Genomic DNA, 120,972 nt, shown 5'->3' on the forward strand with positions numbered 1-120,972 from the left:
GACCTTTGGGCTAAGTAAGCTAGTCAAGGGGGCAGCCGCAGTAGCAAAGTTCTTGCAAAAACTTCTGTAATAGCCGGCCATGCCAAGAAACCGTTTCAGCTCACGCCGAGAAGTAGGAACACCGAAACAGCAAATGGCCTCTACTTTAGCGCCGATAGGACAGACTACCCCCCGCCCAACAACCTTCCCTAGATACGTCACAGTGGCCTGTCCAAACTCACACTTGGCAAGGTTCACAGTCAAATTGGCAGCAGCCAGCCTACCAAATACTTCCTCCACCTGAGCTATGTGCCGAGACCAGGTGGAGCTATAAATAACTATGTCATCAAGGTATGCTTCACAATCTGCAACCCCTTTCAACACCAGGTTAACAAGCCGCTGGAATGTGGCAGGTGCATTTCGCATTCCAAAAGCCATAACTGTATACTGACAGAAGTCATCTGGAGTCACAAAGGCAGAGATTTCACGAGCTCTCTGAGTAAGAGGGACCTGCCAGTAGCCTTTCAGGAGGTCTAACTTAGTGACAAAAGCTGCAGACCCTACTCTGTCAATGTAATCATCTAGACGGGGAAGAGGATAGCAATCAGGCTTTGTGACAGAGTTTACCTTGCGAAGATCAGTACAAAATCGAGGTGTGCGATCTGACTTACCAACCAGCAAACACGGGGAGCTCCATGGGCTAGCACTAGGTTCTGCAATGCCATGCTGCAACATGTAATCCACTTCTTTGCTCATCAGCTGGCGTTTCTCAGGATTTACCCTGTAAGGGTGTTGCCTGATAGGTGCAGCCTCCCCGACATCAATGTCATGCTGGAGAACATTGGTACAAGTAGGCACATCAGAGAACAGGGCAGGATATTTACAAATAACCTCAATAACGTCGGGCCGATGTGATGACTCGAGATAAGACAGATGGGCCTCATAATTGGCTACAATTTCTGAGTTCGGAAGCCTAGTACGAGAGACCCCACGCTCAACAACACCATCAATGTCCTTTTCACCCACAGAAATCAAAGTGCTCAGCACAGCAACCGTCTTCACCCCTGAGAGCCCAGCCTGGCTCCTCTCACAGTACTGTTTTAACAGATTAACATGACAGAGACGTGTTTTACGCTTTCGTTCTGGAGTCTTTATCAAATAACCCAACTCACCCACCCGACGCTCAATCACATATGGACCGCTAAATCGAGCTTGCAAAGCAGACCCCGGAAGTGGCAGCAGCACCAACACCTTGTCACCAGGAGAGAACGCTCGATGCTTTGCCCTTTGGTCATACCACCCCTTCATCCGTCCTTGGGATTCCCCCAAGTTCTGCCTCGCCAGCTCACATGCCTTGTTCAGCTTTGACCGAAAATTACAAACAAAGTCTAGCAAATTTGTGGCGGGGGACTGGTTTGCCAACCATCTCTCTTTCAAAAGTTTCAAAGGGCCCCTCACAGTATGACCGAACACCAGTTCAGCTGGACTAAAGCCAAGGGACTCTTGAGTGACCTCTCTAGCTGCAAAGAGGAGCAAAGGGGTTCCCTCATCCCAATCTCTCTCAAACTCCTTACAGTAGGCTCGTAACATGGACTTTAGGGTCTGATGAAACCGCTCAAGGGCCCCTTGAGACTCTGGATGGTAAGCAGATGAAGTCTGGTGCTCAATAGACAACTGCTGGAGAACCTGAGAGAACACACGGGACATAAAATTTGAACCCTGGTCGGTCTGGATAACTCTTGGCAGGCCAAACACTGTAAAGAACTTAATAAGGGCCTTGGAAATGGCTGAAGCTGTGATTCTACGTAGAGGGATAGCTTCAGGAAACCGGGTAGCTGTACAAATGATTGTCAATAAGTACTGGTTACCTGATTTGGTACGAGGAAGGGGACCAACACAATCAATCAAGATACGCTCAAAAGGCTCTCCTATGGCAGGGATAGGATGTAACGGAGCTGGGGGAATCTTCTGGTTGGGCTTACCAATAGTTTGGCACACATGACATGTTCTACAATGCTCAGCAACATCAGATTTCACACCAGGCCAAAAGAAATGTCTCAGCACTCTGTCTAAAGTTTTCTTAATCCCCATATGACCAGCAAGACAATGATCATGAGCCAACTGCAAGACATCCTGACGATAGACACTTGGCACTACCACTTGAAACACACTACTCCAATCATCATGACAGGACAGTTTTGGAGAAGTCCACTTTCTCATTAACACACCATTGTTTACAAAATAGCAACAAGACACAGCTGTCATCTCATCATCAGGAACAACCTGGTCAAAAAGAGAAGATAAGGTTTCATCTCCCCCCTGCTCACACTTGAGCTTGTTACCAGAGGGAAACACTTTACCAAATCCCAACATGTCACCCTTCGCCAAAAATGTGTCAAACAGTGCAATATCAGAATCAGCTTCTTTGTCTTGTTTCTTCTTCTTTGACATGGCACGGGTAGTGACACAGACAGGGAATGCTTCTGGGTATTGCTTCTCAAGATCATCTGGGCATTTTGACACTACAGGAAAAGGAACAACCTCAGGAGCCGCAAGCACCCTACCACCAGCTAGGTCATTTCCCAAGATGAAGAACACCCCTTTAATGGGAATGCTTGAACACACAGCTACAGCTACTTCCCCAGAAACAAGATCAGTTTCAAGTTTAAGGTTATGCATAGGCAGAGACAGATACCCCCCCCCAAACCCTTGGACGAGGACACTAAAACCCAACTTAGACAGGGCAGAAAACGGTAGGAGGTCCTGTAGCATCAGAGACTGAAAAGCTCCACTATCTCTCCAAATCTTAATCGGTTGCTTGGTAGAAGGATCAGTGACAAGAGACACAAAACCATCCATAAGGAAAGACGAAGAACCAGGCAGCTCACTCTTTTGAGCGGGTTGGTCGATGTTTTGGATGACAGCACTATTTTTCACAGTTTTTAGTAAGGCAACAGGCTTATAAGACTCTTGTTTCTTACTCAGGACAGGGCAATCTGCAATGAAGTGACCACTGTTCTTGCAATAAAAACAAGTCCTCTCTAATGGAGTAGCCGATCTTCTAGTGAAAGCTGTAGAAACGGTGGGAGGAGGTTTTGAGCTGGTGGAGGAAGTGGTTGGAAACCGAGGTCTATTAAAACCAGTCCTTCCTTTTCGCTCACCTTGGTCGTTATCAAAGTTTACCTTGAGTGTCAATACAAACTTGTCTGCTAGAACAGCAGCCTTATCAAGAGTGGTCACTTCTTGCTGATTGAGATAAGTACACACGGCAGTAGGCAGACAATCTTTAAAGTCCTCCAGCAGAACTAATTGTCTAAGATCTTCCTTAGTTTCCGCCTTCTGTGACTTGCACCAAGAGCTAAAACTGATCTCCTTTTCTCTTGCAAACTCAACATAAGTTTGTTCATCCAGCTTACTGAGGCCTCTAAAACGCTGGCGGTACGCCTCAGGAACGAGCTCATAAGTTCTTAGAATAGCACCCTTAACTTTTTCATAGTCCTTGATATCCTCAATGTTCAAAGCAGTGTAAGCGTCTTGTGCTTTTCCCACCAGAACGCTTTGCAAAAGCGATGTCCAGGCATGTCTTGGCCAGTCTGACACAGTAGCCACTCGTTCAAAATGAGCGAAGTACCTCTCAACATTTTTCTCAGCAAATGGAGGTACTAGTCTGATGTTGCTTGCTACATTAAACTGAGCCGAGGCAGAACTGGATGAGCTCAAAGCAGCATGCTTAAATTCAAGCTCTTTTAGGAAACGCTCATGTTCTAGGTGCATTTGTCTTTCCCTAAGGATACGCTCTTTTTCTTTATCCTCTAGTTCTAATTCTCGAAACGCCAACTCCTTCAACCTGAACTCCAGCACAGCATCTGACATTTGATGCTGATATGCTGGTAAAGCAGACGGCTTTAGGACGCCTCCTTCTGCTAGGCTAGCCTTAAGTGCTTCTCTTAAATTATCTTTAAGACGTTTATCACCACTGGCAATCTCAATGTCATAATGGCTGGCAAGGCTAAGGAGCTGTTCTTTAGTGAGCTGACAAAGCAACTCCTCCGAGGGTGCACTAATAAAGTCATCGATAGCCTCCATACCAGATAACTTCAGTAACCAAACATACAAAATACACCAATCGCCGCTACCCAAGGTTTCAACTTAAACCAGTACGCCCAATACACACCTCATCCAACACTACAGCTTAACACAAATTCTCTCTACTAAATGATTCTTGAAACCATGATCACAGAGATAGGCCTAGTAACTCCCATCTAGCTACTAAGTAGCACAAAATATTACCCATAAAAACCCATTACCAAAATGGACCCTGTTGGTAATCAAGACCAAGGAAACAACAACCTCTGGGAAAACTAGCCCACAAGGTCAAGCTAGACACCACACACACCGCACCTGACAAATCCACAAGCTTTACAAAACAAAGTTAGGACCCTGGACATGTTACCACAACTGTCCCCATAAAGCAGTCACTAACTCAAATAACTTTACAAATCAATCACTGCTGAGCACAGTGAGCAAGCCTCCGAGTGCAAATGATCATCTAAGCAAGCCCCCTGGTACCTGCCTAACTTCAAACTAACCCTAACTGTCTTCTGAGGCGTGCCGGGCTCGAGGCCTCTTTAAAGCAAAATTCAGTTAACCTCAGCCATGTGACCAAGGCCCTGAAATGCTCGCCCCCACCAGAGAACAAGTCATCACCCAGGATTACCTCGAAAAAAAATAAATAAGTAAATATAACAAATAGTGCACCGATGGAAGGACAGATTGCTCTGCCCAGCTGGCACACTCCCTAACTAACCAGGGAGATCACTCACAACTTAAAATCATAGCACTCAGATTCAATGCTCACCATACTCACAATGACAAGAAGAAAAATAACTCATCAAGATTGATCCGGGACGAGCCCCCAATATGTTACAACCCGGCTCGACGGAAGTAACATAAAGTAGACAAACAAGGATTAATTATAAGAAAACTGGGTTTATTGTTAATTTGGTAATCAGACTGGTGAATGGGATCCAGCCCTGCCTGAAGAGAGGGCCATGAGTGAAGCCTCCCAGGCTTTTAAGGCAGCAGCAGGTGCCAGGTGACGAGGAGAAGGAGGGGCTGAAGGAGGAGCTCCAGGAGCACTGCAAAACAAGGAGCAGATCTGCACATAACACAAGGTATGGAACGAACAACATCCCTCATTCAAGATCGTTTCTTCTGGCCACACATGCAGCAAGAGATAGAGCATTACGTGTCTCAGATTTATTCATGCCTCAAACAGAAGAAGCCCTCCAGACAGACTAGAGCCCCTCTCACACCCATCGTCACGACACAGCCATTTGAATTGATATCAATTGACTTCCTGCACTTAGACAAATGTAAAGAGGGTTATGAATACATACTAGTGATAGTTGATCATTTTACACGATTTGACAAGCTTATGTTACAACTTCTAAATCCACCAAGACAGTTGCAGATAAGGTGTTTAATGATACGCACTGAAATTTGGATTTCCTATGAGAACTCACCATGATCAGGGAGGTGAATTTGAAAATCAGTTATTTGCACAGATGCAGAAGAACTGTGGAGTGATGGGTTCAAGAACCACACCGTATCACCCAGAGGGGAATGGTCAAGTTGAACGTTTAAACAGAACACTGCTGCAAATGTTGAAGACGCTCACTGAAAAGCAGAAATCGAATTGGAAAAAGTTACTTCCTAAGCTCATTTATGCCTATAACAGCATGCGCTGTGAAGTTACCGGATTCTCCCCATTCTATCTCCTGTTTGGGAGGTCACCAAGGCTGCCTGTTGACCTAATGTTTGGTTTGACTCCTGTGACAGGAACTGCGGACCAACAGGAATATATGAGGAGATGGAAACAACAGATGCAAGAGGCCTATGATATCACAGCAGAAAATGCTAAGAAATGCGCTGAGAGGAGCAAGAGAAATTAAGACTCTAAAGTGAGGAGTTCTGTGCTGCACGAGGGTGACCGTGTCCTAGTTCGGAACCTGACACCCAGAGGTGGAACAGGAAAGCTTCGGAGCCATTGGGAAGAGTGCATTCATAAAGTCATCCGTCAAATGGGAAAAGACATACCCATTTATGAAGTACTGCCGGAGCAAGGTAAAGGGAGAGGAAGCAGGATATTACACCGTAATCTCCTGTTGCCATGTGACCACCTACCGCTACAGACACAGCTAAAACCTGAAACGTCAAAGAGAAAAACAACAGCTCAGACCAGCAGAGATAAGCAGGAACCTCACAAAGAAGAGGAGGATGATGAGAGTGGTGACGATGACTGTGGGTACTATCAGATGCCCAGGATCCAGCCTCGGCCTGTGATGAAGCCACGGGTGATCACAGACAGAGAGGATGCTGACAGGGAACTCACAAGGCCCTCACAAAATGTGCAGCATCAGTGCCAGGACATACCCCAACCGCAAGAGGCTCAGGACAAAGGAGAGGTGCTGGATGAAGAGGAGACATTAGGCCAAGGAGAGCTGATTCAAGAAGAACTTGCTGTGGGAGAGGGAACACAAGCACCGCCATCACCTGTTACGAGTGAAGCTGTCAGAGAAATTGAAACAGGATGCCAGCGACCGGTGAGGGAGAGACGACCTCTGAGGATCTTCACATACAACCAGCTAGGCAACCCAGTTTGTAACAGCGTTGGACACCAAAGCAACTTCAGGTACTGGTGCCCGCCAGGATCCTACAGAGCAATCCAAGGGACAAGCATGTGGATGGCCCCAGTGCAGCAGTTTAACTACCAGCCTGTTGTTCCTCACCGAGAAGGCATTTATACACACGCCCCACATACACTCATGGACTGTTAAAGAAAGCAGAGTGCTCACATACCCATTCACTCATGGACTGTTAAAAAACTCTAGTGCTTGTTTATAGGTATGGATATGCGTTCATGGACTATTGAGAAAGCTGAGTGTTGCAACAAGCTTCATCCGATGATGAACGTTCTACAAGCAGAGTGTTTGTACTTATCACGTGTGTGGACCATTTCAAAATGGAACAGTTGCATTATGTGCCCTTGCTGGCTACTTGTAAATATTGATAAGTGATGCTAACGTTTGCTATGATGTCGGGACGACATCTGTGTTGTAGGGGAGTGTGTGGTGGATATGTTATTTGTCTAATATTGTTTGCAAGTGTTTTCAGGGATTTAATTATCAGTGACATCTGAGATCTGTTGCTTTGGCCATTGGGTTGTTTTCACACTGGGGTTCCTGGTTTGGACAGCAGAGGGGGTGGCTCGTTCATTATCCATGGACTTGAAGCCAGAGAACAACGTGTCTGTTTCATTCCTGCACTTTTCCTCTATTTTAGGTAAGAACAGGTGTTGTAAAATGGTGAATGTGTGCTTGTGTGTGTGTTTTAGGTCGTGTGGAATGCGCTGGTTGTGGGATACTTGTTTACAGGGGGTTTTGATAGTTTAGTTTTAGAAGAGTTTAAACATGAAAGAGCTGACCGATGCGCCATGCTTGCAGAGCACGCAGACAGCGCATGGTCCGAATGTGCGCGCAGCGCCTGCGCCACTGTGTGTCTTGTATGGTGGAGGTGTAACTGTTTGGGTGAATGTTTTCAATGTGTTTATTATGTTGTTTATTCATAGATTCCAAATGTGTATTTTTATATTTTGTATATTTCATGTTCCAATTTTCCTGATGTGTTTGAGTGTTGCTGTAAATTCTGAAATTGCAATGTGTTTATATTTCTTAATACATTATCCATGGACTTGAAGCCAGAGAACAACGTGTCCGTTTCATTCCTGCACTTTTCCTCTATTTTAGGGGCGTAACAGTAACACTCTAAGGAGCAGTGTGTTTTTTGTTGTTTTTTTTCTGCGTATAAAAAGCGCAATGGAAGAGTACCAAGTGTGTATGGGGTTTCTTACCTCTTGTTTTGGGAGAGGTAATTTGGGGAAGGGGGCATAACGTTTTTTCTTTCTGTATGTATAACTTATTATTTTGTATTAATGGATGTGTGGCAGTGTCAGCGATATCCTGTGGATTTTTTAAAAGCAGTTAAATTCTTGTTTACCTCTGATTATGGTTAATTCAATGCTGACCAGGAGTAATGATGATATTACTGTGAACTGTATTAGTTGCAACACCAAGGGAGTTAATCACATTATCAAACATAATAGAGTTTTATCCCATTTGAGAAGTCTTGATGCTAATATCGCTTTCCTTCAAGAAACCCATCTCACGTCCTCTGATCATATCAGATTATGTAAAGGGTGGGTGGGACAATTATATCACTCCAATTATCAAAGCAAGTCTAGGAGAGCTGCAATTCTTGTTAATAAGAATACTACTTTTATTGTGCAGACTGTCACTGCAGACCACAGAGGGAGATATGTTGTGGTCACAGGTACCCTGTATAATATACCTATAATTTTGATTAATGTATTTGCGCCAAACGGAGATGATGCACAATTTCTGAAGACTTTTTTATCCTCTTTACCCAACTTAAACACACACAGGCTTATTCTAGGGGGTGACCTTAATTGTATATTACATCCAGTTTTAGACCGCTCCTCTAGCTCTCCCTACAATATAACAAGATCAGCGAAGATTATTACTTCCTTCCTTCAAGTACACAATATGATTGATCCCTGGCGTTTCCTGTACCCTGATCTAAGACGTAGTTCATTTTTCTCTCGCGCATTGATTATTTTTTAATTGGTAGCCAGTTGCTGACCTCAGTCAGAGATTGCAGGTATGAAAGTATCGTGGTTTCTGATCATGGGCCTTAAGTTTTGCAAATATTCTTCCCTAAGAAAGTAACTCGCCGACCGTGGCGCTTTAGCAATGCTTCGCTCACTAATGAAGAGTTCGTTAACCATATAAACACACAAATCGACTTTTACTTATCCATGAATGATACACCAGTTGTGAGCAAGTCCACTCTTTGGGAATTTCTTAAAGCTTTTTTGAGAGGACAGATTATGTCATACACCACCTGGGAGGGCAGGAATAGAAAACAGCGCCTTAAAGATCATACAGACCAAATTCATCAGCTGGACTGTAAATATTCAACTGCTCCCACCCCTGAACTTTTAAAGGAGAGGTCAGCTCTGTAGACAGAGTTTGACTTGATGACCACCCATTATATAGAGCAACTACTGCTTCAAACTCGCTCTAATCTGTATGAACACTCAGATAAGGCAGGCAAGAGTCTTGCTCAACAGATTAGGAAGTTCACAGCCTCTACCCTGATCACAAATATCCGTAAACATGATGGTCAGATCTCTAATGATGAGCACGGGATAATTAATGAGTTTAAAGCATTTTATTCCTCCCTTTATAACTCTGAGGTGATCCACAACCCTTCTAGGCTAGAGTTGTTTTTTCAGAGCATGGATTTGCTTCAAATAAGTAAATCATTTATGGAGCAATTGGAAGAACCTCTGTCTTTGGAGGAAACTAGATCAGCTCTTTACAGTATGCAGAATGATAAAGCTCCAGGACCTGATGGTTTCACTTTTTGAGAAATTCTTTGTCAAGGGCCAACTTCCACCCACACTCTCTCAGGCTTCTATCTCAGTTATATTGAAAAAGGGTAAGGATCCCCTTAGCTGTGGGTCTTACCGTCCAATATCACTCCTGAACGTGGACTGCAAATTGTTAGCCAAGGTCTTGGCTCATCGCCTAGAAGGTACCCTACCTTCGATTATCTCTCCAGATCAAACTGGTTTTATAAAAAACCGCCTCTCTTTTTTTAATATTCATCGGCTTTTAAATATCATGCAGAACGCGGATCCCAATCAGCCATTACCCAAAGTAATTATATCTCTGGATGCTGATAAAAGCGTTTGATATAGTCGAATGTGGCTTCCTTTTTCAGCGTCTAGAGAGATTTAAATTTGGTCCAAAATTCATATCATAGTTAAAATTGATATATAAATCCCCAATGTCGTCAGTACGCACTAATAATATGGACTCCCAATATTTTGCGTTGCAACGTGGCACGAGACAAGCATTTTATTCCTCCCTTTATACCTCTGAGGTATATTGTCCCCCCCTCTTATTCGCGATAGCTATCGAACCTCTCGCAACATCACTGCGCTCCTCACCTGAGATTCGCGGCATTTTAAGGAGTGGAAAAGAACATAAGCTATCATTATATGCTGATGATTTATTGTTATATATTAGCGATCCCCAGAATACTTTATCGCACATTATGACTACACTGGATCGTTTTACCGAGCTTCCTGGGTATAAGATTAATGCTTCAAAAAGTTAGCTTTTTCCTGTCAACTCTGCTGCACAATCACTCTCTTTTAATTCTTATCCTTTTAAGGTGACTACTGATAAATTCACATACTTGGGTATAGTTGTAACTCGGAAAATCTCAGATCTCTTTAAACTTAATTTTGCTCCTCTTTTAGAACGCACCAAGATGGCGTTCGACAAATGGTCTTCTCTTCTTATGTCATTAGCTGGCAGAATTAACCTAATAAAAGTTAACATATTACCCAAATTCTTATACCTGTTCCAAACTATACCAATCTTTATCAACACATCTTTTTTTCACATCTCAATAAGATCATCTCTGACTTCATTTGGAATAAGAAACCACCTGGTATCCGTAAGGAATTTTTACAAAGACCCAAATCGGTGAGTGGGATGGCTTTACCTTATTTCCAATTATACTATTAGGCAAGTAACCTGATAGCCTTGGCTTACTGGCTTCAAACCTATGCTAACAACGAAGCCCCTGCCTGGGTCCAAATGGAGGCTGATGCGTGCCTCCCATTATCCCTCCCAGCCTTGTTGTATTCAGCAATGCCTATCACACCACGCCGTGCTTCTATTGCCCCCGTTGTCTATCATTCTCTGCGTTTATGGGCTCAGGTGCGAAAACGCTTCGGTTTGCAGGCTAGCTTGCTTTGTGCCCCAATTGTGGCAAATCATCAGTTTCCCCCCTCACTTGAGCATGACTCTTTCTTAGTCTGGCGTGAGAAAGGTATTGTCTCATTTAAAGATCTGTACATAGCAGGTATTTTCGCTTCATTTGACCAGCTCAGAGCTAAATTTGATTTAAATTTTTTAAAGATTTCTACAGGTCCGAGATTGGATTCGTAACCAAACTAGATAATTTCCCGCAATCCCTGAACAACAGCCCATGGATACTCTGTTCCCAACAGCTCCATCTAATAAAGGCATAATATCCATTATGCTTTTGAAACTCACATCTTTACAGACGGTATCTCTTGATGCATTGAGAGAAGCATGGCAGGCTGATCTGAATTTACAAATCACAGATACTGAATGGTCAGATATATTTACAAGGATACACTCCTCATCAATCTGTGCCAGACATGGCCTACTTCAATTCAAAGTAGCACACAGACTGCACTTGTCTAAAGCTAAAATCGCGAAGATGTATCCAACAATTGATGATTCATGTAATAGATGCAATTTTTCACCTGCAACATTAGCTCATACGTTCTGGTCTTGTCCGAGACTCTCGGGTGACTTGTCCTCTATATTTGATGCCCTTTCCAAGATATTTAAAAGGCCAATAGAGCCGAACCCGCTCACGGCTATATTTGGTATTCAATGTGAGGATGACCATCTTCCTAGGGCACAATCTGATCGCATTTCTTTTGTCACCCTCTTAGCGAGAAGAATAATTTTACTTAATTGGAAACAGGCTGCCCCCCCCCCCCCCCCCCCCTCCTATAAACATTGGGTTAGAGATACGGTGCAACTCTTGAAGCTAGAAAGGATCAGACTGGCTCCTAATGATGACTTCAGCAGGATATCAGGATATGGCTACCTTTTATTACATACCTGCTTGAACAAGCGTGAAGTTTTATCCTATATGTCATGTACAGTATAGAGTCATTTATCATTACTAAAAACCACATGAATGTTCTCTCACACACACTTTATGTTTCGTCTGTTTTTTTTTATTTTTTTATTTTATTGATGACAATGAGGTCTATATATATATATTTTTTTATTATTATTATTAGATATTTTCTTTTCTGTTTGTGCCCTGGGGTGGGGGGGGAAGGAAAATGTGTTCATATACGTCTGTATGTATGAGGTTTCATTTTCAATTGTGAAAACCAATAAATAAAGTGGGAAAAAGAAAGAAAGATTTGTACTTTATTCAGTTACTTTTGTTTATTATTAAAGTGAATTGCTGGATAAAAATTTTTTCCCATGTGTACATGTCACTCAAAAATATGCATCTAAATCAATTCAGGATTAAATAGTTAAAAATTATAGCCTGACGTTGTCAGACTCACAATTCTAGTCAGAATGTGAGTCTGAGACCGCTCCATTGGGCTGTGATTATGGGGCGTGTTTCAACTGACCAGGAAATAAAATTCCTCTTCGCTAAATTGGATAGACCTACAACCAATCAGAGCAACATAGTATGTGACGTATGTTAAGCAACGCATTGTGAGTTATTTACTAACACCGGGTTCACACCGGACGCTTCAGCGCAGAAAGATTTGTACTTTATTCAGTTACTTTTGTTTATTATTAAAGTGAATTGCTGGATAATAATTTGTTTCCCATGTGTACATGTCACTCAAAAATATGCATCTAAATCAATTCAGGATCAAATAGTTAAAAAATATAGCCTGACGTTGTCAGACTCACAATTCTAGTCAGAATGTGAGTCTGAGACCGCTCCATTGGACTGTGATTATGGGGCGTGTTTCAACTGACCAGGAAATAAAATTCCTCTTCGCTCAATTGGATAGACCTACAACCAATCAGAGCAACGTAGTATGTGACGTATGTTAAGCAATGCATTGTGAGTTATTTACTAACGCCGGGTTCACACCGGACGCTTCAGCACAGCGCCAAGCCTTAAATAACAGCTGGCTCCCATCCACTCCCATGTTAAAACTTTGTGCGGGTCACACCGGAGGCTGAAGCACCGCGCTGCGCCAAGGCTGCCTCGTGTCGTGCAGCGATCGTTTCGGCGTCGAGTCTATTTTTTGCGCTTGACGCGAGTGTATCGCACCAGGAAACACACTGAAAAACGATCTTAAACTATATTGATGACATATTTTATATGATATAAATGATCAAATATGCATCCCATACTTTGAAGTCCTGGAGTTTTAATTTTACCAGTGACATTATTAAATGTCCCCCTCCGCCCATCCACTACAGCCACACAAGCAGTGATACAGATAAAAAGAGAGAGAGGGGGGGGACGTATTCTCCACATAGGCTTGAGTGGAGAATACGTAATTTAACCCCGACACCCGACATTTAACGGAGCAAACAGCCGAGAACTTCTTCAACATGGATGACATTAAATTAATAATTGAAGTGCAGAAGTACAGTGAGATGTATGATCCTCGGAAAACAGGTTGTATAAAGACAACACCAAGAAAGACAAATGTTGGGACGCTGTTGCTTAATGTTGGAGCAACAAGTAAGTATATGCTTTTAATCTACTGGATCAACGGGTGATATTGATAGTGCTGCCTGGCGGTTCTGCGTCACTTCAGTGTCCGGTGTGAACAGCCAAGCGCCGGCGCGATAGGGATTAGCGCGGTGCTTTGGCGTCGCCTCCACGTTCTCTGTTCCTCTTTCAAAATGAATGCGCTGTCGATGTCTTCTAAATCAGACTCAATGGCAGCATCTACACATCTCAGCTCTCCAGCGGCAGGCATGTTTGTTAAAAAACGAATTCAACCCAAGGGCACTTTGATGACGTGGTTGATTACGTTACCGTTGATCATCTGTCCATCATCGTATAAAGCCCGCCCTGACAATTGATTGGCCCGGTCGGGTATAATTTCTCCTCAACGGAGCGACATTCCCGACCTAAAAGTTGTGGGCGGGGCTAAGTTTGTCTGGCATCCAGGCTATAAAAAATAGTTTCACTGAAAAAAAAAGGGGCTAAAAAAATTCACCAGGAAGGGTGAAAGCAATCGAGTCGGCCAGCCCTACCAATGAGGTGTCCCTTATTTATTTTTCAGAGAGTTGGAATATCTCATGGTTAAGTGCAGACCATTCTATCAGCCCAGAGACTTTACATCGACTGTTGTGACTGCAGCCTACATCCCCCCGATGCTAATGCTAAGCTGGCAATGAAAGAACTGCATGCTGCCATTAGCAAACGACAGATTTAAGATTAAGATACATTTATTTGTCCCAAACCCATGCACAGACATGCACAGGCACACTCATGCAGGTAGGGAAATTTAACCTCTGCTTTTAACCCATCTGTCGCAGGACAAACATGCAGTGAGCAGCCATGTATGGCGCACGGGGAGCAGATGTTGGGGGAGTAAGGTGCCTTGCTCAGGGGCACTAGACAGTGTAGGGAGAATCCTCTTGGATTTTTGGACAGATCAATCCAGGTTCGTCTTTTTGTTGTTTCTCCGTGGAGTTGAACCAGAGACCTTTTCTGCCCATAGTCCAAGTTTCTGCCACTAGTCCACTGCCTCTATCACTTCACACCCGGAGGCAGCCTTTATTGTTGCGGGTGACTTCAACCAATCCAGCCTGAAGACTGTAGTCCCCAAATTCCACCAACATGTCTCCTGTGCGACGAGAGGAGTCAAGACTTTGGACCATGTTTACACCAGCATGGCTGGTGCTTACAAAGCCGTCCCCCTCCCCCATCTAGGACAGTCTGACCACCTCTCCTTGTTTCTACCAGAGGTGTGGACTCGAGTCACATGACTTGGACTCGAGTCAGACTCGAGTCATGAATTTGATGACTTTAGACTCGACTTGACAAAATGTAAAGAGACTTGCAACTCGACTTGGACTTCAACATCAATGACTTGTGACTTCACTTCACTTGGAGTTGAGCCGTTTGACTTGATAAGACTTGCTCCTTTCCCCAAAACACAAAGATTAAAAAGTTATTAAGTATCTTTCATCGTGTTTGTGTGCGTCTGTGTGTGTGTGTGCAGTGCCGCCGCTCCCAAAACGCGCACTACGCGCTGTGCGTTGGGCACCAAGTCCTGAGGGGGCACCAAAAAATAGGCAACTGAAAATCATCATAGTTATAATAATTATGTAGCCGAGCGTTTGGTTGTATCATAGGTCCAGCTTCAGCCGACAAAGGACACAAGAGCAGGTCATGCGCTCGGGACAGCACACCCGTTTATTCTCCGTTCTTTTTACAACTTCACTCATCACAGCACCCACTTCCTTTTGTGCTGTGTCCTAGTGTCGAGGTGCTAGGAAAATGTACCAGGGAGCAGTTGCTAACAATAGCAGAGCATTATGAAATGGAGCTTCCAAAAACTGTTCGCAAGGAGGTAATGTACTCTACTTTAAAGGCCCAGTTAGGACAGGTTGGTGTTTTGCCAGTGTTTTCCCCTTCTGATTCTTCCAGAGATGAGGTTGTTGCGGATGATGAAGTAGCTGCCAGTTCAAGGGTAAAGGGCAGTACAAGTTTTTTCCTTTCTGAATTTGGTGACATAACATTTGAACAGAAAAAAGAAATTATGTTGCTACATCACAAACAGTAAAGTGAAGCACGTACACATGAAGAGCGGGTTCAGGCAAGGAAGCAAGAATTGGAGTTTGAACGATTAAAGGTAACTACAAGGCTGCGTGAGGTTGAACTGGAGCTGATTAAAGAGCGTAAGGTGTCTGCAGCTTTGCCAGCAGTGTCCACAGATACTTTTGATGTAGTTTATAATTTAAGGTTACTCCCAAAATTTTGTGAGAAGGATGTTGATACTTTCTTTATCAACATCCTGTCTTTTTGAGCGGTTGAGTCAAGCACGCCAGTGGACGGTGTAGAGAAGACATTGCTCTTACAAGGTGTGCTCACAGGTAGGGCTCAAGAGGCATTCTCCTCCCTAAGCGTAGCAGATAGCCAGAACTATTTCAAGGTTAAGGCTGCAGTACTTGGGGCCTATGAACTTGTGCCGGAGGCATATCGCCAACAGTTCAGGAAACTGAGAAGATCAGTAGGGCAAACGTATGTAGAGGTGGTGTGAGGACTGACCTCCCAATTTAATCGCTGGCTTTTAGCTTCTGAGGTACATGAAATGGAAGATCTTAAGGAATTGGTTCTGTTAGAGCAGTTCAAAGACATTCTTCCAGACCGAGTAACTACTTACCTCAATGAGCATCAAGTTAGAAAGGTAAGAGAGGCTGCAGTGTTGGCCGATGAATACTCCTTAACCCATAAAATGTATGGCTGGGGGCACAGGGAAGATCTATCTAGTAGTCGTCAGGTTAAAATGAGTGGCGAGGTTTTGATTCCAGGGGTAAAGTCCTCGTATGGTTGGAGGGATAAAGGGGATCAAAGTGGAACCTGTAACTATTGTCTAGGTAAGGGACACTGGAAGAACGAGTGTCCTGCACTCAGGTCACAGAACAAAGCTTCCCAAAATAGCCGGGGACCTAAGCCTGCAGCCCTTGCGGCTCGTGCCCACCAGATGGACAGGGAGAAGGCCCTGTCAGCTGTCAAACTCCATACTAACCCAAAACTAAATGCAGGAGAATGTGATCTGGGTTATGCACCTTATCTACATGAAGGTTATGTGTCTCTGCTGGGGAGTGACACACAAGTTCCGGTTAGGATACTGAGGGACACGGTTTTTAGAGTCCTTTGTTGTTGAGTCGGTTCTTCCATTTTCTTCTGAAACTGACACAGGGAGTTGTGTGCTGTTTAAGGGAATGGGTATGCAACCGTTTTCGGCTCCTTTGCATCGTTTTTTTTTTTATCTTGTGCTTTAGTTAAGGGACAGGTGTCCATGGGAGTCCGGCCATCATTACCGGTTCCAGGAGTGGCGATCATCCTAGGTAATGATCTGGCTGGAAACAAAGTATGGCCTGATCTACGGCCTTCACTGGTAGTTTGTTCTACCCCGGTGGTGAGGGAACCGGTTGATCCAGAGTTATTTCCAGCATGTGCAGTAACCCGAGCAAAGACTGTTAAAGAGAACAAATTTGAAGTTATTTCTGACTATGTTGTGTCACTGCCTATTGTTCCTTTGTCTGTTTCTCGTAGTGATTTGATTAACCAGCAGCAAGCGGATCCATCTCTATCAGAGCTTCTCTCTCAGCTACGACCATCGAGTGAAATGTCCAGTTCAGCCCACGGGTATTTCCTACAAGAGGGGGTATTGGTAAGAAAATGGGTGCCTCAAGGTGAAAGGTTTTCTGGTGAGGAAATATTTCAAATTGTAATACCTAGGCCCCAAGAGCAGGTGTGTTGCAAACTGCCCATGATGATGTGGCAGGTCACCTGGGAGTAGAAAAAACATACAAAAGAGTGCTTCAGTATTTTTATTGGCCTCGGTTAAAAAAGGATATTTCAGTGTACATCAAAACCTGTCACACTTGCCAGTTAACAGGTAAACCAAACCAAACTATCAAGCTTGTTCCGCTGTCACCTATTCCTGCAGTGTCCTCCCCATTTGAGCGTTTGTTGATAGACTGTGTAGGTCCTTTGCCAAAGTCTAAGAATTGGAGTTTGTACCTGCTGACGGTGATGTGTCAATCGACCAGATACCCGGCTGCCTATCCTTTGCGAAACATTACAGCAAAGTCTGTGGTGAAGGCGTTGAGTCAGTTTGTGTCAGTGTTCGGCATTCCTAAGATAATACAAACAGACCGGGGTACAAATTTCACATCACAGCTGTTTGGGGAAGTGTTGAAGCAACTTCATGTGAGACATGCAACCTCTACTGCGTATCATCCACAAAGCCAGGGGGCTCTTGAGAGGTTCCATCAAACTCTAAAATCCTTGTTACGGTCGTACTGTTCGGAGTTGAATCGAGATTGGGAAGAAGGGTTACCTTGGTTGCTGTTGGCTGCCAGAGAAGTTGTTAAGTCAAGTACAGGGTTTAGTCCAAATGATTTGGTTTTTGGACACAATGTCAGAGGGCCGCTAGCTGTCCTACGGGAGGACTGGGAGGTACCTGACCCCCCCGTTAACCTGTTGGATTACGTGAACGGTTTCAAGCGACGTCTTTTTGCGGTGGTTAGTCTGGCCAAGAAAAAGTTGGCGGGGACACAAAAAAAAAATTAAACGACTATATGATAGGCGAACAGAGACCCGGCTTTTTAGTCCAGGTGATCAGGTACTAGCTCTGTTGCCTGTGGTTACCTCTCCTTTTCAGGCTAAATTTGTGGGGCCCTGTACGGTTGTGCGGCAAGTGTCAGACCAGAATTATGTCATTTCCAAATCCCACATAGGAAAAGGTCCACTCAGCTTTGCCATATTAATCTTTTGAAACCTTATTTTTCTCGTACTTCGACAGGAGCAGTGGTCAAACCGGCAGCAGTGGCAGTTCCTTTTGAAGCAGCTGATTCTTCCCCAATCCGGGAGGATGAGAAGGCTGATGAAATTGATGTCACCTGTTGCATGACACAAGGCCGTTTAAAAAAATTCAGAGGCTCTGAGTAAACTTGAGTCCTTAAATGGCCACCTCTCAGCAGAGAGAAAAGTTGAACTTTGTACTTTAATCAGATCATATTACAATCTTTTCTCGGATGTTCCTTCGCGGACACATCTGGTGAAGCATGATATTGAGGTGGGAGTTTCTGCGCCTATCCGCCAACGTTTTTACAGGTCTTCCCTTGAAAAACGTGAGCAGTTAGAGTCCGAGGTCAAGTACATGTTGGAGCATGGCATTGCAGTACCCTCATATTCAAGTTGGGCCTCACCATGTTTGTTAGTTGCTAAACCAGATCAAACATTCAGACCTTGCACAGACTTCCGAAAAGTAAATGCTGTCACCAAGCCAGACAGTTATCCCCTTCCTCAGATGGAGGATTGCGTGGACCAAGTGGGATCAGCACGGTTCGTCAGTAAATTCGATCTTCTCAAAGGTTATTGGCAAATTCCTCTGACACCACAGGCTCAAGAGATTGCATCCTTTATTACACCTACTGGGTTGTATTCGTACACGGTTATGCCGTTTGGGCTAAGAAACGCACCTGCTACGTTCCAACGCCTAATGAACCGAGTGGTTTCTGGGCTGCGGGGGTGTGCCGTGTATTTAGATGATGTAGTGGTGTAAAGTGACTCATGGCAGGAGCATTTGCAGCACATTCAGGCGTTGTTTGATCGCTTGACCTGGGCGAACCTCACTGTAAACTTGGCCAAGTGTGAGTTTGCCAAAGCTACGGTAACATACCTTGGTAAAGTGGTTGGGCAGGGGGCGGTGCGCCCTGTAACAGCAAAGGTGGAGGCCATTGAGAAGTTTCCTTCTCCCACTACAAAGAAGGAGCTTGCAAGGTTTCTTGGTATGGTGGGTTATTATCGGGGGTTCTGTCCTAACTTTTCATCGGTTGCTGCTCCTTTGACGGACCTGATGAGCCCAAAGGTTAAATTCCAGTGGTCAGATCGGTGTCAGGAGGCCTTTAATGATGTGAAAACTTTGCTAACTTTTGCTCCTGTGCTTGCAGCTCCACAGTTGGAGAAACCTGTCCAGCTGAAAGTGGATGCCAGCAATTTGGGTGCTGGTGCTGTATTGTTGCAGCAAGATGCAACAGGGATTGAGAGGCCAGTCAGTTTTTTCTCTCGCAAGTTTAACTCTTACCAGTTGAATTACTCTGTTATAGAGAAAGAAGCTCTGGCATTAATTTGGGCCTTGCAGCACTTTGAGGTGTACATCGGTCAAGGATGTAGGCCTTTAGTCGTGTACACTGACCACAATCCTTTAACTTTTCTGCATTCGCTACAGAACCCAAACCAACGCTTAATGAGATGGTGTTTGTTTTTACAGCCATACCATCTGGAGATGCATCATATTAAGGGTTCTGAAAATGTGATGGCTGATGCCTTATCAAGAGCCTTACCTTAAGGACATAAGCTGTTTGCCCCCTCCTTGTTTCCTTCTCCCAAAGCTTTAAAATTGCTGTCTAGGTACCAAGTTGCTGATTGGGAGTCTGTGAAAGGGGGAGTAGGTACTCTAGCATTCCGGTAAGCAATTTAAAATTGGTATAACTTGTCATAGTTGTTATAATGTGGTGTAAAGTTATTGGTTTTGAGACTTCACTAGACTGAGGGACCTTTGCACTCCACCTATAGGAATCCTGTTCTTATGGGGGGGAATGTGACAACCCTGGAGTTGTCTGCTGTGCTTGTGTTCTGTTTCAGGATCCTGTAGGCGGAGTCAGCCTTCATCAGCAGTGATGTGGCGCACCTGGGGGACTACTATTTAAGAGACCTGCAGACAGGGCCGGCCCTAGCACATTTGGCGCTCTAGGCAAGCTTCACTCCTGGCGCCCCCCCCCCCAACCCTAACCCCAAAAAAAATATTTTTCAAAACGATTTCCACGAAAACTTAATAGAAAATTATTTCTTTCTTCGTCGAAGTTGCTTGGACACACACACTATAACCATAAGCCTCAATGTGCTAGCATGTTCCGACAACACCAAGGAGGTACGTACCTCGATTTTTGCATCATGTTACCCCAATGTTAGATACTTTTTTTTTATGACAAAATATTGGTTGGAGATATAAGTAATGGGTCCCACAATTATAATATATCTGTAGAATATAGCATGAATGCAGCAGCAATAACAACACGGAGCCTTCAGTTCCACATCCAGACTGTATCTTATTCAAATTAAACACAATTTCAAGTACAAGCATTTCTCTGAGAGAGACTGCATTTTAAAGTGCATAAAACATACATTCAATTATTATGGTGTGTCTTTCCTCTAAACATCTTAATATACATTATCATTCATAAAGAAATATAAACATTTACAATAAAGCCCTATTGAACATTAGCTTATAACTGGTCTTTATAAGGCACAATAACAATACATGAATTACAGAGTCTGTGTGTGTCGGAGCTGAACTACACACTGTAAAGTAAACAATATACTATCGCGACCCAGCTGCAAGACGACGTGCAGGTAAAATAAACACCTATACACGCGAATGTAGCCCCGCCCACCTAGTGCGCGAGTGTATCCCCTCACTGCCCAGCGGAGTTTCTAAGTTTTACCAGTCAACACGTCTCAATGACACTCGTGGTGATCAAGCGAAGCTTTAGGAGCTCTCACCCACTACTAACCTGTAGAGTACAGGATGAATGCTGCAGCAGTAAAGAAACGGAGCATTCACTTCCTCATCCAGACTGCACCTGGCATGTGGGCGGAACCCCCAAAGAGACAGGACGGGGTGAAACTGCTCCCGTGCCAAATGTTCCTCCTGAGCGCTGCTGTCATTTACTGATTTCTCTAATGAAACTACTTAAATCACTGTCAAAGTAATTAAATACAATATTTTGGGTCATACCACATATAGAAGGGGGCGCAAAAAACCCTGCCTAGCAAAAAAAGAATAATGTTTTTTTAGGGATTTTTTTTTGCTCGGCGCAGTTTTTGGCGCCCCCCTCTGAGTGGCGCCCTAGGCAACCGCCTATGTCGCCTGTAGGAAAGACCGGCCCTGCCTGCAGACTGGGTTCTGGTCTCTCTCACTCACAGGTTTGATCTCCACAATGGTCATGTGGAGGTGTTCTCGTTGTCTTTTGGTGTTTTGTAATAGTAGTTATGTAAAATAAATGTTATATCTTCAGAACTTGTGTTATTCAGGGTTTTCTTGTTGCCCACCTGAGTCAAGGTGTAACACTACCAACAACCCACTTAAAACCGGAAATACAAATCAACCCTCAACAATAACGTCATTAAATAAATTAGCTTACAATTATAATGCCGATATTATTTCAGTATAGAAATATTAGGTACCTTTTAGCCATGTATATCACAAAAAGGGCAGAACAAGAGATATATTAAATTGCTCAAAAAGAGTTAAAGAAGATTGACTATTATTGTTTGTACTTATTGATGATTATTTAATGTAATCATAGAGGAGTTACGCTTAGGGCACCAAAATGGATAGCGGCGGCACTTGGTGGAATCATACTACGTCCCCATCGTGCACAAATGACTGACAGACCTTTGGCCAATTTGGTCTTTTGCAAATGCAATGCAGCATAGGGCCCTGACATATAAAAAGCACAACCCTGTTCATTGTTATGTTCATGTATTTGTTATGTTTCTCACATGTACACACACACACAGACAATATGAGGTGAGATAAATGAGATGAGATCAACACAGGACAGGACAGAAACTGCTGTGGAACTAGTTAAAATGCAAAATACAATGTTAGCACTTTTGTACAAATAATTACAGTTGCACTTGTTTTTTCAAACCGGTTCATTCTGTAAAGGAGTGGTTTAAAATGAAGAATATTCTTGCAAAATATGAGTTAAATGTTAAAAATGACTGGTTAATAGTGCAATAGGGAAGTGCAATGTCAGCACAATTTTTTTTCTGCAATGTCAATTGCACTTGTTTTAATAAATAAATAAATAAATACAGATTTTAAAAGCATACATGATCTGTGTAAATATATTGTTACTCAGAGATCAAAAGGACTCGAAAAGACTCGAAACTCAAACTGCAGGACTTGGACTTGACTTGAGACTTGTCAGTCTTGACTTTGGACTTGACTCTGGACTTGCCTGCCTTGACTTGGGACTTGACTCGGGACTTGAGGGCAAAGACTTGAGACTTACTTGGGACTTGCAAAAAAATGACTTGGTCCCATCTCTGGGGACCTACTCCCCAAATACACACTACTCATCAAACGTGTGCAACCCACAGTGAGGACAGTTAAAGTGTGGCCAGAGGGAGCAGACACTGAACTCCAGCTCCAGTTCGAACACACAAACTGGAGGGCGCTTGTCGTTCAGGCCACACTGGACTCCCACACTGACATCGACTCTTATGCCTCTTCCGACCTGACTTCATCAACACCAACATCAACAGTGTCACCACCCTCAAACGTATCACTACATTCCCTAACCAGAAGACATGGATGAACAGAGAAGTCTGTTCTGGAGGTCGGACATGGTGACTTTGTTGACATTGTATTGTCAGGTTTTTTTGGTTTCGAGGATCCTAATGTTTACACCAAGTGAACGTTGTTTGAATATAGCAGGAAAATCATATTCCTTTCGCCAATGGCCTACATGGCATCAGCTGTGTCAAGGCCTTTCATGAAGAGAAAATTTTGCTTAGCAACTATCAGAGTAGTAGTAGCGTCACAGAGAGCCTAGATTCCTTGACAGGAGGCAGGGGACTACAGCTGTGGACCAATAAGGGAGAACCAAATTGATTTGCGGTGACTCCCCTTCAATCTTTCATAACCAATCATATTAAATCTACTGTTATAACTATATCAAACCCCTTTTGTTCGGGGCCATTATTTACTTCCTATTGCTAACTTATTTAGCTTAGGCTGTGATAATTGTCCATGATCATGTTGTTCATTGCATCTCAATAAATACTTGAATTGGATCAGTCCGGCTCTTCTCATATTTAGGATAAACCAACACACTCAACAAAACCCACCAACACCTCCCCCCAAAACAGTGATGCCTCCTTCCCTGACGAGCTCAACAGCTTTAATGCTCGCTTTGACAGGGAAAACCAGGAGGCGGCTATCAAGGCTGTGCTCACTTCAGACCACCAGCCCCTCACACTCTCCTCCATCGACGTGTGTGCTGCACTGAGCAGGATCAACGCACGTAAGGCTGCTGGCCCTGATGGCATCCCCAGACGCGTGCTCAGGGCCTGTGCTGGGCAGCTAGCTGAGGTCTTGACTGACATATTCAACCTGTGACTGGCCCAAGCAGCTGTCATGCACCGGCATGACCTCCATCATGCCGGTGCCCAAACACTCGACAGCAGCGAGCCTCAACGACTTCCGCCCTGTTGTACTCACCCCCACCATTATGAAGTGCTTCGAGAGGATGGTCCTGGCTCACCTCAAAACCTGTTTACCACCCACACTGGACCCCTTCCAATTCGTCTACTGCCAGAACAGGAGTACGGAGGATGCCATCTCCACGGCACTTCACTCTGCACTTTCTCACCTGGACAATAACAACTCCTATGTAAGAATGCTGTTCATAGACTTCAGTTCAGCTTTCAACACAATCATCCCCTCCAAACTGATCAAGAAACTCAGCGATTTAGGCATCAACCCTTCCCTCTGCAACTGGATACTGGACTTCCTCGCCAACAGAACTCAGTCTGTTAGGTTAGAGAACCGCACCTCCTCAACCCTGATCCTGAACACCGGCGTGCTGTGTGCTAACTCCTCTCCTCTACTCACTATTCACCTATGACTGCGTTCCTGTACATGTAACTAATACTTTTGTCAAGTTTGCAGATGATACTGCGGTGATTGGCCTCATCAGCAACAACGATGAGTCTGCCTACAGAGAAGAGGTCCAGCACCTGGCGGCGTGTTGCGGCGACAACAACCTGGCTCTCAACACCAAGAAGACCAAAGAGCTCATCGTGGACTTCAGGAAGAAAGGTGGCACACACACCCACATCCATATCAACGGGACGGAGGTTGAACGTGTCAGCAGCTTTAAGTTCCTGGGTGTCCACATCTCTTAGGACCTCTCTTGGACCCTTAACACCTCAACCCTGGTCAAGAAAGCTCACCAGCGTCTCTTCTTCCTGAGGAGACTGAGGACGGCTCATCTGTCTCCTCAGATCTGGTGAATTTCTACCGCTGCACCATCGAGAGCATCCTCACCAACTGCATCTCAGTGTGGTATGGCAGCTGCTCTGTTGCGGACTGGAAGTCACTGCAGAGGGTGGTTAAAACTGCCCAACGCATCATCAGTTCCTCACTCCCCACCATTGCAGCTGTCCAGGGCGGAGAGCGCGCAGCATTGTCAACGACAGCTCTCACCCCAGCCACAGACTGTTTGCCCTCCTCCCTTCTGGGAGGCGCTACAGGGTCCTCCGTTCCCGGACTAGCAGGTTCAGGAACAGCTTCATCCCTGCGGCTGTCACCCTGCTGAACTCTGCACCGCAGTGATAGCAGCAGCCCCCCCGGCCACACACCCTCCTCATTTGAACACTTGCACTACACTGTTACTTTTTTTTACTACTTTATTATCCTGCCTATAGTATATTCATATTTATATATTTGTATATATTTATCTTGCTTAAAGTTATTTTCCTGTTAATACTGTACTACTTCAGATATATTACTTACTGCTCATAGATCTTATATCATACAATACCTGTCAGTACTGTGTTATTCATATATATTTGCTACTGTACATATCTTATTTATTTACATTTCATATACGCACAATACTCTGCACTCCTTTTTTTGCACCTCTGGTTAGACGCTAAACTGCACTTCGTTGTATAACTACTTGTACTGTGCAATGACAATGAAGTTGAATCTAAAATAAATGGTCCAAAAAAGAAAGAGAGAATCAGAAATAACTTAGCCTTCTAGTCAATAAGGATGCTTTGTTTGTCAAACAGTTACCAAGTTTGAGTTCAATAAACGATTCTTTCAGCATAGAGAAAAAAGTACGTTCCAAAAAAAATGTCCAGAGAAGAAAATTAAACATCCCAACTATACATAAACCTGCTGCCTAGGCCACAATCTCCTTTTCAAGTGTCTCAAGCTCAGCCAACTTCTCCTTGCAGCCTCTACTCAGAATACACTCGTGGGCAATGTTATTAGTGTAATGTTAATGTTGATATATAATGTTGATGAAAGAACATTAACAGAGAAGTTGTCTGAGCCGTGTTTTAGCACACACACCTGGATATCAGAACCGGCTGGAGAGCAAGTTATCGCGAAGAAGCTTCCTAATCTAATTCATATTTAAGATCTAACTAAATCAAATTCAAGACCAAGTATTTTTTAGGCCTAAAATTCAGATTTATTAAATTCAAGACTTTTTCACACCCTGCGGGAGCCTAGGATTATTTGAGCAATATTAAATCCGCTATTCACACTATAAAATTTTGACATTTTTTAGATTTGTCCGGTTTATATTGTGACTATATTCTATTTCCTTGTGTTTATATGGTGTTTAATAATAACAGCAGTAATATCAGGCCTCAGCAATGTGAGGTTCAAATCATGTAGCTTCAGCCTTTTGAGTAGAAATTCATTTTTATTTTAACAGCTGTTTCAAGGTCATCAAGTGGTGGTGGTCGGCACGGCGGTCGTCACTGCAGCCGTGGTGGTCGTTGCCGCACCTGTGGTGGTGGTCGGCGCTGCGGTCGTCACTGCAGCCGTGGTGGTCGTTGCTGCACCTGTGGTGGTGGTCGGCGCTGCGGTCGTCGCTGCAGCCGTGGTGGTCGTTGCTGCACCTGTGGTGGTGGTCGGCGCTGCGGTCGTCACTGCAGCCGTGGTGGTCGTTGCTGCACCTGTGGTGGTGGTCGGCGCGGCGGTCGTCACAGCAGCCGTGGTGGTCGTTGCTGCACCTGTGGTGGTGGTCGGCGCTGCGGTCGTCACTGCAGCCGTGGTGGTGGTCGGCGCGGCGGTCGTCGCTGCAGCCGTGGTGGTCGTTGCTGCACCTGTGGTGGTGGTCGGCGCTGCGGTCGTCACTGCAGCCGTGGTGGTCGTTGCCGCACCTGTGGTGGTCGTCGGCGCGGCGGTCGTCACAGCAGCCGTGGTGGTCGTCGGCGCGGCGGTCGTCACAGCAGCCGTGGTGGTCGTTGCTGCACCTGTGGTGGTGGTCGGCGCGGCGGTCGTCACAGCAGCCGTGGTGGTCGTTGCTGCACCTGTGGTGGTGGTCGGCGCTGCGGTCGTCGCTGCAGCCGTGGTGGTCGTTGCTGCACCTGTGGTGGTGGTCGGCGCTGCGGTCGTCACTGCAGCCGTGGTGGTGGTCGGCGCTGCGGTCGTCGCTGCAGCCGTGGTGGTCGTTGCTGCACCTGTGGTGGTCGTCGGCGCGGCGGTCGTCACTGCAGCCGTGGTAGTCGTCGGCGCGGCGGTCGTCACTGCAGCCGTGGTAGTCGTCGGCACGGCGGTCGTCACTGCAGCCGTGGTGGTCGTCGGCGCGGCGGTCGTCGCTGCAGCCGTGGTGGTCGTCGGCGCTGCGGTCGTCACTGCAGCCGTGGTGGTGGTCGGCGCAGCGGTCGTCGCTGCAGCCGTGGTGGTCGGCGCAGCGGTCGTCGCTGCAGCCGTGGTGGTCGTTGCTGCACCTGTGGTGGTCGTCGGCGCGGCGGTCGTCACTGCAGCCGTGGTGGTCGTCGGCGCGGCGGTCGTCGCTGCAGCCGTGGTGGTCGTCGGCGCGGCGGTCGTCGCTGCAGCCGTGGTGGTGGTCGGCGCAGCGGTCGTCGCTGCAGCCGTGGTGGTCGGCGCAGCGGTCGTCGCTGCAGCCGTGGTGGTCGTTGCTGCACCTGTGGTGGTCGTCGGCGCGGCGGTCGTCACTGCAGCCGTGGTGGTCGTCGGCGCGGCGGTCGTCGCTGCAGCCGTGGTGGTCGTCGGCGCGGCGGTCGTCGCTGCAGCCGTGGTGGTCGTCGGCGCGGCGGTCGTCGCTGCAGCCGTGGTGGTCGTCGGCGCGGCGGTCGTCGCTGCAGCCGTGGTGGTCGTTGCTGCACCTGTGGTGGTGGTCGGCGCGGCGGTCGTCGCTGCAGCCGTGGTGGTCGTTGCTGCACCTGTGGTGGTGGTCGGCGCTGCGGTCGGCGCTGCAGCCGTGGTGGTCGTTGCTGCACCTGTGGTGGTGGTCGGCGCGGCGGTCGTCACAGCAGCCGTGGTGGTCGTTGCTGCACCTGTGGTGGTGGTGGTCGGTGCTGCGGTCGTCACTGCAGCCGTGGTGGTCGTTGCTGCACCTGTGGTGGTGGTCGGCGCTGCGGTCGTCGCTGCAGCCGTGGTGGTCGTTGCTGCACCTGTGGTGGTGGTCGGCGCTGCGGTCGTCACTGCAGCCGTGGTGGTGGTCGGCGCTGCGGTCGTCGCTGCAGCCGTGGTGGTCGTTGCTGCACCTGTGGTGGTCGTCGGCGCGGCGGTCGTCACTGCAGCCGTGGTGGTCGTCGGCGCGGCGGTCGTCACTGCAGCCGTGGTGGTCGTCGGCACGGCGGTCGTCACTGCAGCCGTGGTGGTCGTCGGCGCGGCGGTCGTCGCTGCAGCCGTGGTGGTCGTCGGCGCGGCGGTCGTCACTGCAGCCGTGGTGGTCGTTGCTGCACCTGTGGTGGTCGTCGGCGCGGCGGTCGTCACTGCAGCCGTGGTGGTCGTCGGCGCGGCGGTCGTCGCTGCAGCCGTGGTGGTCGTCGGCGCGGCGGTCGTCGCTGCAGCCGTGGTGGTCGTTGCTGCACCTGTGGTGGTCGTCGGCGCGGCGGTCGTCACTGCAGCCGTGGTGGTCGTCGGCGCGGCGGTCGTCACTGCAGCCGTGGTGGTCGTCGGCGCGGCGGTCGTCACTGCAGCCGTGGTGGTCGTCGGCGCGGCGGTCGTCACTGCAGCCGTGGTGGTCGTCGGCGCGGCGGTCGTCGCTGCAGCCGTGGTGGTCGTCGGCGCGGCGGTCGTCGCTGCAGCCGTGGTGGTCGTCGGCGCGGCGGTCGTCACTGCAGCCGTGGTGGTCGTCGGCGCGGCGGTCGTCGCTGCAGCCGTGGTGGTCGTCGCCGCTGCGGTCGTCGCTGCAGCCGTGGTGGTGGTCGGCGCGGCGGTCGTCGCTGCAGCCGTGGTGGTCGTTGCTGCACCTGTGGTGGTGGTCGGCGCGGCGGTCGTCGCTGCAGCCGTGGTGGTCGTCGGCGCGGCGGTCGTTGCTGCACCTGTGGTGGTCGTCGGCGCGGCGGTCGTCGCTGCAGCCATGGTGGTCGTTGCTGCACCTGTGGTGGTGGTCGGCGCTGCGGTCGTCGCTGCAGCCGTGGTGGTCGTTGCTGCACCTGTGGTGGTCGTCGGCGCTGCGGTCGTCACTGCAGCCGTGGTGGTCGTCGGCGCTGCGGTCGTCGCTGCAGCCGTGGTGGTGGTCGGCGCGGCGGTCGTCGCTGCAGCCGTGGTGGTCGTTGCTGCACCTGTGGTGGTGGTCGGCGCGGCGGTCGTTGCTGCACCTGTGGTGGTCGTCGGCGCGGCGGTCGTCGCTGCAGCCATGGTGGTCGTTGCTGCACCTGTGGTGGTGGTCGGCGCTGCGGTCGTCGCTGCAGCCGTGGTGGTCGTTGCTGCACCTGTGGTGGTGGTCGGCGCGGCGGTCGTCGCTGCAGCCGTGGTGGTCGTTGCTGCACCTGTGGTGGTGGTCGGCGCGGCGGTCGTTGCTGCACCTGTGGTGGTCGTCGGCGCGGCGGTCGTCGCTGCAGCCATGGTGGTCGTTGCTGCACCTGTGGTGGTGGTCGGCGCTGCGGTCGTCGCTGCAGCCGTGGTGGTCGTTGCTGCACCTGTGGTGGTCGTCGGCGCTGCGGTCGTCACTGCAGCCGTGGTGGTCGTCGGCGCTGCGGTCGTCGCTGCAGCCGTGGTGGTCGTCGGCGCGGCGGTCGTCGCTGCAGCCGTGGTGGTCGTTGCTGCACCTGTGGTGGTCGTCGGCGCTGCGGTCGTCACTGCAGCCGTGGTGGTCGTCGGCGCTGCGGTCGTTGCTGCACCTGTGGTGGTGGTCGGCGCTGCGGTCGTCGCTGCAGCCGTGGTGGTCGTCGGCGCGGCGGTCGTCGCTGCAGCCGTGGTGGTCGTCGGCGCGGCGGTCGTCGCTGCAGCCGTGGTGGTCGTTGCTGCACCTGTGGTGGTGGTCGGCGCTGCGGTCGTCGCTGCAGCCGTGGTGGTGGTCGGCGCGGCGGTCGTCACTGCAGCCGTGGTGGTCGTCGGCGCGGCGGTCGTCACTGCAGCCGTGGTGGTCGTTGCTGCACCTGTGGTGGTGGTCGGCGCTGCGGTCGTCGCTGCAGCCGTGGTGGTGGTCGGCGCGGCGGTCGTCGCTGCAGCCGTGGTGGTCGTCGGCGCGGCGGTCGTCGCTGCAGCCGTGGTGGTCGTTGCTGCACCTGTGGTGGTGGTCGGCGCTGCGGTCGTCGCTGCAGCCGTGGTGGTGGTCGGCGCTGCGGTCGTCGCTGCAGCCGTGGTGGTCGTCGGCGCTGTTATTACTATATCAACGCCAATGAATGGCTCTTCAGGAATTTCTTCAAGTCCCCAAAATTCATTAAAGCCAGAATCAATGTCCTCTAAAGAATCAGTAACGGGTCCAACAGTTGTTTGGATGGACGTCTGGGTTGACGTCTGGGTTGGTGATGGTGTTGGTGATGGTGTTGTCGTGTCTGGATCAAAGGGTTCAACAGGTATTTCTTCAAACGACCACAGGTTAAAGAAATCCAGTTCTTGTGGAGCCCTCTTCACATGATGCCTTAGAACGTGTTTTGACAAAGTCGGGTAACAAGATGCAAACTTTGGACACAGTCTCCCAGTAGCATCCACATATGCCAGTTCATGGCCAGAGTCCTGTTAAAAATCTTAATTTTAGATTCATAAAAACTTTACCAATAGTCATATTTTGCACTTGACTTACCCTGTCTGGTAACTTTGATATATCCATAAATGTTTTAGAGGTCCTCCACTGTTTAATTGCACCTCCTTTGTTGGTGAAGAAATCTGCCAAAAAAAAAAAAAATATTCAAATATCTTAGATTTGAAAGTCTGCACAAATCAGAGTTAAGATCCTTGAAGCTTAACCTATAGTTATTGGATTAAAAAAAAATTAAAGATTCCACAGACCGTTTACAAAGATCTATCACATCATGTTACATATTATCTACATTAGTAAAGTGACAACTGGTATAATGCTATATGCTTTTATTTACTAATACCCCCACTTTAGGCTGGTTGTAAGGCAATGGTGTATGTGGGGTGTGTGTCTGATGGCCTTTTTAGGAGTTGATTAATCCCAATAACTGGCTTACAGGTCCAGTTTTTGTACTGGAAACACATTTTTATTTCAATAAGTATTTGAAAAGTAACCCTTCAACGGTTCCTTTCGTAACTTTCTAATATTTACCGGAAGAAATGGTAATTATCAGTAATATTATCTCGATACATACTGTAGATCCAACCAGTTAAACTGTAAAAACATATTTGGCTGGAAGTTCAGTTGTAGGAAGTAATGAACTTAAGTAGATTTGATATATATATATATATATATATATATATATATATATATATATATATATATATATATATATATATATAATTTTTCAGTCAGTTGAAATTAATTTTGAAGAGAACAATTTTTTTTTTTTTTTTCTGTATAGGTCTACTATAAAAAGAACTTTGCATTTTTAATGTTTGCACTTGAATAAATTATTCAATATGAGAGGTAAACTTTCAATTTAGAATTTACTTTTGATGTGGAACTTTGAAAAAGTTTAAATTTTATTCAAAAGGAAAAGTAGAGGGAAGGTTTTCAATTTTTTTTTTTTATTTAATTCATTTTTCAGTTCCAGATTGGCTTCTTCCAGGTTTCAGATCAGTGAATGTTTTCCTAACTGAAAAAACCGGGGGATGAACATATCAGAAGGTCCAAAATAACGCACTTCACTCTTAAGTTCCACACTAATATTTTGGTCCGTATTGACTTTTCATTGAGTTGCATTCCAGTCATGTGGTCTGGGAAAAGGGGACGCAAATCTCACAGATTAATCAAATGCACAACTGTCAATGCAACCTTATCTCCAGAGATTTTTTTTGACGTTTAAATCCACTCACAGATTCAGCACAAAATAACGACACTTAAAAAACAGTGTGATAAGGCGTTTTAGCTCAGGCTTTATATGATGTCGTTTTGCAGTCTACCCAATTTTAACGTCAAAAAACTGACTCCAGGAATTTATAAACATCAGCAACGGACCATTAATCATCATGATTAAACAGCAACAAACGCCGTATAGTTATTAAACCATAAATTTCGATAGAGATGATGACGTAGTAATTGTGCCCGCTCCCACGAGTCGCATGCACTTCTCGGCGGGCAGAACTCGACACAACACCAGACCCTAAATTGAAGCTTAATTCGGAAGATATAGAAATTTATTTTTTGAACAAAATCAAATTGTCCTTAAACTGAAGCAAACTTAAAAAAAACATTTTCAACAAACATTTTCTTGCCACATTAGTTATCTCTGGAGTCAGATTTACCAGCAAAGATGATAAGAGAACGAATACAGGGTAAAAACCTAGAAATTAGCCCAGAGAGCAGAAGCTTTTTTTTTTTTACCTTTGAGGAAATTCCGAAACAACCCTGGGAGGTGACGGTCGTTCCGGTCGTCAGTTACCGACCTAAATGGCCTCTCGCTGCCGCCGTGAAACTCGTCCTGGTCGGTCGAACGTCCACGTGCGAACCGGTTGCTCTCTGCGTTGTTGTGCTGGGCTACAATGAACACGATCCAAACCCGAGCCATCAGTGCAGACGCCATGGTCGCTCCAAGCTACTCTTCGACTGATGCAGACTGAGACACTTGCGCACCTGCAGATCCTTTAGACCCAGTGGCTGCACAGGTGCATTTATACCTGGCGTGAGGCGTTCACTGGGATCAGGGGGAAATAAGTTTACCCTAAACTCATCTGATCTCATCCTATCTGGATAGCTAGGCAAGGTCGTGCCTGGTTCCTGACAGGAGACCCCCTGGGAATATAGGGGCTGTAAACTTTTTAATCCCCAATCTCAAATCAACAGAGGGCAGTGATGCTTCTTTACTTCTGAAATCAGGACTCAAAAAAAAAAATTATTGAGAAGGCATTCAAGTAATGACTGGGCGGCCTCTGGCGTGGGGTGTTTTCTGGGGTCGGATGAATAAGTTCCGCACTATGGGGCAAATATAACTGCACAAAGCTACTAAAGACAACAACAGGAGCACCAAATTTTAATTAAAAAAAACAACCATGAAAAATGATCGTGTCTTTGATCAGCAGAGAAGAATTGCAGGATATTAGTGTTATTGGTGCTTTGCCTACTATAAGGATTCTTGATATGGAAAGTCATATTATTCAGAAAGCTGAGCAGCTCCAAGTCTGGTTGGATGTGACACCAAGTGCTGTAATATTTCTGAACCAGCAGGAGGCGCTGCTGCTCCTGTAGTTCTGAGTACATCACTTATTACAACCGTTGCAACCCAAACTAATTAATTGATGCTCTTCTTAAAAAACTAGTACCTGTCTGTAATGTTTTGTTTGCTTCACTTGTGATAATGTTCTGCACTGTCAGATAACAGATGGTGTATCCAGGAGATTAATCTGTAACTGGTGTTGAATCCAATTTCCCATGAGTCCGTCAGAACTGAAGTCGCCTCTTAAATGAAAAGTGAAACATTTCCAAATAACTAAAGCAAATCCAGTTGCTTTAGACAGCTGGGTACAACATCTGGAGATGACAGAGCATTATACAGAGTAATGTATATACAGTGTGTTGACATATTATATAATATATTATATAATTATTGTGATGTCTCTTAATAAGAGTCTGTGTGAATCCTTTGCGGATATTTAAACTGTGCAATATTTGATTGTTTGCGCAATTCTGCATTTACTATTTACATAGTGTGTGTTATTGGTATGTTTTTGATTTTCGTCATGTTTATTTTTGATTTTAATTTATTTCCTTATTTTGATATTGTGTTTATATATTTGTTTGATAATAACAGCAATAATAACTGTCCTCAGCAGTGTGAGGTTCAAATCATGGAGCTTTAGCCTATTAAGTAGATATTAGTTTTTCTCTTAAGAGCTCACATTCGATTAATTGATATTGCTAAACGTTACGTCATCTTTCCTAAACTAAACTATTTAATATATTTTTATTCAATTTTTTTTTTGAAAGCTTGATATAATTGCTCCATATCCGCAGTGTAAATAGACAGTATAGGAAAACAAAACATGTTGAAATTGCACGTACAAATAAAGTATTGTACAGTTTATCTAAAAACGGCATCGTGGATACAAATTGAAGATAATATTGCGTGAATTCTTAGCTCTGAATCAACGTGTCAAGTAGAAAACACTGTATGTTGATTAATGCTCACACGGTAAAAGTTATTGTCAGAAGTGGGATTCGAACCCACGCCTCCATTCGGAGACCAGAAGTCCCGTATGTACCGGAAGGTTTGATCCTTGAGTCTGGCGCCTTAGACCGCTCGGCCATCCTGACAACTGTACTGTGAAATGTCAGAAATACCAATTTGTACAAATAGAAATGACGTTGACGCTCATCTCTGGATACTCACGAATTACCGAACTAACGCAGTTAGGGAATCTGTACAACGAGCGAGTTCGTGATTTAAACGCAAGATTTGTTTCTATGTGTTTTTCTCGTGTTGATTATATAAAAAGTGATCATAGTTTCGGTTCGTTCGTCCGATCTTAGAATCTAAAGCAGGATCGGACCATATACAGTCTATGTATCGGACTCGCAGACTGAATGTGGTCAGGCGATGGTTAAAACCGCAGGGACGTTCTGCATAATTTCAGATAGCTGCATTGACTGACACCCGGAGGCGCTACGGGGAACATTAGTTTATTATGCACCAATTAACATCCAAAGAAGAAGTAAGACCGGAAAAATAAAGTAGCCACATCATTTTTTGGCTACTTTAGTGCAAAATACAAATCTTACAAGCAATGTCCTTTCTAATAAATAATTAAAAATCAGAGTTCAGGACTGAGACTTGTTAAAACCAAACAATATGGTGCAAAGGGAACATAACAAATGATATTGCAAAGGAGAATGGCTTCTTTTTTTATGTATCTATGAAAGTTTTGTTTTTCCGAGATAATTAGAAGGGTTAGGGTTAGAAGTTTGTTTTGAAGTGTGAAGGAAAGTAAACGGGTGTGATGTCCCGATTCAATTACCAACTCTCATGTCCTTTTTTTGCTGAGGCCTGACACATAAGCCTTTTGTAGTTCACTGTTATTTATACAGAAGGAGAGTCTCACAGTTTTAAGCAACATGCAAAATGTAACTTAAAATACTAGATTACAATTATCTCAGAAAAACAGAGCCTTTCATTAAAAAAAAATCTGCTTTTATGAGGGAATTATCCCCGAAAAGCATATATAAATATATATATATATAAATATATATATATATATATATATTTTTTTTTTAAAGGCTGTGTTTTGCTGAGATAATTGTTATCTAGTAGGGAATTGAAGCAAGTGCCGAAAGAAAATGTAAAACTGAAACTGAAAAAAGCAATATTATCAAAGGCAACTTTATTGTTAATTGCGCCAAATGCACAAGACATAGACCGGATAGAAATGATTGGCCCTTTATCGCAAGCGTAAACATGTAAGTAGATATACATGCGCTCAAAATATATATAACAACATATAAATAACACACTCAACATATAAGTAGAACAACATATAAGTAACAATACTCAGTAATATGTACAGTGTTAATAGACCCCATCAAAAGATTGTGAAATTGCAATTTAAGTATTGCAGTTTAAATGTCCACATATCCAAAACGTCAGAAGTTATGACAATTTAATAAAATACAATCAATTTGGTTTTTGCAAATATGTAAAATAAAAAATGTAAACCTCCACCTACATAGTACATTTTTAATTTACCAAAGTATTGAGACTGTCTGTACCCAAGGGTGTACCAAAATCATTGTCAGAAGCGGGATTTGAACCCGCGCCTCCATTCGGAGACCAGAAATCCCGATCATAGGAAGGTATCACCTTGAGTCTGGCGCCTTAGACCACTCGGCCATCCTGACACTAAGCGCAATGGTGACATGTTTGATATACTTGTCATCTTCATTCACACCGTTATATTAAAGTCTCCTCAGATTTGCGCTTACAGTAACACACGGGTCCACCAGGGGAGCTCTAGGTTGTTTATCTTTCACTTCCGGTGGTCAAACACATGACTCGCTATGCTACTACCGGTTACTACATAATCAGGTTGAGTCCATAGACTGTATATATAAAGGTTGAGTCACTGTTATGAAAACAGACCGGAGCTTCCATAAGGATCGAACTCTGCAGAGGAGCTGCTGCTTTACTGAATATGTCGGTCTACAGGAACGCAGTTTGGTTAGTGAAAGGCCTCCAGGAGTACACCAAGTAAGTTCACTGACAGCTCCGTGTACTTTGTGTACTTATACTTCACTCATTTGGACCTTTAATTATTATTTGGCTCTCGTGTTTGATGGTTTTGGTGATACTGGATTGGTGTGTGTGTATGTCTCTCTCTCTCTCTCTCTCTCTCTCTCTCTCTATCTATCTATCTATCTATCTATCTATCTATCTATCTATCTATCTATCTATCTATCTTGTGGTAGATAGATAGATAGTGGTCAAACGCCTGTCGTGTTTATGCAACATATACTTCTTCTCTGTAGTAATAATCCTGAGAGTACACTGAAGGTTAAACTACTCTACTTCCTCTGTTGAGTAATAGCTCTTATGGTGCAGTTACTGGTTAACTAGTAGTGATTAACAACACAATACTAGTCTGCAGTATATCCAGATCTTCTACTACAGAACTAATGATAAAAGCCATTAATTCATCAGTTGATCAATTAAATTAAGTTAATAAAAAATTGGGAGTCCACCTCAGTGTTGACATCATATTATTTGGAATCATTGGTGCCACTATGTGTGTGTGTATGTAAGCATGTGGTGCATTCAGGGTCCTGCTCTTTGCTCCCGGCAGGAGTGGCTATGAAGCAGCAGCGAAGCATTTTGTCCCAGCCGACCTCGACGTGAACCTGAGTGGGAGGTCCTTCATGATAACAGGAGCCAACAGTGGGATAGGAAAAGCCACAGCCCAGGAAATCGCCAACAGAGGTGAGTGAGTGTTTAGCAGAGTTTCGCCTCTGTTCCTGGGAAACCTTCCTGCTGCTCTGTCTGCTGATGGACTTTTGTTTTTCGAACATTCAGGAGGAATCGTTCACATCGTTTGTCGAAACAAGGACAGAGCAGAGGCAGCCAAAGATGAGATTGTTGAACGGAGTAAAAATCAGGTGAGAACTATGGGACGTGTCTTTCTGTGGCTCTTCATCAGTTTTATTCCTGCTTGAACTGAATTTATTTTCAGATTAGGTTTATCCAGTGGAAGTCACTATATAATAAGTTAAATAATTATCATGTTTATCTGTTCCATTGTCTTATCAACAGAACAGAAACGTTTTGTTTTTTTTATTCACAGAACGTTCACGTCCACATCGTCGACATGTCCATTGCGAGACAAGTGTGGGAGTTTGCCCAGAGCTTCTCACAAACCGACACTGTGCATGTGCTGGTGGGTAAATATGCTGCATCATCTGTGAGACGCACATCAGTCTTCTATAGTAAAATGTTAATCACTTGTCGTGTTCACCAGATCAACAATGCTGGCTGCATGGTCAACCAGAGAGAATTAACTGAGGAGGGTCTGGAGAAGAACTTTGCAACAAATACACTTGGTGACGAACAGAAACACAAATCAAATATCTGAGTTTAGATACTGATTCTATATTATTTCAGTTCTTTTTCCTACTTTGAGAAATATTAACCTTTCTTTTTTCAAAACTTACATAAATATCTGTTTTTATGTTTGTTTCTTAAACTAGAACGTTATTTGTAAATTATTCACCATTCAGAAGAATTAATAAACTTAACATTTTTTAACTTTAACATTCTGCAAATCACATCTTGCTGGTAAAGATTTTACGCAACTAGAATTTTGCATCGGCCTGTAATGAGCAATGAGGATTCAAATAAATCGATAGCTTCTGATAGTCATTCAATGATCTGTACGTTTAGAATGTCAACTGCAGCAGTAGAGTGTTACTGACCTCTGACTTTATTTCCAGGTACTTACATCCTCACCACAGCACTGATACCTGCACTGATGAAAGTCCAAGATCCAAGAGTGGTGGGTTGAATTTCAACTGGAGATGAGAACTCAGTAGAGCTCATACCTCCGCCAAGGATCCGTGCTGAAATGTATTTATCAGCTTATGTCACTTCCTACCCCTAGGTTGAGGAAATTTCCTTCTGTAGTTTTTGCATCATGCCGTTTAGAAACAGGGGTGAAAAACATAACCTCCTTGGCGCAGGTAAAATGTCTAAAATGTTGCAGCACAAATACATTTGGATATTTAAAGTCAGCAGCCGTGTTAAGAACCAGACTCACTCCTACAGTCAAAGATGAACATCTGCTCCTGCCGCTGCACAGGTGACCGTGTCGTCCGGTGGGATGCTCACCCAGAAGCTGAACGTTGACGACCTGCAGTGTGAGAAGGGGACGTTTGAAGGCACCGCGGTCTACGCTCAGAACAAGGTAAAGGAGACTGATTGACGGCAGCTGTTTTATCATCATGGCGCGTGTTTGTTGAAATGTGCTTTTTGTTTCCCCTGCGACAGAGACAGCAGGTGATTCTGACGGAGAGATGGGCTTCTCAACACAAAGAGATCCACTTCTCCGCCATGCACCCAGGCTGGGCCGACACACCAGGTACCGAAAAAAAACTACTGCAGGCTGAGTTTTATTACCTACGCCAAGGAGCTTATGTTCACATTAGTTTGTCTGATTACTCAAAAATGACTGAACCGATTTCCATGATATTTGGTGGAGCGGTGGGGAATGACCCAAAGGGGTTGATCTGGATCTTGATCTTTCACTTTCTTCATCATGGCGAGGAATGGCGTTATCCTTGAGCTCCGTATTAGTTTGTTAAAGATTTAAAAAATATCCTTCTTTCTTCCCCCACCTCAGTTCATTGGAGACTAAAACATTTTTTTTTTTGTGCATTAAAAGACTAGAATGGCCCTCAGTAAAGCATATTCCTCCACCAAGGCCCAACAGTCTCCTCATGAAAACACATTTAAAATCACTAGATCCAGATTTTTATTTGAACCTGCACCCAATTGTACAAGCTCTTAAATGTAAGTCCCGTAAACATGCAGGATTTTTTTGGTTTCATCAAGATCCAAGAATTATTCTCTGAGAAATCAACAAAAATATTTCAGAGAAGAGGAAGGCATTAGAAAGTGATGTTCTGGTGTCAATCCCCTAAACCGCACCATAAATTAAACGGTGGTTCCTTGTCCCTTGCTTCTTTTTTTCGTGGAAATCCGTACTGCAGTTTGTGCGTAATCTCCCTAACAAACAAACCAACACACAAACAGACGGACGGGTGTGAAAATCTTTGTTAGCGGAGGTAAAAATGTATGTTTGAGTTTTTATGTCTGTGATATATAATTATGATAAATGAAGCAGCAGTCACTTTTGGCAACAGTTTAGAATACTAGATCACTGCTGTGTACTTTGTTGTTTAATTCTGAGCTTTTAGACCAAGCAGGGTCTGGTTGGTTTAAACCCGACACAAATGCACTTGTGACAGGGATTGTTTTCTCTCTGTAGCTGTCCAGACATCCATGCCATCCTTCCACGCCAAGATGCAATCCAAGCTGAGGACGGAGGCCATGGGGGCCGACACCGTGGTGTGGCTCGCTGCGGCTGCGGCTGCAGTCAAACAGCCAAGCGGACTCTTCTTCCAGGGTTAGAAATAAATCACTTCAGTAACTTTTTATGTAACTTTTGTTTTACCGTTAGCCTTGTGACTTCGGTTTTCAGAGGGTGAAACTTCTTGTGATTTCATTCGTTCAGGTACCATTGAATCTTAGTATTTTTTTTAGATTAAACACTGTATTTGCGGTTAAGTGTCTCTCCTTGTTGTCCCTTATGTTTCCATAAAATTGTGTGCAGATCGGAAAGCGGTGGCGACACACTTGCCTCTGGCGTCCTCCAGGTCGACGCCACAGGAGGAGGAGAAGCTTCTGGCTGCGCTGGAGGAGTTCGCCCTCAAGTTGAAACCATAGTGTCTCTGCAAATACACAAATGTCTTTTAAAACCAAGCACTCCTCTCTAATTGTAATTAATGTTTACATGTTTGTTTTTTGTTTCAATGTACAAGACACATTTTACACTGTTTTTGGACCAATACCTTAAAGAACAGATGGTTCAGCAGAGAAGGATATAAAGAACTGATATTTTTTTCATGATCCAAAAATGGAAAATATAAATGTAGAATGCTCCATACTGAACATCAGGGATGCTTTTCTGTGAATGTATAACACTAAATGGAAATTTATAAAATTATTTCTTAAAAACTACTGGGATGTCTTCATTCTTTCACAAGCCAATCATTTATATTTATGGATTCAGGCCACTGTGTATAGGCACAGAGTCGTCACCACTTAACATCCATCTGCTTCAAAATGTTTACCCTTATCAATCCTGCTAAAACCCTTATCTTGATGATGCTCTCCTTTACACTTGACATCTATTGCACTTCTGTCCGTCCTGGGAGAGGGATCCCTCACATGTTGCTCTCTGCGATTTCTACAGTCTTTTACCATGTTAAAATGTTTTTGTAGTTTTTCCTTACTCTTGTTGAGGTTTAAGGACAGAGGACGTCACACCATATTAAAGCCCTATGACAGAAATTGTAATTTGTGATATGGGCTATACAAATATAATTTGATTGATCTGTAAAACAATATTGGAAAAGATGCATGTTTACATTTCATCAAAATTCTCAGGATTCATACATTGTCTTTGTCAATTTTTCAAGTTCGAAAATTTGAAAAATCAGCTGCCTCCAGACTTGCAGCTCTTCAGTTTCGTATGAAATGGATACCTTTATCTACCTGTGTATAAAAAAAATGCTTTATGAATACAACTGCCTTTGAAAATATGGACTAAAATAATCATCATTATGATAGTATGTGATTATGATATGATAGTGTTAATTGTGACAGTTAAATGAGAATTAAATTTAGTAATGGATATACTAGTCCCTAAAGTAATAAATAGTGGCTGGCTGTACATTTTTCAGTTCTGAGAGTAAATGCTATTTGGTATCAATTTAGAAAAATAACTTCAGGAAAAACAGTGTTGATAGTTTTTCTGTCCACAGTCAAGGCTGTGAAATCAGCATCTTCAGAGTCAAAAGGCCGAGAGATTTGTCCGACGTGTAACAGAGAAATAAGAAGGAAAAACCTTTGTGGAATTAAACTTTTCAGAAGAAACTACACGTGTAAAAAGAAGAAAGAAAAATACTGATCAGACAAACACCATTTACAACCAGTGCATTCACGTAGGTAAATACCTGGTCTTTTAATATGTTATTAATACACACGTTACACCAATGATCACAACTGGCCTCAGACGAGTTTATTTTGACTGCAGCAGAAGTTTAGGTTTTGTTTATTTCAATTTTGTGTCTGTTGTTTTCTGGGTTTGGACAACACTGGCGATTCTATGCATTTTTGCTCTAAATCACAAACTTGACCATGATCACTGGTATTTCCTTTTCAAAACAAGCAATTTTGTTTTCTGGTGTGGGGATACTAATTCAGGCAGCAACAATTATCAATAAACCAAACCTCAAACAAGTTGTGGTGCATTAGAAACTGTTTGGAAACAAATTCAACACACATAATTTGTAGTTTAGGGGCAGAAACCTCAGGCTCATTTTCATGAGTTTATTAGCTGTTGTAAATGTACCTTCATGAGGAGCTATCAAACAGTCAAGATCTTTTTCTCTTTTCTATATTGTTGGACAAAATCCTTATAAAGCATCAGACACAAACAGTATTTTCAAACATCTTTGGAAACATTAAGAGGGGGTTAATTCAACCTAATTATCATATGACCATTAAAGCAAGAAAAGTGATAATCGTTAAAAAAAAGAAAAATTTCATCTTCACAGCATTGGTTCGTAACAACATTTTGCTTCTTGATTCCAGTGCAGACGTAAATATATATTTACAGTAAAGTGACCAAAACAAAACAGTAATGATGAGAACAAAACGAGAGTAAACCATGTTCACAAGTTTCCTGTCAGTGTTTTCACATGTAAAGTATTTAAGTGCTCCCTCTGATTGTTTTTTGATGATATGTGCGTTTGCATGTTAGAAACATTAAGGACAAGCTTGAAATAATAAATAATCTCAAAAGAACATAGGGAATATTTTAAAAGATCACAGAGACATTGATTCAATCATTTACAAATGACAAAAGCTAACAGGGGTAGTCTGCACTGAGACAACCATGACACTGTCTCAAAACCCGGTCAGCGTCCATTGTCCTAAGTTAACCTTGCTTTACGTTTATTGTCAATATTCTCAGTAGCACCATCTACAGGCAAGGAAGGCAACAGCTCCTGCAGTGATGATGCTTCTGCTACTCGCAGGCAATGAGGCTGACTTGTCCATTTGTTTACATGTTTTATATTTTAGATATAAACTATCAAATATAGAACATACTCAAAGAAAAAAAAAAGGTTTGTGTGATAAATGCACAACCTGCGAAATAATTGAGTGTTTAGAAAGGTAAACAATTGTTGATTCAATTACTTCTCTAAAACTTAACATTTGCCTGTAGAGGACACCATCTGTCAGTGTTATCTACTGCTGTTACTTTGCTATCCTGCGGGTGGTGCAGGTTGTTGAGCGTAGTTGAGGTTTGACAATGAATACGCAGCTCCCTCTTGAGGAGAATCTGCAACCGGCTAACCGTGAGATTAAATCTGTCATTGAGTTGGGGTCCAGATCCATGAAGAGCTTCACAAGTCAGGTTTGGTTCCAGGGTATCCACTGACCGCAGTGCAGAAGCTTGTTTGGTGAGTTTCCAGCATGAGAAGCGGAAAGGAATGCATGAAAATTAAGTAAATAAAGTGTGTCAGCTGCTCACAGAGTCAAACCCCTCATTCCCTTACACCCACACACAAACATACACACAGACAGCACAGACAAACACGCAGACAGACAAAAAAAACACAAACAACTGTCTGTAATCTTGAGCCAACCGAGGCCTGTCCTGATCCCAGGCTGCACTGCTCCCTGCAGTGTCCTCACTGTGGACGCGCAACAGCCGCAGCTTGTTGTTGAATAACTGTTAAATATTATCCGGATGACATCAATACTGTTGAATACGCTGCTCTCTTTCTCTTCCAACTGCGGATGTTCACGTTAAACTCTCACAGTTTGGTGAACGGAAGTTCCCGCTGACTGCTGCCGTGCGTCCCCAGACCTCAGGACACCACAGGAGTCATGTCCCACAGCTGCAGACAAACAAAAGACATCATCTGTTTTATTCCAATAGAGACTAAGCAGTTAAAGAGGCTCTTCTACCGACTTTCTAAACCTCAGACAGAGACCAGCATGATCCATGTGTGAAAAGACCGATTTCAAATACTGTTTGTAATATGAATGCGTTTGTTTAGATCGTAGATAATAAATAGCGATGGCCAATGCGTCTCCATTTCCCCCCCACTATTCAGAATTGAGCTAACATATCCCGGATGGGAACGCTGCCATCTTGTGCCAAAGACGGCATTTGGAATCAGTCTCTGGAGATGCAGCCAAGGCCTCAAGGTCTAATTTATCAGTGGGACCTCTCTGCCTTGGCTCCATCACACGATCACTACACCACAGATTCTTGCTCCAAATGACGTCCTTGGAGCAAGATGGCACAGTTTATATACTGGATACTCTGGCTTCATTTCTGGATAGTTGGAGGAGGTGGAGACATGTCGTCCATCTTTATATAAGGCCTATGGTGGGTCACTATTGGCTTTCCACCAAATTGTATTCATACTTGTCATGTCAAAAACCTGATATGGTCAAGGCTGAATTACCTGCCAGGAACAGTAAGCAACTGCCACAGGGCCTAAAGTCCCCAGAGGCCTCATAGGGCTGGAGAAAGTTAAACATTAATACACAGTGCAGAGGGTTGGTATGAATAGGAAGTTCCTCCTGGCAGTTAATCAAGCCTGGGCGGCTGTGGCTGAGGGTTGAGTGGTCGTCCTCCAACCTGAAGGTCGGCAGTTCGATCCCCAGTCTGACCCATCTGCATGCCGAAGTGTCCTTGGGCAAGATGCTGAACCCTGAATGGCCCCCCCATAGAATAACAAAGTGCTGCAAATAGATGCACTGTATGAATGTGTGTGTGAATGGGTAAATGTAAAACTATACTGTAAAAAGCTTTGAGTGGTCATCAAGACTAGAAAACGATACATAAATACAAAACCCTTTACCATTTACTTAAGCATACAAAGGAAGAAATCACCTGGGTAGAGTAAAAACTCAACCTGATTAGTTTTGTTTTCACATGCTTATCTTATATGAGACTTGGAAATAAAACAGTTTGTTGCCAGACCTTGATAACCTTGTCAGTGCCAGAGGTGAGCAGATTTCCAGTGGTGGGCTCATAGTGCATGTAAACGATGCTGTGCTTGCTGTCATGGAAGGTGGCTGTGGGCGCTCGGCTGAAACACACAGAGGGGGCGACGGTTACTTCACTGTGCGAGCTCTGAGGAAGCAGCTGGCACAAAGGGTCAGCACATGGCGATGACAGAGGCCGATTGTTACTTACTCCTCATCAGTGATGGACTCGTGGCAGCTGTCACACACACGCACCTCGAACTCAAAGCCCATTAGGGGGATGCTGGAGCGTTTGGACGAACACTTGCCGCACACAGCTTGGCCACACTTCCTACAGTGATGCTGGAAAACACAGGAGGACTTGAACCGGTCAGCTATGATCAGCAACAATTTATTTGTTATCAGCAGCAGCAGAGGTACACAGGTGAGTAGGAGTATCTGTAGGAGGAAAAGAAATCACTGCTTTTCAAGTCAGGGGAAATTCTGCTTCCAATCAGATCTGTTTATTAAAATTCATTCTGCATGAGCAACTCTAAGTACCCGTGTTCACACCTGGAATAAAAAAAACATACTGATTCTGAATGTGTCTCCTGCACATTCAGAATCAGCACATGTGATCAGATCTCGCTTCATTGCACATATAAGCATACATTTTTTTGTTCACAAAAAACGAATCATTTGGTTTTAAGACGTCACTGAAGATGAAGATTGAAGATGTTACTGATGACAGTTTATGTGTGTGTGTTTGTGTGTCGGTGTATGTGTGTGCGTGTGTGTACCAAATTTAGATTCCCTCGAGGTGTTCATGGGATATCACATTCACAAGGCAATGAGGTCACAGCTACTTTGACCTTGGACCACCAAAATCTGCACAGTTGACTCTTGAGTCCAACTGAATGTTTGTACCAAATTTGAAGAAATTTCCACAAAGAATGAGATGGACGGTCGGACAATCCCAAATCATAGTACTGGCTGAATCAGATCACTCAGGATGGATGCAAATACCAGGTCTGAACAGGGTTTCTGTGGAGTCCAAGAGTTAAGCCAAAGTTGTAGTCTTTTGTTGTGTTTCCTTTGGGGGAGTCCTAGATAATATGTACCTTCACCAAATCAAATCAATTAAGACAAGCAATGAAAATGATAAATCAATTTTTTTAATTTGTACTTAAAATTAAAATGTACTTCTGAGCTTTGCATGTTGCCATTGATTTATTTACTTGTGTCTGGGATCACACACAACATGAATCAGACCAACAGCAGACTGATCTAATGTCAGTAAAATGAGTTTGATTACAGAGCAGAATCTTTCCTCCATGGTCTTGAACAGGACAACAACAAGTCATTCCGAGTCAGAGGGCGAAAGTTCAAGTCAGAGTCATGAGTCAGCCCGGCTGAAGTCCATCTCATGTGACCGCCGTACTATCACTGGAACGCTCCTGTAACATTTCTGTTTGTGTTCTCTTGATCATGTTTGTTTCTGAATGTTTGTAGAAACAGAAACCTCCTCTGTTCTCAGAGTTACCGTCAACATTATGAGCTGCTCAATGTTTGTGTTCAGTAATACTGAGACTTCTTATGTGCATCGATGACGTGTCAGTTTGTGAAACCTAACCTCCAGCAACACAAACATAACCCTGCGTTGCGTTTTGTTCCTGCAACAGACCGCTTCTGAAAATTGCAGTGCAGTCGAAAAACTTCTGTTAGTGAATCCATGGACACAAACGAGTAACCACAATGAAAAGCTGTTCCTGTGATGAGGTAATAAAACAGCCCCAGGATGTTTACTTGCCATTACTGTAACACAAATGAAGAGTTGTGCGCATTTGCAGGAAAGTTGTTAACAGCTACAGAATCAGTGCATCTGTTTAAGACGAGTAACTGATGTTAGAGCAGTGATGGTAGTTTGGGATCTGATGCTTTGTCACTATGTTTTTTACCTCCACGAGGGACTTTCATGTTTTCGCCTCTGTACATTGGTTTGTTTGTAAGCAGGATAAAAAACAATTGAGTTGATTCCATGAATCTTGGGTTGGGACATGGGACAGGGAGAAATTCATGGATCTGAATCTGTGTAATTTGGTGCAACTTGACGTTCTATATAGAAATTAAATGATTAAAATAAAAATAGATGTGTGTGTGTGTATTGTACCTGTCGTAGGCCGATCTTCTTACTGTCCCACATCTGTTTGAAGTTCCAGAAGAAAGGCTGCTCACACTTCTGACATGAGTCACTGTCAAGCCACTCCGGAGTCTGTGCAAACACACAATTCTTAAATTATAGATGTTTCCTGTTTTTAGAAATTCGTTTTCCAAACCATGGAATATTATTCAATATTTAAAAACAAACCTAAATCCAATAAAATGTTTTAGATGTTTAAAAGGTAGAACTGACATCAAACTTTTCATTAAGATTTTAAGCTGTTGGGTGGAAAAGTGATTGAAGGAAAACTAACATTTGGCTATTAGGTTTTCTTTGGACCATTATTGTTCAAACAAAAGAATCCAACTCCTCTTCGGTTTTACCTCTTTCCGCTCTTTCCCTCTTTTCGCAAAGCTCTAATGATTTAGCTATTTAACCTCCTTCCCTGCGTATTTAACCTGCACAGAGCAACAGTTAGCTGAGAGGGATCGTTTGGGGAACAACAGCCACCGACTGTTTATATTTGATAGCTCACCGCAAGGGATCTCAGCCGCAACAGAACAAAAATTAAAGTGACTCTGGATAAATGAACAGGCAATCAGGTAGTCAGTAAGTGTGTGGAGACTGGTAGAGCAGAGAGGGAGAGGAGACGTTTGTTTCTTCAGCGAATTCATTCCAGAGCAGGAGGGAGAGTAAATATGAGCAGTGTGTCTGAGACACAGTGAAAACGCGCAGCAGTTCATAGATTATGAATAAGTGCCTGTGTTTGAGTGTTGGGTTGATGTTACACTATCACCTCTTGTCTTGTTACGTCCATGTTCCAGATGACGATGCCTCCATCTGAGCTGCAGGAGATGAGCTGACGAGTGTGTGAGGCGTAGCACAATCCCTGAACCTTGTCACTGTTGAGGGAGTGAACGCATACACACAAATACGCATTCATTGGACAACAGACTAAGCAAGCGCTGAAATAAACAGTATAGAGCAGAGATGATGTCCCAGCATGGGTTCTATGAAGAATACATACAAAATGTTAAAGATCGAATTCAAGATTTTAAACTCTGTATTCTAACATACAAACATTAAGCTAGTGTGTAAACAATAGCTTTACTCACCGACAAACCAACACATAAATCTGATATCATATATGTTGATTTAAATTCATTAATCAATGAATCAATTGATCCATAAAATGTCAAACTGTGAAAGATTCCAAACAATTCACTAATTTCAAGGACAATGTTTTTCAAGTTTCTGTTCAGAAGCCAAAGATATAAATTATTATTTCAGCTAGTAATTGAATGTTGTCAGATTAACGTAAAGGTTAAATATGCAAAGGCAGAGATAAAATTACTTGAATCACCCAAAAAAAATTTCACTAACGTCGCCTCCTCTTCTGTCATTATATTCATGCTGTTCACACTGTCTGTTATGTCGGAATAAAGTCGGAATGAATACGAAAAGACAACAGCAATCTATCAGCACAAACATTTTTTTGTATAATTATAACCCAGTCTCCTTCAGCTGGATAATAACATTTTGAGAGTTGTTGATTCTTACTTGTGTCCTTGCAGTTCAATGGCTGTTCCTTTTCGCCCTCCAATGTCCCACATAATGATGGAGTGGTCGGAGCTGCCGGAGAACAGGACCCTCTGGACCGGGTCCCAACTCAGTGCCGTCACATTACCTACATCACATTCAATTCCTTGTTTTGTCTGATCAACAGTTCAAAACTCTTAAATACTCAATTAGTGATTATGATTGGTTAATGTGTGTGGTGTGTACCAGTGTGTCCCTTGAAGGTGGTGACCAGGCTGCAGCTCTCCTGCTCCAGCTTCAGGATGGTCACCTGACCGGACTGGTCCCCTACGAAGGCGTGTCTGGTTTCCACATCGAACCTGAGTGAACATTAAGGTTGAAGAAGAAGAAACTATCCTGCCTAAGAGACGACTGATGCTTCAATTCAGAGGAAGTTGATCCTGAGATCACCTGAATTCTATAGTGACCTTTGGCTCTACCCTGGTTTAACTGTTTGTCCTTTGTTTGAGGAACTCAGCTGACTGACACAACACCCTAACAATACATGATACTATTTCCTCTCCAACACATTTAGGATGCAGCCTGTAAGTCACACCTTTACAGACGATAAGTTCCAGACACAGAACAATACATTCGCACACCCCCCCTGTGTTTTGGGGTCAGGAGGTAACCCACACAGAGACACTTAAATATGAGCACAGACACTTCACATTTCATCACACTTGCAGCCTCCACCTTGCCTGTGTGATCCTTTCTGCAGAAAGCTTTTACAAATCAATTTACAAAGACAACTTGTCTCAGAACCTCGTTTGTTGATCCCATTTTCACCACAGTAAACAATGTGTGTCGTCTCAGTTCAGCATAGATTTGGTCGACTGAGTCCTAATCAAGCATCAACCATTTGGAATTGAGTAACAACTTGGAAGAAGTTGAATATTGTTTCACTTAAGTATTATCTACGAAAACACATCTGAATGAATAATTGTTGAGCAAATATGACACATTTAAAAGTCTCAATCTTGATTATTAGCTTCACAAAATCTGTCTTTTATCTTATCAGGTATCGCAGCTCGTTGCTTCCTGCTGCTCTCACACTTTACAACCAGGGGCCTGTACGACGAGGAGAATTCAACATACCCAGGATATCTTTTCGTTATCTGACTTCACTTAACCCAACACTGCCGTAATAATTGTGATGTATTAATATATTTCGAAAAATACATCCTCCGTTTGTAGGAAGCTCTGTTTTATTTCCTGACCTTCATTATTTCCCCCATCACTGTATCCTAAACTATTGCTTTTTCAGTTGTCAGTACTTTAGACTTATTCTGTTATAATGAACTTAACAGTTAAGCTTGGCCGTTGAGCATGAGTTACCATGGGGATTTACTCCAGTAAGAGGTGAACAAGCTTCATATGACAGAAAACTACAACAACACTGAACTGATATCTTTGTGTATGTTTGCAGTTTTGCTGCAGCTAGATATAAATTAAGGAGATTGTTGGGCCTTGGTGGAAGTTTGCGCTCTACTCAGGGACCTTCTAGTTGTAGTGGTGTTTCTATTTCTACAAAACACAGCAAATATCCCCATGGCCGAACCAAAAAAATATTATCTTATCTTATACAAAGTCGTTTTGCTGTCGGAATAAATTTAGAAAATGTATTAATAAAAATATGTGACCTCTCTCACATGAAAGCCTTCGAAATTGTTGTTTACAAAACTTAAAAACAGTTTGGGGTTCTGTCTTATGGGGCTGCTCATCAAACAGAATCATATCAGACCCTCAGAATCGTGGCTCCAGTCACTACAAACACAGACACCGTCTCCCACTGGATTTCTTGCTAAACAGAGCAGGCAAGTTAGCATGTTGAAGCTAGCAGTGCTCTGGCCTAATGGCAGGCTCATTGGTATGGATCAGTGTAAGTGAGGAGCACTTCAGCCTTTCATCTGGCCATTACAGAAACCAACTCGGCCCGTTTCCTTGACAACAGCATGACTGATGCCTATTGTAAGCCCTTCTCAGCAGTATGAACTAACTGGAAGCTAATCTCCACTGCCCTGTTTATTGTCGCTTTGGCCTTAAAATAGACCTAGTTGTAATAATGAAAAGGTTTTTTAGAGTAAAAAAGCACCAAAGATGGCTCGTCACTTCCCACTCGGTTCACGGAGTCTGCAAACCAACACAAACAGAGCAGGAGGGGAAGCTGGGAATGTTAAAGGATACTGTAGACCAGAAACCCAGGCGGCCGTGCGGTATGTCCCCAGCTGCTGGCCGCTCTCCGAGCAGTGCCAGGTGAAGTTTTTGTCTTGGCCAGTGCTCAGGAGCCACTCCATCTCCAACACAAACAGCACCACTGTCACTCTGCCCTGGTGGGCTGCACATGCAAAAACAATAAAAACACACAAATACTACACATGAGTTCCATTTCCGCATTCACCTAAATCTAAGATTTGTCCTCACAGAAATGACACCAGCTATTTTAAAACACTATCCAATTTGCATATTTATAAGCGAAACTAAATTCACATCTAACATATTTTAGAAGAAGAATGATGGTGCATTCTCACATCTCATTAACTAATGTAGAGGAAGATGTTCTCCACTGGTGTAGAAACATTTTGAGATCCTACAATTTCACAGGAAAGCACAAACTAATAACAGAATAGCTGCTTTTTAACATGTACCGAAGTTGGGACATTTTGCGGAAGTCTTCAGGATGGTCTGTATGTGATGAAAAAATTGTCCGAGTCAGTTTGTCTGGACAATTTCCGGTGATATGTCCTGAAAACGTCTGAGTGAGCGAGTGATTGGGGATGTTGATTACGGTTCTGAACAGTGACAAACGCAAAACTGAAAGAATACACACAAACACACGCACACACATACTCCCATCCTCACCCTGGTAGGTGCGTGCAGGGGTGATCGTATTGTAGTCCTCTGACAGGATGAATTCCTGAAAGACAGGAAGCGAAGATAAAAGTTCACACTGTCTGGGGTCCAGTCGGGTTCTGAGGAAATCAATGAATGGGGAAAACTTCAACAGGTCTTTACGTGGTATTCAATTGAACACACAAAATGAGATTTGTAGAGATTCTCTGTCAATCATAATTTTTTTTACAAGAACAGTACTCACTTCAAGTGTTTGCAAACTGTGCTGCATATAAAACTGGACCTGGAAGCCCTCTAAAATGTTCTGTATGGCTTCCTTCCTGAGAAATACTTTCCTGCTTCACCATCGTAAAGTGTAATTGCAAATGACTATATTGGAAAAACTCTAGGCCTGTGTAAAGGGCAGCAAAAACCAGAACAGATATCCTCTGAAGACAACACCCATAACTAAACATTGAAGGAACTGGAAGTTTTAGGGTGGGAAAATAACTGGTCAGCATCACATCATGTCAGGTTTCTTTGACATAGACTACACTTCCTAAAACAGACAAGAAGACAAGTCTCTATGGAGTTATGACCACTAAAATGTGCATTACATCATAATGCTTATTTCTGTTAGTTTTGGAGATTTTTTATTAATGAGTTGAACCTTAAGGAAATCCAATTGAATTCTGAAGTTTTCACCTCTGTAAAGCAATAATTTTGTTAATTCATATTCTATCATATCAAATACGATTCCACAAAGATTTCATGGCAATTTGAGAGTTCGTCAAGAATCAAAGTGTATGTACAGGGGAAATGGTGATCCCTTAATTTTTCATCTTTCTCCATTATCGGACAATAATATTTGATTTGTCAAATATATTGGTTTGTAAAGTACCTGCAAAACTGAAAAAACACTTATACAACATTCATCCTCAGCTGTATAATGATTATAATGATTAAATATCTGAAAATAGTTAGAGAAAACATCAAGTCTGTCTAAGGTTAGCACTAAGATGGAAGGGTACCACTAAGCAACTTTAGGAGAAAATATGACATTTCCGGGTTCAGAGGTTTTCATTTCTCGCCAAGTCTGAGGTCAGAGTGACCTGATGAAACTCTCATCCCAACTTAACAAACACCCTCATCAGAAACATTCCTGTTGCTCAGAAGAGCAGCCGACATTTCTCCCAAAAATACACACCATGAAAGCTGCTCTCCATTTAATGAGTCAAAAAGAAGATGACAATTAATGTCAATAATACAAACTAACCTGCTGGCTTGTACAGTACCCTGAAAAAAGCAAGAACAACAAACAGACCACAGCTGATGAGGAAATGGGGAAAAGGGTGAGAGAGGACAAAGTTGCTGAACGAACTTACACAGATACTCCCAGTGTCCATCCCCAGAGACAGCCTCCTGGTTTCTGGGTTAAAGGACATACAGGAGCACGAGGCTGGAGACACAAAGACAAACAAAAACAGTGAACAGCTTGCATGTATGTCAAGAGGTGGCAAAGTACTCACATTTTTTACTTAAGTAGAAATACAGATACTTGTGTTAAAAAAGACTAGAGTAAAGGAGTTGAATCAGTACTTCTACTTTAACCAGAGTAAAAGCAGAAAAAGTGAAGGCTCTGAAATCGACTTAAGTACAAAACGAAAAATGTTCAACTGCAATGATACATGAAGCCCCTTAAAATAACTCGGAAAAACGAAAATATTCCCTCACACAAAATAGGATTGTTTTCCTCGTCTGTTAACAACCTGCACAGTGCTGGTAGAGAGAAAGAAAAAAAAATCACGGGACACCGTCTAGTTCTGCTGCAAGCCATCTGTGAAGTACAGATGCCTGAAAAATCTATTTAAGTACAGCAACGAAGTAATTGTACTTTGTTACTTCCCGCCTCTGTGTATGTCTGTGTTTGTGTATGTTTCTTCAGAGTCAACGTACCATTAACCTCATTTTACACAGCATAACTGTCCTTACAGGTTTTTGGAAGCCAATAATGATAAAATGGTGTAATAAAATAGGCGTAACAAATAATACATACCAATCGGTTCAATGTTAAACCTCTTGCCTATTTTAATGTGTTGGCTGATCTGCGTATAATGACACATGGGGGTTAAGGATATGAGTCAAGATACATTATTTTCAGCCAGATTTATTATCAGAGTGGTCCATGTTCTTCGTGGGCTCTGACTAAATGTGAATCATTGGACCTGTTTGTGTTTCCTGTCTGATGAAATCTGCTGAATACTAATAACATCACATTAAATTATGCCCACCAGCTTTAAAACTAAACATTAAGTTTCAGTGTGCTCCAAGGCTCCAAAACAACAACAGAGGTGAATAATCCTCCCTCTCAACCAATCATCAACATTCACAGCTTCGTGCTGGTCATACGCAGGTGCCTTTATTATTCTGTCTACCCCCTACCACCTCTGGGCTACTTGCTTACTACACAAATCAATTTGAATCCACAGTTCTAGGTCTATAAAAATGAAATGTATTTAAATTGGTTTGATTGTCCTCTGGGCAGATTTATTTAGCCTTTTCTGTTTTATTCTTACATCTGGTGAATGTGATTAATTAAAGAGAAAATTAACTCTACAAATATGTTCTTGTTTATTTTTATCTATGCAATTAAAAAAAAAAAAAGCTGCTTCAGATCAATATCTGTATTTGGCCAAATGAAGCATCTTTATCTAAAAAACAAAGCAGTGCTCAAACAGTTAACATAGATACCAGTAATTTATTATTAAAAGTAAGACACCATTTTTTCCTCTTACAAGGAGCAAAAATTGATTTTGTTTTAGAAAGGTTATGTGGGATAATGACCCCCAAAAAAAGGGATTATAGAGGAAATAACAGAGTGCTGTCGTAATATCATCGAGGTTTTGGCTGAAGATTGTGGAACAAAAGTCTCATCTCAGTTACCAGCATAAAAATAACATGGAAAATAAACAGGAGGAAAGACTAAATCATGTATTCTTATCAACACCAATTTCAGTTTGTCTCTATTAGTAAACTGAAATGTCAAATATGCTGAATGAAGCCTCTGCCACTCATTTTGTGAGCTACAGATCTTGCTGATGGTAGCATAGGATTTCCTTGAGTTGCACAACGGGAGGGCCACACGGAAAGACAGTGTTACAGACATACAGCACTAAGGAGAACAAACAGTCCTGCAGGAGTTCTAATATGGAGGCAAATGCGTTCATGTCAGTCCGTGAGACGGTATCATTTATGTTGGTTATGATTAGGAAAGACATTCACGCAGAGGAAGAGAGAGCAAAAAACAGGAATTAGCGACTGGCCTATTCCAAGAAGATTGTGATACCTGGACAACTTCGCTGACTCAGAGTCACACACTCATACATTTTCCGACTTACAGCATTTACAGAATATCCACCCTGAGAACCTTTAATCAAACACAAGTATAGGCAAGAATACTTACATGGCAATGTGTGGTAGACGCTGGGCCAGTACTGACCACTGTCTCTCTTCAGCCATACTCGAATAGCCCTGTGGAGGGAAACCAGAGAGATTTAGCATTGCAATGTGGGAAGACTCTACAGTTACACATATTATTTTTATATTATAAATATAAATAATTATATTGTATTTTAGAGCTGAAAGATTAGTCAACCAATAGAAAATCCATCAGCAACTACTGACTCATCATTATATTAAATCATTCTGAATTTCCCACGGGAGTAATAAAGTATCCATCTATCTATCTATCTATCTTAAATCTATCCACTAACCCAAAAATGTGTTTGTTCCCACGACTCCAAAGTAAGGACTCTTATATTAAACAGTCTCTTAGATCAAAAAGGCTTATGGGTTCCCCACTGCTTGCACAGGCTCCTCTGACCAGTTTTTGTACAGCTATCAGCTGCTAGGTTCAGCCTGTCTTTCCTCACAATTAATTGTATGTATATTTACATCTGAAATGTTACACGAGATAAACATGAAGGTCTGTCACAGGTAGTAAGTTGAACTGGATCAGGGTTATGGACTGTTGACCTCCTTCAGACTTGGTATTAATGTCTCTGTCCTGAATGATCTGATCACTGGTGGACAGTTAAGAGTCAAGGTGTGAATGCACCCAAATGATCCTCAATGCAACAACCACTCCGGTCACATCCGGAGATGATATGACGTGAGAGTGACTGAATACCGGGGCTCAACTAATATGGAATTTTCTTTGCTGCAAAATTTGGCAATGATTCCGGCTTATATTTTAAAGTTCGATCATACGTTTGATCTTTAAGTCACTAAAAAAGAAAAAGAAAACAGAGATATGTAGAACTTGAAATTAAAAATAATTTTGTTTTACATCATATGTAAACATACATTCACATCTTTTCTGCATTGTCTCTGCTGAGAAATATTTTTTTACATTAACATTAATATGTCAGTCAAATGATCATATCAACATATTTTTCTTTGTTTTATCATTCAACAGGTGAATTGCTCAGGTTCCTATATACAAGATAATATGAGGACAGGGCACATTTGGACATACACCCCCCCACCCCAAGCATTTACTGATTCACACCACACACACACCCACCCATACACCCCCCCCCCCCCCCCCCCCCCCCCCCACACACACACACACACGAGGGTAGAACCAGGTTAGTTTTGGCTCTGGATCACTTACTGTAGCTAGTTAGTTGACAGGTTAACCAGCTTACCTGTTTACTGTGGAAATATCTATCCCTAGTATATGTCAAACAAGCCATAGACCGAACATTTGAATGAGTTAATGTTTAGCTAGCATGATAGGGACATTAGCTAAATTAAATATTAACAGACCAAAGTTAATTAAAGCACAAACGTTAAGTGACGTTCAATTTTTACATAAATGCTGGATAGCCCGGTTCTGTTTTGATGAGCAACCGGTTTGTAATTTGAGGTTCAGTCCGGGTACGAAGGGAGTCAGTGACCGACGGGAGGAGCAGTTGTGCGTGAATCGGGGATGGTACCTGTCCTCAGACACGCTGATCACACCGTCTTCTTTGGGGATGATGACCGCCGTGCTCACAACCTCCTGGAAAGCCTCGATCTTGCTCAGCAGACACGGCTTACGAGCCTGCGGCTGGGGCTGAATTTCGGCTGCCATGAGTCGGTGGTGCGCAAGCCTCGGCGTACGGTCCTGTCTCCGGCAAACATAACCACCCGTCCGGCGGCAGAGCAGCGGCTGGGAGCTGCAAGGCTATGATAGGCTAGGCTAGGCTAAGCTAAGCTATGCTAACCTGTCAGGAGAGAAACACACACACGGTGCTGTGACACTGTCAGCTGACCACACGCGCGCGTACACACACACGAACACGAACGTGCACACGCGATATTCACGTCGACGTCGCCGCCCTATTGGACAGGAGAAGACTGAGCTGTAAACAAACATAAGTAAACAGAGTATCTGCGATTAGACTGAATATAAAGCACCAAATCGTTTACATTTTAATATGTGGAGAATTAAATAGGTTTTTCTCCATGTATATATAACCTCGACACGTCGGCTCAATTCGGCTTTTTAGTTTTATATTTTAAGGGGATCATTTTGTCAGATGGCAATAGACATCGAGATGACTTGGCTTCACTTCTGGGAGCTGTGTTGTCGTCCGTCTTTATCATATCTATAATTAAAACAAATGATATAAACTTTATATAATTTAGGTCTGTATGTAGACTCTGTCTGGATGGACTTAATATGAAATAAGATCTAATATCAAAGTAAAGTAGGATCATACCAGGTCTTTATATAGACACTATACAAAAGTATTTATATACACTCTTTATAGAGACAGTATATATAGCTCTTGATTGTATCTAAAGTTATTTGCATAGTCTCTGTATATAGACTGTATATACATTTATATATATAGACTATATATAAAGATATTTATACAGACTCTATAGACTGTATATAAAGATATTTAAACATAAACTTTATATAGATTTTAAATTTCTTATTATGGCTCTTAACATAGATTATTTTTGGATATAAGGATCGTTAAATGTATATGGTACATGCTCAGACTCACATGAAAGTTACTTTTATTAAAAGGGTACTAACATTTTGAAATTATTATTAAAATTCTTCCCCCAAAACCACAGCGGAGACACATCTGGCTTTAAATGGTTAATATGTAATTTCCTGACTAGTTTCAGTTTATTAAGACATTAAAGGGACGTTTTTTGTTGATGATATGACACATGCAACTTTTAAGTTTAGGGACTTTTATATCGGAGGTTAAAAAAAAGAAGGTTTATTTTAGTGTGGGAGGACCTTGATCGTATTAAAGTGAGCATCGATCGTTTCCGGCCATGACCTTCAAAATAAACCCCAATTTACAACGCTATAGTCGTGCTTTGGTCGCTCTATCCAAAGAAAATATTCCTGTGAAATAAACTGTTGATATATATCATTGATAGAGATAATTAAATGTTGAGTGTAACCAACAACATTATGACAAATTCCATGTAAACACTTTAAGAACTTCTGACAGTGTTCATTACAAAAGTCAAGTTTCAATCATGAGCTGAGCTGAGCTGAGCTGATAATCAAGTGTGGACTTCACAATAAACGTGTAAATAGTAAAGTCAGTAAAATACAGTATGACGTATATGGGAATTTTAGTTTTTTTTATTTAAGGCCAAATATAAGAAATGGAAGAAACATATGCAAGTTCCCAAACGTTTTAAAAAAGAGTAAATCAATTATATTATATTGCTAATAGTTTTTAGCTGTGATGTTAAGGGATTTCAGGTATTATGAATTAATATGAAGCTTACAGTACATTCATGTTTAAATTCCAAACCTTTTACAGATTGGTGCATCAAAATATAAAGATTGTGTTGGTTCAGATACGTTACATTGCTGTTAATGAACAATTATTGCTGAAGCATTAACATGTACACAATATTTTTATGTTGTGGTTGGTAAGGGTGGATCGATGGCAATTTGACTATGTTACTATTACTATTTAATTTACTTTGGTAGTGTGACTTATATTAATGCATCAGTTAATCCGTTTGTTTTGTATTCAAAGTTTGAATCGGTCAAATAGTTGTAGTGGAGTGATAAAGTATCTTAACACAAATGGGAATACAAATAAAAGTACCAGAAAATTGGTTCCTAATGATCATACAAAACAAGGCATTTGTAAACAGAATGAATCACAGAATTCGTCTGTTTTAGCACCTTTGTGAATGGGCTAAAACCTTAACCTTTATTCTGAAAAACAGTGTTGCACCAGGAAATGAAGTGGTGTGTGTGTGAGTCTCTTGCTCCAGACAACTCTTGTCGAACAAGAGACATCATGGACCTTCCTCCTCTCTCTTCTATCGCTGGCTTCAGAGTGGTTTCCTCTTATTTTTTGCGGAAGTGATGATATGTTCCATGGAGCCATATTATGTAAATTATATTGCACAATCGTGTTGTGCTGCCAGTTGTGGATCAAATGAAGAAAATCTCAAGTGTAAAGTAAATTATAGTTATAAACTCTGTATCTCACATAAATGCAGTTTATATTTGTGTACAAAAGCCACAATATGTCTGGCCAACAAATGTCACTTATAACATATCTTTATAAGGATGTGACTCATTGCAGCGTAGGGAAAGAAAGACAGTACAGCCATCTTCGAGCTGCAGGGTGTGTGTGTGTTGTTGTACTTATATCTGTTTGAGGACTATTTAAGGCATAGACCCTACAGAGTGATCAGTCCTCACTCTTTAAAAGGGCTGTTTTAGGGGTAAAACTTAAGTTTTAGGGTTAGAATTAGGTTAAGGGTTAGGTATTATGTTTGGGGCAATAAGTGTCCTCACTAAGATAGAAGTGCAAACGTGAGTGTGTGTGCGCATGTCAACCCCTTGCAGCTAAACCTGTTTTCCCTCAGATCATTTCTCAAAAAGGTTTTTCTTAATTTGGTCATCACATCAAACCCAAATGTGTGAGTGTCAGCCACTAGTTCATCTGCACCCTGCTCACATCCCTCGTTCTTTACTTCAATGTTTCCCCTCCATATTGTCTGATATCTTATCTCTCCAGTCTTCAGGGGGTTGTCTTTCACAATGGCCCGTGCACAGGATGAGGTGAACGTGTAATCAGCTGTGAGGAAGCACACAGGCCGGATCTTTTACAACAAGCACACAACAAACTGCAGTGTCGCTGTGAAGAATACCTCATTATGTTGTTTATATACAAAAATGCATCAACGCGATATTTTCCTACGTCCCTGCCTCGGAGGCGAATGCGCATGCGCATCACTCGCTCGGCGCTGGCCTTATTTGGATATGGTAATGAGCCGCCCGCGCAGAGCCAATGAGGGGAGGGTTTGCTGCAACGTGACGGTAAAGCACCGCTCGGGGGGCGGGTCAGGCGCGGGGCTCAGCTTAAAACAGGCGGACGAGCCCCAACGCTCTCAGTTCAGGGAGAAGTAGCGAGTGTCTGTGAGGGGGAACTTTGTTGTTATGAAACTTAGGAAGAGCCGCAAAATATAGTAAAATTACCAGAATCCCTCGTGAACCGACCACCTGCCCCTAGGGTGTAAGGTTTTTAGTGCAGTTCGCCCGGAAAGGGCCACGCCACTCACTATTCTTACACTTTTTTTAAAAGAATGTGTGAGGCAGACAGATAGCCGGCTAAGCTAGCTAGCTGGGACGTGATACAGGCGGCAGGAGAACAAAAGGTTTTTTTTTGCGTTGGGCCGGTTGTACTGACACCAGGTCCATGCAGAACCTGTCATTACCATCACAATGCCCGTTTTACTTTTTCTGATAGACACGTCCGCTTCAATGAACCAGCGCACCCATCTGGGCACTACCTATCTGGACATAGCAAAAGGCGCAGTTGAGACTTTTATGAAGGTACTGTAACCACGGGACACACCGACACCCCCCACTTCATCTTTGTGCTGCTCCTGTCAGAGCGGATCTCTCGGTAATAATTCTCTACTATCTCCACAGCTCAGGGGCAGAGATCCGGCGAGCCGAGGGGACCGGTACATGTTGGTAAATTTTGAAGACGTTCCCTTCGGGATCAAGGTAGAGTTTGCTTTCGGCTCATGTCCAGCTTTACATGTGCGCAGGTTGCCTTGTCCTTCCCCCGTCGATCCGCCACGTTGTGACCGCGACACCGAATGTGTAGAGGCGATCTTCAGGAGGAGCTTTTCATACCCCTTTTAAAACATGGCCGACATTTTGTTTCAGTGCGAGCAGCAAGGAACTCTGGGTGTTATTTATACAGCGAGGTGAGATATTCTTGGGAGGAGGGGGGGGGGGCACCTTCCTGTTTTAATCGTTTTAGACCAAATTGCCACTTTAGTGACGACACACATGGACACTGCTTCTTTGTGATTTATGACCCAAGGATGGTCTCACTACCCTGCTAGAAAACACATCAAGCACTTGGCTGCTGTGCTGTCAAGTAATTGTTTTGGCCAAAGAGGAGGAAGAGATTTTATTATCAGTTCAAAACAAAATCAGCATTAAAAAAATAAAACTCTTAAGTTAACCAGTCATTTCATTGGGAGTTGCTAACATAGTTTACATTGTTAAATTAGTTTTGCTCAATTCTGTGTAATCCATAATGTTTTTACAAAACAATACTTTGTCGCACAATCCGAGAATGAACTCTCTTGTATTACCTTCCCCTAAGATGAACATAACATCCCATGTAGCATAAGGATGTGGTTCACATCAGGCAGCGATGCAGCTCTTCTGATCGTCTTCTGGCCCGGCCATAAAGGATGATAGTCTTAAGTGGTCTACTTGTGAATTTAGAAATGTGACCCAACTATCCCAAAACAAACATGGACCTTTTTTTGGCAAACATGCAGTGCTTTAGGCAAGGTGTTATCTTGATGTGAAACTTAAGGGGTCAATGTGGTAAATGTGGCCCTAATGGCACAGATCAAGATTGGGACACCTTGAGTTGACACATGGTATGGCTACTTGAGGTCAGATGTGGCCAACAGGAGCGGACCACCCAAGTGCTATCATTCTACAAGGTTTGATATGTGGTCTGGATGACAGTGTGGGCCAATTTTTTTTGGCTTTTGTGATAAATACACATGACTATGCCTTTTTTTGATTTCCTCTAAAGTTGGGTTGTTCTCGAACTTTGTGCACTTTATTAACAATGTTTTTTTTTTTTTTAAGGCCGGATGGAAGGAGAGCCACGCCACATTCATGACAGAGCTCCGCAACCTCCAAGCAACTGGACTCACATCTATTGGCCAGTCCTTGAGGACCGCTTTTGATTTACTCAATCTCAATAGATTAGTGACTGGGATAGACAACTATGGACAGGTATGTAGATGCTGTAGAGGGCAGACAGGAAAAATCAGGTTTAATAAGCACTCTATGACATGGTGCTGTATGCACCCACCCACACCAATCCTCCCCCCTTTCTCCCCATCCCCTTACCCATGTCCACAGTCGTACAAGCATCAACCACCTGCAAACTGTGACCCCACACACTTTCAATCATGTGCTCAAGACACAAACATAACCGCAACAAGTTCAATTGAGAGGATAGTAACAGGAACTACTTGTCGTCAGTAACTGAGGTTGATTTATCTACAGAGGTTGAGCCTTTTTGTTTTCTGCTCTGAAATCATATAGATTTATTTTTCTTGTAGCTGCTCAGAGATTTGTCATTCGGCCCACAAGTGCATGGTGTATTTAAAACCTGTGGTCTCTTACAGCCTTAGAAGCAACAATGATTGAAGTCTGCTCTTAAGTTGATATTTTATTAGCCACACCCAGCTGAAAACCAATGGCACCTATCTGCTTAAATCCTACTTGTATATTAAGGTTATAATGCTGAGTTTAGTTTAAGAGTTACAGTTGTAGTGTAATTTCTCTACTTAATGGTCACTTAAGCTTTGTGAGCTGAGCTGCCTCTTTTATGCAGTTAACAAAAATGTGGCAGACATAAAGTTTAATCAGCACATCTGCATTTTAATTTCTACAAAAACTAAATGTATAGCCTTCAAAAGAGTAGCATATAATTATAATATACTTCAGTGGTGTACGTTCAAGCTGAGCAGAGAATATTTAAAATGTTTATTTCACAATTCAAATCTTTATTCTCCACCTATTACTTTCTAAACATATTCTAACCATTTAATGAAAAATACATATTTTATGTTTGTCTGCTTTTTACTAATGCTGAGGATCGGACAGTGTTTAGTTCGGACACAGTTTCATTTTTCTTTCCAGCTTAACAACAAACAAAATGATTGATCTCACATGGAAATTATTTAAAGATCCTCTTCATGAACTGTTTGACAGGTTGAGTAAGTTAAAGGAGAAACTGAACTTGATATAAATTATCTGTATTGCAGAACTGATTTTTTAATTTGTGAAATTTAAACAACTCCATCACAGCTGGAAGCTCAAAACAAATATTTTTTATGACCACAAAGTCTGGAACTAATTCAGCTTCACTGGTCTGGTTCCAGAAAGTGCTGCTTAATGACATCACCAGTTCATCCTGTTTCCAGTTTAGGGAGGTAGTTGCTAAATGTGAGTGTGTGTGTGTGTGTGTGTTTTTTTTTTTTTACAGTTTTAGAGTGCTACCCTCATGTAAGCCTCATGACTTATCTGCAACACATGACCGTCATCTTTCAACATGCTTCTTACCGTGTAGTGTGACACAAAATGACCAGAGAGCCTCTGTCTTCTTGTGACTGTAAAGCAAAAAAACAGAAAACATCTTATAAGAAATCTAACATTATCCTCTTGGGAGTTATCATTAATGTGAGTAATCAAGACATAGTTTGACACCTTGTAGTCTGAACACTTGACGTAGAAATCGGGAGGTCTGTTTTCCTGTGTGTCTGTAGGACGGGAGCACCAATAAATGTTTAAGCAGCATTTCCTGAATTTTAAATGGATGGCCCCTACCATACAGGGTAATGCCCTCACTACAAACAACATTTATAATGCATATCAGAATCTCTGTGGGAGTTTGAATGTCAAACACCAGCCCGGCAGTCAGACCAGCTGATGCTATATGAAAACATACTTGTGTCTGTGAACTCAAACAAAACACACAGATCAAAGTTAAGGTGTCCTGCACAGGCTACTGATGACCTCTAACCACAGGGTGATTTCACAGTAATTATAATCTAATGGTGGATTCTTTCACCTGTTCCCGTTTCACAACGGGAGGAAAATCTGTTTCAAAACAGGAGCCCTGGACTCTTGTGACCAGTCTGTCTTTGACATCGCAGTTTGAATCTGACATCACTAATGTTGTAATTATTGGTATCTAGTGTATTTTACAAAGAAGTATTTTAAGGATAATTGCTAACTGACTACAGCCACAACTGTGCCTCCACAAATAATTAATTTGTGTTTAACTGAAAATAAGAAATCTTTAGTAAAACAGGCCATGGAGTGCAGATGATGTCGCTGATGAACCTCATTCCTTCTGAACTTGGACAAAATTACCTGAAACTGTCGTGTCAGAATACACTCAGAAGATCAGCGCGGTTTTGAAGTGCAGTCCTTTTCCTTTGAGCTGTCTAAGTTGACAAAGCTTTCATCAGTGCCCTGCCGACCACACACTTTCTGTCGTGTGTATTTTTCTATCTCAATTGGCCCCCGCGGCTGTAAATCAAAGTCAAGCCAAAGAGTTGCAGCAGCTTGTTTTTTGGTTGGCGTTGTGTTTGAAGCTCTGTATGATGACTCAATAGCTTTAACTTGTCTTTCCAATTTAATTCATAAAGATAAGTCGATTTAGAATTTTCATTCTTGTGCTGCATGTGTGAGATGTTCAGTGGGGTAGAGAGCTCGAGTGAGGGACGGGACAAAGGGGAGTTAAGCTAGTGGATGAGTTAATATCACCCTGGAGTGATGCTCTCTCTACAGTAACAAAAGAACCCTCCAGGTTGCCATGCGTCTGAGGTGACTCCCATGGGAGATGAAGAGGGAGGTTTGGAGGATGCAAGGGAGACTGCCCATGGCAGGTTATCATGACACTGATCACAGTTTCATTGAGAGTGCAGTGAAAGGGCAGAACTAAGGGAAGAAAGGGCGAGGAAATGCAATGACAGCTGACGTTTGGCCCTTCGTTAACATATCAGCAGGGATGATAAACAAGGCTCTAATGGGTCTCCATCAGTCTTCTTCTGTTAGTAGACCAGAGATCCTTCTGCTACACATGGACTTGACTTTACCAGAGTACACATTTACATGATTACGGTTGCAGTTAATGATTATATTATTGATCTTATTTTATTGAATCAATCCATTTTTGTGTTCTGTAACATGTCAGAATATGATGAAAAGAAATCCAAATGCCAATAATTGATTGATAGATCTCTTTATCCACAGGGAAATCTATGCATCCGATAGCTTATATGGCAGTCATGAATATGAGAAGCTCACATAAATACATGAGGCAGGTCAGTGACGATACACTGACCTGCCAGACTGTGGTGGACAAACCTGCAGGAGTAGATCTTGCTGAGTCAGTTTTGTCAATATGAGCTAATGTGACATACTATAATGAAATTTAAGAGGTTATGACCAGCACCTAATTGCAAAGCAACAGTAAAACGCTAAGTGAGCTGATGTGACATGGAAGAAAACACCAGATGACTGGGAGGTTCACCTAGTCTGCTGCTCATTAGTATGCAAAGAAAGTGCCCAATATCATAAAGGTTTTATTTGGGGAAGGGAGGAGAAAAGAAAGTCCAGGTTGTCATGGATACCTACAGCACCAGGCACCTTGGTTAGTATCCCGCTCTGTTTACTTTGTGCTGTTTTTTTTTTTTTTATGTAACTGGACAAATCCTTCATCCAACAGACACCACAGCCTTCAGGTGCAGTTCATGAATAAAGGCAGCGCTGTCAGGGCAGGATGGCCTTTATAAGGGGGCAGCGTGCTGAACGTCGGCTGACGGGTCTCGTCGGTCTGCGTCGAGGTTAACTCCCCAAGTTTATTTTCCCTGGCTGATCCAGTTAAACTTAGTCAGCGTGGACTGTTGATGTGATGAAATATTTTAGTGACAAGCAGAAAAGAGGTTTCATATAAATCCAAGTACTCTGCCATCGAGGAGGATGAACTCATGCTGCAAACTCACCGACACTTGTCTCAGCAGTTTCTGTTTCTATTTTTTTTCCTTTTTACTTTAATAGATATATGTAAATGAACTACATAATGATGGGTTCAATGTGCCCATTTGTGACATAAATACACTGCCGCTAAATTCCAATATCAATTTTCCTCTTTGCTTCTATAAATGCTCTTAAATCTTTGTGTGTACCCCCTCTCTCTCTCTTTGCAGGGAAGGAATCCCTTTTTCCTCGAGCCCTCCATCATCATCGCTATCACCGACGGCAACAAGTTGACGAGCGGCGGCGGAGTCCAAGATGAGGTCAGCCAACATCTCCACGGAGATGACAGGTCCACCCAATCAGAAGAGCCTCTGTGTGGCTGCATGAGCCACAATGTTCACTTTAACACAAGCATCAAACCCTCTCCTACTGTGACACTAAGGCTTAATTTAAAATCACAGAGCTCCTGCTATTATGTAGTACTTTAAAATTAGAATCATCCCATGACTATATGTAGCAAAACAGTCCCACAACCCATATCCTGCCTTCACTGTCGGAGGCCACTGAGTTCAATATCCACCGCAGACTAATGATAATAACTGATGATGCTGTAATTCTTATCATTGGCAACAGAATTTGGTCTGCAACTATTGTTACTTTTCTGATAAGTAACCTTAAATCTATAGAATGTCAGAAAAATTGTCCCTTAAAACTTCCTAAAGCCCAAGTTAATACATTTGTGACGGTTATTTTCCATGATCAAGCATTGAACAACACAAATCAATGAATCCCCTGGTCTTTGACATTTTATGGGGGATCATTTGTAGCTCCCTAGAACCAACATGTTTTGATATTGATTTAGTCTTAACAGCAAAACTCAAATATACTCAATTAAAAAGGGATCAATGACGATCAGCAATTAATATTTGAGAAATTTAAACACATTTGAGTTTTTTCTTTCTTGATAAATGACTTGACTTGATTAATTCAAAATCTTGGCAGATTAAGCAGCAACTACTTTGATCAGTTAATTTTCTGTTGGACCATTTTAGCTTTAAGCTCGTCAGATAAAGTTGTCCTCTCAGTAGCTCGCTCTACCATTAATTATTTATTTCTGCTGAATATTTCTGATGCTCTTACTGGTTAGATGGAGAGAGCTCCATTAAGCCAAGCAGCCCGTAGCTCGGGATGTAGGAAATTGTGGATGTCAGATGCATACAATGAAATCCTTATTTTAAGAGCAATATGACGTAGTGTCTGTATGTCAAAATGAGAAAAGGTCTTTTGAATTATGCTGTCGTATATACCTGATAGACTACGGTATAATTTGTCAATATCCCCTCAGTAAAAATGTCCAGTAGAGTCTAAAACAGTTATATTACAGAAAAAACTTGGGAGTTGAGTTGTCCGTCTGTGTATACATATAGTATCAACATGGTGTCTTTCTCTAACCAGCACTCACACATTATCTCTACTAATGTATCAAGGTTCCTCTGTCTTTGACGCTATCCTTGTCTCCCCCCCCTATCTAGCTCCATCTTCCTCTGACCACCCCGCTACCAGGTAGTGAGTTGACCAAGGAGCCTTTCCGCTGGGACCAGCGTCTGTTCTCCCTGGTGCTTCGGATTTCCGGCAACGCCTCAGTGGAGCCTGAACCCCTCGGAGGCGTCCCGCCTGACGATTCCCCCATCACTCCCATGTGTGAGGTCACAGGAGGTAGTTGGATTGCCAGAGTTTGGTTTATGTGAAATATGGGTTTCATAGAGAATACGAATATCACTTTAGGAGACACCTCAACATTTTTTTTAGTTTGGTAGACTAGATATCATTAGCATGTATAATATATTTGGTAGCTCTGGAGGTACATTCTTAAAATATCAAGGTTAGAGTCGGGCATTATACCTAAAATAATATAAAGGGGAGGAGGCGTTTGGATTAGGTTGTTTATTAGATATTTAACATGTAATGAAAAAGGCCCATGAGTTATATTTTGGGAATTGGAGGATCCAGGGATTTTATGTCCGACCCGCAGGACAACTCAGCCTCTGCTTCACCAACACAGGCCTCATTTGTTACAGCAGAGCTGTGTGGAACATGCTGCGACAGGCTCAAAGTATTTATAACGCTAGATCAAAGTAACTGTTTCTTTATTACATTCCCCTACACAGCTGATGAAGCATCCATTAAAACAAAGCCATGAGGAAATTATGTGTTTTTTTTTAGGATGAAAAAAGTGGTGATTGCCTTTGTTAATTTTGGATAGGGACAGCCCGGAAGCTCTGCTCTGCACCGTGTTGCTCAACAGTCGGAGTAACTTGTGTTTACAAGTTTGCTGGGTGAAGCTGAACATCCCAGTACAAACAAAAAGCATGCTCTTGTTTTTAACCATATAACAACTCTGCTGGAGCTGTGGTGGAGGGCTCAAGTGCTTTGCTCAAGTGCACTTCAGTACCAAATGTTGAATAATGTTAGCCTAGATTTTGCCAACTGGTCCTGGACTAAACTGGTAAATTTCCCACTCACCGGTCAGTGACGTACTATAGGCCAATGATTTCTATCTGCAATGGATGGCAGAGGGTTAAGGACAAATTAAAGAAAAACACATTTTGAGATGAGAATAATGACTTAATTATCATAATATTGTTTTTTTTCTTGTAACTCTACAACTTTATTCTCTGTAAGTGACCCTCATACTCCATCAAAGTAACGCCCCAGATGCAGAATAAAAACCCAGTTTGAACGAAGTTGTGGCAGTAGACTTTTGTTCCTCCTGTCTCTGCTCCTCATGCTGCCTGGTTGAAGCAGCTGGCAGGAGGAACAGACTGGAATGATGCTGATGGCAGGTTAAGATTAACACACACAGAGCTGTGTGCAGCAGTCGGTGGTGCTGAATGCAGAACATGACACAGCTCCATTGTCACTGACAGTCTACAGTACATGCTGCCTGTCCAGTACTGCTGATGGCAGAGCTGACACAAAGCCACAGCCTTTTGAAATGAGCGAGTGAATGGGTGCACAACAAGTTCACTGGAGGTGAAGTTGGAGGCAGCAAATGGCCAGAAGGCTGAATTAGACTTATCGTGTGTCTGATTCACTGTGTGAGCTGAGGTGACCTTCACTGTCCTCTGTCTGATCAGATCTTCAAAGCTACTTTTTGTTTTGTGTCCATTGTGTAAAGGCTAATAAGACCCTATTAAGGTGACCACATTGTTGAGCAGGTAGTGCTTGTAAGTGCACAGTTTTATAGTCTGACACTGAAGCATTTTACATTAAACTAAGAGGACTCTACTTTTAAATTGTACCATGTTCTTTCATCCTGAATTATTATGAAACTGACTATAATAATACTTTTTTAAGCTTTTAAGAATCTGTAATCCTTTATCTTCTTTCTCAAGAAAAGCTCAGAATAGGAAGTTATTTATCTAAGTGATGAAGCTAGAAATTGTTGCTGATCTTCAGAGAGCCCTAAAAAGTGATGATTTGAAACGAGTCAGATTAAAAAGTGTTGTCAATAGTATGTTTAGATTCAATGAAAATCTTTTGAAGCCTATAACACTGAAATCAATCAATTCATATGTACTGTCTACATGTGTGTCTCTGTGTGTTTGTTTAGGACGTTCTTACAGCGTGTTCTCTCAGCGGATGTTGAATCAGTGTCTGGAGTCTTTGGTGCAGAAGATTCAGAGTGGAGTAGTGATTAACTTTGAGAAGACTGGCCCTGACCCTCCTCCACTGGAGGGTAAGAGACACTTGTGATTGTCTAAACACAATAAAGACAAACTGAATTCATCTCTGTAAGACCTCGTTGACAGCTGCCGAGCTGCATCCATAAGCAGGAAACCTCTTTGCTTTCTCCCACTCAGTTTTTTTTTTTTAATCCTCTGAGCTTTTCTTTACTGTTGCTCACAAACAGCTGGTGGATGTCACATTTAAACCCAGACCTTCATGTTTTAACTGCCTACACACTCGTGTATTTTTCCTAAAAGAATTTTTTGTCTGAGCTGCTGTCGGTTGTATTACCTGTAAAAGAATCCTCTCCTGTATGATCCTGTACAGATGCTCCAGCTGAGGCTTTGAAAGGTGGTCTGCAGCCGTGGCATTGCTGTCACAAGCTGATCTACGTACGACCCAACCCTAAAACTGGCGTTCCCATCGGCCACTGGCCCATCCCAGAGGCTTTCTGGCCCGACCAGAACTCACCCACGCTGGTGAGAACCATCAAAACTAATATAAAGCGGCAACGTTTGTATGGTTTGACATTGTACCTTCCATATAACATCTTTTAGAATTTTCTCCATTTCTTGGAGATTTAACTGATTTTAAATACCATACCATTGTTCTGTGTTTATAATAATATCTACATCTCCTCTCTACCTCACCAAGCCCCCGCGCTCAGCCCATCCACACGTACGTTTCTCCTGCCTGGACTCTGAGCCCATGGTGATTGACAAGGTGCCCTTTGACAAGTACGAGCTGGAGCCTTCGCCTCTCACACAGTACATTTTGGAGAGGAAGTCTCCACACACCTGCTGGCAGGTACAACATCACACACACGCACACACAAAATACACTTTTTGAGAAAGGACTTAAGAGTTATAGCTGAAAGTTGCAGTTTTAAATTACTAAATCAATCTCATAGACTGGTAGATGAGGTGACATTATTTACGTTCAAGTTGCCTGGTGGTTCAATGATAAATTCATTCTGGTACATACCTAAATATTAACATGATATATTTACCATTACTAATTTTGTTATACTTGCTGTGGTTTCATGGAAGATAGTAGGAGAGAAATTACAGATTTCATGTTTCCACCTTTTCAAACTCTGTTTCTAATTGACCATCTTAGGTTAAGCCACTTTACAGAATGTTGTCAACAGCCTTTACTGCCTACATGTTAAATATGATAATGGTTGCACAGAGAATAAACTACACTTCACTGTACTGAGCATTTTCATTAGGCTCTTTCCTGTGCTGCCACCTTCAGACCTTTCAGCAGTTTTTCTCCACAAATATTAAATCATGAGTTTTCCAATATTATATATTATATATTCTCCACTACCTGTTTTCGATTCTCGCTCTGTCTTTTAGGTATTTGTGTGTAACAGTGCCAAGTACAGTGACCTGGGCCAACCCTTCGGCTACTTAAAGGCCAGCACAGCCCTCAACTGTGTCAACCTGTTTGTGATGCCCTACAACTACCCTGTTCTTCTGCCAATTCTGGGTGAGACTGATGGCTTTATTCTCCCTCATTTTTAGTCCTTCGCTCTGTTTTTGCTCCTTTGCTATCTCTACCAATTATTACCAAACTCTTCATTTCAAATGACTCTGTATTAATGTGTTGGTTTGCCTCCTTTTTTGCAGACGATTTGATCAAAGTGCACAAGTTTAAGCCAACCATCAAATGGAGGCAGTCCTTTGAGAACTACCTGAAGACTATGCCTCCATATTATATTGGGGTCAGTGGATTTGATGTTACTCTGCAGCTTTTCAAATGTTTGTTTTATTATTGTTATTAACTCACTAAAACCAGTTACGATGCTGCACTGGTCTTATTGTCGTGTTCTCTCCACAGTCTGTCAGAAAAGCCCTAAGAATCATGGGAGCTCCAAACCTTCTGGCCGAAAACATGGAGTACGGCCTGAGCTACAGCGTGGTCTCGTACCTGAAGAAGCTCAGTCAGCAGGTATGTTGTTGCGCTGTTTGGTCTTTTCTTGTTTGGACAAAAACAACAGGAGATCTGTTCTTAATGTGAGTCTTAATCTGCCTAATAACAAAAGGCTTGGGTTACAACTTTAGTCTTCATACAGATGACATACAGTATTTTATTTTCTTTATCCTTTAAGGTTCCATTGAGATATTTGTTTTTTGACTAATCAAAAATGTTTTTTCTACTCTATTGAAAGTGACATCAATGTTTGTTTCAATAATACTTTACCTACAGACACTTAAATTCGCACAGATAAGCAGTATATTCACATTTAATAAGTTATTTATAAAATACTATAATGCAGTGATAAGTGATAACAAATACATTTAAAACTGATTATTAATAAAAATATTTTGTCAACAGTACAGTACTCCCGTCTGTATTTTCATTTAGTTGCTATATACACAGCAGCCATCACTTACGGCTGCCTACTGGACACGTTATAGTTTACAAATACATTCATGCACAACTGCTTAAAGCTTAGTGTTGGAAACCATTTATAAGTAGTTTATTTCGTTATGAATGCTAAGGAGGGGCATTAAGTGACACTTTATGTTAATATTTCACATTTATAGACAAAAATCGAGTACGACCGTCTGATTGCCTCGATTGGTAAAAAGCAACCACCAGAGGCCGGCATCAAGGTGCGTTGGCGGGGCGGAGGTATATCTCTGGCCCAGCGCAGGAACTTCATCCACCAGCTGCTGAATCTCTCAGGAGAAAGCCCAGCTCTGCCCATGGAGCTCAACACCAAAGAGTTTCAAGGTTTTCATCTGGCTCTGCTCAACAAGGTCAGATTATATTTTAAGATCATTTTAACAAACCAGAGTCATTCTGTCATGTTCAAAATGGTCTGTTATTGATGTTTGCTGAGCTTCATTTAATTTGGATATAGTGATTTCTTTGTTTTTGTTTAGTTTTATGTTCAAATCCCACTGTTACTCATTCCCTTTCTGCTCAGGCCTTCACGTCCTGTCCGGCTTTTCATTTGACATTCCTCCTCAGTTTTTGAGAAAAGAGATGTTTAATGTTTGCACTGTTTGGTATTTAAAAGCATTAAAAGTGCTCGATTAATCGAAATTTAATCGTGATTACGATTATGTGGTCAAACTACTATAATCGCGTTGAAACGATTATCTGGGATTTTTTTCAAAAGAGACGTGTATGCGCAATTCAGTCCTTCCCCCAAAGCCTTCAGTGGCCCAGCTGACTGGCTCTCACTCTCAAGCAGCAGTAAAGTGAAGGAGGCGAGTTGTGTGTGTATGGTGATCGGCGGTGAAAAAAACAGCGCGAGTGGAAAAGCACGGAGGGCAGCAGCACACCATGTAGCAGCCTCTCCGCACACCGTTATTCTCAAGCGCACCCGCCTGGCTGTTCTGACCGGTCAGACCGGACCCGCATTTCTCTGCGCTGGTCAGTCGGTCATAGAGGGTTGCCATCATCAAGGGTTTGAATATCCGTGCACCGATATCCTGGTTTCACGGAGGATTAAGACACGCAGCCGTCATCTGTGTTTACCGGAATCGGAAGTGATTACAAAATAAAGCATAGACTTCAGAATAAGGGCATATATTAATAATCGTTTAAATAATCGTGATTATGATTTTTTTCCATAATCGAGCAGCCCTTATTAAAAGCATCTCTCTGGACTTGATGTGAGGCTGAACTTTAAACTGTGATCGTTACAGCCTACAATCCCCTCTGTCTTGTCGTTATCAGGGCCTGAAGCCTCAAAGCTTTAGGAATCCCTACGACGTCCCCCGCAGCCACCTGCTGGACCACCTGAGCCGAATGAGGAGAAATCTGCTCAACGTCACTGTCTGTTCTCTCAGAGGGCAAGACTCGGGTAAGTCGATGTCTTCTTACTCACTTTGGGAGAGAACTTCAACCACGACTTTCATCTCAGGATTAAGTGTAGCTATCTTCTTTTATGTTTAGTGAATTTTTGTTTGCATTATATTCAGACCAGCTCCACAGTGTGCCAATCGCCCAAATGGGCAACTACCAGGACTTCCTCAAAGCTGCCCCTCAGCCTCTTCGAGATGCAGACCCCGAACAGCCCAAACGCCTGCACACATTCGGAAACCCCTTCAAACTAGACAAGAAGGTTAATCCCACTCTTATCAACCCTACATTCATATTCTTTCATGATGAAGAGTCGCATGGAAACCACCGAAGTAGAATTACACTCATTAACATGTCTTCTTCACTGTTCTCTTAGGGTATGATGATCGACGAGGCAGACGAGTTTGTGACGGGCCCTCAGAACAAAGGGAAGAGACCAGGAGACAGTAGCAACATGCAGGGTGGAGGCCCCAAAAGACGGCGCTGCATGTCGCCTCTGCTTCGTCTGGGTAGAGCGTACACTCCTCCAGTATCGCCACCCGCCAGCCCTCGAGCTACACCAGGTTAGACATGGAAACACTTCATAAGTTCTCAGTGCTCATTTTTAACTACGTGTAAACGTAAACCATGAAGCAACTCAGTATAATGTTGTTTCTGATTTGTAAATTATTTTCAGGTCCACATCCAACCCTTACCAGATTTTTATTCTGCAATATATGTGACTTTGTGCAAGTAATACAAAACAACCTAAAAAAGCAAATAAACATGAATCCATAAGTCACCATTCAATGTAATTGAATCCAAGTTTAAAAGATATGATGCCACACAACCAGTTCTGCAGTCATACAATTGTCTTGCTATCAGGTAAGTGAACTCTACCAATATGAGAATCTTTCCCATTCCTACATTCTAGCCTCCATGATGGGAACAAGGCATTTGTCCCCCAGAACAATTAATACCCACATCTTTCAAACTCTGCACTCCAGTGTGTAATGTTAGATTTGTGTTCTTAATGTGAGCTCTACAAACTCGACCCAACGAAATTAGATAACGATTTTCTCGATTTAGCGGCTGAGTTGAACTCCCCATGAAAAGTTAGCAGCTTGATGTGTAACAATGGTGGCTCTTCCCCTTTTAAAGGAAATTTTATTTAGAAATAAACAACACTAACCCACATTCTCTCCCCCCATGAATGACAAACCTAATTTTTATGAGAATATCATTAAAAAATTTAGAAATAAATAGATTATTGTTCTATACAGAGGAAATGCAAACAAATCGCTCTTTCTTTTAAATCTCTGACCTTATAGACATGGACATGAATGATGGTGCACCTGAACCAGACCTGATCATCAACCACCTGAATCAGAACCATTACAGCTCAGACAGTAGCTTGGACTCAGAGGTTGATCAGCTGTTAGGGTCGTCCAACCACCAAGAGAACCACACAGGCCTGGAACCCCAGGACCTCCTGCACGGAGACGACGACGACGAAGACGACGACGACGAAGAAGACGACGGCGACGAGAATGGTCGACCCCCGGTTGGGGAGCTACCGCCGGGTAGCGAGGAGGGAATGGACATGCTGCTGATGGGGGAACAGCCGCCTCGCTACCTGTCACCTACAGCTCTGAAGAAGCACATTCAAGAAGAGACGACCAAGGTCAACAACGAGCTGAGGGTCTTAATCACTAAGGAGATCAGGAAACCTGGCAGACGTAAGTAGAATGAACAGGTTCTGTTTTAGACTGACAAACAATAGAATCGTGTAGGGCTCTTGTCAATAAAGTGCCTGATTTTGTGTCGACACCCAAAGAATAGTCTTTAGACCTTAATAAGAAATAAAACAACAATTTTCAAGAGATTTTTAGAAACTTACCTGATTAAAGAAAAAACTGCCAGATTTATGGTTTTAATCAGTAAAGATCTAAATATAGAATAACTCAAATCTGTTGAAGTCATATTCTCAACAAATCTTTAGTTTGCTCTTTTGCACTTTCTTGTTAATTATCACTCAACATTTACACTAATATCAACATCTGTGATGATCTAATATCAGCTAGTTTTTAGTCAACGGGCAGAAACTTAAGGGGAAATAATTGAGTGTGTTTAATTAAATTAATTGTTGAGTAATTTAGCACAGATGCTTCTCATACTGACAAAAGAAGTAGTGTAAGGATGTCCCTTTGCTTTGTATGAATTTATTATAGAATATCTATTAGACAATGTTCATTTTCTCTTAAGCTGATAACAAATCAACTTGGTGATCAGACAATATCTGAAAAACAATACATTCAATTGGATCAAAGACTTCAGCAGTTCACAGAAAAATGGTAATAATCAATCAATGAATCCTCATTCACTTCTCTGTGCTTCAGACTATGAGAAGATCTTCCACCTCCTGAAGCAGATCCAGGGAACTCTGGACACTCGGCTCATCTTTCTCCAGAACATCATCAAAGAGGCAGCTAGGTAACGAGTTTAACCCAGTTCCTCTGCTGCTCATGCAAATAATCTGTGACTATTCTGTGTTTCATAGATCCTGTGTTGCTCTCGACTTCTGCTGCTGATCCCAGGGCTTTAATCAGCAGCAAAACATCAGCGTGTTATCACATAAAAAAGAAAATATCAATGTAAAAACATCCCAACTGTTTCCTCTAAACAAATGAAAGATAACAATTGGTTTCTGCAGGTTCAAGAAGCGCGTTCTCATCGAGCAGCTGGAAAACTTCCTGGAGGAGATTCACATCAGATCCATGAACATGAACATCGTGGACACGCTCTGAGACCAAAGTGATCCCAGACTGAACTTACCCCCCCCCCCCCCCCCCCCCAGCGCACACACACACACACACACACACACACACACACACACACCTCTTCCCCTCCTCCCCCCTGTGTATATGGGCACCTGCAGAGACGGCATCCAGCTCTCAGATCTTTCACCCGTCAGGTGGACTCTCTTCATTTATGTTGGGTTACACACAGTATGAACTAGAAGCAGCGTTGACTCTGGATGATACAGGTGCATTGTTCAGATATTAGAAAGGGGGAGAGAGAGGAATCATCTTTGTTGCTGCAGGTGAAGTGTTTGCCTATGCAATCAGGCCTGTTGAACATTTCGCCACGGTCATTTTCAGAACTGTGAATTCATCCTCAGGCGTTCCCTTTGATTATTCTCCACCCCTACATTTGATCTTTTGTTTTTAAGCGACAAATAAAAGGAAAGAGAATAGTCCCTCAAGTGGGGAAGAGGAGAAAACGAGGGACATTTCTGCAGCGTACCCTGCTCCTTGATGCGAAGTTCAATCCTGATTTCTCTGTCATAATGTTATAGGCCAACAAAGAAGGAAGAGTTCATGTGCATGTTTTCATCCAACTCAGGGTCAGAATGGATCCAGACGTAAAAAATAGGTTATTATTCTTTTTATTCGTTTACTTCTATTTCAGGTTGGGTTTTCATTTTTTTTTGGGAGGATGAGACTCGTCATCATTTGCAACTGTTGAAATCGAATTTCCACACTCGGCTAACTAAAGCACTCCACTGCTTAACTCTTGTTAATGGAATTAATATTCATAATGCTTCAATTTCAGATGTAGACTTTGTCAACTGGGGTGTAATGTAAAAGAAAGAATAATTGTTCTTCCTCCTGAGGGAAAGAGATCCACTGCTTTCAGTACATTTGCAGACAGTGAACTTAAAGAGTCAAAGGCTTTTGCAGCGCAGGTTCTGAGAGAGGGCAACACGGTAAAAAGTAAATAATTGTGAACGCTTGAACATTATTGATAATAAATGTTGAAATACAGGGACAAAAAGCTCAGGAACTGATACTAAATGCATCACCATCAGCAATAACGTTGGAGCAACATTAATTCCTCCCCTACCACCCAACTCTTACTTTAGTGTGAAACAGCTGATGGGCAACACCAACCATCTTCCCCTGGAGTGTTGACGAACTGAGTTCTCAGTTCGATGCTAGCTTGTCCCAATGTGCTGGTCGCTGCCAAATACCGTTAATCCTGCTCCCAGAACTCCCAGTCTCCCTGCCGTGGATCTCAAACCGGCTTCTTGTCACTTAACCGTGAATGCACTTGTGTAAATTTGAGAATTTTTATTTAATATAATTTAAAAGAAAAGAAAACTACCTATTTTTTTGTTGTGGCAGAAGATTTTTTTTTCTCTTCAGTTTTCTCAAATATACACAAATAATTAGAAGTAAGGTCAAGAGTTGATTTCTGATTCAGGGGGCTGCCCTTTTTCTGATCTCTCCCCCCCCCCCCCCCTCCTCCCCCCCCCGGACAGGGACCAAAATCTGCCATACTTGTCTTTCTTTCTTTGTGAAGAGGCCGCTACCAAAAGAGTATTTTGAATACACTGTAAAGATGTAAATAACCCTAGAGTACTATTTAAAGAGAATGTCCTGCGTAAAATGGCCTTTTTGTAAGTATTTCCATGAATAAAGTTTCTATTTTACACTGTGAAGGCCCATGTAAATAAAGTGTTATGTATAGATGTGATTCTCTGTGTGTTTGTTTGTGCATCAGGCAGAAATTAGACTTTTATCCACAAAAATGAAAGGATAAGCATCAAAACAGCCCAAAATGTAAAAACATGTATTAAAATTTTATTTACAGATATGTACAAAAATATTGTCCCTCTTCCTGAAGTGTCCGTGGACCCTCCTGTTGGTCCACAAATAAATACCAGTAGTGAAATAGGTGTCAGGTTATGAATGAATTTCAGGGTGCTTGGTCTGCTGGGTTCATCACTCGGCCCATGAATAAGACGGATCCTAAAATCAGGAATACAACAAAAATAAGGAATAAAGTTTAAAGGATCATACCACGGTTTTATTCTCAGTCACTTTCTATAAAATGTATCAGATAATTTCCCTGAAGACATGTAAATAAAGATAGACGACATGACAGCTTCCCAAAAGTGAAGCCACTATCTTGATCGCCTCCTGGTGGCTGGCTGCAGTATACCCTTCCTCCCATACTGGGATATTTTTGCTTTATTTCTGTACAACATGAGGAGGAGACACATTGTCCATGTTTATTCACAGTTTATATGTCTCACTGATTCTAGACCATAGAATGTAAATAAAGATGAACACCGTGTCTCCACTTCCTCCCACTGGACAAAAATATAGCCAAAAAATCCTACACACGGGTGCTGCTGCCATCTTTTGGCGTAATTTGGAGCCAGAGTCTGTGCTGTAGGGATCATGATGTGGAGTCGCGTTATCAAGGTCCCGCCAATACACATGCTCGACCAATCACGAGTCAGTCTCAGCAACCATTCATGACTTTCACTACGTTTTTAGAACTTATTAAAACCAATTTGAATTAGGCCAAATAATTAATTTGTCCCATTCTCTAATATGGAGGAGACCGAGGTGCTGCCATGTCGTCCATCTGTGGCTGTATGACCTCACCACTAGAAGTCACATAAGGCAGAAATATTTCAATCCTGCACATTTGGGGTTTAACTTTAAATTAATTATATTTAATAATATAACTGACTGGTTTTGTTTTTCTTGTATTTGTTTCTACAGTCCAGATTATTCATTTGTTTTGTAAATTTTTCATGCTATATAATCTTCTCCAGATGTGTTTGAGTGGTCTAATCCATCAATCATATCAGGATCACATTTTTGAAAAACCAAAGAATGAATTTTACAACCGTGACCAAAAACTATGAAGCAAAAAAATTTGTCCATCTCTCAGTACTTTACGACTTCCTGCTCTGTCTGACTCTCAGCTCTAAACCCACATTGTTCCCACTGAGGACATAAATCTTTCAAACAATAGTTCACAGATACTGTTACATCATTACAAAAACAGCTGGACAGCTTTTTATAATATATAAACTATTTTGAGAGGTGGATTTATGCACAATTGATGTATTTATTGTAGGAGGATTGATTCAAATAAAGCATATGATAATTGCAGTGTAGGAATGTCACCCAGTTCTTCTGTGTGCCTCAATGATGTGTAATGTTTGTTAGTTTTGGGACAACAGCGGAGTCACAGGGGAATATGATGCAGTCTTGGACTTTGGATACCCAGAGGGTTATGGTTGTTTTAAACTCAAAATCGATGCAGACTTCAAGTTCATTTTGATGCATCACACAACACATGCAGGTCTCAGGTATCTGCAGCTACGACTCTCTGGTAGAGTTCGTTGAAAAAAAAAGCACTGCAACACATTTTGCACGATGATGTAAACGATAGTTGAGCTAAATCATGCAGAACATCTGGAATGGTCATGTCCGGAGGCCTCCCTGCAGCCTGGACTGTGAACAGTTGGACTTATCTGCAGTGAGAAGTAAATACCTGTGTTAACCTGTCGCAGCAGAAACAAAAACGGCCGGTCCGCCTTGAAAACAGGAGCACGGGATCGTTTCAGTAGCACCATAGCTGCAATAGAAATGCCTTTTTTTAGCAAACCTTCCATTGGGCTCTGTCTTATTATCGGTGCTACAGGATGTTTCCTTTCTACCTGTGGCAGCAGCAGCCTTTGTCCCGTCTTCTGTGACTTCTATCCTCACTTCATGGAAAGCATCAGACACATAAAGGCCCTCCTCCACTGCAGAAAGAACCAAACTGTCAGCTACAGTAACCACTGTGCGACCTGCGACCTTTAAGAAGTGTGATAAAAAGCAATACTGTCTGACGTATTGACCTGAAATCCCAGTGAAGTCAGCCGCTGTTGGGTTAAAGGCGTCACTGATGCCCATGGCGGGAAGCACCGACCTCAGGTTAAACTTGTTCTGTATCCTGAACCTGTAAATACAAGACGGGGAACAAGAGTTTGTACATCATCTCCATCAAGTCTGTTCAGTTCAGTACTTCATGTTCCACTAGTGGAAATTTGTAATGTAGCAGAGCACAGATAAAAAAAAAAATATATATATATACAACAATAACACATGATACAACAATAAAAGCAATCGAAGAATAAATAAAAGCAATAAAATAATGTTTTAAAAATGAATGTTAGATTTGAAATGAAGGGGGTCCTCTTGCTTCTCTAGAATTGATCTACACTAGGTGATGAGTCATCTAAATCAATATTTTAATAGAATCGTGTGATCTCCACCTGGGCAGGAAAATGTCCATCTTGGTTCTGCGTAGGCCAGTGTCCCAGGACGCCAGTTGGCGAGTGTTGAGCTGGGAGTCAAGGGAGGACAGCGGCGTCTTCCTCTCGCTGGGCAGGACCAACTGCAGGCTCAGGGAGCGGCCCAGGTAAGGCAGCTCCAGCACGGTGTAACGCAGGTCTGATGCCGTCCTGAACTGACCTGCAAACAAGTTCACATGTGCAACTTAAAACATCTTTCCATTGATTCATTACTATTTTCCCCCCGTCAGGGTTACGCAAAAACTCAGATTTATTGATGGAAGAATGAGACATGAGCCAAAAAAGATCCCATAAAATGTTGGTGTGGATTTGGACAAACAGACTAAACCTGTTTAACATTATAAGATAAGATTTTTCACAAATTTCTGGTTTCATTGGTTTATTACATTGTCAAATATCAAAACACTTTTAATCAGTGACCTAATTAAAGACCTGAAATTGCAAATTTTCCTGAATTGATGGATTGATGGATTGATGGATTGATGGATTGATGGATTGACGAATTGATGGATTGATGGATGGATGGATGGATGGATGGATGGATGGATGGATGGATGGATGGATAGATGGAGGGATAAATTGATGGATGGATGGATGGATGGATGGATGGATAAATTGATGGATGAATGGATGGATGGATGAATTGAGGGAGGAATGCTGTCTCTTACCGAAGCTGACCTCTGTGGCCTGGTACATCATGGGCACCTTGATAGCGCTCCCGTCGGAGAGGGTGAAGGGAAGGTTCTGGGTGTTGGTGAAGAGGAAGTGTTTCTGCCAGATGCCCCTGAAGGCCACCGTGTTGACCAGGGCCATCTGCAGCCGGTGGCCCCACCACAGAGCCTCCGTCTGGGCCTCGCCCGAGCCCGACAGCTCCCCGCTGCTGCTTCCTGCCTGGAGGGGCCACGTCTCATCTGGAAGTAAACAAGGGAGGGTCAGAGTTGAGTGATAATGTAATTTGGTCAGCAATCTCCACAGTACGCAACGCAGGTGGTCAGATGCAATGAAGAGAAGAATGTGAACATTTTACTGATAACTGACTTAAAGGTTTCTGTAAATGACACCATGACATTAAGGTAGAGAAAACAGACAAAATATACGAATCAGTCGTCAAACATCTCAGTTGCTAGTAAAAATCACATTTCCCATTTTTTATTTTCCTAAAATTATACTTTTCTCCTGCGATATTATATTTAATAGAAATAAGAATATCTTTGGTTGAACGGGTCCTTATCAATCAAAGGTTATATAGATAAGTTGTTTTTATTTATTTTTGTATTATGATAACAACAAAATAGAAGCCCCTATAACTGCCATAAATTTAATAAAAGTGTTAATGGTTGATGCAGAAACAGAGCCAGAGTTTCTTCCCACTTAAGTGTCATTTTTTAGCCTGACGTTGTCATACTCACAATTCTTGTCAGAATGTGAGTCCGGCTCCATTGCGCTGTGATTATGGCGCGTGTTTCAACCGAACCAGGAAAAAAAATGCCTCTTGTCTCAATGGGATAGACCTACAACCAATCAGAGCAACGTAGTATGTGACGTATGTTAAGCGGCGCATTGTGAGTTAACGCCGGGTTCACACCGAACGCTGAAGCGATGCCAAAGCGACGCCTAAGCACAGCGCCAAGCCTTAAATAACAGCTGGCTCCCATCCACTCCTATGTTAAACCTTTGTGCAGGTCAATCCTTGCGCCGTGCAGAGATCGTTTCGGCGTCGAGTCTATTTTTTGACGCGAGCGTATCGCGCCGGGAAACACACTGAAAACCGATCTTAAACTATATTGATGAGCTATTTTATATGATATAAATTATCAAATATGCATTCCATACTTTGAAGTCCCCTTCTGTTGTCCTAGAGTTTTAATTTTACCAATGACATTATTAAATGTCCCCCTCTGCCCATCCACTACAGCCACACAAGCAGTGATAAAGATAAAAAGAGAGAGAGGGGGGGGACTACATATTCTCCACATAGGCTTCAGTGGAGAATACGTAATTTAACCTCGACACTCGACATTTACAGTGGGCAGTGAGTTGTATGATCCTCGGAACATGTTGTATAAAGACAACACCAAAAAAGACAAATGTTGGGACGCTGTTGCTTAATGTTGGAGCAACAAGTAAGTATATGCTTGAATACTACTGGATCAACGGGTGATATTATTAGCGCTGCCCGGCGGTTCAGCGTCGCTTCAGCGTCCGGTGTGAACAGCCAAGCGCCGGCACGATAGGGATTAGCGCGGTGCCTTGGCGTCGCCTCCACGTTCTCTGTTCCTCTTTCAAAATGAATGCGCTGTCGATGTCTTCTAAAACAGACTTAGTGGCAGCATCTACACATCTCAGCTCTCCAGCGGCAGGTATGTTTATTGCGCACTTTGATGACGTAGTTGATTACGTTACTGTTGATCATTTGTCCATCATCGTATAAAGCCCGCCCTGACAATCTCATTGGTCCGAACAGTTTCTGTTCGGGCATAATTTCTCCCCAACGGAGCGACTCCAGACCGAACTTCCCGACCTCAAATGTTGTGGGCGGGGCTAAGTTTGTCTGGCATCCAGGCTAGTCATTTTTAAACTAGTTCTTAAATTTCTCTGTTCTCAGTTTGGTGGGTAGGTATCAAGCAGTCGGTTTATCAGAGCAAGTTTGTTTGTTGAAAACAGCTGCCTGCAGCACGTCTAAGTGAATGAGCCATAAAATCAAAACAAGGAGCTGAAACAGACTACAGGAACCGGCAGAGGTAATAATATAATAATTTCCTATAACACAAGGTCATTCCATAAATTTCATTATAAGATTCTGAAATTGACTGTGAACTGCTTTACCATGGTTGTGGTTCGGGCTCTCCTGCGGGCTGCGGGTGTGGTTGGGTTGGCTGAAGTTGGCCCGGACCACACTGGTGTTGGCCCAGACGGCTGCGTGCTGTGTGAACTCAGTCAGGAGCTGAACACCACTCTGGATGAATAACGTGCACGTCTGCTGCAGCCACATCCCCTGGCTGGTGTTGCTCTCGTCACCCTGGGAATGCAACAGGAGGTCATGTACCTTAGCGTCTGTGAGAAAAGATAACATGGAGGACAGGTCAGATGTGGTGGAATGTCACAAGTAGTGCCAGATTAATGAAGCAAGTTCAAACTTCTTAGAAAACCGATACGCACAGGGAGGTTTTTTGCTCGGCATTCACATCTCATCACATCATCATCACTGCTGCTGCAAAAGCCGTGAGTAAGAGTCTTGTTATTTCCCCCCGATAAAATAATCATGACTTCAATTTTTCAGCTCAACAACATCTTGCCTGTTTTGGCAACAATCTACTTGAAGTCACAGCATCTTCCTGCAGAAACGTGCAAGAGAAAAAATGAGTTTAAGTTATTTGAGCCTTGGTTAATGTACTCTCAATCTCTCTTAGCCTGTTGAACTCCAAACATTTACAAATAAAATGATCCTCAGTAAAAACACATGTTCTCTCATGGTGTTTGGTATATTTACTATTTACTGACATTTTATAGACAAAACAAATATAGAAAACAGCTGCAGTCAAAACAGGACTGTGATGGTTTTCAAGCTTAGCCATGGTTCTTAACCAGATCCCAGTATCATCCACCTCCGCCCCGGACCTCCATCATGTGTGTGAGATCAAATCATGGACGTAAAAGAAACAGCAGCTGGAAATCAGTCTTTGTTTGTAACGAAACACAGTGACCTCTCGACCCCAGGGCCAAGCTGCAGGAGTGGTTAATGAGATTAGAGTTGGTGTGGAGGCAGGTATTACCGCTCCAGCCACCACTGAGCCCTGTAGGGCCAAGAGCAGCTGCAGCACCGCTCCACACCACCTGGTACCAGCAACACTGAGGGCCACCGACCACCTCTCCACCAACGCTCTCACAGCATGGAGAGAAGCTCAAGCAAACTCAATAAAAAACCCTTTCTCCCTTCAGACGGACCTTACCGTTGACGTTGTAACCCAGCGTGCCCTCCAGCTGAGCGAGCGTGTTGCCCCTGGCCCCAAACTGCAGCAGACCCAGAGACAAGGAGACGCTCACAGGAGACACGATCAGGTTGGAGTTGTTCTCCGTCTCGGTGAGCGTCTGGTAGAGGCTGAGGGCGAACCTGGTGTGCAATACTCCCATGCTCTCCTGCAGGCTACCGTTACAGTGGCTCCTCTCCACCAACCAGAAGCAAATAAGGAGTGAAGCCACCGGCGGGCGACGCATTTCCTCAGAGCCTCAAGAGGGGAAGTGTCCTCAGGGTGCAACAGGTGGTCTGGAAAACAAAATCCTGACAGAAAAGAAGATATATTAAATCTGGTTCAGAGCTGTCACCCAGTGGACAGTCATGATAGGATCATATTACAGAAACTCTTGATTTGTACGTGTTGAAACATCATTGCATTGAACATTTGCAATATTGTGATAATCTACACTAACATTGGGCACTTTAAGACATAGTCCAGAAGAAAACACTGTAAGTGCTGCCTGTTCAACATAAAATACATATATTTGAATCTGTTTTAATTGTGTTTTGGTACAGAATATATGCAAATAACTGATGAAATAAACACAGCACAATCAGTGGGTTTTAAAATAGCATGAAATATCACTGTGAGAAAGCCAAAGCAGCGTGCTTGCAGTGTATAGGTCTATAGGTTTATAAAAACAGCAGATGCAAAAAGCAACAACTGGCTGTACTTAAGTACTTTGATTTGGTGTACTCTTTATTAAACATATACTAATAATAAAGGAGCATACATGTTGACAATGATTGACTGTATCATTATTATTATAATAGTAAACAATTTTTGATAAAACTTGGCCTTGCAGATTATGTTTTAAAAATACTCCACCAATTTTCATAATATATTATTATCTTGTTAAATATATTTTAACATTGATTAAATTATCCTGCATAACATAAAGTGGTCAAAACGAGATCTTACTTTCATTTATACTGTCATAAATTCTTTCATACGAATATTTTTGTACTTTTAAGTGGTTGAAAACTGTATTCTCAGCATTACAATGTCAAAATGAAATAAACATAAATACCACAATAAGATCGTTTATCCCAATGGACTTCAGACATTATTGACTGTCTTGTCCTTGTCAGTATCATTTTAAAGTGCATGTTCCTCTGATGCGATGCAGATGAGGGTTTCAGCTCCTACCTGCAGACGGCTGAGGTGAGTCCGTGTGAGTCCAGTGACCCTCCAGCCTGTGCAGCGGGAGAAGTGTCCTCTTGTCCCCGGCTGTCAGTCTGTCTCACTGAGGCAGCCTGCAGTCATAAGACCTTGTTTAAAGGGGAACGTTCCGCCGGTCTCCGTCGGCGATGTCCGTACCACTCGTCCGGGACTCCTGCCTCCCCGGGGCTATAAGGAGCCAGGCGGAGGGAGGCATGTCACCGAGCAGCAAATCCCAAACCAGGCCAAAACATACACACACACACACACGCGCGCGCGCACACTGCACAACACGGCACGCGTGCACGCTCTTTGCAATTTTAATTGTGGGCCATAATTTGTTGGAAACTATTATTAGGCCTCGGAAACTAATTCCAGTCAGATGAACAAACTAATTGGAGAAAAAAAGTTTAAAATGATTATAATTATGGTGCAGAATCAAAATAAATATGATGTGAAACATAATTAACTTTTTCTCTTTTCCCTGTGATATTCTACCAACATTTTTAAAGTTAATTTAGCATAATATCTGGAAACAGAGGGAAACAGCTAACCCAGCTCTGGAATCCACATACCAGCAACTAATTAATCAAATAACCAATAATCAAATTTAAAACCAATGTGTGTGATCTAATGTGTCTGTTATTATATGATGAGACAGCATTAACAAAGACGTGGCAGTTTTAATTATTGGCTTTATGAAAGGTTAATATAGTTAATAATAGTTTATTGGTGCTTCATCTCAAATCATTATCACATATCACAAAGTAATTCATATTCATATCAATGCATGTTTGACCCCCTCCCCTGAGTCCCTTTGCCTTATCGCCCGTAGATCCAGGGACGCAGCTGTGGCCACATCATGGATTACGATCTGTGGATCGCGTATCAGAGATCGTGATGGTGGATCCAGTTTGGCGTATTCTGTATCGTGCTGGCTAATCGGAATAATAATGGCGGATCCTTTACAGTTAGCCTCTGATCATGGTGGTGGAACACGACAGAGGTGGCAGCTGATGATGGATCCTAATTGGCGGCAGTGGACAATGACAGTGGACTATAGTGGCATCCGGTCTTGATGGTGAATTATGATCTTGCTGCCTGTTGACCATAGACTATGATTGCAGCAGGACTGCTTGATATATAGTACACTTGACATCTATTGCACTTCTCCCATCCTGGGAGAGGGATCCCTCACATGTGTCTCTCTCTGAGATTTCTACATTCTTTTTACCCAGTTCTGTTTTACCCAGTTCTGTGTCTTTTAAAAGGTCAGTGGTCAATACATTGAAAGGTAAGAATTAAAGAGTGATCATAGAGGAGAATTTCCCACAATCTGGCAACAATTAATGCTAGTAAAAAGTTAATTTCAGTTTATAGATTTTTTTGTTTTACGGAATTTGAGAAGCACTTTGTAAGTTATTATTATATTTATTATTATTAATACTATTATTGTCATTATTATTATTATCTGGCTGGTCTATTTGCCTAAGAAAATGCATTGATTTTGGTCCATTACAGAGACCATCTAAACTGGTCTCTGTAACTTGAAAATGGTGTTTACAACTACTTAGTATATATTAATATATTATATTGATTTAAAACATTTTCCATGGACTTTTCTTTCCAGGTTTTAAATTCTCACTCACACACTAAGACATCGGTTGTGTTATAAAAGTCATTTGTCCTTTTGTTGTGTTGATCAAAAGACATTTCTGCTCCGAGCGTCACGCTGCTGCATCAGCGTTTCTAATTGGTGTTACTCTGGAATGTGGACGGACGGACTCACTCATCTTGGACGTGTTGCCGCTCCAGCATGTGATGAACAACAGCGTCTCAGTCATCAGGACATATTCTTCTCCTCGGTGTCGGACGAGGATGCAGCGCAACAAGGGCCTTTTTCAGTGGGTTTCAATTCAATTTAAAGGTAAAGTCTACTGAGATCAATCAATTTAAAAAGAAAAGGAAATTGTAACAAGGAAAGATCAAATGAAAAACAAACTAAAGTCAAGATGATTTCAACTTTTTTATTATGTTACATATTCAGAAATAAATTAACACAAGAAACTTACAGACACAAGAGTCTACAGCCAGATACTAACAGCCCTGTGAGGCTGTTCTCAAGTACAGCAGCAGCCTCAATTAAGCTAAATGCTAATACTAGCATGGAAATGTGCTGACACATCTCAATTATTTCCACAATCACCATCTTAATGTTAGCACATTGGCTAATGTCAGCGTGCATACATTAAGCTAGATCATTGTGATGCCAATAAAGGAACAGTCAAGGGAGATATAATTATGGTACATCATCTGGGGACCATGCATTTAAAAAACAAGAGTCTACAGTCACGCTAGCAGCTCTGTGAGGCTGTTCTCAAGCACAGACGTTTAACTTTGAGCTAAATGCTAAGACTAGCATTGAAATATGCTAGTCAGATCATCGTGATGGCATTGAAATTGCCATCACGATGAAATTAAGGGGACCGAGTCATCTGGAGACCATGAATTTTGGACATCTAGTCTAGCAGCTCTGTGTGGCTGAACTAAAATACACCAGTGCTTTGAGCTACATGCTAACACTTGGGTTGAATTATGCTAACATGCCAATGCTTTGTAGTTCTCATGTTTTCCGTGTTTATCATCTTCATTTAACATGTCAGCATGCTTACATTAAGCTTATCGGCGCAAGATGAGTAGTTTGACCTGATGATCCTCACGGGAACACAAATGTTTGTAGTTGTTAAAACATTTCACTCAAAACCTAAAAATTGAACTTCAGGGGATTGCATCCGTCGTCTGAGGACCATGCATTTTGGGCCAGTTCAATCAATTCAATTCATATAGATATTAACTCTGGAATACCTTGACATGCACTTTATTAAAGCAGAACAAAGACTGAAGAACTGGTGATAGTGATGTACTATCCCTGTATTTCACCTAAAATCAATCTGCAGTGGAATGATCTCCCCTCGACTGTCCCTCTTAATTGGGGAAATGAAAGTCAGCAAAATAAATTGTGGACATTTTTTCCCATGAAGGAAAGAACATGATTGGTAGCTATCAGGTATTTGGCTGCTTTGTCTGACAGGGGATTCCGGCCATTACTGGATTCGACTAATTAGTGGAGCCATGGCTCGGCTTCATTAAATGTAATCGCCACATTCTTTAAAACCCAACGCCCCGACTCCGGACGCTGGAATTTGGAATTTTAACGGCGGTGGAGATGAGACGTCACAGTAACTGACCAAAGACAATCATCTGAAGAGATGCCACCACAAACAGCAGCTTTTATCTTGGCGGTCGTGAGGCCTTTGGAGGAACATTATGTTTAGAGGTTCATATTTGTGAAGGGGAAATAATGATTTGTGCTCTCTGTGTCTGATCCCTGGAGCGACTACACAGCAAAGTGGCGCTGCTTAAGGTCTTGCGGTGGAAGCTGGAGCAGAGCTTAGGAGGCCTCGGCCCGACAAGACCCGCACGCTCTTCACTCATCTGTGCAGGTGGTGATGTGGCCTTGGCACTATTTCATTAAAACTTGCTAATATTAACAGCACAGTCACCCTCAGTGCTCTTTGAGCTGCGAGTTCAACCCACTGTTTGGTCAGCTGCCACTATGTTACAGCCCGGCCAAGCTGAGGTACTGACCCTGCATGCCAACATGTTTCAGGCTGCATCCAATACTGAGCCGTCTCTACAAGCCAATGACAAATCAAGAATAACCTCTTTAAAAGCATTTCAACACAAGCACATACCTCCGCCCAAACCCCACAATCCTGTAAAATGTAATCAAGCAGCATCAAATTATGCAGCATCTTTCTCGGTCCATACTACAATACCTCTATCAAGTTTCATGGAAATCTGTAGTAGTCTTGTTTGTGAAAACAACTTCATCAAAGGTAATAATCCTGTCAAAACTGTGTTTACATCAATGAGTCAAATAAGTTGCAAAATAATAAAATGTTATGCATATATTCATCGTACTCCAAAGGATGAATCAGAATGATGAAGATGAATTTGTTTAGTCTATAAAATATCTATATAATTTATCCTTTGGGGTGTATTTGGAGCCAATCCAAGGTGACAGAGACAAACAACCAATCACATCCTCAGGCTGTTTAGAGTCTCCAATTAACCCGAGATTTGCAACTCAGCCAATCCCGTTCAAACTCAAACGATCAGACAAAAGACTACTATGATGTTAAAAACAGATGTTGATTTATTTTCTATTCAACAGACTTCAACTGTTTACTTTTTTCCTGCATCTCTCTTTAGTCACAAGATGTTATAATAATTTCAAGATTTAAAAGTCTTCTCTAGTACAGTAACAATAGTTTCAGGCAGCCGTCTGTATGGAAAGTGAATATTTCAGTGTAAGTTGTCGTTGTTAGGTGTTAATGTCATGTAAGAAATGTTCATAACAATGATACTAATTCCCAACACGTGCCTGTCAGTCGGTGTTTCCAGCAGCTTATTGTCGTTGCTCCATGAGAATTTCTCCTTCCGTCACCAAATATGTGCATTGATGATTGTCTGTGTGACTCTGTGACGCCTCCACCTTTCTCCACACAGCAGCAACTTAATCCCTAACTGGTGGAGACTGTCCCCAGGCTCTCCATTCACACTTTTCCAACTCGTGACCTTTGACCGGGCAGGGGAAAGAAATGATAATGAATTGAGAGGGAGGAGAAGGTGGAGGAGTTCAAAGAAGAAACTGCTACATAAAACACATTCTTGGGTTTGATTCCTTGTGATTCAAGGTTCATCCAACTAAGAGGAAAGCACCTGAAGAAGGAATTATGACAACAACAGAAGAAGAGTAGAGGAAAGACTGCATCCACACCTCAATTTAAGGGGTTCTTCCTAGACCCAGGCCCCAACCCTCTGCTGGGTATAGGAATCGGTTCAGTAGATTTTGTGTAAAACTGCAAATATCAAAAAACAAAGCTGCATCACATTGCAAACACTCATAATTATCAAACCTCTTAATGTACCTGATTTTTTTCATCAAGATTAATGCCAAGGCAAAGGTTGGGGGCCAAATTAAATGGATTCTTTCCAGGCCCATGACTCATCCTTCCACCAAGTCAGGAGGAAATATGTTCCCTAGTTTCTGCATAATCCCGTGGTCAAAAAAAACCCCACCAACAAAGAAACATCATCCATTGCTGAGTTAACAATTAAAAAGAGGAAGCAGATGTGAAGAGGAAGAAAATTACAATAAAGATGAACAAGACTGAGACAAGAAGATAAAGATGAAGATTAAAAAGAAATACGGGCAAAGTTAAGAATATTGCAGTCAGTTTGGACGCAGCCTGTATGAGGGAAATTGGTGATTCCTCAGCAGCGATGCACTGAGCACAGCACGACTCATTCTGCTTCACCTCCAGTGCCCTACTTCCCGTCGAGCTCCGGGGCCTTTGGGCCGTTCAGGCGGGGAAGGATTAGAGGGGATGCTGGTGTGTGGGGCCGGGCCAGGCTGCAACAACGCCGGTGTCGCCAGAGCGATCTGCCAGGTACGCCACGGCGGATTAGAGCCACTAGTGCTGGCACTGGGAGAGGGGCGACGTGAGGGGACGTGTCCCAAAGAGGCTTCACCCAACAGGAGCACGAGCGTGGCCCCGAAGAACCATGGGAAAAATGTGGGCTGTTGTTATTTTAGTGACAGCACAGCAGGTGATGATGATGGTGACGATGATGAGGACATGAGGAGAAATAAATGTCCTCTAATGCTGAGGCAATGTAGAATAAGACAGCCAGGAAAGGAGTTAAGATCTCATTGGTTCTGTGAACAGTAAATCAGGTTTGGGAAACTTTTTAAGATTATTAAAGTTATTGAACTGTTGAATAGTTGGACTTGTAGAAACGTGTTTAACTTGTTTCTGTTGCTCTACAGCTCCATCTGCTGCCATTTAGTGCTAAAGTGAAAAGTTCTCTTCTGTATTGATGATGCAGTTCAGGTCGGTGAGGACTGGATCATATAATAATAATAATAATAATAATAATAATAATAATAATAATAATCACTGATAGCCAATATAAAAACCACAAACAAAATTTCAATAGAGGTTATAGCACATATTACCCAAGTAAAACATATATGTATACTTGAATAGTGTACACTTGTATACATTATGCACACAAATATAGTAATGTATATGATTTTATATGATTTTTTGCTTTATCTTTTTTATAGCATTGTTCTTATTGCTGAGCTGACCGGTTCTCTTGTCCAACTCTTTTTATTTTGCTGTTCCCCTGACAATGACAATAAAACCTGAAACTTCGAAAAAAGTTTAATGTTGAGATGTCGTCCGCCTTCAAGCACAAACTGTAAGAATGACAAATTGTTGTATAAAGTTTGTCAAAGTCTCAGAGTTTTAACTGATTTGTTTCCCAGGCCTCCTCATATGTGACCTTTGCACTGTAGACGTTATACACTTCCTTGCTCTCCATGTTGAATGGTCCACGATGACATCACCTCTGCAGGGTTGCCTTGACAACCGGTGAGCCCAGGATTCCCCTCCTTGGACGGATGGAGACCCCCCCCCAACACACACGCACAAGCACACACACCTGTTTAAGTACTCAGACTTTGGAGAGAAGGTTTCACAGGCTGAGGCTGTTAAAGATAGCCCCCCCCCCAACACACACACACACACACACACACACACCCCCCTCAGGCCTCAGTGAAACAGTGACAATACTCTGTGAAACACAACAGGATGAATCATCAACAGATTTCTTAAAATACAAGATACAGCTCTTTAATTATAATAAAATCACTACATGTGGTAATAAATGTTCAAATAAAATCTCTTGCCTCAAAGATGAACACAAGAGGACAGCACTGAACTGCTAAAAAATGTAAGTTTTGTCTTTCAAGCTGGTACAGAAGGACAGACAACTCGAAAACATAATGCCTCTGTCCGCTGGCTGTCGCCACTGTGGAGGCATGGAAAAATCCTTAAAAGGTGACGGAGATATATCACCTCACTATTGTTCATGGTGACCCCCACTGTCAGCATGTCAAGTTTCAGAAGATTTTATTGTCGAATTTTTGAGAAAATTAAAGGCAAAGTTGTCAAGTCTAAAGAAGTCATACTTGAGTCCAAGTTAAAATTTGTACCAAATTTGAGGCAATTCCCTGAAGGCATTATTAGATATTGCGTTCACAGGAGTGAGACGGACTTAAGGACAGCACGAAAACCATAAAGCCTCCGGCAAACTGCAGTCACCAGCGCGGAGGCATACGAATCTGACAAGGTGCTCTGATGCATTTTCCATCCCCCTTAAGAAAACCAATGAGCTGCAAAGCATATACATGGATTTTTGAATTACCTTGCATTAGCCTCACTAAAGAAGAATTATAAATTTTTACTACAGCCATAGTGACTTGGTTGATTTATTTATTTTATGCATCTAAATAAAAGAAGTTGGGTAAATAGAGACAAATGGTTTTATTACATAGTGTATCTGTACAGTTACATGATTGGTCCTTTAACTTAATTCACTTATATGTCCTGATACTTACAAAGCCTAAATCTGCATGTGAAAAAAAAGCAACACTCAAAAATACACGAGAACATTAAATACAGTTTGAGCCTGTTTTCACTGGCCTGTAGTTTTACTGTCAAACACCAGAGTGCAGAATAGAGCTGTTTTGACTGTCTCGGCCCTGACGTCTGTCACTACTGAGCAACTCATTTCAGATTACAGATTCTCAGAATACAGAGGTTGATCAGATGTAGAATTCTTGGTCTTCTTCTTCGTCTGCTTCTTCCACCGGTGCACTAATAACGCTGCAACTGTCAGACTGGTTTATGGACACGTCGCACAGGGACGGGGCGGCACTTGTGGTCACACTGGGGCTATGGGGATACGACCACAGCAGGGTGGAGGGAGTGCTGTAGGTGGGGAGGCTGTATGGAGTCCGGCCTAGTGTGGCTGACTTGTAGGTGGTGTTCTCAGGGATGCCAGGAGAAAGGGAGGGTCCGATGTCTTCGGGTGGAGCAGATGACGGCCTACAAGTCTGTGGCAGGTTGGATTTGATGTACGCAGACACCACTGTGAAGTCCACACTGTTACCTGCATTGACTTGGTCCCCCGTGTCCACGTCTGTCTCCTCTGCACCAATCAGAGCGTCAACGTTGAGTCGGAAGGGCGGAATGAGGGAGGACCTCCGGTTCAGGGAGTGGCTCCTGTGGTGGGGGCTGGAGGAGGGCCCAGGAGAGGATGAGGTGGAGCGAGAGCTGCCGGAGCCAAGGTTAGGCAGAGAGAAGAGGGAGCCTGAGCGGTGGCCCCTCCACTCGGTCCTCCAGCTGTCCTGGTGGTGACAGACGGGCCACTGCTCCGGCTCATCTGGCTCCTCGCAGGCCTGCGCATGGGAGCACTGGGAGGTCTGGTGGTGGTGGACTCTAGGATGGGATGAACCCCGATGATGATACCGACGGTTCCTTTGGGAGACGCCGGTGCGGTTGAAGGTGGAAGGAGCCGAGGCCGATTCAGCGACGGTGGACGATATGTGGCAGTGTTCTTGTCTGTGTTTAGCACTTTGCACCTGATTAGGAAACAAAAGGGAAACCAGGAGGTTATGAACTAAATGTATATTTGAACTTGACTAATATGAGTCATATTAATGAGTGGTTTAACCAGAGACATTAAAGCAGCTCATTTATACCTTCATGGAAATCTGTGCAAAAATCTGTAGTTTTTGCGTGATCCTGCTGACAAACAAACAAACAAACACACAGAATCGGAACAATAACCTAACCAGTAAGAAGAATTCTATCTAGAACCTTTATTATCTCGTTGAAGCTTATTTTTATGAGTATTACACATGAATCCCCTCCGCAGGATAGTGGGGAAATTCAATGTTTCCCTCACTTGCATCTTTTCCTTGCAACCTAGGTCCTCCTCTGATGATACAAGAAGTCCCGATACCAGGAATTAAACTTTGTCTCAGGCGATATCTGCCTCTGACAAAGTCCCCACAGATGTGTATTTAAATGCCTTCCTCATATAATGGTTGTAAAGTTTGTCCCTGCTTATGTTTTACTCCCTATTCGAAGATGAATGCAGAAATAAGAGCTTTGAGACTCCCTTCAAGATGGAGCGCTGGAACAATTTACCCGACCAAAGGAGGAAGGGATCAAATAACGGAACTGAGATGTTGCCAGGGTTTTCCTGAAGAGTTCCTCAAAGTTTTTCCTTACACCATACAACGAAATCCCTCGTTCTAAACCTTTCCCGACATACTGGCACATTTCTCCGTTAATCACGTGCTTGAATTTTCCATTATTGAACTTTTGAAATAGCAGGTATATAAGATTATTCTGCTTTTGGACCACAGCATCACTTCATTCTTAGCTCTGTCTGTGTAGTTGAATATGAGGTCACAGGGGAAACAATGAAAAGACCATTAAAGGTTAAGTGTGTAGAGTTTAGTGACATCTAGTGGTGTAGTTTCATGTTGCAGTTGAACACCCCTCATCTCACTCTCCCCTTCCAAACATGAAAGAGAACCCGTAGTAGCCTTCAGTTGTAATAAAAGCCGAAAAAGTGTTTAGTTTGTCCAGTCGGGGCTTCCGTAAACACTCTCTCTCTGTAGAGAGGACCTGCTCAAGATGCCCATTATAGGGTAAAAAAATCAACAATTCGTCCAATTTGAATGAAACACTAGTGAAAACATCATCAATTTATGTTAAATGTCTGCCAATAGATCACTTTCATCTCCACACTGGACCTTTAAACTCCCTCTGTGGACTTTCAGGCAACAAGGCTGCACACTCTAGGGGAACCCCACGGTTTAAAGGAAAACCCCCACATGCCCCCTGTTCTCAGCCCGACCACTTCATGAATCACAGCGCAACAGCTGGAGAAGTCATTATTGTCCAGAGGAGCCCAGAGTATATCGCACCTTCATTTATGCGCCAAAGTATCACAGACCCCCAGTTCTGACATAAACGTGAACATTTTCGTTTACAACATGCGAGGCAGCAGCAGCGGTTCTGATTTCACGGCTCCTCATGTTGGGTTCTGCTCCGTGTTTTCTTTCTCTGTGCATTGAAAAAAAAAGATGCTGATAGTTTATCCATGTTTTCTGTCCTAACGTCTGCTCTGTCGTATGACTCTAAGACCAAACAATACAAGCAGCGGCATTAACTTTCCACACACCAGCCTCGAGGCAATTATTTCCAAGTGGTTCGGGGTTGGAGGGGAGTTTTCAATTTTCCATATGTTCAGATTCAACAACAATAAATGTCCTGGAAACAAAACGTTAAGTGTCCAGAGAAGAGCTGAAGCGTGATTTACCAGATCCTCCTAACGGACTGAAGTCAGAGAACAACTGGTGTCTGCGTTTCTTATATTAACAAGTACTTGAAAATAAACCTCACATACATTATTTGAGCAATTCACTGTGTATAATGTAGAATTTGCTACTTTTCTCTGTTTGATGTGGGACGGCTGTGGCTCAGAAGGTAGAGCGGGCCATCCACCAACCAGTCAACTGGTGGTTTAATGCCCGGCTCCTCAAGTTCGAATGCCAAATTGTCCTTGGGCAAGATACTGAATCAAAATTGGTTCAAATTGAACCAAAATTTCTCCTGGCAACTGTGCCAGCAGTGTGATAGATGAAACACTAGAAGTGTTGTATTAATGTGCGTTAATGGACGAATGTGACTTGTACTGTAAAGTGCTTACACATATACAGCTCATCCATCCATTTCTACAAATATGCAGATATAAATAAACCTTACAAAATATGCATCCGCTGTATGTGTAAAACTCTTTTACCAATTCTTAAGATTAAGAACGTAAATAAGTTTTGTGTTTGTGTTTGTGTGTTCTCTTTCCCTGCTCTACATCTCACAGGTGGTTCTTCTCTTCTGTCCAATCTGTTTCAGTTCTCTCCTTTGCAGAACACTTACTTGCATTTATCTTACTCTCACTCTTTTCTTCACTTTTCTCTTCTATCACTTTTCTTTCCTCTGAACCACGATGTGTTCATATGGCTGCATACCTATCTGTCCCATACAGGAAGGAGGAGGCGGTGTTGTTGTTGTTGTTGCAGAGGGTGTGATTTAAAGGAGTTTCTGTGTGTGTGTGTGTTTGTGGTTATCCCAGAGAGGCTGCAGATCCACTGCACATTCGTTATTTACTAAAACTCTTTCTGTGCGTGTTTCCTGTGAAAGCCTCTTTCTGCTAATACGACGTGACAGGATCTTTCCAGTTTTCTGTGAGGACGACGTGCTGCAAGGCTGGCAAGGAGCTGCAGCAGGGGGTCCTGGGTAATGAGGTTGCTGACATGGTGATCAGACCCTTACCCTTGTAAGCTTTAGTTATCTTGGGATAAGCCAGGTCAGCCGGAGATCTGACCCCAGTGAGGCAAAAAAAGTAGAACCGAACATTAATCCTCAACTAGTAGTATTAGTATAAGTTGAATATTTGATTTGTAGGTCAGCAGAATATTCATCTGAAATTATCTCAGATTTATCTATATGATGTTCCCGATCATTGATCAGTTGTTGAAAAATGCACACAAACATTTAAAATTGTCTAATGTGTGACCATCCAGAATCTAAATTTGTGAAGTTTACAGGCAGATAAAACAAAGAATACCACCAATACTTAAAAAACTAAAGTACAAAGAAAAATTCACATCTGAGAATCTGAAACCAGTGAATCTCTCTCCCCCCCTCCCTTTTGTGATTCATTAATTTTAAAAGAAGTTGATGATTCATTTTCTTTTGAGTGACACACTAATCTCTGCAGCTCTACCAGCTATTATTATTCAATTATTTAAATAATTAAATAATAATTAGTTTATTCCCTTATATCAGTATCAACACCAGCCCATACAATCTATACAATTGTATGGCTCTAATACAAATTAAAATAAAAAAGCTAAGAGAAATAAAAGGTAATGGGGAGAAGATAAGTGAAATCAAACATTCAGTCATAGAGCTTACAATAATGTGAAATTTAAGCTACAAAATACTGATTTACAAAATAAATCAGTACTTCCAGATTCTCTCAAATCATATTTTCTTATTCTCTATAAAATATTTGTGTTGAAAAGTGAGATTGGATGATTATTTGTTTTTTAAATAAACCAAAGTTTTTAAAAATACCAATGGAGCAGCACACGAGTTGAGGCCAGGTGGCAGCTAAGCATCATGCATATGGTCCATTGTCATGACAGATCAGCTTATTGTTTCCCTCAGTGCTGTTCCAATCCCAGTAATGGACTGATGCTTAATCCGATTGAACTTTCAAAATGACTTATCTTCCACTGCCTGGACACAGATCCTCTCTGAAACTGATACCCTACAGACAAGGACCATTGTGTGTGTGTGTGTGTGCGTGTGTGTGTTGTGTAATCGCCATGACGCAGATACAGTAGATAATGTGTGTTTGTGCAAACTTTTAATAGTCTGGATGTTGAAGCCAAGTTGAGCTAATTAACTTGTTATATTTGGAGCTTCATAGAAACTTATTTTAATAATAGAAAGTGATGTGTGTGTGTATATACAATAGATAGTATAGTAAATGGTAATTGGTGGATGTCCTCAGTGTAACCTATGTGTATATTAAGTTTGCCACTTCTGATACTACAGAATCGGAAAACCCTCTCACCTGCAGGAGGATCTTGTTTCCATCGTAGTCCTCCGTCTGCCAGCGGACCTCGCTGATTGGGCTGCAGGGGTGCGGCAGCAGGGGCACCAGCACTCCAACATCCCGTACCCTCACCTCCATCACCGCTGACTCCAGCACCACCAGAGGCTGACCTCGAGGGAGCCTCTTAAACGACAGCTGGATCTCCATATCTGGGTTGGAGTAAACTACGAAGAAGCAAAAGTCCTCCTTCTTCTGCGCTACCCTCCGCTGAAGCAGCAGCTTGTACAGCCGCACCATGTCCACATAATTCTCATATCGGCAGTAAACAGTAAATCGTACGATTTCTTTCCCGTAATGCACCTGTCGCACGGCCCACAGCGGTGTTCCAGGAGACAGAGTGAAGAAGTCCTGGCTGCATGGCGACAGTGGGAGCATCCGCTGGCCATTACTGACTTTTTCAGTGTGATGGTATCTCCATGGTGGCCTCTGCAGAGCGCGGTGCAGCATCAGTATCTGCTCCTCACCGCCATAAGCCTCCTGGAGGAAGACGATGACTGCTATGGTGGGCTGGCAGGCTGTTGCCTGGTCGCATTTTTGATGGTGCTTGGGCCAGGGCCGCTGGGAGACGGAGGCCCGCTCTGAGACCCTGAAGAGCTGCAGCTCGGGGTGAACCCACGCCAGCACAGCATCGGCAGCTCGCTGCAGGAACTTGCCCTGGCCGGGGTCGGCGATGAGATGGACACTGACGAGGAAGGGATCCTGGAGCTCGCCCATGGATAACTCACCTCCACATACAACAAAGTCAACACAAGAAAATAGAGGGAGGGGAAAAGAAAAAGAAGAGAGGGATGAGGAAAACATGGGGAGGAGAAGAGAAGAGCATAATCAATCTTTCTGAAAAGAACCAAACCAAAGGTGGTTAAGGAACAGTTTAGATTGAGCAACTAAAATTAAAATGTCAGTCGTCCGTCACAGATTCACCCTGAATAAATTGAATCTGTTCATCTAATCCTCATCATTTTCCCACTGTTTTTCTTTCTCTTCTTTAAAGGAGACTTAGGTTGCTTTTTCAATTTTTTCTTTCTCTTGTATTATATAGGATTTTTGGTGACTGTAAAAGTTCTGTAAAGTTCTCCTGCACAGAAAACAACTCGACAGTGGCCCGACACACACTTTATTATTGTGATGTTGTGTGACGTTACTTGTCCCTAATTTGCATATTGTACGACCAGTTGCTCGTCTAGAATAACGGGTAAGCGAAAGCAAAGGCAGCCATTTCCTTGGAAGCGGTTAACCAACATTATGCAGGATTTTATACATATATATATATATCTCATTTAGCTCTTTATTTTTTTCTCCTTCCTTCTTCCCACAGACCTCTCACTCCCTTCCTTCTCCTTTTCACTCGTCCACAATTCACTTCATATTTCTCCCGTTTCCGTGTTTACTCCTCCCACCCCTCACACATGCGGAGCTTGGAGCCTCTGTTGAGGATCATTAGTGCCAAAAGAAGGTCATTAGTGAAGCCAAAGGAATGTTCCAAACCACAGCGGTGGCGATGCATTCAGGTGTAACCTCCTCCTGAACCCCCGATCTAGACAAACTCTGCACCCTGGCACAGGTACTGTAAAAACGACAGCTGACGTGTTCAGCCAAATCAAGACATTGTTTTCATTCTCACACGTCACATGTACACATTCTAACAGTATCTCTGTGTTCTCTCTCTTTTCTTTTGTGAGCACTTTCCCTGCACTCTTTATCGGACGACTCAGGGGATTTGACCCATTTCGTTTGTGCTCGGGGGCCGTCTGGTAAAATACACACAGTCTTCTTGTCCCTGGAACAGCAGAGTGTTTGACTGTTGCCAAAATGCCTCCATGAAACAGAGAGGCCAAACAGGGACAGCTTGTCTCTCCTGAGTCCCTCTGGCCTTTGTGTAAAGGACACTTTCACTTGACCTAAGAGGTGACATTTTCTAAATGGTTACATGGAAACATTGCTAAAAGGCCATTAGAGGTGTAACAACGCATGATGCACGTAAACAAGATTTACAGTTTGATGTATTTTAATATAGAATGTTTTTCTGTCCACTAAGGATGTTAAATATTTTTTCTTATTTGTTCGTTAGTAAGCAGGATTATGGAAAAAAAGTATTGACCAACAAAATAAGACCAATTCCATTAAGACATGGGTATTTCTCAACGATGGCTTCTGTTTACGAGATTTCATGTGAAAAGTTATTGCTGATAGACAATATTTTAAAATTGTTATATACGAGCCTACAGTAAATACATTTGATCCTCTTCAGATCAAATAGCATCAAACCTCATACTCCAACAACAAGTGACATCATGTGGCTCAGCGTGTCTAACGACTAACGATCAATGTCCGCCTGCCTCACATGTATCAGGCATTAACTTAGGGATGATAGGGATCTTTAAAGGTATTTACTGTATAGTACATTGGCCTGTCACACACACACAATCATGATCACCTTTCTTTAACTGACTCTACAGCTCTACTACATTTATATTTTTTACTTTTCCTGTCTGCAATTAGGAGAAATATAAACTAACCATATGATATAGGGACAGGGCGACACAAACTAAGTCCAGCTTAATTAACTGAATCTAGCTCGGTCTGGTTCAGACAATTAAAACAGAATCCCTGCTGAAATTGGGTCAGGCTCAGTTAATTTTCTCTCAGGTTCAGATGAGTTCGGACATAAAAAGACCTGACCCGATCTAATTGACCGATGAGCGACAGAACTTTATATTCCACATTCAAAAGATTTACAAATCACAAATACAACTCAGCCAAATACACAATGTTCTGAGTTGTTTAATGTTTGGAACCAAAAGTACATTAAGTCTGCAGGCTGTCCTTTAGCAATAAGGGGTTAATGGGGAGCTGACACAGAGGAGAATACATTAGAGATTAAGTCACCCCAATGCTGTGAAGGGTGTTTGTGTGTAAAGCTCTGGAGGAGTGTGTCTCTAAGCTCTTAATCCACTCCAGTCTTCGGGCTGATGCTCTGACTCTGACCGTCTGCATACACACTACTGCATGGGCGCGACCGTCCGCGACGCACACAAAATCGATTTGCTCCTTTATGGGCAGGCCTGTCTTTTCTAATTCTCAGAGACCTTTACCTTCGCTCTGTGTTTAAAATGTTAACCGGCAACACATGCTCACAGCCATATGCACGGATGATGACGTGAGATAAAACAACACCCCTTCCAGTGGCTCTGCACATATGAGAGTGATTAGCAGCGAAAACTCAACCAAGGCTTTGGAGCATGTTCATGTGTGTGTGTGCGAGAGAGAGAGAGAGAGAGAGAGAGAGAGAGAGAGAGAGAGAGAGAGAGAGAGAGAGAGAGCACTGCAGTCACAGCTTCAGCTTGGCCCTCCGTGTAAGTCAAAACAACTGAAGGAGGAAATTCAAGACGGGGGCCCTTTTTTGTCGTCTGGTAAAAAGAAAGGAAAAAAAAAAAAGAGATTGCAAGGTCCAACAGTCATAAGTCAGTTTGCCTTGTGCCAAGGAAATTAAAACACAAAGACTTTGCTGTAATATTGAGTTCTTTAAGTTCAGTGAAACCACAGCTATACTTGTGTTTCTATGCCAAACACATATAAGTTCTACTCTGATTCAGATTGAGCCAAGTCTCCTATGCAAACGAACTTTGTAGGGACAACTTAAGGATACAGCTGTGATATTATATTACTTTATAACAAGCATGTGCTCTCATGAACAAGTAGTAGTATTGTGCCATAGACTACAGGTTGTCTGGGCCATGAGGAAACTTATATTTACTCATTATATTGATTTAAAGAATTCATTGAGGTAACCGGTCAGCAGTTGAAGAAATCAGTGCTTCTGAGAGGTCTACGTGTATTTTTTTGAATCACAGGAAGTAGTTACAAAGCTTATGTTTTACTTAGTTATTTTAAACCATTGCCTTCTCTCTTGTGTGCATCACAGCATTCATCTCACGTCTCCTGATCGATCTTTATTAGAGCACCGATTCAGAGAAAGCCAAGCACCCACGTGTGCCTGTATAAAGTCTAGGCAAAATCTATAATGATTTGATTTGATCAAACTTCATGGTGCTTGACTTGATCAACTGCAGGGACTAGGCCTCTGTCACCTGCTCCAAACCCTAACCACCAATCAGAGTGTGGCTCCTGAATCTACTATAGAGAAGTGATGACAAAGGGGAGAGAAAATAAACCTTTAAATATTAAGTAGTAGTTTGGACCTATGGGTTATGATATTTTAATAAGGTTTATTTTGGGTGTGGCAGACAAACATTCAACTGGCAGTAAGATAAATCTGCACCTCCAAATATCTGTTAGAAAATAATCCCCAACAGATGCACTATTTTCTAAATGAAGATGGTCTTGCTGTTTCAAGAAGCTTCTTGAGCTTTTAAACAAAATTATTGTCTTCCGTGATCTTTTTTGACGATAACTATTTTCAGTAGGAGCAAAGAAATTGACATGTGCCACAGGGGATATTGGGGTTTGTAATATTAAGAAACAGAACAACACATCGTTAGCTGGTTTGTTCAAGGTATTTATGGACAATATAAAACTACTCCTGCCTTGCCCTTATCTTAGCATTTCTCATATATCTGTATAAGAGAGTGAGGCATTGAAATGACGACTGATATACTGCTTTTTTGACAGATAAAACAAAATTTGAAAGCTTCTGCTTGAGTCTCTGCTTTGCAGCTGCATCTCTTTGGTTCAACATACACTGGGAAAACTGCCATACAGTCTGCATCTCTGCACATAATTAAACTCTTGTAAATTATTCTGAAACGAAGAACGTGACGGCGTGTGTTCACTCTATCGTTCTGAAGACGTTGAATAACATGGCTTGGTGTTTTTGTGCTGCATAAGCAGGACCTGAAAATAAGTGGAATTGCTGACTTCCTTTCCCAGAGTTGAATATACAAGTCTGTATGTGCACGGTGCCAACCCTCAAGTTTCAAAGGAGATAAAAGCGATCAGACCATAATGTGAAGCCACCATTCTATGGATCAAACTGCTGCCAGTTTTTAATTAAGATAGATTAGATGAGTTACGAGAACTGTTGGGAAAAGATTGTACAAAAAGATTAAAAAAAGATCCATAGAAATACAGCCCAAACATGCTGAGGTAAATTATTCTTTTTAGTGTGAATAATGACACATTAAACACACATTAAAGTCACATTATAGATATCAAGTTATTTTTCTGCAAAGTAGGGATTTTACTATAGGAATCTGTGTGTCTATATTGATGACATCAAACAAGGAACTCTTTGCATTACAAGCCTGATCCTGCTTTTAAAAACACCTTTGATCTTGGCAGATAATCTTTGACTCTTAGACAAACCATTTAGTGTGAAGGCAACTACACTATTGTGTAGGTAGATATTTGTATCCGGTGAAAACAAAGCAAAACAATGCATTGTGGAAAAACAAAAATGCCTTTGAACACTTGCCCAAAGAAGAGTAAGATGGATTGGTTATTTTAATTATATATTCTTGACTTTTAAATTTTGATGTTCTCTCAGTTATGTTGTCTTACCAGTTGATGTATTTTCTCTTCTAAACACTATCAGAGACATTCAAATTGCCACCCCAGAAAATGCTGAAGGGAGAGGAGCAGCTGATGAAGGAGCACATCCGCAAGCAAGAGTAAAGAAAAACAAAAAAAAAAGGATTAAAGCACACCAGCATCGCAATATCAACATTGATTGTGCATTTTAATTTATCTGACCACCAGTTTATGTGTTGTGTGTGAAGGCTGCAGATAGAACACTTGCTCAAGGAGCAGGAGATGTTGAGGGACAGGTTATCTACAGCTTTCCCCCTGCCCCGCCCAGACCCTGCTTTGCTGAAACAGTGCAACAATCTAGATGAGAAGCTTGGAACAGAAATGCAGATTCACAAAGACTTGGAGAAAGCGGTTAATTGCCCTTGTCAATACACAGCTCACTAACCTTTAGTTTGATTTCATGTTTATAGATATTTTGATAAAACTAAGTATATGTCATGTATTAATGCCATGAGTTTATATTGTGGGCAGATTGCAGAAATTGAGCTGAAAGTGGAAGAGCTCAGGCAGAAAGAAAGGGATAGGCCTGACATGCTGAATACGAGGAAGTACAAGGACAGCGCGCAAGTCAGATTGGACTGTGTGAGTTACGAAGGAGCATCTTTGTCTGGTTAATAATAGTACGCAAGTATTTATCCTCATGTATGTGTACAATGTGCTCGTCAGATGAAGCAAGACTTCAATATGCAACAAGTCGATTGCCAGGTCCATCGATATGAGCTTGGGGAGATGCACAATGAGTATCTCTCATTTAAAGACAGAATGAACAATCAAAGAAAGGTCAGAGGTCACACAATAGGTGATATTTTTGTTTGGATTCCCTGTTAATATCCTTCTATTCAAGCACTTACACTGCTTTATTTTTGGGAATTAGATAAAATGTCTCTGAACTTTGTGTTGTAGGAATTGGAGGAGATCCGCAGCCGTATTGAGGAAACCATCAAGCAGTCCACTGATGCTGATAATGCGATGTAATGTCATAAAATGTCCCCATGGTCTTGGTTTTTGAATCTTCTCTATTCATCCATTTAAATTGTGTATTCTAATTTCTACCTCAGGCTGAGGTATGAGTCCAATTTGAAGATGATGATGGAGAAGCAAGATGATGAAGTTGCCAAGTACATAAATTCAATGAATTACCTGGATGTGGAAGTTACACATCAGGAAAAGCTGAAGGAGTTCATTGCCATCAAGAACAAGAAGAGGGACACAAAAGTGGATGTCCATAAGAAGAAATGTAAGACATGGCCATTGTGCTGGAGCTATTTTTTCCATTTTCACACAATGTTTATAATTATGACAAGAGATTTAATAGTGAGATTGCCAGCTGTCAATCGGGATATTAAGGCCAACATGTTTAAATCATCTAGTGTAAAGAAAATAATGCCAACATTACTTTTGAATTAGATATCAACAAAAATGTACATTGTTGAACTGTGACGTACAGATTTTGTTAACTTCACTTTCACATGACTGAGTTTAGACTTTGTTTTCATGTGAATGGTTTGTTTGTCCCAGTAATGGCACTGAAGAAGGATCTGGAGAGCTATGAAGACTATATGGTAACTCTGAGGGGGGTGCATCAGGAGATCATCGTGGTGTCAGGCGAAGACAACGTGGAAACGGCACTTACCAAGTTCAACAATGGTAAATATTACCGACACAACGAATCGAATCGGGTTTTATTTAATGTAGATGTATTGATGAGAATTTTTTGTATAGCTAGAGACATTTTCTTCATAAACTTAAATATCACATGATTAACCATGAATTGACACTACATAAATATAATGTCCCACTTTGATAATGATTTTGAATTAGGACAAACAATGAAAGAGTATTTAAACATATCTTGTTGTTGCTTCACTGTGTAGAGGAGAATCGATACTTTTTACTCCCCCCGGATGTTATGCACCAGGAAAAAGAGGTTCTCGACCTGAGGACTGAAATCATAGAGGTGCGTATATATTGAACTCGGGAACAAAAATTGTTGAGCTTAAAAATAATTATAATGTGACATTTAACGATATATTAACATATCTATATTTTCACTCATAAATGTCTGTCCTCTTACATAAATTCTTAATCGTTAACACTGAAATGAACGATTCTGCAGATCCAAAACAAGCTGGACCATCCTTACCCTAAAGATTTGCCGGAGCTCGATCATTCCTCTGTGATGAGTGACTTGAATAAAAAGCTGGAGGAGGTTCAGGCCCGCACTGAGTCCCACAGGCGCCGCAAAAGCGCCATCATCAAATTCTTGGACGACCTAGTGCCAGGTTGGGCAAAAGTTTATTTTACGGTTCTATTTTTTCTGAATCCGTTCGTTTCCTTAATCTGATGATAATTTAATTATAGGGGAAATAGAAACAAAGCTCAATTAGTGTAATCAATGAATTCCAGTGAATTTGTCATATAAACATGATTGTATTAGTCAGATGAACATGCAAATGTGCGATAGGCCCACATAGTTGTGTTGTTCCAATGACATTTTCCCCCCCAGAAATTACAAGACATTGCATACCAGTAAAAAATATATTTCTCCTAGTGTGTGTATATGTATCTATCTGCATAAAGCACCAACCTACATATAAAATACATTCAAATTCTCTTTGTTCCAAAAATTCCACAGGAGTTGAGCGTGCCTGCTCTATATTGGAGATTGAGCCCACAGGGAAAGGGGTCATGCTTGATAATCACGAGAAAATCCTCCACTACCTGGATGTGGTGGAGGAGAAGACTACTGAGCTGCTCGCCATACAATATTACCGCAATACTAAGGTAACCTTCCAAACTATGAGTCTCTCTCTCTCTCTCTCTCATATATATAGTGTGTGTTTGTATTACTACCTCTTAATTATACTTTGTAAACTTCCTACATCCTTGTATCATTTAATGTTTGTAGGATCTAGCAGAGGACTGCAAACCAAGCGATTCGACCAAATATCTTCTGGGTCAGGATTCAGAGCAGCTTCAGCAGACTACCAGTTGCATACAACCAATTGAAAGGTCTGCCTTTGTTATCTGTTAATTTGGCGATAGTCTTAATGCTTGTAATGAAATCTTTCAGCACATTTTAAACTCTTGGAACATTGGGTTGACGATTTTGTCTTTGTTGGTTCCTCAGTGGGGAGAATGATGATAGTGAGGATGAGTGGCCACTTACCCGGGAAGAGCTCATCAAGCAAATAAAGGACGAGGTAAGTGCTGTTCTACACTAGAGTCTCTATGTGTAGGGTTAGGGTTAGGTTAGGGTTTCAACAGGTTTAAGGCCTAAAATGTAATTTTTTACATATTTAAGCAATTTTAAGGCCAAAGACGAAGTTGTCATGATCAACTGTTTTATGGACTTTGTTTTTGGGTGTGATGTATAGATGCATAAGGAGAGAATTGCAGTTGAGAAGGCAGAGGCCAAAGCTTCAGAGGCCGCTCCTCAAGAGCAGAAGCAAATGAGGGATGATGTAAGTGCAATTCTACACTTGAGTCTTTATTTATAACAGGTTCGCTGCATGTTTCAACAGGTTCAAGTTAAGACATTTTAAGAGTACTAAAATGTATGACCTGCATCAAGTTATTTAGATATTAAGGAATATCACAGTTCCAGTATTACTTGCCCCTCCATATAATTGACGACGCGGTGCGCAGAGGCATAGAAAAACCTCCATTTTATCTTGCAAACTAGAGAGAAGGTATCTAGTTTGTCCCACAGACAAGCAAAAGTTAGTGTCCAAAAATATTTAAGACCTAGTACGTAATAAGACATTTAAGGCCAAAGGTCCTGCTGTTTAATTTACGTTATGATCAACTCTTTAATGTGCTTTGTTTTTTGGTGGGATTTATATTGCAGCATGGGAGTATTGTAGCCAGGGGAGAAAAGCACAAATGTCCAAAGAACGTTGCTCAATGGCACCTGCAAGTAAAGGAAGAGGTAAGTGCAAATCTACACTTCAGTCTTTATTTATAACATGGTCTCTGCAGGTTTCAACAAGTTCAATTTAAGACATTAAGACCAATATGAATGAAATTTAAAGCTTACGTCAAGTAAGACCGATAAAAAAATAATATCCCATTGATGTCTAAGTAAAGGCTTAGTATGGAACATTTGAACATATTTAAGATTTTTAAGACCAAAGAGCCAGTGGAACTCTGTATAATTTACGTCATGATCAACTGTTTAACGTACTTTGTTTTTGGGTGTGATTTACCAAGGAGTGGGCTGCAGAGACAGGGACCTTTGCTGAAGGAAAGCAGACAAAGAAGAAGAAGCAGATGAAGCACTGATCTGATACTGGTCCAAGTACAAGTTGAGAGCGCTACATGGGTCCTGAGATCCAATCACTCAGCCTATCCTGATTCATGACTCCCAACTCGACTATATGTGGCGACGCCGGTGAGCTAGTTCTGGCAGGCAACTCGAGCTGCGCTGCGCCAATCATGTTACATACATCATGTGACATACCTCACTCTCCAGTACCATGTGTGACGTGTGAAGGGATACTCAGCGGTGTCATTCTAACAGACAAGAGCATCATCTTCTAAAGAAAAGATGTATGAATATATTCATGGTTATTGCAGAAATCGGTAAAGCCATGAATAAAGGAGATATGATGCAATTAAGGCGTACAAAATCAAACATCCTTTTGACTTGGAAATAAATTGCGGCTTTAGAAAAACATTTTGGATAATGCAGGTACAGTAGTCAACAACATATAAAACAGAGACATTTTGATGAAGAATTGCAGTAGCTGCTTTCAGACATGCACTGAGCTCCAGATATCCTCGACGTATTTGCACCAGATGAGGCTTTTAACATGCGACAAATGCCAAACGAAAAAAGAACAAAAAGAAAATAAATATCTCTGGGTGAAAAAGTGGGGCCAATTCGTTACTTCCTGCCTCTGAACAGAGAACCCCCTGCTGTGCTGTGCATGTGTGAAAGACGGACTCCGGAAAAAGTCCGGACATAATTTTCCGCAGAGCCTCCGAAGGACATGTCTGAAAACAGCTTTATTATTTAATTTAATTAAATCCATGTGAGGGCGGGGAGTTAAACGTTTGCGGGACCCTGCACTTTCAACAGTAGTTATTTCACCCAGCAGCTAAAACTCATTAGTATGGGTTGTTGTACAAACGTAAAATAATGAAGGTGGAGTAACTTTCATACACATGTGTTCCTGGTTCTGCTGATAGGAGCTGAAATAACAAGAGCAGGTCCTCGGGGGTTACTGGACTGCACAGGCAGTCTGGACCAGCCCAGTGTTTTTCCCTGTGGTGAAAACTCATCGTTTTGACACAGACATGAACGCACCACGACAAAAACGATTAACATCCACAGAGGGGCAGAGTCCGCAGACATAAATTACACAGTAATCTGAAATGTTTGAGCTGAGTGGTTAACTCTAACCAATGAAGGACCAAGGAATGTACTAACACCATTATTGTTTTTTACAACCAGAAAACAGCTATTAGATGAACTCACTTTCTGTTAATAGCTCTCTCTGTTGGCTTTTATTTTCAGAGACTCCACTTCATCCCACTGTGCAGAACTGAAGACAAAATATCACAGATACAAACGCTGCCATCCTGTGCCAATCACTTAAGGAATTTAAGCATTTTTGGAGAAATGAAAACCTAATTAAAACCAAACAAATCAGAAACATGAACACTTGTACATACAACAGCCTGATGCAAACTAACTTAAATGACAGAAACCATCTTTGAGAAAAAAAATATTTTACGTGAATTTGAATACGTTTGATCCCAACCACTAATATGGAGTATGCAGAGTTTATGTTCTATACTGCCAGCCACCAGGGGTCGATTGAGATACTTTGTCTTCACCTTTAAGAGGAGAAGCTAAAGTACCTTTCAGGGGACAAAAGAACATGTCTATGTCCCGTCCACTAACACAGAGGATGTGGTGTTTATTTTCGAAACTCCAGCAAGCCACTAGGGGGCAATCAAGACGCTTTGGCTTCACTTTTAAGAAGCAGTCTTGTCGTCTATCTTTATAAACAATATGGTCTCAGCGAGCAAACATCTGCTGTTGACAGGATCCCTGGTTATAAACGATCCATCTTATTTTTAACTCTGTAGCACAAAAGACTCCCGGAACTGATTTCTTTTAGTCACTCTTTTGAAATCTTCCTTTCATTCCCGATATCTCTCTCAGGGAGAAATGTTTTCACAGTCTCCGTTTTCTCCACCATCTTCCAAGTTTTTTCTTCAGCCTCCACACCGGCTATTGTGTACATTTTCACCTGTTCCTGATAAATATATCCAAGTTATTCCAGTGTGAGAACTTATGCATGTCCTGCTTAATTCTCTGTTAGTATATTTGAGTGTCTCCGCTTTGTTACAGTCTGACCGCTGTGCAGCTTACACCTCCAACTAATTTAAAAAAACTTAATTTCTCACAAACACATACATACACACGCACACACACACACACACACACACACATACAGAGAGAAAACCACTGAAGGCCAGGCATCATCAGGTCATTCTGGCTGAATGAACCCGTCTGCAGTGACCTACAGAAAGTGAGATTGTGTGATTGTGTTTGAGGGTGGGACTCACTTGAAGCCTCTTGAACTCAAACCTATTAACCTTCTATTGAAAGCTCAAAGAGGCTGCACACAGCTGCTGCAGGCTAGACTAAGAAAACTAAAGACAATTAGCATCTTGTTCCCTCAATCTACGGGTTCTTGCAATAGACTTTTAAACTCTGGCTGATAAAAATATTTATGTATTTATAAAGAGACTATAGATACGTTTTAAAAATCTATTTAAGGTCTGTGAGGGTGGTGCAAGCAGTTTGTGAAATAGAAAAAGCACACCATATAGAAAATATAATAAAACACAATAGATACGAATATCCAGGGCTGTACAGTTCGAAATATACGTCTGTTTGATGAACCATTTTAGTAATACAGTTTAATGTTGTTTAGTGTTTGAAACACTGTCACTTTTGTGTTCGGACTGTGATGTGAGTTTTGTGTAAATTGCTAAAATGACGATGCATTGCTATTCTACTTGGTAGTTTGTCATGCAAGTAAAAATCATGACCCTGTCAACGTGGGCCCCATCAGACATCAAATCCTACCGAACTTCACTTTTTTGTTTCGAAAAAAATCCATAGAACTGCCACATTTTCACTGGAGGGGTTTACTGTGTGTGTGAATGCAAACGTTTGGATGAGAGCAGCCGGACTTTCTCCTCCTGGGCCCCGAATAGAAGTCTGACGAATCCGATGTGATTACACAGCAGGGGGGGGGGGGGATAATAATTCTTCTAACGCGCGACAGTTGCAAAAATTAAACAGATTTCTCTGGGAGAAAAAGCGATTGCCACACACGTAGAAGACACCGTCCGTAACATCATGAGAGGTTGTGGTGATAGGAGTGAAAGCCGTTGTCGATGTGCTGCATGACCCCTCACCTGAATCCTTCATATTATTTGTTGCTGTTGGGAATGCGTGTGAGCAGAGACACCAAGCCTGCGTTAATGTGTGTCCATGTTTACTGTGCAAGTATGAAAGGAAAACTGAAAGTCTGGACCCGATTCTCCTGAGATCCTCCACAGGTCAGGTCTGAAATGGGTTATACAAAGAAATTATAGCTTAATAAATGGATATTAAGTTCAGTCCGACACTTCAAGCCACGTTAAAGATCAGATAGCATTTTGCAGAGGCTGACTAGTGAGTACGTTTTGGGGGTTTAATCAAGTGACTTTTTTAAGTTTGCATCTTATTTTTAAAACAGATCGTTTGCCATTTGAATCCATACAACTTTTCTTACATAGGACCTACAGTCGAGTTTTGACCTCGGTCAGACTGACGTTGGTAGTTTATCATATCAGTCTGTCTCCAGGGGGCTTATAATGGGTCTCAGTTCAGGTCAAAGGTCAAGGGTTAGGACCACTTGTATAAACAGGAGCATGGTCTATAGCAGAACCTAAATATACTTCTGTGGAGGCGGCAGAAACGGGAGACTAATACTGCATGCATCTTTGCAATGAACACATCAGTGCACACAGACGTGCATGAATAAACACACACACACACACACACACACACACACACACACACACACACACACACACACACACACACACACACACACACACACACACACACACACACACACACACACACACACACACACACACACACACACACACACACACACACACACACACACACACACACACACACACACACACACACACACACACAGAGGAGACACACTGAGGACACACTGAGGACACACACTGAGGACACACACACACACACACACACTGAGGACACACACACACACACACTGAGGACACACACACACTGAGGACAAAAACAGGCAGCCACACACAGAGCTCAAGACACATTTTCTCCTCTCACATCTTTGGAAAATCTGTCACCACAGCTGTTTGCTTCCATCTGTCATCCGTCCCTTTGACAAATAAACCCAGGAAAAGCTCCTTTACTTTGTCTCTCTGCTGAAGGTGTATGTTTTTATAATACCGAGCCTAAGTACTAGTATTATACCTATTTGAAACCTAAATTAGGAGGTATCGCTAGGTTTTCTTGAACGCAGATAAACCCACTTTTTTTCTGGTGAGTCACATTTGACGTCACAAATGCACCAGAAACCCAACATTTCCGAAACCTCACAGACACTCTGATTAAAAACCTGTCTACTAGGAGCTTCAGCAGTGGTGTGAGGAGCTCCCTTTATCTTGGACTTATAACTTAACTTTGCAGAACTTTTTCATTCACATAAAAAACTATATCACACAATTGAGGACAGAAAAACTGTGAAAGCATCATATGTCTCATCTAAAACGCATTATACAAGACATGTTCCCTGATGGACAATGAAGTCCTACAAAGTACACAAAGAACCTGACAGCCAATCATACACAAGTATTATGAAATCAATCACATGTGAATCACATCAAAAACTGGTCGTCCGGTTGTAAATATCTGAGAGTGGCATGATGGGTAAAGTCCTGACTCCCACTCAGTCCTCAAGTACTGTATTTCTAATGCAATCTCCTTCTGATTTTGGTCACAGTGCATGTTTTGTTCTTAGCCTTTCCAGGAGCTCAACTGATACAGAGATGACACAGGAAACGTGTGGGGGGGGGGGATGGTGGTGAGTGTGTGTATGTGTGTGTGTGTGTGTGTGTGTGTGTGTGCGCGTGGGGTCCTATACTTCCTGACTTGCGAGTGTGGTGCGGTCAGGATAAGGCACTTTCCTGTAGGCCAGATTAATGGAAAGAATATTGGACATTATACCCCCAATGTGGGAGGAGGGATGGAGACCCAGCAGGAACCAGACTGGGGGTGTGGGGGGTTCACTAAGTCAAACACACATCTTCACAATCACACTCATGTTCGGACAAAACTACAAAAACACACTTAATACACATATTTAAGCAATTTTAAACAACCCTTTCATGTTAATGTCCATTGATATTTTGGGTGTATTAGGGAGATAAAGTCCTGCTCCTGTGTTTGTGTGTGTGTGTGTGTGTGTGTGTGTGTATATGTGTGTGTGTTTCATGCTTCATGTAGCCATTGGTTTACTTACTGCTCGTTGAGGACAGGGGACTGTAATCAGACCTGCAGCGGATGACGGACAAGAAAAAAGAGTGGAAACGGAAGATGGGGACAAAGACAGAGAGGACAGGAAACAGAGAGAGGAGAGTTTATATTACAGCATGAAGTGCAATCAAAATGATTTACAAGATGACACACTCCTGTTTCATATAAAGTGCTGACATCTGGCTAAACAGTAGGAGAGGTCCAAATGGAAAGGTCACAGACGTTCCACTGCAGAGATGAAGCACAGGGACATTATCTCAACAACTGTTTAAGGCCATTACTTACACTGGTCTGTGTTCAAGTAATACTTTTAGGTACTTGTATTGTTATGGTCCGTGCCCCATGCACTAACATGGAGGAGCTGGGGTCTATAACCTATACAGCAGGCAGCCAACAGGGGGTGATTGAGTTGGTTGCCTTCACTTTTGGGGAGGCGTCATTTCTCTTGGGATCATTAATATCTCTCTATTTCATCCACATTTGTATACAGTCTTTGATGGTAATGCTGTGTCAATAGTGACAATTTTCAAGTTGTAAATCTAAAATAATGGGAGTTTTATACATTCACGATATCTTCTAATCAGTCATGAGATTTACCAGCAAGTTAAACTGCTGGAAGCATGATGATAAACTATTAGCCTTAAGATTGGAATTTAGCAAACAGCTAACCCTGCCTGAAGAGCACTGTTCAACCCTGACTTATTGGATCTTGTTTGCGGATTTAATGATAAGTAACTCATCAAGAATCATTTATTTTTCATCAACAAATAACAAGATAATGTAAACGTCACAAACTGTCTTGTTAACATTTGTTTTTGTTTGTAGCTTCCAGAAACCAGGCACAATAAGTGGAAGTGCTGGTTCGTAGGTAATATTTATATTTAAAAACTTGACAGAGCCAGGCTTCCCTATAACTTCAAATATGTAGTTTAATATACTTAATTTACAGACATGAGGAGTATTTATCTCTTAACCTAACGCTCAAAGTTTTCCTTAAAGTAAAGGGTCTTAGTTTCTTGCTTCTGGGAACAGGCACATACACTCTTATTCAAATGGGTCTAATCTATAGCTCCCATCTTTCAGCTGGGACAGGAGCAAAATTTTGTTTCCGCTAATCTGATTTTCACCGGAAAAAAAAGTCTGAGAATTTTTGCAATTCCACAAATAGAGCATGCAACAGGTGAGACATGGACTGTATGTAACATGTATAACATGCACCCTACATTTAACAACCATCTGTGAAACCTCAGCTCACACGTATGCTACACATTCTGAAAATATTATTCCCACGGGAGTCAGCTGACAACCACAGACGATTGTGCGCACACACACACTGTGACTCTGTCTCTAAACTAATAAGGCCAGTGGAGCTGCAGGACAGTGGGAAACAGAAGAACGAGTCTGTTTCCTGCAACAGGTGGTTATCAATCTAGCTAACAGGGCATTGGCACAGAGAGAGGAATGGACGAGAGAAGAGAGAGGAAGCAGAGGTGAGCGGAGAAAAGGTAAAAAGCAAAGATGATTGAGGGACTGCAGCGGGAGAAATGTTATAAAGCAGATAAAGTCATAGGCTTGTCCCTTTATGCACCAAGAAAATTTAAAGAATCTTTCTCTTGAAGGTATATGACTCTTTGGAGCAGAGTTGGAGGTAAGATTGTGTGCAGTTGCAGCTTTGTTTTGATGGCTCCCTCGGGTGTGTGTGTGTGTGTGTGTGTGTGTGTGTGTGTGTGTGTGTGTGTGTTTGGCAGGATTTCCCCTGCAGTCCTGGTTAGCATCTCACTTCCCAGTCTGGCCACACTGAGTAATTTCATCTCCACCCAAAGACAATAAACGCAACGTGAAGCTAAGACAGGCAGCAGCTCAGTCATGCTCACAGGTTCGACTGCACAGAGACCTGACATGAGTCTAAAGGGCTTGTTTGACTCACATGGAGGTGAACAGAGGCAGGTGTCTGTGGTTTGACTATGGGAGGGATGCAGGAAGTGAGAGGTGGGAAAGAGGAAGAAAGCAAGACGATGGAGGATGAGGACAGGAAGAAACTAAACATTAAGCAATAAATCCTAAGACAGGTGAGCGTGCCAGTGACTCATATTGATGTTTTATGCTCTGCTGCATAAGTTGTGGTCCTATTCAGAGAAAGATCATCACAGCTTTATGGAAAAGATTGATGGTACGAGGTAGAACTTGCAACACCATCGTTGTATGCCTAGCCGGTTAATCCAACATCCACCGTTCTCTGTCACGTTTCTGCTGTTTTGATTACTAAATTACCAGTTTTGCCCAACATGAGGTCACAGAGAATCTATTTAAGAGGATTAAGAATTGCTAAATGACGGAAATGATTATTGATTCCCCAAACAGTGCTGGAGAAGCTTTTCTTATTTCTGCATGCGGTAGCCAATGAAATTGAGTTTAAACAAATAGCCAAATAAATACTAGCCAATCAAATCTGGCTAAAGTAAATAAGGGTCCGTCTGACCATGCAAATGAGCCTTGAGAGACAAGGCAGCTGGTCAACCATGAGAAATGTCTGTGTTATGTTTAGCATAGCATTGACAGCTAGCATGGCATGTTAGCATGATAGCCAGCTAGCTTATGCATCCTCAGAAGTGTGGATATGAGTCTGTATATCTCATATATACACTGCTCAAACAAATTAAAGGAACACTTTGAAAACACATCAGATCTCATTGTGAAAAAAAAGTATGTTGGATATTTATACTGATATGGACAGTTTAATGTCTTAGGAACAAAAGGATGCCACATCTTTGATGGAAATAAAAGTTTTCAGCCTACAGGGGGCTAAATTTTATAGACACCCCGAAAATCATAGTGAAAAAGTGATGTGGCAGGCTTGTCCATTTTGCCAAAATAACATTTCTGCAACTCAAAATGCTTCTCAATATCTTGTGTGGCCCCCACGTGCTTGTATGCATGCTTGACACTGTCACGGCATGCTCCTAATGAGACAACGGATGGTGTCTTGTGGGATGTCCTCCCAGATCTGTCTAAGGGCATCAGTGGATCAAGAAGCAGAGGATCACAGGCCTTAATGACTACAGACCAGTCGCCCTGACCTCTGTAGTAATGAAGACCTTCGAGCGACTCGTGCTGACCCACCTCAAAACTATAACCAACCACCTCCTCGACCCGCTGCAGTTTGCCTACAGAGCCAACAGGTCCGTAGACGATGCAGTCAACATGGGACTCCACTTCATCCTCCAGCACCTCGACTCCCCCAGCACCTACGCCAGGATCTTGTTTGTGGACTTCAGCTCCGCATTCAACACCATCTCTCCAGCTCTTCTCCGGGACAAGCTGACCCAGCTGAGCGTGCCTGACCCCACCTGCAGGTGGATCACCAACTTCCTGACCGACAGGAAGCAGCGCGTGAGGCTGGGGAAGCTTGTCTCTGACACCCGGACCATCAGCACTGGAGCCCCTCAAGGTTGTGTGCTCTCTCCTCTCCTCTTCTCCCTCTACACCAACAACTGCACCTCCAGCCATCCCTCTGTCAAACTCCTGAAGTTTGCCGACGACACCACCCTTATTGGATTAATTTCCAATGGGGACGAGGCCGCCTACAGAGAGGAAGTTAACAGCCTGGCTTCCTGGTGCAGCCAGAACCACCTGGAGCTGAACGCTTCAAAAACTGTAGAGATGGTGGCAGACTTCAGGAGGAGCCCAGCCCAAACCGCCCCCCTCACCATGTGCGACTCCCCAGTTAAAACAGTGGAGTCATTCAGATTCCTGGGGACGATCATAGCACAGGACCTGAGGTGGACGGAGAACATCACCTCCATCACCAAGAAGGCCCAGCAGAGGATGTTCTTCCTGCGGCAACTGAGGAAATTCAGCATGCCGCGGAAAGTGATGGTTGAGTTCTACACAGCCATCATTGAGTCCATCCTCACCTCATCCATCACCGTTTGGTTCGCTGCCTCCACTGCCAAGGACAAGGGCAGACTGCAGCGGATCATTCGGTCAGCTGAGAAGGTCATCGGCTGTGACCTGCCGGCTCTCCTAGACCTGTTCCACTCCAGGACCAGAAAGAGAGCAGGCAAGATCATCGCTGATCCTTCCCATCCCGGTCACCACCTGTTCCAGAGACTTCCATCTGGGAAAAGGTTCCGGGCCGTCAGGACTAAAACCTCGCGTCACCTGAACAGCTTTTTCCCCATGGCAGTGGGGCTCACAAACAAGCCCCCCCCATCACACTGACTCTGCTGACCCCCCCCCCCCCCACCCTCGCACATAATTTATAACACTACATTATTGGCACTACCACCAATCTTTGCACCTTAAAACCGCACACAACACATTTACTGTATATATTATTTTTTCGATATTGTTGTTTTTTATATTGATGTTTATATTGCTCTATATTGTTGTTTTTATATTGTTGTTTGTAAAGTGCACCAACCACACCAAGGCAATTTCCTGTATGTGAAAATATACAAGGCAATAAAAAGAATTCTGATTCTGATTCTGATTCAGTGAGCTCCTGTAAAGTCTGAGGAGCAACCTGGCGGCGTCTGATGGACCGAAACATAATGTCCCAGAGGTGTTCTATCGGGTTTAGGTCAGGCGATCGTGAGGGCCATTCAATTGCATCAATTTCTTCATCCTCCAGGTACTGCTTGCATACCCTTGCCACATGAGGCCGGGCATTATCGTGCATCAGGAGGAACCAAGGACCTACTGCACCAGCGTAGGGTCTGACCATGGGTTCAAGGATTTCATCCCGATACCTAATGGCAGTAAGACTGCCGTTCTCTAGCCTGTAGAGGTCTGTGCGTCCCTCCATGGATATGCCTCCCCAGACCATCACTGACCCACCACCAAACCGGTCATGCTGAACGATTTTGCAGGCAGCATAGCGTTCTCCTTGGCTTCTCCAGACCCTTTCACGTCTATCACAGGTGCTCAGGGTGAACCTGCTATCATCTGTGAAAAGCACAGGGCGCCAGTGGCAGACATGCCAATTCTGGTGTTCTATAGCAAATGCCAATCGAGCTCCACGGTGCTGGGCAGTGAGCACAGGGCACACTTAAGGACGTCGCGCCCTGAGGCCACCCTCATGAAGTCTGTTTCTGACTGTTTGGGCAGAGACATTCACACCAGCGGCCTGCTGGAGGTCATTCTGTAGGGCTCAGGCAGTGCTCAACCTGTTCCTCCTTACACAAAGCAGCAGATATCGGTCCTGCTGATGGGTTGAGGACCTTCTACGGCCCTGTCCAGCTCTCCTAGAGTAACTGCCTGTCTCCTGGAATCTCCTCCATGTTCTGGAGATTATGCTGGGAGACACATCAAATCTCCTTGCAACGGCATGCATGGATGTGCCATCCTGGAGGAGTTGGACAATCTGTGCAACTTCTTTAGGGTTAAGAAATCGCCTCATGCTCCCAGTAGAGATAATGACTCTAGCTAAAGCCAACACTAATGGAAAACCATTCGAAGTGATCAAGAGGGAGAACTTGAAATGGCCTACACATGCAAAACCACTCCTGTTTTGGGGGTCATCTCATTGTTGCCCCTCTAGTGCACCTGTTGTTAATTCCATCAACACCAATGCAGCTGAAACTGATTAACAACCCCCTCTGCTACTTAACTGACCAGATAATTATCAAAAAAGTGCAATTGAATTCATGCCATACCCTGATAAAAAAGTGTTCCTTTAATTTTGTTGAGCAGTGTATATATATATATATATATATATATATATATATATGACAATAAATGACAATAAAGTTGAATCTAATCTAATCACAATACTCTGACAGGTGATTGGCTGGGAGACAACTGAACTGGTGGATGTTGTAGCTGAACAGGAAGTGAGGCAGTGGATGATGGAGCAGCTATGTGGATATCAGCTGATATCAACATCTCTGCGTTACCTCTCACATCGTTTTCACAGGGATCTTTTCTGCTTTTCCTGTTGTTTTTTTTGGTTTTCCCATGAAACAAGCTCCCTCACACACATTATGATGTTTGGTTCCACTTCACAGATTTGGTTCCACCTCTAACAGAGGCCACACAGGAGCTCTGAATCTTCATCTACATCCTCTTCTCAGGGACAAGAAAGAAAAACTGGCTACTAGTCTGAATTAAGCACACAAATGATATCATAAGTTACCATTGTTCAAACTTTTGGGGTTTTAATTGGATAAAACCCTATTATTTTTAATATATACATTTTTTTGTGTCTTTAGGGTGGCACAGATGTGGATCATTTAAACTTGTATTTATGTGCCCTAAACCATTTTACATAAGCTAAGTCACACCATCGTTGTATTTTATTTCATTATATAATTTGACATGTTTCTATCCATTTTATGTGTATAATTTCAACTCTTTTAACCTTATACATTTCTTTTCAGATTTATCCTTTTAAATTCTTCTAGCTTTAAACCTCTGCTCTTTTTGATCTATTTGCCTCTGAGTAGAATCTACCTGTGTATGAAATGTGCTTTATAAAAAAAACAGCCTTGTCTATAAGAAGTTATATGAACACAGACAAAAAATAAAACAGAGAGGAACAGAGACTGCAACCATCAAAGCAAGACATCTAGGTATTCTGTGCTACTGCTGATGATGGAGTCTTACAAGGGGTTGTGGGCCTCTCTCTCTCTCCACAACAACAAAAACAACAACAACAACAACAAAGCCACATCTAGAAGTCATATATAGCCTACCGCAGGAGAGACTGATGCACATCTTTGTTTAATGGCTGAAAACAGAGTGAACAGTACAATGATTCATTTCACTCTTTTTATTAATAGCATTGTTGAATTAAGCTTTGAAATAAATTGCATGTGTTTGTATACTCTCATTAACAAAGGAGCTGGTGATTAAGACTGAACTTTTCACCAAACAATCAGATTACACCTCCTCCATATGTCCTCAACAAACATCAATTACTGGCAAAGGAATGTAATCCAAGAATATGGCTCTGGACTAATGGTCTGATATTTATTGACTTTGCTCACAGCCCACTGTTTAACAATTGAGGACATCCATTGATTGACTACTATAGTTAGCTGTTTAAAGATTTATAAAATTGCACAATAGTGTCTCTTTTCTTGCAGTATTAGATATTTATAAATCCTTTGAAAAAGTTGTCAATTGAATGCTCTCCTCTTTATCTGACAGCTCTTGTAGTTGCATTTAAATGAGACATTTTTAATAAAGTCCACTTGCTTTAGTTCGGCAGTAAATATGAGCATGAACAAGACTCAGCTTGGGAATGTTTAATAGTTTCCCCAATGGCGGTAAAAATATCCTTAGAATTCGATCTTACATCATAGGCAAGAATGTGTGAATAATTCCTGTGCTTGTAATTCCAAACATGCTGAGATGTGTCACATGTCAGAGTGATTTCTGCTCCACTCACCCTCCGGTTTCGGCTCCTGAATCCACGCAGTCATCTTCTGCTGTAGTTTTCTCCATCTCAGAGGTTTAGCTCGGCCACATTCAGCTGCATGGTTTCAGGTTCCCGGTGTGACGAACGAAACGACACATTCACAAACGCGATGCGCTTCAGACACGAAAGTTAGATGACGGGATAGAGAGTGTACCTGCTGACCTGCACTGATCGAGTCTGCAGAAACTCTCTGAAGCAACAGGAGACAAACTGATCACCGCCGGTTCCCTGCTTCATCCGCTCTTCGAGGTGTCTTCAGGAGCCATGGGAATTACTAGACACGTAGCACATTCACTATACTGACGTTTCTATGAATTTCTAATTTATTATTTTGTGCGAGGTTCTCTTTTTTTTTTCATTAAATCCGTTAATTGCTATTGTCTTGTTCTGCACTGTTCTCTTAGTCTTCACTACTGGGTTATCTTTGTAATTCTCTATTTAACGATTTAAGGTTTGATTATGGTGCATATTGATAGTTATTAGCTTTCTCTAATTTCCAACCATGTAAGCATGATTTAGATGCCTTTTATATCTTCCGGCCTATCAAACACCTTTTCCTGCTGTTGAAATATGCCTGACACATTCAAGTTTCACAGTTCCCTTTTTTACCTTTTTTTCTGATAAGACATTGTTGAGACAGAGTGTATGGTGTGTTAATTTGAGGACGATGAATATATCGTTATATAGAGCAGTCATGGGACGAATCTAGTAAGAAAAACATTCGTGCTACCACCTTGTTAAAAAATGGACCGTTGACATGTTATTCTTTGGGACAGGATTTGGATTAATCGTGCTATTTCCCAGCAGCACATGAAGGTAACATGAGCAAGGGTTCTACTTTGGCTCCCCCAGCAGGTTGAGTTGGGTAATGCAGCTTGTCTTGAACGACATCAAGTTTTTGTCCTGGAAACAAAGCAGTTTCTGTTCATGGATTAAACCACTTTCATGGTGGAGGCTCTTTGTAAAAGAGCTATGGTTTCTTTGTCCCACATTACATCAGATCCTATTATAGTTGGTCTAAAGAGAAATTAGTTCGTGTTAGGATTCTCATGATATCATAGAATGTAAATTACTTTAGGATACAGCTGGAGTGAGAGTTTTGTATTGGATAGTGAAGTAAATAAAACAGACTAAAAGATGTTTTCTCTACATCTTTGTCAGGGCCTCAGATATTTATTTAATTATATGATTGTCTATGATCTTTTCGTTTTATTCAATCTGTATATCTATCTATCTATCTATCTATCTATCTATCTATCTATCTATCTATCTATCTATCTATCTATCTATCTATCTGTCTGTCTGTCTGT

General features: G+C 42.4%; 6 protein-coding genes, 1 long non-coding RNA gene and 2 other non-coding genes across 10 annotated transcripts; 3 read left to right on the forward strand and 6 right to left on the reverse strand.

Annotated features, from left to right (window-relative positions):
• Window positions 1–25,714: 25,714 nt before the first annotated feature.
• On the reverse strand, window positions 25,715–32,139 carry LOC133967111 (extracellular matrix protein A). The gene is made up of 3 exons (XM_062402343.1): window positions 32,003–32,139; window positions 27,601–29,820; window positions 25,715–27,540 (listed from the first exon to the last, which is right to left on the reverse strand). Exons 1-3 carry the CDS (start codon window positions 32,137–32,139, stop codon window positions 25,938–25,940), a joined length of 3,960 nt encoding a protein of 1,319 aa, XP_062258327.1. The 3' UTR covers window positions 25,715–25,937.
• Window positions 32,140–33,755: 1,616 nt separating this feature from the next.
• On the reverse strand, window positions 33,756–33,866 carry trnal-caa (transfer RNA leucine (anticodon CAA)). Its single transcript has 2 exons — window positions 33,829–33,866; window positions 33,756–33,801 (listed from the first exon to the last, which is right to left on the reverse strand). It is a non-coding gene; the product is annotated as a tRNA-Leu (tRNA).
• Window positions 33,867–35,336: 1,470 nt separating this feature from the next.
• On the reverse strand, window positions 35,337–35,444 carry trnal-caa (transfer RNA leucine (anticodon CAA)). The gene is made up of 2 exons: window positions 35,407–35,444; window positions 35,337–35,382 (listed from the first exon to the last, which is right to left on the reverse strand). It is a non-coding gene; the product is annotated as a tRNA-Leu (tRNA).
• Window positions 35,445–35,593: 149 nt separating this feature from the next.
• On the forward strand, window positions 35,594–39,831 carry dhrs12 (dehydrogenase/reductase (SDR family) member 12). Its single transcript, XM_062402770.1, has 10 exons — window positions 35,594–35,793; window positions 36,386–36,519; window positions 36,613–36,695; window positions 36,881–36,973; window positions 37,055–37,136; window positions 37,527–37,588; window positions 37,892–37,996; window positions 38,080–38,170; window positions 39,080–39,217; window positions 39,425–39,831. Exons 1-10 carry the CDS (start codon window positions 35,738–35,740, stop codon window positions 39,535–39,537), a joined length of 957 nt encoding a protein of 318 aa, XP_062258754.1. The 5' UTR covers window positions 35,594–35,737; the 3' UTR covers window positions 39,538–39,831.
• Window positions 39,832–40,793: 962 nt separating this feature from the next.
• wdfy2 (WD repeat and FYVE domain containing 2) lies at window positions 40,794–55,759 on the reverse strand. Its single transcript, XM_062402771.1, has 12 exons — window positions 55,438–55,759; window positions 53,901–53,968; window positions 51,823–51,896; window positions 50,468–50,522; window positions 49,793–49,943; window positions 47,813–47,925; window positions 47,588–47,714; window positions 46,824–46,929; window positions 46,037–46,138; window positions 44,099–44,229; window positions 43,883–43,991; window positions 40,794–42,785 (listed from the first exon to the last, which is right to left on the reverse strand). Exons 1-12 carry the CDS (start codon window positions 55,572–55,574, stop codon window positions 42,756–42,758), a joined length of 1,203 nt encoding a protein of 400 aa, XP_062258755.1. The 5' UTR covers window positions 55,575–55,759; the 3' UTR covers window positions 40,794–42,755.
• Window positions 55,760–58,893: 3,134 nt separating this feature from the next.
• On the forward strand, window positions 58,894–76,601 carry ints6 (integrator complex subunit 6). Its single transcript, XM_062402772.1, has 18 exons — window positions 58,894–59,324; window positions 59,424–59,501; window positions 60,618–60,767; window positions 64,760–64,849; window positions 66,062–66,245; window positions 68,143–68,268; window positions 68,586–68,737; window positions 68,913–69,065; window positions 69,620–69,752; window positions 69,893–69,987; window positions 70,104–70,214; window positions 70,814–71,029; window positions 71,958–72,084; window positions 72,203–72,345; window positions 72,460–72,646; window positions 73,394–73,801; window positions 74,462–74,555; window positions 74,776–76,601. Exons 1-18 carry the CDS (start codon window positions 59,214–59,216, stop codon window positions 74,867–74,869), a joined length of 2,652 nt encoding a protein of 883 aa, XP_062258756.1. The 5' UTR covers window positions 58,894–59,213; the 3' UTR covers window positions 74,870–76,601.
• Window positions 76,602–76,736: 135 nt separating this feature from the next.
• Window positions 76,737–83,496, reverse strand: serpine3 (serpin peptidase inhibitor, clade E (nexin, plasminogen activator inhibitor type 1), member 3). Its single transcript, XM_062402773.1, has 8 exons — window positions 83,178–83,496; window positions 82,054–82,281; window positions 79,896–80,138; window positions 79,189–79,387; window positions 78,772–78,872; window positions 78,589–78,675; window positions 78,423–78,506; window positions 76,737–76,876 (listed from the first exon to the last, which is right to left on the reverse strand). The coding sequence occupies exons 1-8, from the start codon at window positions 83,440–83,442 to the stop codon at window positions 76,824–76,826; spliced, it is 1,260 nt and encodes a 419-aa protein (XP_062258757.1). The 5' UTR covers window positions 83,443–83,496; the 3' UTR covers window positions 76,737–76,823.
• A 7,708-nt stretch (window positions 83,497–91,204) lies between these two features.
• LOC133967377 (protein FAM124A) lies at window positions 91,205–119,870 on the reverse strand. 2 transcript variants are annotated; one of them, XM_062402795.1, is made up of 4 exons: window positions 119,633–119,870; window positions 112,226–112,257; window positions 97,044–97,810; window positions 91,205–92,964 (listed from the first exon to the last, which is right to left on the reverse strand). In XM_062402795.1, exons 1-4 carry the CDS (start codon window positions 119,686–119,688, stop codon window positions 92,146–92,148), a joined length of 1,674 nt encoding a protein of 557 aa, XP_062258779.1. In that variant the 5' UTR covers window positions 119,689–119,870; the 3' UTR covers window positions 91,205–92,145. The 2 variants fall into 2 exon arrangements, with proteins under 2 accessions (XP_062258779.1, XP_062258780.1); XM_062402796.1 differs by lacking the exon at window positions 112,226–112,257.
• On the forward strand, window positions 105,772–108,277 carry LOC133966918 (uncharacterized). Its single transcript, XR_009924004.1, has 5 exons — window positions 105,772–105,835; window positions 106,010–106,096; window positions 106,483–106,563; window positions 106,845–107,025; window positions 108,154–108,277. It is a non-coding gene; the product is annotated as an uncharacterized LOC133966918 (long non-coding RNA).
• Window positions 119,871–120,972: the final 1,102 nt, after the last annotated feature.

This window comes from Platichthys flesus, chromosome 13 (genome assembly GCF_949316205.1).
Source record: "Platichthys flesus chromosome 13, fPlaFle2.1, whole genome shotgun sequence".
Taxonomy (NCBI): Eukaryota; Metazoa; Chordata; class Actinopteri; order Pleuronectiformes; family Pleuronectidae; genus Platichthys; species Platichthys flesus.

Coding starts and splice junctions, on each gene's coding strand:
- LOC133967111 (XM_062402343.1), bottom strand. CDS start 32,139: ATGGCGTCTGCACTGATGGCTCGGGTTTGGATCGTGTTCATTGTAGCC. Junction 29,821..32,002: donor GGCAGCGAGAGGCCATTTAG/GTCGGTAACTGA, acceptor GCGTTGATATAG/TAATAACAGCGCCGACGACC. Junction 27,541..27,600: donor AGCGCCGACCACCACCACAG/GTGCAGCAACGA, acceptor CCACCACCACAG/GTGCAGCAACGACCACCACG.
- dhrs12 (XM_062402770.1), top strand. CDS start 35,738: ATGTCGGTCTACAGGAACGCAGTTTGGTTAGTGAAAGGCCTCCAGGAG. Junction 37,589..37,891: donor AAGTCCAAGATCCAAGAGTG/GTGGGTTGAATT, acceptor GCCGCTGCACAG/GTGACCGTGTCGTCCGGTGG. Junction 37,997..38,079: donor CGGTCTACGCTCAGAACAAG/GTAAAGGAGACT, acceptor CCCCTGCGACAG/AGACAGCAGGTGATTCTGAC.
- wdfy2 (XM_062402771.1), bottom strand. CDS start 55,574: ATGGCAGCCGAAATTCAGCCCCAGCCGCAGGCTCGTAAGCCGTGTCTG. Junction 53,969..55,437: donor ATCAGCGTGTCTGAGGACAG/GTACCATCCCCG, acceptor TTCCCTCCACAG/GGCTATTCGAGTATGGCTGA. Junction 42,786..43,882: donor GCACTGACAAGGTTATCAAG/GTCTGGCAACAA, acceptor GTTTGTCTGCAG/CTGTGGGACATGACTCCTGT.
- ints6 (XM_062402772.1), top strand. CDS start 59,214: ATGCCCGTTTTACTTTTTCTGATAGACACGTCCGCTTCAATGAACCAG. Junction 59,502..60,617: donor ACGTTCCCTTCGGGATCAAG/GTAGAGTTTGCT, acceptor TTTTTTTTTAAG/GCCGGATGGAAGGAGAGCCA. Junction 69,753..69,892: donor TGTTCTTCTGCCAATTCTGG/GTGAGACTGATG, acceptor CCTTTTTTGCAG/ACGATTTGATCAAAGTGCAC.
- serpine3 (XM_062402773.1), bottom strand. CDS start 83,442: ATGCGTCGCCCGCCGGTGGCTTCACTCCTTATTTGCTTCTGGTTGGTG. Junction 78,676..78,771: donor TGACTTCACTGGGATTTCAG/GTCAATACGTCA, acceptor TTCTTTCTGCAG/TGGAGGAGGGCCTTTATGTG. Junction 76,877..78,422: donor GCTGCGACAGGTTAACACAG/GTATTTACTTCT, acceptor TCCTGATTTTAG/GATCCGTCTTATTCATGGGC.
- LOC133967377 (XM_062402795.1), bottom strand. CDS start 119,688: ATGGAGAAAACTACAGCAGAAGATGACTGCGTGGATTCAGGAGCCGAA. Junction 112,258..119,632: donor TCAGGAGCCGAAACCGGAGG/GTGAGTGGAGCA, acceptor CATCCGCTGCAG/GTCTGATTACAGTCCCCTGT. Junction 92,965..97,043: donor GAAACAAGATCCTCCTGCAG/GTGAGAGGGTTT, acceptor TTTCCTAATCAG/GTGCAAAGTGCTAAACACAG.